Source organism: Cnephaeus nilssonii (assembly GCF_951640355.1).
Source record: "Cnephaeus nilssonii genome assembly, chromosome: 4".
NCBI classification, from domain to species: domain Eukaryota; kingdom Metazoa; phylum Chordata; class Mammalia; order Chiroptera; family Vespertilionidae; genus Cnephaeus; species Cnephaeus nilssonii.
Window position 1 is genome coordinate 35841540 of NC_137075.1, and position 144179 is coordinate 35985718.

The window sequence follows — 144179 nt, forward strand, 5'->3', positions numbered from 1 at the left end:
TGGTACAGATTTAGCTTTCTTGAAATGGAAGGATATTTATAATACATTAAGTTAAAAACAAGTTACAGAGCAATACATTTAATCCTTTTCTGCTTAGAACATTTGTATGTACTTACTGAGAAATCACCTGAAAGGATATACTCAAATACTAGGGATTATTGTCTCTAGAATTGGGTTCTATGGGTGATCTTGTTAACCTGTATTTTCTGACTTTATTATATTTATGTGCTATATAATTTAAAAAGTTACTTTTAAGCAACCTATATAAGACAGGCTTGTATTTTTTTTACCTGTGCCTGCATGTTTCAGCAAGGAAAGGGGGGTTCACATAAGGGTGAAAAATAGGAATTACAAATAATTCAAACTAACATCAGCTCTTACAGTACTGTTTTAGCTTTTGGCTATGTCTTTTGCAGAAATGAAATTTCAGGAGACCAAAACTAGATCTGAGTTTCTTTATAGAAACTTCTTTCCCAGCCTTGAAACTCTTGGATGCTATGAATCCTGGATATACAATAGATGACGACAATATTTTTCTTTTATGGTAAGGATTATGCTGAAATTGAGAAGTTTTGACATACATATGAATCTTTGAAAATTCAGCATCGTGACAAGGCTAGTTCTGATAAGGTGCAACAAGTTTAATTTTTTTTTAAAGTCAATTAAAGATGTTGAGAGGTAGCATAGTATAGTAGTTATATATGGGTTCTGGAGTCAGACTAGGTTCAGACCCTTCCTCTATCACTTAACCAGCTATGTAACCTTGTCAAGTTTCTTAATATCTCAGTGTCTGTCTTTATATCTTAGAAGAAGATAATCCTAGTATCAGTCTCAAAGGAATAGTGTTTGACTTTGAAGATTAAATTAGATAATAGGTATGGGGCTTAGAACATTGTTAAGCATATGATAAATGCTCAGTAGATGCTAGATATTTTTTCAGTGCCCATGTGTACATTTATCTTAGACTTTGCATTACCTGGCAATTTCTTATCAATATATATAAAACCCTAATATGCAAATACTAGTAGACTGAACGGCTGAACAATCGGTTGCTATGACGTGCGCTGACCATAAGCGGGTGCAAGTGGGGCCTTGGGGCCGGTGCCATCAGCGCTGCATGGGAGCTGTGGCGGCAGGAGCGGGGATGCTGGGAGACAGGGGACTGGGGCTGCAGTGAGAGGGGCTGGGCAGGAGTGCAGAGGATGGGCCAAGACTCACTCCTGTGCCCATTGCAGCCTCATGACCCACAGTTCCTTTCAAGGTGCACGAATTTGTGCACTGGGTCCCTAGTATCTGCATAACAGGTTGTCGGATATTCTTTGTTCACTGCTTATCTGTATCTTCCAATTAGCCTATCCCTCATTATCTTTTACCCTAAAGCCTAATTTAATTCTAGAATTAGAGGCAAAGTCTGTGTATTCCTATATAATTGGTCCAGTAACATTTTCTTTAGTTAATTGTTTTTGCCACTAATTTATTTTATCATCAAGTTCCTCATTTTACCTATCTAACTGGACTAATTGATATTTAATGGTTTGTTGAGTTCTTGGCTGACTATAAAAATTTAGAGGTAGTGATTCCTATAAGAGTCACTTGATGTTTTTAATAAATACTTCTTAGACCATTTATTAAAATGTTTGTTAAAATGGTTAGAGAGCCCTAACTGGTCTGGCTCAGTGGATAGAGCGTTGGCTTGCAGACTGAAGGGTCCCAGGTTCGATTCCGGTCAAGGGCATGTACCTTGGTTGCAGGCACATCCCTAGTGGGAGGTGTGCAGGAGGCAGCTGATCGATGTTTCTCTCACATGGATGTTTCTGACTCTCTATCCTTCTCCCTTCCTCTCTGTAAAAAAATCAATAAAATATATTTTATAAAAAATGGTTGGAGATAAACTGATGGCTGTTCCTCTCACTGCTTGCAGCCTTAAGTAGTGGGATTTTAGTCCATCATATATATAAGCTGACTTGTCTTCACTCAGAGCACCATGGGATGGGTTGGCTGTCCATTAGTGCCTTCTGATTTTTGCGGAGTCAAACAATTACAAACCAGGTGGTAATGTTGGATTAAAAAAATTTACCTGTGATTAAAAAAAACTATAAATTAATTTTAAAACATGAGGATATAATCTATAGAGAAATTTTTAATTGTAATAATATTTGAATGACACTGATCTGGGGCTATATAAGAGCTCTAGTAAATTGCTGAAATATACTATTCTGTAGTCATGCATTTTTAAATGGTTTACTCAGTTTTTTACTGAGTGATTATTCACATATTCAAGGAAATAATAAAAAATTGTTTTTTCTTTTGCAGTATGAAGGTGTAGATGGAAGCTGACTTCTCACCAAAAGTGGTTTATAGAATCAACTTAAAAACATGAGGCAGCAAACAAAGGAAAGAGTATTATATTTCTTTTATCATCCTTAGGTACTTTGCTAGATTGCAAACTTCATGAAAGCAGGATAACTTCCCTATCCTTAACATCTGGCCTAGAATAAATACTCAAAAAAATTTTTGAAGTGAATCAATTTCCATTAATTTTATTATTTTTTAATTCCCCGGAAAATGGCAACCATTTTAATGGGATTTCAGCAAGATATTTAAATAGAATAACTGGGACTTAATTTTGACTTTGATGTAAACTGTATATATAGGTGCATTAAATTCTCTGGGTACCAGTGAGTCTACTTTAAAATCTTTCTTTTTTTGAAATAAAAATTACTTAATGATTTTTAGAGAGGGAGGAAGGGGAGAGAGAGAAACATCGATTTGCTGTTCCACTTATATATGCATTCATTGGTTGATTCTTGTGTGTGCCCTGACTGGGTAACAAACCCATAACCTTGGCATATCAGAATGACCCTCTAACCCAGCCAGGACCTAAAACTTAATATCTGATTATGTTTTTTTTTATCCTTTAAGAGGCAATAAAGAATGGCTGTGAAAACTATATATGTGAGGAATAGATATACAAAAGCTTACTGATCCTATATAATAAAAGGCTAATATGCAAATTGTCCCCTCGACCAGGAGTTTGACCAGCAGGCAGGCCAGCCAACCACCCATGTCCCCTTCCCCTGGCCAGGCTGGCCAGACCCCCCACCCATGCACGAATTCATACACCAGGCCTCATATATATATATATATATATATACACACACACACACACACACACACACATACACACACTGAGTGGCCAGATTATTATGCGTTCAGAGATCATAATAATCTGGCCCACTCAGTGTATATGAGTAATTCAAACCACAGCTCACATTATACTGTGGCAGTGCTTCTGTAAAGAAACATAATTATGATAAGTAATAAAGAAAAGGTGCTTAGTCTTTAAACAATAGAAACATTTTTAGAAATAAAAAGTTTTGATGCAAAAATTAATATTGTTTCATCTTGAAAAACTGACACAAATGGAGCCATTTTAAAATAGAACTAGGGCAGCCAATCCAGAGGAACTCCTGGCAAGTCTTAGTCCTTGAACCTTTGGAATGTTTGAAGTGGGAAAAATAACTTTGGACTGGGCCAAACCAGCGTTAGATTTAAAACAACTGCTTGCAAAGCTAACCGGAAAGCAGATATTCTGTAAACTAAGGACATTCTTTAGAATTAGCACCACCGTATATAGCTAAACAATAACAGCATATTTGCATCTAAAGAAATTCCTTTCTTATATTCATATCATTTTCCCCCTTTCTTATAAAGGCTCCTTATCTTCACCTCATAATTAGAACAATATTTGTGTTTCTGCCTGAATCAATCTTCCTGAATAGATATTCTTTGTGATTTCAAATTAAAAAGCCTTGTGGCCTTTCATTTTGCCTTATTATTTTTAAGGTTAATAATGGATTAAAACATATCGGTGAACTAATTGGCCTTGGGGATTTATTTTTCAATAAATAGGCAATATTTCCAGTTCATTCTGGCAGCTGGCTCAGTTCCTTTCAACTTCTCACTAAAATACCCAAAGACAGAAAAAATACCAATACCCCAAACCACAAAGAAAAATATAACTATCAGCCTGTCTAACACTATAATCTTGGAGGGATTCACAACAATTGCAAGGCTGATAGGACTAGGTTTAGAAAAGCAATTCAGATTTCAGCAAATGACATACACTGGCTTCAATTTATGGGGAAATAAAAGGACTACCTAAAAAATATAGGCAGCAAAATACTTGTCCTTCCCAACTACCTGTGCTTCTGACCCAGAAAACTAGAGACTGTCAATCTGAAAATCATAACTGTTCTGTACCTTTCAGGTGCCAACAGGATGGAAAGCCACCCATTCCTTGCTCCCATATGTCTACATTCAGAATAAGATTACAAATCCCAGATAACAGACCATAGAATTAGTAGGGACTCTGTGGACGTAAAAACTCAAAGAATTCTAATAATTATACCCATGTGTATAGCACTTTCATCACCATCCTATATAATAAAGAGGTAATATGCAGCCGACACCGGTTTGGCTCAGTGGATAGAGCGTCGGCCTGCGGACTCAAGGGTCCCAGGTTCGATTCCGGTCAAGGGCATGTACCTTGGTTGCAGGCACATCCCCAGTAGGGGGTGTGCAAGAGGCAGCTGATCGATGTTTCTCTCTCATCGATGTTTCTAACTCTCTATCCTTCTCTCTTCCTCTCTGTAAAAAATCAATAAAATATATTTTAGAAAAAAAGAAAAAAAGAGAGGTAATATGCAAATTGACCATCACTCCAACACACAAGATGGACAGTTGGGGGGGGACCAGGACTGCAGGGGAGGGCAGTTAGGGGCAATCAGGCTGGCAGGGGAGCAGTTAGGCATTGATCAGGCTGGCAGGGGAGTGGTTAGGGTGTGATCAGGCTGGCAGGGGAGTGGTTAGGGGGTGATCAGGCTGGCAGGCAGAAGTGGTTAGGGGCAATCAGGCAGGCAGGCAGGCGAGTGGTTGGGAGCCAGCAGTCCTGGATTGTGAGAAGGATGTCCGAGGGCAGTCAGACATCCTTCAAGGGGTCCCATATTGGAGAGGGTGCAGGCTGGGCTGAGGGACACACGCTCCATGCACGAATTTCGTGCATTGAGCCTCTAGTATTTAATAGGCAATCTTTTATTATTAACATTTTATAGTCTTATTGGATATTTATTATTGGTTTAAATTGCACATCCCAGTCAAGAATGGTTAAAAAGTCATTAATTTTTTTTTTTTTTTAAATTTCTTTATTGATTAAGGTGTCACATATTTGTCCTCATCCCCCCATTCCCATCCCACACCCCTCCCCTTGGATGCCCCAACCCTCTGTTGAACTTAAGCATTGGTTAGGCTCATATGCATGCACACAAGACCTTTGGTTGATCTCTCCCCCCTCCCCCCACCCTCCCCTATCCTCCCTCTGAGGCCCGATAGTCCGATCGATGCCTCCTTGTTTCTGGTTCTGTTCTTGTTCATCAGTCTATGTTGTTCATCATTTCCCCTAGATGAGCGAAATCATGTGTCACTATAGATATAAGAATTGAATGTGCGACAAGCAATAATAGTTATGCTGACAGGCAAATGAATCAGTCTGTAGTGAGTTTCTTTCTGGACCAACAGTTCTTTTGAGACCCAATATCAATGTCCACCGGTTCCCTATGAGTACATGTCGGCACTGACCCCTCAGCTCTGGATGGTGGACAAATGGTGGTAATGCAGGTCCGACTCCCTCTGGTTTGGTCTCGGCTGGACCCAGGGGCACTGCTTCACCCGGATCCAGGGGCCCACGGCCTCGCCCGGACCCGGGGCCAGGCTCACCCGGATCCAGGGGCCCGCGGCCTCGCCCGGACCCGGGGCCCAGGGCTCACCCGGCTCCAGGGGCCCGCGGCCTCGCCCGGACCCGGGGCCCAGGGCTCACCCGGCTCCAGGGGCCCGCGGCCTCGCCCGGACCCGGGGCCCAGGGCTCACCCGGCTCCAGGGGCCCGCGGCCTCGCCCGGACCCGGGGCCCAGGGCTCACCCGGCTCCAGGGGCCCGCGGCCTCGCCCGGACCCGGGGCCCAGGGCTCACCCGGCTCCAGGGGCCCGCGGCCTCGCCCCGACCCGGGGCCCAGGGCTCACCCGGCTCCAGGGGCCCGCGGCCTCGCCCCGACCCGGGGCCCAGGGCTCACCCGGCTCCAGGGGCCCGCGGCCTCGCCCCGACCCGGGGCCCAGGGCTCACCCGGCTCCAGGGGCCCGCGGCCTCGCCCCGACCCGGGGCCCAGGGCTCACCCGGCTCCAGGGGCCCGCGGCCTCGCCCCGACCCGGGGCCCAGGGCTCACCCGGCTCCAGGGGCCCGCGGCCTCGCCCCGACCCGGGGCCCAGGGCTCACCCGGCTCCAGGGGCCCGCGGCCTCGCCCCGACCCGGGGCCCAGGGCTCACCCGGCTCCAGGGGCCCGCGGCCTCGCCCGGACCCGGGGCCCAGGGCTCACCCGGCTCCAGGGGCCCGCGGCCTCGCCCCGACCCAGGATTCAGCCTCACCCGGACCCAGGGGCGCACGGCCTCGCCCGGACCCAGGATTCAGCTTCACCCGGACCCAGGGGCGCATGGCCTCGCCCGGACCCAGGGGCACGTGGCCTCACCCGGACCCGGGGCCCAGCCTCACCCTGACCCAGTTCCCAGCCTCACCCATACCCAGGGGCACGCGGCTTCACCCGGATCCGGGACCCAGCGGGGTTTCGTCTTCTTGATCCCAATTCCTGTTGGTCAATTCCCTCTCAGCAATTCCTTCGGCCATTTTCTCAGAGTTCCAGGGCAGCCACCGCAGAACTCGTTGGGCGGCGGGCTCGGCGAAGCTCCGGTGTGCCCGGTGCGCGGCGGCGGGCTGGTCCGGGGTGGCTGCGTCGGCCCTTGGGTCTGCAGCGGTGGCCGGTCGCCGAGCGTGCGCACCTGGCCGCTTCCGGGGTGTTGAGATTCTTGAAGGACTCGGAGGTCAGCAAGCGCGTAGTCTCCCGCCCCATGTCTCCCAGGGGCTCGTCTGTCCGTGCTCGGCAGCGAGTGAAGCCTTCCCCTCAGCCGGAGACCGCTGGGGGAACTGCACCGAGCACGTTCCAGGCCACCATTGTGTCGCCTGAGCCGTAGTTTTTAAAGTGTGGTCTTTGGGTCACCGGCATCAGCTTCATCCCGCGTACCCCTCTCTTTTATTCTAGTTGTATAGCATCCGCTCAGTTAGCCCTCCGGTGGTTCTGGATGGTGTCTGCTCTGCTCTCCCGTTGTAGTCTCAAAACCGTTGTGGTAGGCAGCAATCAGGCTTCTGCCCTATGCCTCCATCTTGGTCCTTGTTTGTATAGTTAAGTCTTGATTGTTGTTGGTGTCACTGGGAGGAATTGTCCTCCAGGCCTATTGGCCGTGCGGACCCTCTGTGTCTATAAAGGAAGAGTTGCTGTGCGGAAGACACGCCTATGTGCTGGGTCTTGGTGCAGCAAGGCTTCGGCGCTCACTGCGTCTGCCTCTTGAATGTGTCCCTTATGGGAGTGGTCGAAGTCTGGTGTCATCTCACACCGACCACTAGATGCCCTCATTTCTGGGTCTCCAATGTAGTGTAGGTCAGCTACTACCTGTGGCCCCTCAGCAGGAATTACAGCATCCCTTATATTCGTGACCTGTTTCGGTGCCTTCCCCTTTTGGCTGCCTCCCTATCGCTCAGCTTCCCCAATCTCCCTAGGTGGTCGCTCTTGATATCCCCCTTTGTGGGCTGAGTGCAAAGTCTTGGTGTTGTTAAGCCTTGATTGCTGTTGGTACACTGGGAGGATGTGACCTCCGGCCCAATTGGCTGTGAGGATCAGCTGTGTCTATGCCGGGAGACAGCCCCATTCAACTAGACTTGCAAAATTGTAAAAGCCTCTGTGTTCAGCTTGGATGGGGCGGAGTTACAGGGCGGAGCCTACCGCCTTGGCTTCCTGTCAGCCCCGCCCTATGAGGTTCCTGTGTCCCTCTGTACTCCCAGCAAACACCTCTGAGAGAAAAGTGCCCTGGAGTTTCGCGCGCTGCCAAACAGTCTAGTCTCTCCCCCAATGAATCTGGATTCCCAGATTCTCGCCCGGAACTGGGTTTCCGTGTAGTCAGAATTGGGGCTCACCTCAGTCTGGCGCTTTTGTCTCCTTCCCTCCAGGGCGACTCAGCGGCACAGTCAACAGCCCATCCTCCGCGCACAATCCCCTGCGCGCCTCCGGTGCTCTGTTCTTCGCCGCCTCTCTGCATCTCTGCCCCACAGCCCAGTTTTCCCCAGTATGAGCCTGGCTTCCCCGGGTCTTTCCCGGAACTGGGGTTCAGTGCAGTTGGAACTAGGGATTCAGCACAGTCCGGAGCTTTTGTCTCCTTCCCGCTAGGGCAATCCAGCGGCACAGGCAACAGACCCTCCTCTGCGCGCATTCCCGTGCGCGGCTCCGGCGCAGCTCCTCTGTGTCTCCGTCCCACAGCTCAGACTCCCCCAGCATGAGCCCGGCTTCCCAGGGTTTCGCCGGGAAATGGGGTTCAGTGCAGTCGGAGCTGGGGTTCAGCACAATCTGGCGCTTTTATCTCCTTCCCGCCAGAGATCGCCAGCCAGGCCGTCAGCCGCCCCTTCCTCTCCGGCTCCGTCTTCCCCGCACGCTCGCGGGCTCGTGTCTCCGCCTGTGTCTCCATACCTCAAGCTTTTACGGCTTCTCTGATTTTCCTTGTGGTTTTCTTTTTCCTTCTAATTGTGGGCATTTCAGTCAGCCAGCTTTCCTGTGGTTCTGGATGATGTCTGTTTTGACTTTTAGTTGTGTTTTTGATATTGTTGTGCCCGGCTGTAGGTTAGGTGTTTAACCTATGCCGCCATCTTGGTTTCTCTCAAAAGTCATTAATTTTGGGGGAGGAGGTGGAAGAGGGCATAGAGAGGATAAATGATGATGGGGAAAAAAATAAAGTTTTTTTAAAGTCATTTCTGCTTTATATGTAACTAGAGGCCTGGTGCACGAAATTTGTGCATACTAGGGTCCCTAGGTCTGGCCAGCAATTAGGGCTGATCGGGGCCTTCCTTCCCTGGCTGCCAGCCGGGGCCTTCCTTCGTTCTGCGCTGCCCCTGGTGGTCAGCACATGTCATAGCAAGTGATCGAACTCCCGAGGGGACACTTTGCATGTTAGCCTTTTATATATATAGATGTTGAAATATTCTCAGTTGTTCTGGCTAAATTATAGTACAGGGAATTTTTTGCTCCATATACTGTACTTATATCCATGAGAATGTAGAGTACATGCAAAGTGTGTAAAATGCACATCCAAATATTGGAATTTGGCTATACTTCACTGGTTTGGAATATAATTTAATACTCATACTTATATTAGAACCATACAAATGGTATGCAACTATAATAATCTGTTGGAATATGAAGCCTGTTCTTTATAGAGTAGATGATGCTAACAGTCTAATATTCAATGATAATGAGGGAAAAGTACTATCATAATACAGCTGATAGGTACTTAGAATATCTATTCAAAATCAAATTTCATGGTAACTAGCATTTTTGAAAGGTGAAAGTAACCTGTAATTAAATGGTATAGGTGATATATAATCACAAATTGTGCTGTCAGTTTATCCAGACTCCTCTATGTTAGGAAAAATGGAATAAAGTTCGAACTTTAAAATTCTAGAAAAGCCAAGAATATAACACTGGGATAGATATAAGCACCAAAGGAGTGATTGATTTGTGTATAGTAAAATTCAAACTTATCTTTGTGTGCCATGTAACTGACAAAGGATTCCATATACCATAAACCAAGGAAATGATCAAAGAATATGAGTGGGCAAGTCACAGATGAGGACCCTTGAAAAGATGTTTAATCAAAGATTTACAAATTAAAACAGTGAGATACCATTTCACTGCCATCAGATGGGCAAACATTGAAACAAAAAGCCTGACACTTTCACATGTTGATGGGTCTGGAACAAGAGGATCTCATCTTCGCTGGTGGCAAAGAAATTTAACTTATATTTTGGAGAATGGTTTGGCAACAACTAGATTTCTTGAAAATGTTTATACACTAACCCAGTCTCTGCGTATTACATTCTATAGGAATTCTTGGCCTGTGTACTCAAGAAGACATGTACTGAAAGTTCATTTCAATATTGTTTTTTATTGTAAAACTTAGGAACCTATGTTCATTAGGAAATGGATAAATGGTGGTATATGTGTAATATTTAACTGTTAAATTAATACAAACTGTATATTGACTACATTTCAAAAACGAGTTAAAATGGCCTAGTGATAATGTGCTATAAGATAGTCATTTTAGATCATGAAAACAAAGACTGATGTGTACACATACTAAAAACATGTATGAGAATGATAAACACCAAAATCAAGTTTTACCTCTGAAGAGGTAGGAAGAAAATGGGGTTGAGGTGTACATAGGGGTGCCGAAAATTGTATATAATGTGTTCATTTAAATATCAAATATGAGAAAAGATTGGGTTTATTAAAGCTGAGTGATGGTCATTCATATATTTTTATATGCTTGATATTTAATAATAAAAAACTATTTTAAAAACTTGGTGAATGGGTCTCTGTATCTCAACCTTGATTTCAGTGGTCTCATCTCCAGAGCATCCTAGAAATAAGCCAGGGAAGGGTTTATCTATGCTGTGAGAACAGGACACATACTACCAAGAACCAATTTAGTTCTTGGTGTTCTCGACTTCTGCAATATTAAGACTTTGTAGCTCCCACACTATATATACACTGAGTGGCCAGATTATTATGATCTCTGAACGCATAATAACCTGGCCACTCAGTGTATATCCTATATAATAAAAGGCTAATATGCAAATTGTCCCCTTGACCAGGAGTTCGACCAGCAGGCAGGCCAACCAACCGCCCATATCCCCTCTCCCCAGGCTGGTCGGACCCCCACCCATGCACGAATTCATGCACCAGGCCTCTAATATATATATATATATATATATATATATATATATATATATATATATACACATACATACACACACACACACACTGAGTGGCCAGATTATTATGTGTTCAGAGAGCATAATAATATGGCCACTGTGTGTGTGTGTGTGTGTGTGTGTGTGTGTGTGTGTATCAGAGAGAAATAATAGATATAGTAACTCATACAGGCTTTTAGCCAAATGGGTTGGAAGTTGGAAACAAAATGGTGTAGGGGACACTAGGTTTGGGAAATCTGTGGGATGATCTTAATGAAGTAGGAAGGGATATTGTAGAACAAAGGTAATGGCTAGGATCACAATGTTAGGTACTTGTGCTGGTGGAATTTGATTGCTTTGTGTTTAGAACTTTAAATGACACTATCCTTTTGTACTTATTTCTACATTTGGCATAGTCAAATCCAGAAAATGCACAAAAGGCTCAGATTGCCAAAATAGAAGTTAAGGGCTACATTTTTTTTTCATCCAATTTGTACCACTAGTATTAAGTTACCTTTGTAAATTCTCAGAAGATAGACATTTTGGGAAATGTATACAAAGGCCAAGATGAGCCTTTCTAGTTACTGTGAACAAGTTTCAAAAAACAAAACAAAACAAAAAACTAGTAGGAAGTTGTTTAATTAGGATAGGTTTTTGTTTGAAGGAGAAAGGTTTAGTAACATACACAACCCACAAAGGGTTTGCAGGACTTGGTATCCATTTTGTTGCTGATTCATTGGATTGTGTGTTACAGATTCATACTGGAATCACATCATCTGAAAAGGTGGCTACAAAAGACAGTGTTAAGGCTTATATAAGGAGGAACCCTCAAGCCCTCCCCAGCTTAATTTCTAATATGAATTCTAATACACGCATTGAGCAAAAAATCATACAGTTGGCAGAAAAAAGAAATAGGTAAAAACATTAGGGTCAAACGGGTATACATTTTTAAAAAATCACAAGCAGATCCAGGAGAGTACACAGGCAGATCACCTAAAAAAACAAACAAACAAAAAAACAACCTGTGGTGCCTGATCCTATTGCTTCATAAAGCGTTATAATGAATGTGTATAACGTGGACTCTCAACCAAGGAAAATTCTATTTAAGTCTACCGTATATAGAGGATGTGTAAAAGCTGGAAATACGTCTATTTCAAGATGGACAAAAAATGAAATGGCAGAATCTACCTCAATAGGTAGGTGATAGCTGTCCAGTTTTAGGTATCACGATTTTGGGGAATTTTTTTCTGAAACTAAGAAAGCCTGTGCTGCCCAGTAGGCACTCCCCATATTTTTCCTGGATAAACACCTGTGTGTACTCGGAGGCGGCCCCGTGCTTCTCAACTGGCCCCTCTGCTCTGACCCTCAGGAGACTGACATCAAATGTCACCCCCTTGTAAGCTAGGATGGGACTCCAGGCTGGTCGAGGGCAGTAAAGGTCACCCGATGACGTGGGGCCCCCAAGCCGGAAACCTAGCCCAGGCTCAGTGGGATTCGCGTCCTCGCAGCGCCGGAGACAGGCACGCCGGGTGGGTGCGTGGCCCAAGCCGGTGTCACAGCGGGCAGGTCCCAGCATCCTGAGCGGCTGGAACTCCCGGCAGGCTCCGGGCGACGCTGCGCAGGCGCTCTCAGAGGTAGTGGCGACACGCACGCGCAACGAATGCTTTCTGGCGCTGGTGTGGTGGAGAGAACTGCGTTTTCCCGCGCTTTTTTCTTTGCTTGTGTCGCCTCCGGTGAGGTATGTAATTAGAATTATTTTCCGTGTCCAGCGCGGAAAGCAGGCGGAGAATTTCAGAGTGATGTTTCTGTGAATCCAAATCTCAAAAACTGGGCCCCTGATAACTGTACAGCTCACTAAATGGGCTCTTTCCCCATCTCGTGGGAAAGTTGGTGTTACCTCTACCTCTCGCTCTTGGAGAACGGTCTCAGCTTCCAAACTGTTCCCAGCTCCTCTGCTTCCCCTCTGCCCATTACCCCGCGGAGGTAAAACAGGCCTCGTAACCCCGGCAGCCTGGCCGTGTACCTGTGGAGATTCCCCCTGAGGGTCAAGGTGTCGGAGTGTCCTTGTCGACCCTGTGACCAATGCAACCTTTTTTGTTGTTAATATTTTCCCCATTGATTACTAGAGAGACTGGAAGGGAGGGGAGAGACAGAGAGAGACATCGGTGTGAGAGAGATTGGTTGCCTCCCCCACGCCCCAGACGGGCCGGATGGAGCCTGCAATGGAGGCACGTGCCCTTGACCAGAATCCAACCCGGGACCCTTTGGGGGTGGGGGGCGGCCACGCCCTAACCACTGAGCCAAACGGGCAAGGGCCCAGTGCAACCTTCTTGACAGAATTTGTCACTGGAGAAAATGTGGACATTTTTTTCTTGGTGTCTAATTGGTGTATCACTATTATTATTATTTTTACAATATATGACTTATTTTAGTATATCCAGAAGATTGCTGCCCTGTGCGGGTTAGCAAAATTCCAGTAAGAGTGAACAGTATATTGAAAAGTAACTTAAGAGTATATTTAGTGTCACAGATGTTTTAAATAGAAGCATAGCATTGAATAGTATTTATAATAACCAGTGAAAGTTGATCTCATGATAAAAATATCTGCTTTAAGACAGTTTTTCCTGCTTCATCATGGTCAATTATTTAGATGAATTAGGTTAGTTTCCATTTAATATTATCAGGTTACTACTACTCTAAGTAAAGAATCTGAGAAATCAGCATATATGAAAAACCTTAAAGTACTTTGCACTAAAGAATGGCTGAAATCAGTTCCTGGACCTTTATATCTACCAAGTGTGAGAAGTAATACTAAAATATCCTAGCAAACTAAGAATGGGTAATAAATTGGAATTTTTTGTTTATGTGTTAAGGAATGACAAAAAGCTTTAATTTAATTTTTTATTTGTACTTTGTAAACTTTCCTAAACTTTCCCCCCATGTACATATTATTTTACTAAAATTTGGAACCACCTGTGTCTTAACTTTCATTAAATATTTTTTTCAAGGCCTTTGTAGTGGCTTGCACAAAGGAGCAAAGTTAATATGGTTAAGTGATTAAAATCAACACAATTTATTAAATGTAATAAAGGCAAAAACATAAATGTACATTATTATAAAATTAAAACATGGTTTCTTTATTTGTTATTTCATTTTCACTGCAATTTGATTTATTTGGCCTTTTTATTTACTGCTTATTAGGATTCATTTCAGAATCTGGGACCTCACTATATACTATGTCTTTGTGTGACGACATGCTGCTTTGTAATTATCGAAAGTGTCGCATCAAACTCTCTGGTTATGCGTGGGTCACTGCCTGTTCTCACATTTTCTGTGATCAGCATGGCAGCGGTGAGTTTAGTCGTTCACCAGCTATCTGCCCTGCTTGCAACAGTACCCTTTCTGGAAAACTAGATATTGTCCGTACAGAACTCAGTCCATCAGAGGAATATAAAGCCATGGTACTGGCAGGACTTCGACCAGAGATTGTGTTGGACATTAGCTCCCGAGCACTGGCCTTCTGGACATACCAGGTTAGTGCTTAGGCTAGTTTCTTTGGAGAGTATGATTTGAGGTATATGTAGAAGTTTCTAATGTTTTTCCTTCACTTGTGTTTGTACTTATTTTTTATGAATGTATGGAAAACTTTCTTTTTAATAATTTCTTTTCTTTAAAAGTAATATGTTTATTTTTGAAAATCCAAAAGAAAGAAAAATTAAAAAAACCATAATTCCATCACTCAGAGATAATTATTGCTGATATTTTGTGTATTACTACTTTTATGTATATAAATATGTATTTTATATATAAATATATATTTTTGTCTTTACAAAAAAAGGATAATGCCACACATACTGTTTTTGTGGCCAGTTAAAGTCGACAATATATTATGCCTATTATGAATAGTTTATTAAATATTTTTAAAGTAAGCATTATGTAATTATAATTTTAATGGTTACCTTGTATCATAATTTATTTCCAAGCTATTAAAAATGCTTTGATGAACATTATTAACATCAAATTCATGTCTTTAATTATTTGCTAAGATTAAATTCCTAAAGACAGATAAATCAATTTCAATGCTTTTTAAATTGCAGTATTTAAAAAATATATATATATATATTGTTTTTTGTTAATTCTCACCCAATGATATTTTTCTTTTTAAAAAAATATTTTTATTGATTTCAGAGAGGTAGGGGGAGGGAGAGAGAGCTAGAAACATTAATGATGAGAAAGAATCATTGATCAGCTGCCCCCTGCACATTCCCCATTGGGGATCATGGTTCATAGGTCAACGCTCAACCACTGAGCCACACCAGCCGGGCACCCGAGGATATTTTTCCATTGATTTTTAGAGAGAGTAGAAGGGAAGGGAAACAGAGAAACATCGATGTCAGAGAGACACATCAATTGGTTGCCTCCTGCATGCACCCCAACCAGGACCAGGGATAGAGCCTGCAACCGAAGTACATGCCCCTGACCAGAATCTAACCTGGGATCTTCAGTCCATGGGCTAGGGCTTAAAAAAGATTTTTATTGATTTCAGAGAGGAAGGGAGAGGGAGAGAGAGATAGAAATATCAATGATGAGAGAGAATCATTGATTGGCTGCCTCCTGCAGGGCCCCACACTGGGGGTTGAGCCCGAAATCCAGGAATGCACCCTGACCGGGAATCAAACAGTGACCTCCTAGATTGATGCTCAACCACTGAGTCACACCGGCTGGGCTAAATTGCAGTATTTTTAAATTGCCCTCAAATTAAGTTATATCAGTGTGTTCTATTAAGAAGTATATGAAGGTGCTTGGTTCTCCATACTTTGGACTTACAAATTGGATGTAGGTAAAATAGACTCTCATGCATCTTTAAATATGCATTTCTTGTGTGACTTTTAGATAGATACATTTTCTTGTATTTTTCATGTATTTTTCTTTTGTAAATTGCCTTTCAGTTTGTTTATTTTAGCTGCTGTAAATTTCCCCCCTACTGTTTTGAAAGAATTCTCTATGGATATACTTAACTCAGATCTTGCAAGAAATTTTTTGGTTTTTTCCACTTATCTTTTATTGGTCTTCATTGATTTTTTTGACATAGTGAAGTTGAAAATTTTTGTGTATTCTATGTAATCATCATTTTTGTTTATTTTAAAATATATTTTTATTGATTTCAGAGAGGAAGGGAGAGGGAGAGAGAGATAGAAACATCAATGATGAGAATCATTGATCAACTGCCTCCTGCTTGCCCCCCAGTGGGGATTGAGCCTGCAACCCAGGCATGTGCCCTGACCGGGATTCGAAACATAACCTCCAGGTTGATAGGTTGATGCTCAATCACTGAGCCACACTGGCCAGGCTATGTAATCATCATTATAATGATTGCATTGTGTCATAATTTTTCTAGGTTATCAAATTTTTGTCATCACATTCACATCCATAACTCCCTTTATGATTTCTGCCTTTGGTGCCTTCTTAGAAAAACCTTCCTGTGGAGAACTTCAATCATATCTTTGATTTATATTCTTATATCTTTCACTAGAGGACCAGTGCACAAAATTTGTGCACTCGTGGGGGTGGGGGGGCCCTCAGCCCGGCCTGCACCCTCTCGCAGTTCAGGAGCCCTTGGGGGATGTCTGACTGACGGCTTAGGGAGCAGGCCCAAGCCGTCAGTTGGGAATCCTTAGCGCTGCCATGGAGGTGGGAGAGGCTCCCACCACCGTGAGCCTGGCTTCTGGCTGAGCAGTGCGCCCCCTGTGGGAATGCACTGACCACCAGGGGGAAGCTCCTGCATTGAGCATCTGCCCCCTGGTAGTCAGTGCATGTCATAGCGACTGGTCGTTCTGCTGTTCGGTCGATTTGCATACTAGCCTTTTATTATATAGGATGTGCTTTTTTAAAAAGATTTTTTTAAATATTGATCTTTATAGAGAGAGGAAGGCAGAAGGAGAGACAAACATTGATGTGAGAGTAAAACATCTACCGGCTGCTTCCTGCATGCCCCCTCTGGGGATTGAGCCCACTTATAATAATGCATTTCAAAGGTTTTTTTATTTGTCGTATGTCAAGTAAATATTTTTGCTATATTTTTCTGGGTAAGATGTCCCTCTTACATACTCCTGTATCATTTTTTAAAAATTCTAATCTGAGGATATGTTTACTGATTTTAGAGAGAGAGGAAGGGAGACACACACACACACACACACACACACACACGCGCGCACACACGCACACACGCACACACACCAATGTGAGAGAAACATTGGCAGTTGCTCCAACCAACTGAGCCACACCAGCCAGGATTACTCCTGTGTTATCTTATGCTTACCTTTATTGTATTATTAATACTGTATTGTAATTACATACTGTTCATCTTTTCTAGTTGGGAGAGTGCTTTAGGTTAGGTTTGGATTCCTGTATATCTCTGGGTCCTCAGTGACCATCATAGTTATTGGTCTTAAGTCTCAATAAATAATTATTGACTGAATGAATAGATCCCTAATTTGGGGATAGTATTGTTTGAACATGTACATGTGATACTGTTTTCATCATTTCAGATATGGAGGAAACCAATGAATGAGTTAGTAAGGTAGCCAGAAATGAATTTTTCTTTATTTCATTTATTAATTTTTTTCCTATTAAGTCATTCAACATATTTTTTGAGTACCAGGAAACATATTTTATCCACCTTTTTAGGTGCTGGGTGACAATAATAAACAAAACATATGAGCTTCAAGTATGCTACAGTTTAGTGTTGCTAAACTTTAAAAACACACACATTTTTAGCCTTAGCTGGTTTGGCTCAGTGGATAGAGCATTGGCCTGCAGACTGAAGGGTGCTGGGTTCAATTCCAGTCAAGGGCACACGCCCAGGTTGCGGCCTCTATCCCTAGTAGGGGGTGTGCAGGAGGCAACCAATCAATGATCCTTTCTCATCATTGATGTTTCTATCTCTCCCTCTCCCTTCCTCTCTGAAACCAATAAACATATATTAAACACACACACACACACACACACACACACACACACACATTTTTAATGCCTACAATGATAAGAAAAGTACAGAGTGCTGTGAGACCACATAGTAGGGAAAGTAACCCAGACTTGGTTGAGTTACATATAACTACATAGAATAGGCAAATTAAAAATGGTTATAAGAAAAGAAGAGCACTCATATTTCACTTTCTGTCAATATTTAAAGGATAGTGAATCCAAAGATAAGCAAAAATTGGTTTCTGTGTATAATAAGTTGTTGTAGTAAGTTGTCTTTCCTGTGTAACAAACTTAGTAGCTTAAACAAATTCAGTGGATTAATACAACACACATTTCTCATCTTCGTTTCTGTGGATCAAGAGTTCAGTCTTGGACTCTGCTCAGTGTTTCACAAGGCTGCAATCAAGGTGTTGATAAGGGGCTGCAATCTCTGAACCTTGACTCAGAAGGATGTTTTTAAGCTCATGTTGTTGTTGGCAATAGTCACTTCCTAGTGGACTATTAGACTGAGGGTCTCAGGTTTTTTTTTTTTTTTTCAATCCTCACCCAAGTATTTTTTTTTAAATTATTATTAAAGAGAGAGAAACATCTCTGTGAGACATAGATATCATTAGGTTGCCTCCTGTATGTACCTTGATGGGACTGAAACTGATGGGGAATCAAACCTACAACTTTTTGCTGTATGGGACAACACTCCAATTAACTGAGCCACCTGGCCAGGACTTGTTTTTTTTTGTTGTTTTTTTTTTAATGGACTTTATTTTTTAAGCAGTTCATAGCAAAATTGAGAAATTGAGAAGGTTCAGATATTTCCTGGCCTACATTGACATATCACTATTATCCAAAGTTTATAATTTATATTAGGGTTCTCTCTTTTTGTTATACATGTGTGAGTTAGGACAAATATATAATGACATGTATCTCACTATGATAGTATCATACAGAGTAGATTCACCGCCCTAAAAATCCTCCATGTACCACCTATTCATCCCTTTTTTTCTTTTCTTTTTTTGTTGTTGTTAATCCTTGCCCAATGTTATTTTTCCATTGATTTTTAGAGAGAGTGGAAGAGAGAGGGGAAACACCGAGAGAAACATTGATGTGAGAGAAACACATGGATTGATTGCCTCCTGCATGAGCTCTGACCAGGGCTCAGGCTTGGGGAGGAGCCTGCAACCAAGGTACATGCCCCTGACCAGAATCAAACCTGGGACCTTTTGGTCCAAAGGCTGACGGTCTATCCACTGAGCCAAATTGGCTAGGGCTGTTCATCCCTTCTTACCCTCAACCACTGATCTCTTTACTGTCTCCATAGTTTTGCCTTTTCCAAACTGTCATAAAACTGGAATCATGAAGTTGGTAGCCTTTTCAGATCAGCTTTTTTTGCTTAGTAATATGCATTTAAGTTTCTTCCATGCTTTGCTATAGTATGACAGTTCATTTCTTTTTAGTGTTGAATAATTTTCCATTGCACCATAGTTTATTTATCCATTCATCTTCATAAGGACATTTTGGTTGCTTTCAAGTTTTGGTAATTATGAATAAAGCTCCTGTAAACATTTTTGTACAGGACATACGTTTCTACTCCTTTGGATAAATACCAAGGAACATGATTGTTGGATTGTGTGGTAAGAGTAGATTTAGTTTTGTAAGAAACTGCCAAATTGTCTTCCAAAGTGGCTGTAACATTTTGCATTCCTACTAGTGATGGATGAGAGTTCCTTTGGCTCCATATCCTTATAAGCATTTGGTGTTGTCAGTATTCTGGATTTTGGCCATTCTAATAGGTATGTAGTGTTATCTCATTGTTTTAATTTTCATTTCTCCGATGACATATGATGTGTAGTATCTTTTAATTTTCTTATTTGCCACCTGTGCCTCTTAATTGGATTGTTTGTGCTCTTATTGTTGAGTTTTAAAAATTCTTTGTAAATTTTGCATAACAGTCTTTTACCAGATATGCCTTTTGCAAATATTTTCTACTAAAGGCCTGGTGCACAAATTAGTGCATGGGTGGGGTCCCTTGGCCTGGCCGGCGATTGGGGCCGATTGGGGCATCTTGCCCAGTCCCAATCGGGCCATTTGGGCCTGCTGGGGGGGGCGGGGCCATGGGAGGTTGCCTGGCTGGGGGGAGGGGCCATGGGAGGTTGGCTGGCCTGCCCCATAGGGTTGATTTGGGCTGGCCAGGGAGGTGAGGGGCCATGGGAGGTTGGCCTCCTGCCAGAGGTTGGTTGTGGGAGTACACTGACCACCAGGAGGCAGCTCCTGTGTTGAGTGTCTGCCCCTGGTGGTCAGTGCACTTCATAGTGACCAGTCAACCAGTCATTCGGTCGCTTAGGCTTTTATATATATAGATTAGTCTGTGGCTTATCTTTTATTCTCTTGACATTGTCTTTCACAGAGCAGAAAATTTTAATTTTAATGAAGTCCAGTTTATCAATTCTTTCATACATTTTGTCTTTGGTGTTGTATATGAAAAGTTACCACCAAACCCAAGGTCATTTAGATTTTCTCCTATGTTACCTTGTAGCAATTTTATAGTTTTATGTTTTACATTCAGGTCTGTGATCCATTTTGATTTAATTTTGTGAAAAGTGTAAAATCTATGAGTAGATTCATTATGACCTAAGTATTTTGCTGGCTATTGCCAGAGTCTGCTCTCAGTTACTTGCCTTGTTGGCCTTCCCAGCATGGCTGCATGCTTTTGCAAAGCCAACAAGAGAGAGTGTGCTAACAAGACAGATTTCATATTCTTATGTAGTGTACTCATGAAGTGACATCTTGTAATTTTATTTTTATTTTATTGTTTAAATTATTACATATAGTAGTACATATATCTCCTTTTCCCCCCCATTAACCTTCCCCCAGCCTCCCCTACCCCCTGTCGCATGCCCTCATCCCACCCCCCCCCCCCCCACATCTTGTAATTTTTTTCTGTGTTTTAGTCACATGTCTCCCATACACACTCAAGGAGGGACTATAAATACCAAGAGGCAGGAATAATTCGGGGCTATCTTATAATCTGTTCTTTGTACTATGATTTACTTAAAACATAGGATTATATTTCTTTTAAAAAATATATTTCTATTGATTTCAGAGAGGAAGGGAGAGGGAGAGAGAGAGATAGAAACATCAATGATGAAAGAGAACCCATCAGCTGCCTCCTGCACGCCCCCTACTGGGGATCAAGCCTGCAACCCGGGCATGTGCCCTTGACCTGAATCGAACCTGGGACCCTTCAGTCTGCAGGCCAACGCTCTATCCACTGAGTCAAACAGGCTAGGGCGGATTATATTTCCTAAAAAGTTTTGGACTACATATCATTTGTAAAAGACAAATGGTTACTTCTTTTGTTGGTGTAATGGTAATGGTGTGATAGTATTCCTCCAGATTTTGTTTATGCATTTAGTGACATAACATATTATTTTCTATAATAATCATCCTATTGTCCACCCTGATTACTTTTTAACATGGTTCTAAATGTTAATAATACCCCAGGATAAGCATCTTTCTTTTCTTTTTGCATTTGTAAAATTTTACAATATGTCAGTTTTATATTTATTACCTTAAAAATCTTTTTTTCTCCTCTCTTGGGACAGGTACATCAGGAGCGTCTCTATCAAGAATACAAATTCAGCAAAGCTGAGGGCCATCTGAAGCAGATGGAGAAGATATATACTCAGCAAATACAGAGCAAGGATGTAGAATTGACCTCTATGAAAGGGGAGGTCACCTCAATGAAGAAAGTGCTAGAAGAATACAAGAAAAAGTTCAGTGACATCTCTGAGAAACTTATGGAGCGAAATCGTCAGTATCAAAAGCTCCAAGGCCTCTATGATAGCCTTAGGCTACGAAACATCACTATTGCTAATCAAGAAGGTAACCTTGAACCATCCATGATTTCCAATTCTGGTATTTTTGGCTTCCCATTAGGTAAGAAAGAACATATAATTATCTAATATTTGTTCTTTAAATCACTGATTTTTTCACATTGTGTTCTGCATGGCTCCAAGTAGTCAGTAGAGACTCCAAAGGCCGAGAATGGTGATAGGCTATAGATTCTTCATCCATGTCTCATTCTGGATGTCATTTATCTCTTATTTTTTATTTATTATATTTGTTTATGTTTAAGTTACAGCTTCAATTTGAACAGAAAGTAAATATCTTCAAAATAAAATTTCACAAATTGCTACTTTAAATGAAAAGCTATTTAGTTGCAGTAATAATAATATTAGCTGCCATTTATTTATTTATTTATTTATTTTTATTATTTGGTAAATTTATTTTTAGAGAGAGAGAGAGGGAGGGAGGGAGGGAGGGGGGAGAGGGAGAGAGAGAGAGAGAGAGAGAGAGAGAGAGAGAGAGAGAGAGAGAGAGGAGAGAGAGAGAGAGAGAGAGAGAGAGAGAGAAGAGATATCAGTTGCTTCCTATAAATGCCCTGACGAGTGGGGATTGAACCCACAACCTAGGTATGTGCCCTCCGGGAATCAAATCCATGAACTTTTGGTGCACAGGACAATGTTTTAACCAACTGACTCACACCAGCCAAGGCTAAAAATGTATTTCATTGTGTCAAATTACTTTTGGTGATGAGGTCATAGCTGTAATTGGAAATTGCATCACAGAAGAAGGTACAGTATACCTTTTTGGGGACCATCATGGTCCTTTTTCTATCTAACATTAGGTTTATATTTTATTTGTCTTGTATGAATTGAGTTCTGTTAAAATATTTATTGAATGACTTTTGTCTTTTTGGTTTTAAAGATTTGTAAGTAAATAGATGCTTAACTTTTCCCCTTCTTTCCCCCCTAGGGAACAAATCCAAGTTTCCTTTGGACAGTGCACCAGTTCAAAACCAGGGTGGTGGAGACGGAGATTTTCAGTTCAGACCATTTTTTATGGGTTCTCCCACAGCACCTGAACCCAGCAACAACTTTTTTAGTTTTGTATCTCCAAGTCGTGAATTAGAGCAGCAGCAAGTCTCTAGCAGGGCCTTTAAAGTAAAAAGAATTTAATGCACTTTACAAAATGTTTCTCTGTTCACTTCCAGTGATTTCATTTTATCAAATAATCTTTATTCTAGATAGGAGTCACCAACCTCCCTCTGCTACTAAGTTTTGAAGTTGTCTTCATATATTCAATTTTTAAGAAATTGAGTAGCAATGAGGAGTGGCTTTAGAGTCTGGTTCTTTTTTCTGTTTTCATTATTTAAAGCATGAGCATTTTATTAAACTCAATTTCATTGTGAACTGTTGAGTTTTTACCAGTAGTAGGAAGGTTATAATATTATAGGGTGCTTTGTAGATCACAATTTGTTTTTGTCTGGGTGTTTCTGACTGAGCTATATGTTTATGCATATGTATAAAAGCACCTATGTTATATGTCTACATGTCATTTTGGAGTTTGGTATTTATGCATATATGTATATGCATGTTCCTTTATATTGATATTTTGCTATATTTTCCAGTATATTTATGAGAAGATTTATGTCTCAGGAAATGGTAATGTATATCTGTAGTTTGTTATTTGGGTGTATACATTTATTCCTATATATTTATATATTTGCCCTTGTATTAACTTGTTTTGAATGTATGTGCTCATTCAGTGAATGAGAGTACAATTTGATGTACATATGATCAGTTCTTATTTCTATTTAAAAATAATTTACATTGTCAAAGTTATTTTGTAAAGTTGTTTTTTTGCCATTTATTTAAAAATAAAATTATTCCTTCTTTACTGTTTTGTCAGCTGTTGTCTTGGGTTTATTTATTATTTTTTATTAAATATATTTTTATTGATTTCAGAGAAGAAGGGAGCGGGAGAGAAAGATAGAGACATCAATGATGACAGAGAATCATTGATTGGCTGCCTCCTGCACTCCTCCTACTGGGGATTGAGCCTGCAACCTGGGCATGTGCCCTTGACTGGAATCAAACCTGGGACCCTTCAGTCTGAGGTTGACATTCTATCCACTGAGCCAAACCGGCTATTTAGTAATGCACTTCTATCATAGAAAACTTACAATATGATATTAATCTCAAGAGGTTATATTAATTAATATATTTTAAAAAATTAACATTGATTTTAGAGAGCAAGGGGGAGAAAGAGAGAGAGAGAGAGAGAGAGAGAGAGAGAGAGAGAGAGAGAGAGAGAAACATGGATGCGAGAGAATCGTTGATCAGCTGCCTCCTACATGCCCCCCACTAGGGATCAAGTCCACAACTCAGGCATGTGCCCTGACCAGGAATTGAACCATGACCTCCTGGTTCATGGGTCCACACTCAATCACTGAGCCAAGCCAACCAAGCTCTGCCTTGAACTTTTGTTTCTTCCTGTAGATTCACAGAATCAATCTGGAGTACAGGTAAGCTATAATTAAAACTAAAAAGTAAAGAGAAACTTTGTTAGGACTATTACATGCAACTTTAAAAATAGTTACTTATTATTGAAAAGTTGAATATAATCACATGGTACAAACTCAAAAGGTACAGAAAAGGCACCTGTCTCCCAGCCACTGGCTCCACCTTTCTGGAAACAGTTATTGTTGCAGGTGTCTTGTGTCTCTTTCAGAGTCTATGTGGAAGTAAGTAATTTTTTAATTTAAAGATTATGCTTATTTTTCAGTAACTAATACATGTACATAACAATAAATTCAAAAGTGTATATAGTGAAATTTTGTTTGCCTACCAACAATTCTCAGTCCCACTATTTCCTTCTTCAGAGACATTCATTGTCTCTTATGTATCCTGGATATATAGTCTGTCAATAAGCATTATTTGTGCACTAATATCTTCCTATATAATAAAAGGCCAATATGCAAATATACCAAATGGTGGAATGACCAATCACTATGATGCACACTGACCACCAGGGGGCAGACGCTCAACGCAGGAGCTGCTTCCTGGTGGTCATTGTGCTCCCACAGGGGGAGTGCCGCTCAGCCAGAAGCTCTGAGCCAGGCTTACAGCTGGCAAGGAGCGGGCCTAAGCTGTCAGTTGGACATCTACCAAGGGCTCCCGAACTGTAAGAGGGCACAGGCCCGGCTGAGGGACCCTCCGCCACCTCCGAGTGCTCGAATTTCGTGCACCAGGCCTCTAGCAGTAGTATATTAGTGATGGCTTTCATACTACCCCAAATGTAGTAGATTTATTAGGATAGTGTGTTCAAAATGATAAATTCCTCATACATAGAAAATCACTGTAAAGTTGTACTACATTTCCTTCAAATTTTAAATTTGTAACACAGGCATCTACACTCAACCTGTCTTCTTTTTGGGGGTATTATAATCTGGGCATAAATAAGTAGGAAAAAATGAGACGAAAATATACAGTACATGCAATTAGCTGAGAACAGATTGTTTCTAGGATGTTAGAAATTAAGTTTATGAACTGTATCGTGATTAGAGAGCATCTCCTTTGATCTTGAGGCATTGGGTTAAGTTGGTTTGGAGCGATATCCTTCCTTGGAAACCAGCTCCTCTACTTAGGTGCAGGCAAGCCTCCAGCGCCCTAGATGTCGCTGTGGCTCCATGATGAGCGTAGGTATGACTCTCTCTGGTTATAAAGTTGGGGGCGGAGTAGCCGAGAGTGTCCAGGAAACGATGGCTGATGAAGAGGAAGAAGGCAAACAGATCTTGCAGAAATTGCAGGTGGGCTGTAGGATAAAACCTGAATGCGCTTTTGTTATCCGGGAGACGCAGGGAGCCCAGTTGATGCAGTACCTGCGAATTCCTTGGCACCTCCAGGACGCCGCGTGCGTCGGTGTGGTTACTCTAACAACTTCCCACCGTGCCGTCGCCGCGGGCCAGGGGAGCCTCTCCGGCCAGGGGAGGGGCGCGGACCTGACTTAATTTCTGTCCTGTATGGAAGATGATTTGTTGCTCCTAATTTTATTCCTGCACATTCTTAGGAAGCTTTTTTTCCACCTCCTCGATCCACCCATAACAAATTGCGTACACATGTTTATGGCAGATTTCCAGGAGCTGTTTTGATCCCCACAAAGGCCGTTTCTCACTTCTCTGCTTTGAAATTGGCAATAATCACAGTAATGGCTTGCACCGCCTGTGTCCTGGTTACTCCTTTTAGTACTTCATGGTTTTGTTATTCTTTGGGATCTGATGCAGAGGGGTCCAGACTCCACCCAGTCCACAGTGACTGCAGTTTTGAATAGGACTTGTGTTTTGTACTAGGTAGGTAGGAGCTAACTCGCTGACTTGACTCTTATCTTTCTTTCAATGACCCAAGATTTTTTTCTTAAATCACAGAAACTCAGTTTTTTGTGTTATAAAACAGCTTGTAATTTAAACATTAGACCTGTGACAGGCTTGTAACTTGCTTAAAGTCTCTCATGCAAAAATTTAAACATTGGTGAGATTTTGTTGTTGTTTTTTGAGCAGATTTATATGATAAACACTTTTTAGAATGTGAGCTTTACTTCCAGTCGATTCGGATTAACTGAACTTTATTTCCTAGTATGACTGGCTGAAATATTATTAGTGTGTATATGTTTGTGTGCATGGATGTCTCTCTCTCTCTCTCTCTCTCTCTCTCTCTCTACACACACACACACACACACACACACACACACTGAGTGGCCAGATTATTATGCGTTCAGAGATCATAATCTGGCCACTCAGTGTGTGTGTGTGTGTATGTGTGTATGCGTGTATATATATGTGTGTGTGTGTGTGTGTGTGTGTGTGTGTATACATACATACATATATATACATATATATATACATATATATACATATATATATATTATATGGGATAGAGGAGAAGAAAAGAATAGTGATGTTGCTATCCATGGGAATGGTGGCAAGCTTTGATTTCATTCTTATAGACATCTTAGGGTACAAGGGAAAAGTGTATTTTTCAAAGTGTGTTTCACGGACCATTTTTATTACAGTCATCTAGAATGCTTGTTAAAATGCAGTATTTTGAGTTTTGCTAAAATTACTAAAATCAGAATCTCTGCAGGCCGGGTCCTGGAAATAATATACACAATAAAATTTGGAAAGCACGGATGCACAGGGTGCTGGTCCATTCTCTTTGTTCTGGGTAGGCTTTTAAATTAAGTATAGGACATAAGTACTATTTGTTAGCGACAGGGACTATTCTTTAATTCATTCAATTAAGTCTTGTCTGGTGTTCTCTCTACATAATCGAACCATCCTTGTGCTTCCTAGGAACTGGTGGATCAACTCTATTCATTTCGAGACTGCTATTTCGATACACACAGTGTTGAGGATGCTGGGAGGAAGCAACAGGATGTGCGGGAGGAGATGGAGAAAACCCTGCAGCAGATGAAGGAAGTCGTGGGTATGAGTTCCAAAAGAGCATGCAACCCCTTGCCCATCACTGACATGTGATATGGTTTTTCTCTTTCTGTGTACTCTGGGATATCCTATTTGTGGCTGCTACAGCATGGCACAACAAAATATTACCCCTTGCAGGATGGCAACCTTTCAGTCCTCTAATTTTCCTAAAGTTTGATTATAGTAAATGCCATGAAATAAAACAACATAATTGTTGCTTGAACTATTCCAGTGATCTTCTTAACTGACCTTTCTGCCTCTAATTTTTTTTTTTTACTTCCAAATGAACTTACTTAATGACTGTGGCCATTATCTTTCTAAAGCATTACTTAAAGCATTTAATTTTATCCTTTTGTTTGCTTCTTTGCTTAAGTGTCTTCAAAGATTGCTACTATTGAATGGTTGAACTCTAAACCCCTTAACCTGGTATCTAAGTCTCCATTTTCTGACTCTATTTTTTCCCTACCCTTATCTCTGACGGCATACTTACAGAGGAAGTTTTTGTTTCATTCAGGTTGGATCATGCATTCTCCCATGAACATGCCACATGTTTCATACCTTTTTTTGTTTACATCATTTTCCTACCTGGCTACCTGGAAGGTCTTTTTTTCTTTTTTACCTTTTAAAGCCCATTCATTGATTGTATGCACATGTTTTGACTGATTTTTTTTTTTTTTTTTAGAGAGAGAGAGAGAGAGAGAGAGCACAGAACGGAGAGGGATAGAGAGAGAAACATCATTAATCGGCTGCTTCCTGCATGCCCCCTACTGGGAATGGAGCCTGCAACCTGAGCATGTGCAATGACTGGGAATCCAACCAGTGATCTCTTGGTTCATGGGTCAATCTCTGGAGCCACACCGTCCAGGCAGTACATGCTCCTTTTCATTGTTGTTTTAATTTTTCACATATATGCTTTGTCCTCTCCGCTAGATTATAAGCCCCTCAAAGGTAGGGATAGTGCTTTCTTTGTTACCTGATTATATAACATAGTTCTCTGCCTATGGTAGGCTTTCAATAAGGGGTTTGTTCATAAAGATTTTCCTCAGATATTTTATTTCTAGATCTGATGTGGGGTTATTCCTTGAGAGAAAGTGTTCTGGTCTTATCTGTAAGACTGCCTGGGTTTTTCCACTTTCCTCTATCTTTTTCTCTTTCTCCTAGGTTCTGTCCAGGGCAAAGCACAGGTTCTGATGCTAACTGGGAAGGCACTGAATGTGACTCCTGACTATAGCCCTAAGGCTGAGGAGCTTTTGTCAAAGGCTGTGAAGTTGGAGCCCAAGCTGGTGGAAGCCTGGAACCAGCTGGGGGAGGTGTACTGGAAGAAAGGGGATGTTGCAGCTGCCCACACCTGCTTCTCAGGAGCCCTCACCCATGTGAGCTGACCACTGTCCACTCAGAAAACACAGATGGGATTTCTTTGGTTCTATGCATCTCCCTAGGATATGAATACCAGAGTAGAACTATATTGGAACTAGGAGAAAAGAATCATTAAGGAGGAAGGGAGGGGGAACAGACCTTAATGAGGAAAACAAGGATAGGGGACTGAAAAAGGAAGATGATGGGGTCAGGTTCAGGGGTAGATGAAAAGTTAACCAAGTTGATCCTTGTAGATGTGGGTCTAAGATACACATGGCAATAAGAATTAAGATGACAAAACAGATTTATGTATTAGGTAGATCTGCTATGTCTCCTGGACTTGGTAGAATCGCCTTGTGAGGTAGGTGTCCTCTAGAGCCCAGTGGCTCAGCCTCCCAAGTCACCTGAGTTGGGCACTCCAGGTGTGCCCGTTTGTGGGCTGTGTGCACTGTCCTATTGTAGTTGAGCCTTGATTGATGTTGGTGACACTGGGAGGGATTGACCCCAGGTCAGTCAGTTGCGAGGATTGGCTGCAACTATAGTGGAAGAGCTGCTGTGCAGGAGCCAACGTGCTTCAGTGGGGCTTTGGTGCTCACTAAGTCTGCCCCTTGAGGGTGTCACTCGTGGAGGTGGTAGGGTTGTAATCTGGTGTGGTTGAAGCTGACCACCAGGTACACTGGCTCTGGAGCCTCCTGGGAGGTACAAAGTTAGCCACTGCCTGTGCCCTGCCTGGGGCCACCCAGCATGAGCTACAAAGCAATCTGCAGATGACTGCTGCTTGTGTTGGGCTTGGAGGTGCCCAGGAGAGGCCAAGCTGTGAACCAAAGTGTGCTGCCGCTAGTGCTTGGCCTGGGGCCACTTATGGAGAGGTGCGGGGCATGCTGAGGCCAGCTGCTGCTTGTTTGAGAGATTTCAAGAAAGACTGAAGCATGAGGCAAGAGAGACCAGTTGTATGAAAGGCCACTGGAAATGGCTTGGATGAGCCTGCAAGTAGGGAGGGGCAGAGGTCCCCGGGAATCACCACGGCAGGGCAAAAAGTGTGAGCCAGGTTGATGGAGATTCAGATTTGGCACCTGCCTGCTGGCTCTGTGCAGAGGGAGAGTTCAGCAAAGGAACATTGGCCTCTGCCAGCACTTCTGTCTGGGAGAAAGCTGCCCCTCCAGCTCTTGCTCTGATTCTAGGCAAATTAGTTCCCTCCCCAAATGTCCCAGGTTCCTTTCAAGCCGCTGCTCTAGTGCTGGAGCTCAGAGGAAGTGAGTGAGTCTGAGTAAGTCCATGTGCAGTCCCTTTAAGAAGAACTGCCTGGGACTCCTCTAGCCTCCCTGTCATTCAGCCACAATCTCCACTGTTTTTTATAGCCAGAAGTTGTGGGGACTTCTCTTCAAGCACTGGAACCCTTGGCTGGTGTGGGGCTGGGACCCCTCACTCCTCAAGGAAACCTCCGCAGCCATGATATCTCTCCTGATTTTAAATTGCAACATGTGTGTGTGTGGAACAGCTGGTTCTGTGATTCCATCCCAAGTTTCTGCCCCTCCTACCATGATGTGCTTGAGCTACAAAGTCTCGATGTGCTTCTTCTTTAATTCCCAGTTGTAGGACCTCCGTTAGCTAGATTTCAGGTTGTTTTGGAGGGTGGTAGTTCTGTATTGTAGTTGTAATTTTGATGTGGTTGTGGGAAGTGACGAGTACTGTGTTTACTTACGCTGCCATCTTGACCAGAACCCCTGATGACAAAACAGATTCAGAAGAAGATGGGGATAGAATAGATCTGGAAAGGGGAACTAGAATCAGGAAGGTTGAGTATGTGTCTTCTCCATTTGCAGTGCAAGAACAAAGTCTCCCTTCAAAACCTGTCAATGGTGCTTCGCCAGCTGCGGACTGACTCTGGAGATGAGCATTCTCGCCACGTCATGGACAGTGTCCGACAGGCTAAATTGGCTGTGCAGATGGATGTCCACGATGGCCGCTCCTGGTGTGAGTGCTCTCAAATATCTCCACCCAATTTCTAGAGCAGTGGTTCTCAACCATGTAGCCAGAGTCATCTGGAGCCCACCTATGGAGTCTGCCTCTGACTGTGAAGCCAGGGCATCTTTGTTTTGAAGAAGCCCGAAAGGTATTTTGTTGAGCCACTATTCTACGAACTCTTGAATCTTTTCATTCAAGAGAGGAGTTTTATGTTTCCACATAAGCAAGGCAGGGCTGTTCACCTTTCTCCTTTAGGTCTATGTTTGCCTCTTTATCCCAGCGGTATTTGGGGTGTACTAAATATAGTGTCATCAGTAGTTTGTGTCAGGCCTTTTTTTAAAAAAAATCCTCACTTGACATGCTTAGAGAGTCGAAGGAAGAGAGAGAGAGAGAGAGAGAGAGAGAGAGAGAGAGAGAGAGAGAGAGAAAGAAAGAGAAAGAGAAAGAAACATCCATCGGCCGGATGCCTTCAGTATGCTCCCCAACTGGGGATCAAACCCACAACCCAGGTTATGTGCCCTGTCTGGGAATTGAACCGGTAACCCTTCAGTGCACAGGTCGATATGCTCAACCAACTGAGCCACTCTGGCAGGGCTGTGCCAGGCTTTCTAATAGACTTTTCAGGGTGATCAAAACAGGTCGTATCTTTTTTATTTTTTAAATATTATATTTCTTTTGTGAGATTTTATTTATTTGTTTGTTTGTTTATTTATTTATTTCCTCACCTGAGGATATTTTTCCATTGATTTTAGAGAGAGTGAAAGAGAGAGGGGAAGACGGAGAGAAACATCGATGTGAGAGAAACATCGATTGGTTGCCTCCTGTACGCGCCCTGACCAGGACACAGGCCAGCCTGCAACAGAGGTACGTGCCCTTGACTGGAATTGAACCTATGACACTTTGGTCCGCAGGCTGGCACTCTTGTCTACTGAGCCAAACTGGCTAGTGCCATATCTTTCTTTTTTAAAATGTATTTTTATTGATTTCAGAGAGGAAGGGAGAGGGAGAGAGAGCTAGAAACATCAATGATGAAAGAGAATCATTGATTGGCTGCCTTATGCATGCTCCCTACTAGGGATTGAGCCCATATCCTGGGCATGTACCCTTGACCAGAATCGAGCCTGGGATCCTTCAGTCCGCAGGCTGACACTCTATCCACTGAGCCAAACTGGCTAGGGCAAACAGATCTTATCTTAAATGCTGGCTCTGAGATGCTCCACCGCTGTTTCAGTTTTTTTTTCTTCCCTTAGGTGGGGCAGGATGGCTAGAGTGGGATGGAATTGGGTATTTCCCTTCTTCAGGTCGGTTAGATTCTGGTTAACTAGTTTCTCCTGAGGGCTGTCCGTGTTTACTTTTAAGAACAGAGTGCTTGCCCTAGTAACCGGTTTGGCTCAGTGGATAGAGCGTTGGCCTGCAGACTCAAGGGTCCCAGGTTCGATTCCGGTCAAGGGCATGTACCTTGGTTGCGGTCACATACCCGGTTGGGAGTGTGCAGGAGGCAGCTGATCGATGTTTCTCTCATTGATGTTTCTAACTCTCTATCCCTCTCCCTTTCTCTCTGTAAAAAATCAATAAAATATATTTAAAAAAAACACAAAAAAACCAGAGTGCTCTAACATATTTCAGAATGTTCCTTTTACAATCCCTCTGCTAAAAGCATGAGGGGATTTTTTCACTGATACTTCTGGGAATCTGGTTAACTCCTGGAGGTGGATCTCAAAATATTGTGGGGCTCCCCTTATGGCTGAGACCCCTGCATTTTTTAACTCCCAGACTTGTGCATGCTGAGCCTCCAGTAATTCATCAGTTCAGGTTCTCATACTCCAGCACTGTTTCCTGTGGCAGCTTGTGAGCTTCTGTTCCTTTACACCACAACTCCCTGTATTTACCTGTCTGTCGCTCCAATTTTGGGGGCAGTGGTTTGCCTGGTGTTGTCCCCTCTAATGAATCCAAGAAGAGTTGTGATTATTTTGTTTCTTCAACTTTTTCTTACTATGATGGAGTGGTAACTTCCAAGTTCCTCACATGCATAATGTAAACCCTGTGTCTCTTTTCCAGATATTCTGGGGAATGCATACCTTTCTCTTTACTTCAATACTGGCCAGAATCCTAAGATCTCCCAGCAAGCCCTCAGTGCCTATGCCCAAGCAGTAAGTATTTATGGTCGCCCTGGCCAGATGAATAGAGACAGAAACAAGAGTGTTGTTCAGTCTTCCTTGTGGCTCTTTAGCAAGTAGGATGGGCACTGTTTGCTGGCATCCGATGTGTGTGGTGTTGCAAAGCTGTGTCTATAGAGGCGACATTTCTGCTTATCCCCTGAGTATTAGTAACCACTTGCAGTGTGGTGCCTTAGTGCTAGATAGCTCCTTGAGCTGTCTAGACTTTTTAAAGGCATGTATCCAAATCACAGAGCCCATGCCAACATGTTCATCTTTTTTAAATGGGAAAAAAAATCTATAATAATAAAAGCATAATATGCTAATTAGACTGGATGTTCTTCCAGACGAAGCCGGGGCTGCGAGGGCCGAGCCCCTTGCATGAATTTCGTGCATCAGGCCTCTAGTATTAAAATAATGCTTATTAAATTTGTGTGTGTATTTTAAGAAAAATTAAACCTAAATCTTAAGTATAAATTAAATGCTATCCCCACATTGACCATTACATACTATGGCTTTGGATTTCCCACAGGCTAAAATAGAAAACAGCGTACAACCCATTTAGCATCACTTCCTAGGAACTATTGCACTAGAGCTTGTGCTTTGCTTAGGCGTTCAGGCCATGTTTAATCAGTAACCACCTGCACTGGGGTTTCTTCAGGCCTTGACTGCCTGGTTGCTCATTATTGAAAGCTTCACATTGGTCTTCTGAGCACTTTTTATTTAGGCCTTATACTCACCTTTCTTCGTTTGCTTTCTTTTTTCCTTTTTAATATATTTTTATTGATTTCAGAGAGGATGGGAGAGATAGAAACATCAATGATGAGAGAATCATCGATCAGCTGCTTTCTGTATGCCCCACAATGGGGATCGAGCCTGCAATGTGGGCTTGTGCCCTTGACCGGAGTTGAACCTGGGGCCTTTCAATCCGAAGGCCGACGTTCTATCCACTGAGCCAAACTGGCTAGGGCTCGTTTGCTTTCTTGTTTCTCTTGACACAGAATTGCTTTTTAACTTGCCGTTACTTATTTTGCTCTGTATGGCAGAGTAAAGAATACAGCTACCTTATATTTATATTTGCAAGTTAAGGACTGTGGTTTTTTTTCAATTTGAACTTTCAGGCAGAGGAATTATTTTTTACTCTAATTTCTTAACTTGGTTAATGTTTATATTTTAAAAAATAATGTTTATGGTTGTATGTACTTCCTTTAAAATTTTATATTTGGCTTCTGCTAAAGAGTTACTTTTAACTCTTCATTTCTTCACCCAAACTTGCATTTTAAAACATATTTGAACCAAGCATTTAAACAGTTTTAATTCCTGCTGTTTGTGCTTTTGCATTGTGCCAGGCAATGAATAGAGTTTAAAAAATAAAAATAAATAAAATGAGCCCTGGCTGGGTAGCTTAGTTGGTTGGAGCATTGTCTCTTACACCAAAACGTTGCGGTTTCGATTCCTGGTCAGGACACATACCTAGATTGCAGGTTTGATCCCTGGTCTGAGTGTATACAGAAGGCAACTGATCAGGGTTTCTCTCTCATGTCTATGTTTCTTTCTCTCTCAAATCAATAAACAGATCCTTGGGTGAGGATTAAAAAAATAATAATAAAACAAAATGAACATAGCCATAAACATCATCAGCAGTTTCTTCACAGCACATTTGTCTGCACTGTCATGTGGTTTCTGGCCATCTATTTATATTAGAGAATCAGATTTTACTTTCAATGTGTGTTTTAAGGGGACATACAACATGATTCTGCCTGTGTCTGGAGCTGGGCTTATGGGCAGAGGAAAAGCATTAAATTGACATAATTTCTTTTGTAGGCTTTCCTCATTTATACCATCATCTCACTATTGAAAATTTTTTTATGACAGTGCTTTCACACATTTCTTCTCTTTATACTATTGTATAGATAAATTATAATCATTTTTAAAGTTTCACACACATGCAAAACCCCTAGCATCCTGAGGTTTCAGGGGCTGTGTAATGTACCACACAAACAATGACTATGTATCAGTGTGGGTATAGGTAACAAGGAAGAAACTTGAATATTTTCAGGGAGAGGAGGTTAGGACATACTGGGCGTGGCCATCCGTAAGACTGAGACAGGATCCACTCATGATCTTTTTATCCGGCTGTAGGAGAAGGTTGACAGGACAGCCTCCAGCAATCCTGATCTCCATCTGAACAGGGCAACGGTAAGACCTGTGGCTGTGGGGTGGAGGTCATCTGAAAGTCAAATTTAGGTCTTAGCCTGTGAGGATAACTGAGTATTCATAGGAACAAGGTTGGGTACAGACTGCAAGAGAAAAGTAACAGTAACATTATTTCTAGGAAGAACTAGCTCAGTTTAACTTCAGTAGCTGGTGGCGTCACTGGAGGGAAAGGAGAAGGGGGTGAGGGTGTGGAAGGGTACATAGGGAATGGGGGGCAGCTTAGAAGACTCTTCTGAAATGCTTATAAAAATAGAATGACCCAACTCTAACTGTTTTAGAGTTTGGAAGTTGGGTTCTTTGAAATGACACCATCTTTGGGGTTGTGATTACCGTGGTCAGGTAAAAGGATGTTAAGGTGTTACCATCTCTTCAGGATGTTCATTGTAGCACAGGAAAAAAACTGGATAGGAAAACAGTTTATTAGGTTTCTAATCCATTATGCCATTACTTCCCCCCAGCATAGTTTGTGTTAAAAATACTTATAATTGGGAGGTTTTGGGTTACTTCTTATGCAGTTACATAAATACGAAGAGAATTATGGGGAGGCCCTGGATGGCTTCTCTCGAGCTGCAGTGCTGGACCCTGCCTGGCCAGAACCTCAACAGCGAGAGCAACAACTCCTGGAATTCTTGAATAGATTAACCAGCCTCCTTGAGAGCAAGGTAAAGATGTCTAAAGGCTGAATCCTACTTCTTTATTCTGCTGTACGTCAGTAAAATAAGACTAGAATAGGCTTTGGTAGTAGTGATCCTATAGAAGTGGTAGGTGGGAGGGAAGGACTAGACTCTCCAGGGGAGTGACTAGTTCCTAGCTTCTAATCTGTTTCCCCTTCCTTGGCAGGGAAAGGTGAAGACCAAAAAGTTGCAGAGCATGCTGGGAAGCTTGCGCCCAGCCCATCTAGGCCCTTGTGGTGATGGGCGCTATCAGTCAGCCTCTGGGCAGAAGGTGACCCTGGAGCTCAAGCCGCTGAGTGCACTGCAGCCTGGTGTGAACAGTGGTGCTGTGGTCCTGGGGAAGGTGGTGTTCAGCCTCACCACAGAGGAGAAAGTCCCCTTGTGAGTTTATCTTTGCCTTTCCTCTTCTTTATCCTCGGAACTAGTACTGCCACTTCCTGGCCTTTCTCTGACAGTAGAAGACAATTAGTGGGCACAGGTCAGTGAGTTCTGCTTCCCTTCTCTGGCTGTCCCATGAGCAGGTATTGTCTAGGTGATGTCTGACAATCTCTGTAGATTCTGTACCATCCATTTTTCACTGTTTCAGCAGATGTTTATTGAACATCTATGTGCTATAGAGAATAAAAAAAAAGAGAGAGAAATGTAAAGGACTCAAACTAAGGGTGCTTATAGTCTAGCAGAGGAAATGAGTTAAGAATGTTCATTTAGAAAATTTTTAACTCTTGAAACATTAGGGTTTTATCAGTGCCATCGCTCCTTGGTCTTTTTTTCTTAATTTAAAAAATATTTTTATTGATCTCAGAGAGGAAGGGAGGGAGAGATAGAAACATCAATGATGAGAGAGAATCATTGATCAGCTGCCTCCTGCATGCCCCACAAGGGAATGATTGAGCCCACAACACGGGCATGTGCCCTGACCGGGAAGGGAACCATGACCTCCTGGTTCATAGGTTGACACTCAACCACTGAGCCACACAGGCTGGGCTCGCTCCTTGGTCCTTCACTCACTTCCAGGATGTTCTCTTGTGTTCCTTCCCAAGCAGTCCCTGTTCTTTTCCTCATCATTGAGGATTTGTTTTCCTGTTTTGACCCAGCTATTTTTCATTTCTTTAAGATTCAGTCCTTTTAAGGAAACCTTTCTTGCTTTTTGATTTCGACATTTCTCCTTGAGTTCCCATGTCCAACCATTTGCTTTACTGAATTCGTCACAAGGGAAAAGTTATTCTAGCACCTATCACAGTTGTACTGTAGGTGTTGGTTTAACTGTCTGACTCCTGCTAGACTGCTAGCTCACATAGCTGGATTGGTGTTTTACTGCTAAGCACAATGCTTGACATATAATATTCAGTAAAAGTTTGTGGAATTAAACTAAATTGACAGTTATGGTTAGAGAGTTTGATAAAGGTTGTAGTAGTTAAACTGATAGACCAGGAAATAATGTTTAGTAATGAACATTTTGAGCTAGTTCATTATTAATAACTAGAGGCCTGGTGCATGAAATTCGTACACTCGGGGGATCCCTCAGCCCTGCCTGCACCCTCTTGCAGTCCGGGAGCCCTCGGGGTATGTCCGACTGCTGGCTTAGGCCTGCTCCTAAACTGGTAGTCGGACATCTTTAGCGTTGCCGCTGCTGCACTAGCCAGCCGTGAGCTCAGGGTTTCTGGCTGAGCAGCACTCCCTCTGTGGGAGCGCACTGACCACCAGAGGGAAGCTCCTGCGTTGAGCATCTGCCCCCTGGTGGTCAGTGCACATCATAGTGACCAGTCATTCCACCGTTAGCTCAATTTGTATATTAGCCTTTTATTATATAGGATTGTCGAATGGTCTCAGTGTGCATGTGTCCTAATTCTTGGCAAAGTGACAGATCGATGAGTCATGTGCATGTTCTCTAAAGATATTATTTATCTAAGATAAATGAGGACTCCGATGTCCATAGTGGATGATGGTACCGATCATAGGTTTTCTAGATAAGTTACTAAAAAATCACTTGTTTATTTTATTGGTATTTAAAAACACCGCTGTTTCTGTTCTTTCTTGCCCACTTTTCTTTTTTTTTTCCCTCTCCTCTTAACTCATTTGAACCGGGCAGTACATTTGGCCTGGTGGATTCAGATGGCCCTTGTTGTGCAGTGATGGTGTATAACATGGTGCAGAGTTGGGGAGTGCTCATCGGGGACTCCGTAGCCATTCCTGAGCCCAGCCTTCGGCTTCACCGAATTCAGCACAAGGGAAAGGTGGGTGATGGTGAGGATTCTTTCTCACATGCTAGGCTCTGAAAGTGGGGCCAAGTTTATCTCTTAAAAATATGTAAAGGGATGCATTTGTGTGTATGGTATTATATATTTACTAGTAAACATATATATGTAATTTTTACTGAAAAGGGAAACTACTGGTAAACAGAAAGAATGAAAAATAGCCCTAACCGGTTTGGCTCAGTGGATAGAGCGTCAGCCTGCGGACTGAAAGGTCCCAGGTTCGATTCCGGTCAAGGGCATGTACCTTGGTTGCGGGCACATCCCCAGTAGGGGGTGTGCAGGAGGCAGCTGATCGATGTTTCTCTCCCATCGATGTTTCTAACTCTCTATCCCTCTCCCTTCCTCTCTGCAAAAAATCAATAAAATATATTAAAAAAAAAAGAATGAAAAATAATGGACTGAATAGGCAAAGAAATACTGTATGATATCACTTATATGTGGAGTCTAAAAAAGCTGAACTTGTAGAAAACAGAGTAGAATGGTGGTTACTGTCGAGTTGGGGAATTGGGGTGATGTTGTTTAAGGGTACCAACTTATAGTAGATAAATAAGTCCCAGAGATCTAATGCACAGCACTAGTGATTATTGACAAAAATGGTAGTATAAACTTTAAAGTTGCTAAGAGACTAGATCTTAATTGTTCCCACCACAAAATAGAAATGATAATTATGTGACTTGACAGAGGTGTTAGCTAACACCAGGATGGTAATCATACTACAAAATATGAATTATCAAATCAACATGTTGTGTACCTTAAACTTACATAATGTTATAAGTCACTTATCTCAAAATAAATTTTAGAAGGTGGGGGTGGAAGGGTGGGATGGGAGTAATTAATCAGGGAACTTATATGTATAACCCATGGACACAGACAATAGATTGGTGAAGGCCTAAGGGGCAGGTTCGGGGTGGAGGGGATTAATGGGGGAAAAACACAAACAAAAGGGACAACTGTAATACTTTCAACAATAAAGATAAAATAAAAAAAGAAAAAACAAAAACAAATTAAAAAAAAAATGGACTGAAATATTGTCACTGAGGTATTACTGTTAACAGTTTGGTGTGTATACCTCCAGTTCTTTTGTTTTTGATAAATATATATACACATGTTTATATGTGTAACTTTAATCATGAATAGACTATTATGTGCAAATGTTTGTGAACATTTCCTGTGTTTTTAAACTTTTACAACATTGGTCTAAATTGACACATAGAAATGGTGACGAAGATGATGATGATAGTTAAAATTTACTGAACACTTAACTGACTGCTAGACACTGTACTAAGTTTTATTTCCTGCACTAGCTCATTTAATCCTCATAAAAACTCACTGAGAGTAGGTATTTAACCAGTTTTTTACCATTTAGGTCAGGGGTGGGCCTAATCATGGATATGGGCAGATATAAAAATATTTACTACGGTGCCATTGACCATATCTGGCTCACTGCCTGATATTTGTATGGCCTCTAAGTTAAGAATAACTTCTGTATTTGTAAATCAAAAGAAGAAGAATTTGTGATACAGGAATTTCAAATATCAGTGTTCATAAGTAAAGTTTTTTGAAATAGGTCACACTCATTTGTTTACTATTGTCTGTGGCTGCTTTTGCACTAGTGTCAGAGTTGAATAGTTCTGTGACAGACCTCATAATGTACAGACCCTAAGATACTTATTATGTGGCCCTTTACAGTAAAAATTTGCTGATCACAGATCCAGATTATTTCCAACTTTTTACTGTTATAATATTTTTTTATTTTTTTATTGATTAAGGTATTACATATGTGTCCTTATTTCCCCATTCGCCCCCTCTTCCTCCCCCCCCCCCCCCCGCCACCTGCTCATGCCTTTACCCCCCTGGTGTCTGTGTCCATTGGTTAGGCTTCTATGCATGCATACAAGTCCTTTGGTTGATCTCTCCCCCTTACCCCCATCCTCCCCTACCTTCCCTCTGAGGTTTGACTGTCTGATCGATGCTTCTCTGTCTCTGGATCTGTTTTTGTTCATCAGTTTATGTTCATTACTAGAGGCCCAGTGCATGATTGAATCATGCACGTGTAGGGTCCCTTACACGCTTTCGCTTTTCGCGGTGGAGCTGGGTGCCTATCCGCTGGTGCACCAGGCCTTTCAGAAGCCTCCGGCTCAGCGGAGGCTTCTGAAAGGCCTGGTGCCGGAGCAGACAGGCACCCAGCTCCCCCACTTTTGATGGTCCGCGGCCACTGAGGGGGCTACCCTGCTGTTGAGAGGCGCAGGGGGTGGGACTCCCGCCTCCTGCGCCTCTCAACGGCCTCTGAGGGGGCCTGCCGCGGACACCTGGCTACCCTGCCGTTGAGAGGCGCAGCTGGGTGTCCGCGGGAGGCCCCCTCAGCGGCCGCGGATCTGGCCATTGAGAGGCACAGGGGGCGGGAGTCCCGCCCCCTGCGCCTCTCAACAGCAGGGTAGCCCCCCTCAGTGGCAGCGGATCCGTGCCTCTCAATGGCCGGATAGGCCACCCCGAGTCCCGCCCCCCAGCCTCCCGCCGCCCAATCGTGGGCGTAGCGGAGTGATGGTAATTTACATGTTACTCTATTTTTAGATAGGATATTCCACAAATGAGTGAGATCATATGATGTTTATCTTTCTCTGACTGGCTTATTTCGCTTAGCATAATGCTCCAGTTCCATCCATGCTGTTGCAAATGGTAAGAATTCCTTCTTTTTTACCGCAGCATAGTATTCCATTGTGTAGATGTACCATAGTTTTCTGATCCAGTCATCTGCTGATGGGCACTTAGGCTGTTTCCAAATCTTAGCTATGGTAAATTGTGCTACTATGAACATAGGGGTGCATATATTCTTTCTGATTTGTGTTTCTAGTTTCTTGGGATATATTCCTAGAAGTGGGATCATTGGGTCAAATGAGAGATCCATTTTTAGTTTTTTTTTTTTTTTTTTAAGGTTGAGGGTTTTTTTGTGTGTTTTTTTAAAATATATTTTTATTGATTTTTTTACAGAGAGGAAGAGAGAGGGATAGAGAGTTAGAAACATCGATGATAGAGAGACATCGATCAGCTGCCTCTTGCACAACCCCCACTGGGGATGTGCCCGCAACCAAGGTACATGCCCCCGACCGGAATCGAACCTGGGACCCTTCAGTCCGCAGGCCAACGCTCTATCCACTGAGCCAAACCGGTTTCGGCCATTTTTAGTTTTTTGAGGAAACTCCATACTGTTACCCACAGTGGCTGCACCAGTCTGCATTCCCACCAGCAGTGCACGAGGATTCATTTTTCTCCGCATCCTCGCCAGCACTTGTCGTTTGTTGATTTGTTGATGATAGCCATTCTGACAGGTGTGAGATGGTACCTCATTGTTGTTTTGATTTGCATCTCTTGGATGATGTTATAATATTTTTATAATATTTTTATATCTGCCCATATCCATGATTATTTTCTTAAATGCATTTCTAAGGTAGAATCCTGGCCCTAAGGGGTATGCAGAAAGATTTTTGATACATATTGCCAAATAATTTTGTGGAAGGTTGCACCAGTTAATACCAAAAGTGCATGTAATTGTTTCCCTGTAGTTTTCTTCTCAACTCATTGTAGAAACCTTTGAAAAGTTATTTGCTGATTTTATGTGAAAAATATAGCATCACTATTGTTTGGCTTTGGTTTCTTGATTATTGGTGAGGTTGAACATTTTATTATATCTCTATTGACTATTTTTTCTCAATTTTTTTTTATTAAGGTATTATATGTGTACATATCTTACCATTGCCCCCCCCCCCCACTCCCATATATGCCCTCACCCCCAGAGTTTTGCGTCCATTGGTTATGCTTATATGCATGCATACAAGTCCTTCGGTTGATCTCTTATCTTCCCCACCTCTCCCTAACCTTCCTGCTGTAATTTGACAGACTGTTTGATGCTTTACTGCCTCTGTATCTATCTTTTTGTTCAACAGTTTATAATGTTCTATATTATCCATAAATGAGTGAGATCATGTGGTATTTTTCTTTCATTGACTGGCTTATTTCACTCAACATAATGTTCTCCAATTCCATCCAGGTTGCTGCAAATGGTAAGAATTCCTTCTTTTTTATGGCAGCATGGTATTCCATTGTGTAGATGTACCATAGTTTTCTGATCCAGTCATCTGCTGATGGGCACCTAGGCTGTTTCCAGATCTTAGCTATTGTAAATTGTGCTGCTATGAACATAGGGGTGCATATATCCTTTCTTATTGGTGTTCCCAGTTTCTTAGGATATATTCCTAGGAGTGGGATTACTGGGTCAAATGGGAGTTCCATTTTCAGTTTTTTGAGGAAACTCCATACTGTTCTCCACAGTGGCTGCACCAGTCTGCATTCCCACCAGCAGTGCACGAGGGTTCCTTTCTCTCCGCATCCTCGCCAACACTTGTCGTTTGTTGATGATAGCCATTCTGACAGGTGTGAGATGGTACCGCATTGTTGTTTTGATTTGCATCTCTCGGATAATTAGTGACGTTGAACATGTTTTCATGTGTCTCTTGGCCTTCCTTCTGTCTTCTTTTGAAAAGATTCTATTTAGGTCCATTGCCCATTTTTTTATTGTATCATTTATCTTCCTTTTATTAAGTTGTATAAGTTGCCTGTAGATGTTGGAGATTAAACCTTTATCAGTGATACCATTTGCAAATATGTTCTCCCATACAGTGGGCTTTCTTGTTGTTTTGTTGATAGTTTCTTTTGCTGTAAAAAAGCTTTTTATTTTGATGTAGTCCCATTTGTTTATTTTCTCTTTAGCTTCCATTGCCCTAGGAGCAGTATCGGTGAAGAAGTTCTTTTGGCATATGTCTGAGATTTTGCTGCCTGTGGATTCCTCTAGTATTTTTATGGTTTCCCATCTTATGTTTAAGTCCTGTATCCATTTTGAGTTTATTTTTGTGTATGGTGTAAGTTGGTGATCTAGCTTCATTTTTTTGCATGTATCTGTCCAATTTTCTCAACACCATTTATTGAAGAGACTGTCTTGATTCCATTGTATGTTAATGCCTCCTTTGTCAAATATTAATTGAGCATAGTGGTTTGGGTCAATATCTGGATTCTCTATTCTATTCCATTGATCTATATGTCTGTTCTTGTGCCAGTACCAGGCTGTTTTGAGAATAGTGGCTTTGTAATACAGCTTGAGGTCTGGTATTGAGATCCCTCCTACTTTATTCTTCTTTCTCAGGATTGCTGTGGCTATTCGGGGTCTTTTTTTATTCCAGATGAATTTTTGGAGAGTTCTTTCAAGGTCTGTGAAATATGCCGTTGGTATTTTAATGGGGAGTGCATTGAATCTATAGATTGCTTTGGGTAGTATAGACATTTTAATGATGTTGATTCTACCAATCCATGAACATGGTATGTTCTTCCATCTGTTTACGTCTTCCTCTATCTCTTTTTTCAGTGTCCTGTAGTTTTCCGCATATAGGTCTTTTACCTCCTTAGTTAAGTTTATTCCTAGGTATCTTAATTTTTTTGATGTGATGGTAAATGGGATTGCCTTTTAGTCTCTCTGTCTGTAAGTTCACTATTGGTGTATAGAAAGGCCATAGATTTCTTGGCGTTAATTTTGTATACTGCTACATTGCCAAATTCATTTATTAAGTCTATTAGTTTTTTGACGGAGTCTTTCGGATTTTTTATGTACAATATCATGTCGTCTGCAAATAAAGACAGCTTTACTTGTTCTTTTCCAATTTGGATGCCTTTTATTTCTTCTTCTTGTCTAATTGCAATGGCTAATACTTCCAGTATTATGTCAAACAAGAGTGGTGAGAGTGGGCATCCCTGTCTTGTTCCTGTTCTTAGGGGAAATGGTTTTAGTTTTTGTCTATTGAATATGATGTTTGTTGTGGGTTTATCATATATCGCTTTTATTATGTTGAGGTATGAGCCTTCTATTCCCACCTTGTTGAGAGTTTTTATCAAAAAAAGGGTGTTGGATTTTGTCAAATGCTTTTTCTGCATCAATTGATATGACTATGTGATTTTTATCTCTCAATTTGTTTATGTGATGTATCACATTTATGGATTTGCGGATATTGTACCATCCTTGCATTCCTGGAATAAATCCTACTTGGTCATGGTGTATGATCTTTCTGATGTACTGCTGGAGCCGATTTGCTAGAATTTTGTTGAGGATTTTGGCATCTATGTTCATGAGGGATATTGGTCTGTAATTCTCTTTCATTGTGTTGTCTTTATTTGGTTTTGGTATTAGGGTGATGCTGGCTTCATAGAAGGAGCTTGGAAGTGTTCCTTCCTCTTGAATTTTTTGGAATAGTCTGAGGACGATAGGTTTTAGTTCTTCCTTGAATGTTTGGTAAAACTCTCCTGTGAAGCTGCCAGGCCCCGGGCTTTTGTTTGCCGGAAGCTTTTTGATGACCTGCTTCAATTTTGTCCATAGTTACTGGCCTATTGAGCTGTTTAGAGTCTTCCTGATTGATTTTTGGAAGGTTATATTTTTCTAGGAATATGTCCATTTCCTCCAGGTTGTCCAGTTTGTTGGAATAGAGTTGTTCATAGTATTTTGTAACGCTCCTTTGTATCTCAGCGGGGTCTGTTGTTATTTCACCTCTTTCATTTCTGATTTTGTTTATTTGGGTCCTCTCTCTTTGCTTCTTGGTGAGCCTGGCTAGAGGTCCATCAATCTTGTTTATCCTTTCAAAGAACCAGCTCTTGGTTTTGTTGATCTTTTGTATTGTTTCTTTGGTCTCTATGTCATTTATTTCCGCTCTGATCTTTGTTATTTCCTTCCTTCTGGTTACACTGGGCTTTTCTTGCTGCTCTTTTTCTAACTCTTTGAGTTGTAGGGTTAGGTAATTTATTACCATTGTTTCTTTTTTTTTGCAATAGGCTTGTAGAGCTATGAACTTCCCTCTCAAGACTGCTTTCACTGTGTCCCATACATTTTGGATTGTTGTGTTTTCATTGTCATTTGTTGCCATGATGTTTTTTATTTCTTCCTTGATCTCTCTGGTGACCCAGTCCTTGTTTAATAGCATGCTGTTTAGTCTCCATGTGTTTGATTTCTTTGGATTGTATTTATTGTAGTTGATTTCCAGTTTTATGCCACTGTGATCTGAGAAGATGCTTGATATAATTTCTATCTTCTTGAATTTGAAGAGACTTTGCCTGTGACTCAGCATATGGTCTTTCTTTGAAAATGACCCATGTGCACTTGAGAAGAATGTATATTCTGTGGCTTTGGGGTGAAATGTTCTGAAGATGTCAATTAATTCCATCTGGTCTAGTGAGTCATTTAGGATTGCTGTTTCTTTGCTGATATATTGTTTAGAGGATTTGTCCAATGGTGATAGTGGGGTATTAAAGTCTCCTACTATGATTGTATTGCTATTAATCTCTCCCTTGATATCCTCCAGGAGTTTTTTTATGTATTTGGGTGCTCCTATATTGGGAGCGTATATGTTTACCAGAATTATTTCTTCTTGTTGGATTTCTCACTTTAGTATTATGAAGTGACCTTCCTTATCTCTTGTTATGGCATTTACTTTGAGGTCTATTTTGTCAGATATAATTATTGCTACCCCAGCTTTTTTTTTTTCATTTCCATTTGCCTGAAAGATATTTTTCCATCCCTTCACTTTCAATCTGTGTGAGTCTCTTGTTCTGAGGTGGGTCTCTTGTAGACAGCATATATATGGATCATGTTTTTTATCCATTCAGCCACTCGATGTCTTTTGATTGGAGCATTTAGTCTGTTTACATTTAAAGTTATTACTGACAGGTATTTGTTTGTAGTCATATCTATTTTTTTGTCTGTATTCCTTCTTACCTGTTTATTTCTTCTTTTTACAGTATTTCCTTTAGCATTTCTTGCATTGCTGGTTTGGTGGTGATAAACTCCCTGAGCCTTTTTTTGTCTTCGAATGACCTGATTTCCCCTTCAATTTTGATTGATAGCCTTGTTGGATATAGTATTCTTGGATTCAGTCCTTTGCTTTGCAACACTTTGTATACCTCCTTCCATTCACTTCTAGCTTATTGTGTTTCTGATGAGTAATCATTTGACAATCTGATGGGTGTTCCTTTGTAGGTAACTCTCTGTCTCTCTCTTGCCGCCTTTAAGATTCTCTCTTTATCATTTATATTTGCCATTGAAATTATGACATGTCTTGGTGTGGGTCTTTTGGGGTTGATCCTGCTTGGGACTCTCTTTACTTGCGTAACTTTTATCTTTCCCATATCCAGGAAGTTTTCTGTCATTATTTCTTCAAATAGATTTTCTAATCCCTGCTGCTCTTCTTGTCCTTCTGGCAGCCCTATATACGCATGTTACTTCATTTCATGTTGTCCCGAAGCTCCCTTAGGCTTTCCTCCTGCTTTTTAATTTTTTTCTCCAATTGCTGTTCAGATTGAGCTTGTTTCTGTACCTGATCTAACTCACTAATTCGGTCCTCTGCTTCTTCTAGTCTACTGTTGAAACTTTCCATGGTGTTTTTGATTGTAGCTATATCACTTTTCATTTCTTCCTGATTCTTGCATAAGTTGTTGATTTTCTCATCCATCCGATGTATAAATTCCACAACCATTACTCTGAACTCTTTTTCGGTCATGTTGCAAGCTTCAGTTTCACTAATTTCCTTTCTTGGCGACTCCTCATTTTCTTTCCTCTGTGAGTTATTTCGTCTCCCCATTCTGACTATCACCAGAAAGCTCAAGCTTCTGTTTGCGTGGACCTGGGCCATGTGCTGTGGGGACTTCGCTTCACCCGAGTTTCACTGAAGTGCTCTGACACTAGGACGTGTGGCTGCCTTTGGTTGGTGGGAACCAGACTTGCCCAGGGTCAGTGTCCCCAGTGTTCCGTGTGGTCTCGTGTGCACATTTAGAATCAGGGGCCCTGTCTGCACCACACTGTTGGTATGTGCCGAAAATGAGATCCTTAGCATGTGCCAGGAGTCAGAGTTTCCCTGTGTCTGCACCAAGACTCGAGTGTCAGAGTCTCTGTTGCCCCGTGAGAATCAGGGTCCCTGTGTGTGCATGCACCAACAATTGGGGTCGCTGGCTCTTAGTGTGAATGCGCTGTGAGTCAGGGATCCCAGGCAGCTGTGTCCAGCATGCCAAATTCCCTGAAGTGGAGCTGCGTCCTATGTGTGCTCTCTCTACTGAGCCAAACCGGCTAGGGCACACACTCTCAATTTCCTGAAGGTGAGCTGCCTCCGTGCACTCTCCCAGAGTCCCGGAAGGGTGGCGGAGTCCGTCCTGCGCGCCAAATTCCCCAAAGGGGAACACCTCTGTGCGCGCTCTACGATTCCCTAAAGGGGAGCTGTGTCCTGCAAGCCAAATTCCTCCAAATTCCCCGAAGGGGAGCCCTCTGTGTGCGCTGTCAGATTTCCCAGAAGGGGAGCTGCTTCTGTGCTTCTGTCCCACGCGCCAAATTCCTTAAAGGGGAGCGCGTCCGTGCGCGGGCGCTCTGCAGCTTGGGCGAGGGGCGGGTCTATCAGTTACTATGGCGCTATCCGCGAGCCTGCGGGGAGGGGGATAGGCTCTTTGACTCATGGAAATCTGCTGCCCGGAAGTCTGGATTCTTGTTGTTTGTTGGTCTGAAGCTGTGATAGCAGTTCTCTGTCCCCAGTGGCTGCAGGGTCCTGGTTTGTGTCTGAAGCCAGAATCCTAGTCTCAGGCAGCTCTGTTTCTCAAGATGGCGTGGTCTCCGCGTCTGCACCAGCCGCCGAGAAGTGTCCACTTTGTGCGCGGGCGCCGTCTAGGACTGCCTGGTTAGGCAGCCCCTTGGAAGACCTACAGAATCTAACTGACCCTAGCTCATACACACACACACCACACACGTCTACACTCTCCTCTATGGGTTCCTCACTCACACTCTCTCTCTCCCTACCTTCCTGCCGGTCGCCATCTTTTTTCCATCTCCTCTATTGACTTTTTTTATTTTATTTAAAATTTTTTAAATTTATTGATTGATTTTTAGAGAGAAACATTGATTTGTTGTTCCACTGATTATGCATTTATTTGTTGATACTGTATGTGCTCTGACCAGGGATTGAATGTGCAACCTTGGCATATTGGGATGACGCTCTAACCAACTGAGCTATCTTATTTATATACCTTTTATAAATTGACTTTTTTTTGGTCATGTGCCCATAGTACTGCTAGGAAATTTTTTAAAAATTGATTTGTGAGAACTGTTTAATTTACCTCTGTAGTTTGACTTAAGCCTCCTTCACCGTCGACAATGGAACAATCTTTTTTGGATGAAGATCTTTTAAAAACAGGTTTTAAAGTACATTTGAACTGATGAAATGAGCTGATTCTTTTCTGTTATTAGGAGAACTTCTAAACCACACATTCTGTCTCTTCCTCCTGATATAAAGGGAGAAGTAACTTAATTTATATCTGACAGGTCAATTTAGGGCCTTACAAACCCTTGAACTGAGAGTTTCGCAGCATTTCCACCTGGCTGGCTACTATGTATATCTAGTTATAATTGTCAGCAAACACTGTGGGAAGGGCAGATTCTGTGAGAGCTGGTGGCATCCTTTGCTAGCCAGTGCCAGGAACCTGTCTTTTTTTGAGTCAGAATTGTCGCATTCTTGTAGTGACACTACTGGCACCCTCCCTGCCCCCGGTTTTCCTTCTGAAGGTTAAAAACTTTGGGAAAATTACACTGAGTGGCTAGATTATTATGATCTCTGAATGCATAATAAACTGGCCACTCAGTGTGTGTGTGTGTGTGTGTGTGTGTGTGTGTGTGTGTGTGTGTGTGTGTCTGCGTGTGTGTGTGTGTGTCTGTGTGTGTGTGTGTCCGTGTGTATTAGAGGCCCGGTGCATGAATTCGTGCATAGGTGGGTCTGGCCAGCCTGGCCAGGGGGAGGGGACATGGGCGGTTGGCCGGCCTGCCTGCTGGTTGAACTCCTGGTTGAGGGGACAATTTGCGTATTAGCCTTTTATTATATAGGATATACAATAAATAATCTGAGTGGCCAGATTATTATGCGTTCAAAGATCATAATAATCTGGCCACTCAGTGTATATCTCCTTTGTTAGCTCAGCTTTGTTGAATGTGAGATGGAGGTAAAGGGTGCCATATACTAAGGGGGGAGAGAGGAGGAGATTGTCACAGGTGGTGTATCCCCTGTGTTGGAATTTGTTCCACCTTAGGGTCTGTAACGAACCTCTGTATGTTTGTCTTTTCTAGGACTATTCCTTTTCCAGTGTCCGCGTAGAGACGCCCCTCCTGCTGGTGGTGAATGGGAAGCCTCAGGGCTCCAGCAGCCAGGCTGCTGCCACAGTGGCATCTCGGCCACAGTGTGAATGACCTCCCTTACCCTGCATGCCGAAGAGGGAGCAGAGGCACGGAGACAAGCTCAAGGGCACTCGTCAGCTGGACCGGCCGCATCCAGTGGCTCAGCCGGAACGGGGGGGATGTTTTAGATAACTTTTCCTTCCTCTGCCCTGTAAGACTCTTTGTGTCTTTTCTTTCTCTCCTGTTATCATGTTCTAGCTCTCTCTGGGGCCACACATTCTCCTGGTATATCTCTCCCGCCTCTTTCATTGCTCTTCTATGTTTTAGGCAAAGAGCATGGAATTGGTAGAAGTGTTGGGATCTTGCCATGGGACAGAGTCCCCAAAGTTCCTGTTCTTGCCTCCTTCCTGAGCCTCATGTGTACATATCATTTCAGTATTTATTGCTAAGGGAGGGGGCTTAAATTTTTAATGGCTTGGTTTTTGAGCAATTTTTATTTTTATTTTTAAAATTTAGATTTATCCCCTTCTTTGGGGCTGGAAAAGAATTAAATTTGTTTGGAAAAAAATAATACTGTGTTGTTTGGCCTGCTTCATTCCCTCTAGGCTTGGATTCTTGGTTTTTAGGATCACTTCAGGACGTTAGAATAACACCCCACCACCTTTCCCCTGTATACGGAGTAGTTTAGTTCCCTTCCAGTTAAAAGTGTTCTGACAGTAGGCAGTCCAGAGCAGGAGTGGCAGCTCCTCAAAGTCTCTGGGAGCCAGGTCTTTCGTTTCTCCCATTCTGCCATCCTAGGGGTGGTCATTAGCATGGCCCAAGATGACACACACTTCCAATAGTGTTATTAGACTGAAAGACCAGAGAGAGCTAGGTATTCAGTTTTTAATATGCCAGTGATACATTTATAACAGTTTCTCTTAATATCCTTGTGGAAAAATGGGAAAATGTGAGGGAGGATTAATAGGCATCTGAATGGTACTTTACTGGATACAGTTTAACTTGGAAGAAAGACTTTTAGTAATATGGCTCAGGTCTTTGTCCTTGATCCAGTTCTGTTCAACTTTTTTTTTTTAGTTGATTTCAGAGAGGAAGGGAAAGGGAGAGAGAAAGAAACATCAATGATGAGAGAAAATCATTGATTGGCTGCCTCCTGCATGCCCCATACTGGGGATCAAACCTGCAACCCTTTTCAACTCTTTAAAAAATTTTTATTTTATTGTATTCCTGTTCAACTTTTAATTAGTGACTTGGATATCATTAATAATTCATTAAATTTATAAAGAATAAAATACAGAGACTCCTCATAATGGATGATAGAATAAGCACCTAGCTATCTAAAGAAGATACAAGGACTGAATCTAGGATAAAATTTGGAAGTCTGTTCTTTTGGTCCAAAAGGCCAATTTTAGAGGTATATCTTTAACATCATGTATGAAAAAAATACAAGGATTTTTAGTAGATAAGATAAAGTTAGCATGAATAACCAGTATGATATCATTACAAAAAATACTCTTAGACTACACCATGAATCTGGTAACCAGATATATATATATATATATATATATATATATATATATATATATATATACACACACACACACACACACACACATACATACACACTAGAGGCCCGGTGCACGAAATTCGTGCACGGAGGGGGGTTGTCCCTCAGCCCAGCCTGTACCCTCCAATCTGGGATCCCTCTCACAATCCAGGACTGCTGGCTCCCAACTGCTTGCCTGCCTGCCTTCCTGATTGCCCCTAACCACTTCTGCCTGCCAGCCTGATCACCCCCTAACCACTCTGCTGCCAGCCTGTTTGCCCCCAACTTCCCTCCTCTGCCGGCCTGGTTACCCCTAACTGCCCTCTCCTGCAGGGTTGATCACCTCCAACTGCCTTCCCTTGCAGGCCTGGTCCTTCTCAACTGCCCTCCCTTGCAGGCCGGGTGCCTCCCAACTGCCCTCTCCTGCTGGCCATCTTGTGGTTGCCATCTTGTGTCCACATGGGGGCAGGATCTTTGACCACATGGGGGCAGCTATATTGTGTGTTGCAGTGATGATCAATCTGCATAGTACTCTTTTATTAGATAGGATGACATTTTTTTTTTTTTTTTATCCTCACCTGAGGATATGTTTCCATTGACTTTTAGAGAATGTGAAAGAGAAAGGGAAAGACAGAGAGAAACATCAAAGTGAGAGGAATACTTAGATTGCTTGCCTCCTTCCTGAGCCCTGACCTGGGCCCCAGCCAGGGAGGAGCCTGCAACTTAGGTACATGCCCTTGATCAGATCTAACCTGGACTCTGCGGTTGGCAAACCTAGACATTATCCACTGAGCCAAACCGTGTAGGGCAGGTTATGACATTTCTTAGCCCTCCAGCAGTGGACCTTCATTTTTTTCTCCAGGAGTGTGGTGGAAAAGCCCTAGATCACTTTTTTGGATTCTTATACCCAAGTTACTAAGAATATTACCAGTGGCATACAGGGAGCTTAGCCAATGAGTGGTCAGAAAAGGTATTTCCTCTGTAGTTCACACCTATCTCCTGTGATCTCCGGCTCCACCCCTGCCAAGGCCTAAAGCCTCCAGCCCTGGGCAGGGACCCCCAGCTGGCTCTGATCGCCCTGCTCTACCCCCAGCCAAGGCCGCAAGCCTCTGTTTGAGGCTCGGGCCCTGGGCAGGGACCCCCAGCTGGTTCCAATTACCCACAGACACCCACAGCTGGCTCTATCGCCCGGCTCCACCCACGGCCAAGGCTGCAAGCCTCTAGGCTTGGGCTCTGGGCAGGGACCCCCAGCTGGCTCCGATCGCCCACAGGGGACCCCAGCTTGCTCTGGGCAGGGACCCCCAGCTGGCTCGGATCACCTGCAAGGGACCCCAGCTGGCTCCGCTGGAGGGCTCCACCCCAAGCCAAGGCCTAAAGCCTCTGGCAGAGGCTTGGGCTCTGGGCAGGGACCCCCAGCTGGCTCTGATCGCCCTCAGGGGACCCCAGCTGGCTCTGATCGCCAGGCTCCCATCACCAGGCTCCGCCCCAACGGCCAAGGCTGCAAGCCTCTGACCAAGGCTTGGGCTCTGGGCAGGACCCCCAGCTGGCTCTGATCTCCCCACTCCGCCCCCATCCAATGCCGCAAGCCTCTGTTTGAGGCTCGGCCCCTGGGCAGGGACCCCCAGATGGCTCTATCCCCCGCTCCATCCAAGGCCAAGGCCTCAAGCTTCTGTTTGAGGCTTGGGCCCTGGTCAGGGACCCCCAGCTGGCTCCAATCACCGCAGGGGACCCCAGCTGGTTCCAGTGGCCCAGCTCCACCCCCAGCCAATGCCGCAAGCCTCTGGCTGAGGCTCGGGCCCTGGACAGGGACCCCCAGCTGGCTCCAATCGCCTGCAGGGGACCCCAGCTGGCTCTGATCACCTGTGGAGGACCCCCGCTGGCTCCGATCTTCCCCTCTGATCTTCGGCTCCAATATCCCAGTTCCAACAACTGCTCTCCGAGGCTGCAGCCATCTTGGTTAGGTGTATTTGCATATTCCCTTTCTGATTGGCCGGTGGGCGTGGCCGGTGGGCGTGGCTTGTGAGTGTAGCGGAGTGATGATTTGCATATTACTGTTTTATAGATAGGATATATATATATATATAGTGACCTGGTGCACGAAATTCGTGCACATTAAAAGGGGACTAATTAGAGGAAATATTTTAATATTGCTATTTGCCCTTTCTCTATAATAGAAGTGTCAGAGATGAAAGAAAATTAGTAAAATGTATATGAAAACCTTCCAGCTGTCAGAGTCTGGGGCACACCACAGGACCCAGAGTCAAGTCCCCGCCCACCCACATGCACCTCAAAATCACATGAGACCCAGACCTGGCTGGCTCCCCCGCATTGGGCTAGATCCAGACCCGGCCAGTCTCACCCTTGTCAAGCCCTGCTGGGCAGGGGGCATAGCCCCCTGGCCTGGCACTAGGATGGGGGGCGTGGCCTGAAGTCCCCCAGCCCAGACCCGGGTGGTGGGCATGCCTTGAGGTCCTCTGTCAAGTCCTGCCAGGTGGGGGGGCGCAGCCTCAGGTCCCCCGGCCCAGCACTGGGAGTGGGGGGTGCAGCCTCAGGTCCCCTGGCCTGGTGCTGGGGTGGGGGGTGCGGCCTGAAGTCCCCTGTCAAGCCCCACCTGGTGGGAGGTTCGGCCTCAGGTCCCCCAGCCTGGCGCTGGGGCAGGGGAAGCAGCCTGAGGTCCCCTAGCCCAGCACCAGGACGGGAAGTGCACGTTGAGGTCCCCTGTCAAGCCCTGCCGGGTGGGGGGCACAGCCTGAGGTCCCCTGTCAAGCCCCACGGGGGCGGGGGAGGGCGTAGCCTCAGGTCCCTGCTGATTGCTCGTTAAGGCTCCTTATGGGAACTTGGCCTCAGCTGTGGGTGCAGCCATCTTTGTGACAGAGTGATGGTCAATTAGCATATTCCCTCTTTATTAGATAGGATATTTAAATATATTTTTATTAATTTCAGAAAGGAAGGGAGAGGAAGAGAGAGAAACATCAATGATGAGAGAGAATCATTGATCGGCTGCCTCCTGCACACCCCCTACTGGGGGTCGAGCCCGCAACCTGGGCATGTGCCCTGACTGGGAATGGAACCCTGAACTCCTGGTTCGTAGATCGATGCTCAACCACTGAGTCACACCGGCTAGGCCAGAGAGTTTTCAATAAACTGTCAGACCACAGGTGGAGCCTTGTGTTCAGTTCTGGATGTTGATTTTGAGGATTGCAGTCATGAAGAGTGATGAGGAACTTGCGGAGGGGGTGTAAAATATCTTGAGAAGCAGTTGAAAGGAACTGGTGTGTTGTGGGGGTGATGGATGCCAGTAGAGTCAGTTAGATGAGATTCAATAACTGTTCCCCTTCTACTCAAGTCCTGAGATGATTTGACATATTCTGTGTTGGGCCAAACAAAAGAAAAATGGCCAGTAGATGGTAGAAGCACAACTAGAAAGATTTTATGATGAAATATATGAACAAATGAGTATGCAAAATATGTCTGTACAGTTTAAAGAGTAATTAGAATACCTGTGCAAATGTCCACCTGGCTTAAAAAACTAGAACATCACTAGTATCTTAGAAGTCCTGTGTGCCTTTTCATGACCTCATTTGTTTTCATAGCTGTATAATATCTCATTGTATGCCAGTTTATTCATCTTACTGTTAAATGATATATATTTTTTCCTATCAACGCAATACGTTATTAATATTCTGTACATGTCCTGATGTGTAAGTCCAAGAGTTCCTTTTATAGTGATGGTTCTTAGAGCATCAGCACTACCTGGAACTTCCTTAGAAATGCAAATCTGTAGGCTCTAATCCCTGATTCTTTAACCACTGATCTTTAAAGCCCAATCTGTCTTAAACCAACTTTCCATATATATATGTAGGGCTGTTTCTGAGTTCTCTGTCCTTATATATTCTGGTCTGTTTATTTCTATGTCAGTACTACATTGTCTTATAGTTTTAATAATAAAGAGGGAATATGCAAATTGACCATCACTCTGCCACAAAGATGGTGGCGCCCACAGCAGAGACGGGGTTTCCATAACACAAGATGGCTGCACCCACAGCGGAGGATGAGTTCCTGTAACGAGCCTTAATGAGCAATCAGCAGGGACCTGAGGCTGCACGATCACCCTCCCCCCAATGTGTGGCTTGACAGGGGACCTCAGGCCACGCCCACTGCCTGGCAGGGCTTGACAGGGGACCTCAAGGTGCGCCCCACCCGCCCTGGTGCTGGGCCAGGGGACCTCAGGCTGCTCCCCCGTCCCAGCGCCAGGCCTGGGGACCTCAGCCGCGCCCCCCACCCCAGTGCCAGCCTGAGGGACCTCAGGCTGTGCCCCCCCCCCCCACACCAAGCCAGGGGACCTGAGGCCGCACCCCACCCCCTGCCCAGTGGGGCTTGATGGGGGACCTCAAGGTGCGCCCCCCCACCCCAGTGCTGGGCCGTGGGACCTCAGGCTGCTCCCCTTTATTTGAACCTTATCTCTTTTCTTTTTAGCAGTTTGTCTCTCATAAAGTCTTAAAAGAACTTGACTTTGACCTTTATCTTTTGTATGTTTTTTTTTTCTATTTCATTAGTTTTTATTTTTATCTTCATGATATCCTTTTTTTCTCCTTCCCAATTGTTATAAGGATTGCCTGTTCATGAGCTGGGATATTATTTTTATATCTGATAGGCAACTTGACACTTCATTGTTTTTAATTAGCATTCCTTTGTGATGTTGAACATTTTAAAATAAAATATTTGTTAGTTACTTATGAATTTGATGTGAAATGTAAAAGAGGACATTCAAGACTGAGAAACTGTATTAAGCCATCAGTCAGACATCCTTAGCACTGCAGTGGAGGCAGGAGAGGCTCCCACCACCACCACTGCACTCACCAGCTGTGAGCCCAACTTCTGGCTAAGCAGCACTCCCCCAGTGGGAGCGCACTGACCCCCAGGGGGCAGCTCCTGCGTTGAGCGTCTGCCCCCTGGTGGTCAGTGCAAGCCATATCAACCGGTTGTTCTGCTGTTCGGTCGATTTGCATATTAGCCTTTTATTATATAGGATGAAGCATGGAGGTCAGAATTAGGGAAATGGATGGAATATATCAGTCATGGTTCAATCAGGGGAGCAGAATCTTTATGAAGTATAGGATAAGGGCTTTATTATACAAATTAGACCTTATGCAATTGTCAGAAGAGCTGAGGGAGTGAAGGTCTAGGAGGAAGTCAGGAGCCACCAGCCAGTCAATATGAGAAACCAACCACTGAATGGGACTACAGAGGGAAAGCTTGTAGGGAGGGCCGGGAGGCTGTGCCTCTATAAACACAGCCTTGGTGGGTCTGCTGTCAAGAGACTAGTGGGCCTGCAGCCACGGTTGGTCAGCCAGGTCAGCAGGAAAGAAGAGCAGGACAGAGTGGAGGAGAGTGGGAACAAGCTGGACCATATTGGCACCTCTTGTCTGTCACCACCTCTCACCACAATGACCTTCAGACTAATGGCTACTGATTCATTTCCACCTTCCAGGTCTTGTGAACATTCCTTTTTGGCCAACTCTTAACTAGACTATACAGGGAACAGGATTCTTGGAAATGTAGTTCCAGTTTGTCTGGTCAAAACAGTAAAAATCCAACACCGAAGTTCCAGGATAATACTCCATGACTACAGGTCTAGTTACAGTGATTAGGGGAAGAACTGAAGGGGGGAAAGCCAGGGTGTTGAATCTGAGAGGGTACCATGAACATAGTGAACTCAGCTAAATGACAAACCATAAACTATTTCTGACATGTTGTTATGATCATAGTCCTAATGAAGAAGTCAGAATCTGGAATCTTGCTTCCTATATGGACGCTTCTTCCTCATCCCATCTTTTCTTTCTAACCCTCACCTGAGGAGTGAGCATATTTTTTCCATTGATGTTTAGAGAGAGTAGAAGGGAGGGGGAGATGGGGGAGAGAAAGAGAAAGGAAGAGAAAGAGAGAAACATTAATGTGAGAGAGACACCAATTGGTTGCCTCAGACCAGGGATGGGGACCAAATATGCAACCTAGATATGTGCCCTTGACCAGGATTTGAACACTTGACTCTCCGGTGCGCAGGCTGACGCCCTAACCACTGTGCATGTTGGCCAGACTCCTCATCCTATCTTTAAATTATGGTGGCCTTAGGAGTTCTACTCATGGCCTGCTGCTTTTTTTCTTCAAAATAGTTTCCTTGGACCATTTCATTCGTACCCTGTGTTCAATTACCAAACTAAGTACCAATTTCCTAAATCTATATTTTCAGATCTTTTGCTTAGCACTAATGCTATTTTTATACCAGCTTACTAGGCAGTATGTGCCATAGACTATGTAAATCCAACATGTCTGAAATAGAATTCATCTCTAGCAACTACTCCATATCAGCAGCTGACATCAACATGTATTCAGTTATCCAAGCCAGAAATCTTGGAAGGCACCTCTGACAATTCTTCATTTTCAGTATCCACTTTGTCATTGGATATGTTGATCATATCTTTTAAATAGCTCTTCATTTATTTTTCTTTCCATTCATATTGTCTTAGTTCAATAGTTTAGCATTTCTTGCCCGACTGTTACAATGTTATTCTTTTTATTTTTTTCTATCCCTACATCTTTTCTCCATTTTTTCACTTTTAATAATCCTATATAATAAAAGGCTAATATGCAAATTGTCCCCTTGGGAGTTCGACTGACCGGGAGTTCAACCACTCTCTATGACATGTGCTGACCACCAGGGGGCGGAGTGGAACAAAGCTGGCAGCCAGGGGAAGGAGGGCCCTGATCGGCCCTGATCACCAGCAAGGCCTAGGAACCCTACCCGTGCGTGAATTTTGTGCACCGGGCCTCTAGTAATGATCATAATAATAGTATTGTCAAAGTTTATATGCTAGAAAGTAGCAGAGCCAGGATTTGAAATCTCAACTGTTACTCTGATTCAAAGGCTCTGGGCAAGTTCCTTACCTCTGAGATTCTGTGTCCCTATCTCTAAATGGAGTTAATATTACTACTTACCTTGTAGGATTGTTGTGAGGATAAATGAACTAACATATATTGTACATGGGGTGTAGATAAAGCAGAGACAAGCAGGACAACACTCAATTATGCTGGAGTCATTAGAGCTGGAATTTGAACCCAGGCATCCCAACTCTAGAGCCTCTACTCTTGTTCATTATGCTAATGTGCTTTTCCACTGTTTCAGAAGTAGGTAATGCTGCCAACATTTTCTTTTCTCCCCAACACAGATATGACATATTGTTTCCTTACTTAAGAACACTTAGCAATTCTATTAATTTCAGTAAGACACTCCTTCACATGGGCCATGACCTTCATGTGTTGATCTGCTTATCTATATGACCTCATTTCTGCCCTCTTCTCCTTATAATCCTAATGCATGACAACCCCAAAATATTTTTAATATCTGGAAAATTCCATGCTCTTTCATATCTCAGTACTATTGCACATGTGATTCTTTCTGCTTGAAACATGTTCTCACTCCTGGAGAGCTCCTAATTGTCCTCTGAGAATCTGCTCAAATGTTTCCTCTTTTTTTGGGGATATGTTTTTTATTGATTTTAGAGAGAGAGGAAGGGAGAGGGATAGAAAGATAGAAACATCGATAAGAGAGAGACATCAATTGGCTGCCTCCTGCATGTCCCCTACCAGGAATGGAGCCTGACCAGGGATCAAACCAGGGACCTCTTGGTTCATGGGTTCATGCTCAACCACTGAGCCACACTGGCTGGGAAAATGTTACCACCTTTGTAAGTCCTTCCTGAGCATACTTAAGGAAAATTTTGACGTATCTGTGTTTAAGAGTACCTATGACATTGTCTTTTAAATATTTGCCAGTTTCCTTATGCTATGAGCTTACTGAAGGTCCTCATCTTTGTGGTCTTCAGTCCTAGCTTGGTACCTGGCACATGTGCACAATAAAGTTATATGGAACAAATGAATGAACTTTAAAAGAATATTTATGCTGTTCCCATTGTAGTCTCCCATTTTAGTCCACATTAATGACTATCCCTTGGTGTTATATTCTGTTAGCACTTTATTTACTGATCTACCTATAGAGTGTAAGTGTTGAAAGTGACCTGAGAGGCAACTTCAGTTTGGTTTGATGTGTATATTTATTGATTATATACATACTAGAGGCCTGATGCATGAAATTCGTGCAAGGGGCTCGGCCCTTGCAGTCCTGGCTGCCTTGGCCCTTGGCCCCGGCTTCGGCTGGAAGATTGTCCAGATGGTCGTTCCACTGTTTGGCCATCTCGTCTAATTATCATATTATGCTTTTATTATTATAGATATTATTATAGATATATTTATTGATTTCAGAGAGGAAGGGAGATGGAGAGAGACAAAAATATCAATGATGAGAGAGAATCATTGATCGGTTGCCTACTGCAAGCTCCCCGCCACTGGGGATTGAGCTCGCAATCCAGGCATGTGCCCTGACTGGGAATCGACCGTGACCTCCTGGTTCATAGGTCGATGCTCAACCAGTGAGCACACAGGCCGGGCTAGTTTGATATATTTTATCTCTAAATGTGTGCAGCTGCATTCCCCATTGTGTCATGTATCCTCTCCCCTTTCTTCTTGTGGGAACCTGTCTCTTTGTATCAGGCCAACTAATCTCCCTCAATATCCAGGAAAGGAAGTTTTCCCCTCTATCAGCGGCTTGCCATCCTGTTGAGCATTGGGAAACACAGTCTCTGGTACTGGCAGGTTCTATGACCTTTTCTTTCTAATCTTGATCCTTTATGCTGTAGTGTTAGCTTGTTTTTCTATTCTCTTAAAGTGTTTGAACAAAAACACTATTTCAAATGAAATTTATTAAGATAAATATATAAAAATCAGAACACATAAATCAGAATCACATTTTCAATTTCTCTATCACTTGGTTTTCAGATTTGTGCAGAGCAGACAATCATGGGAAAATTATCGTAGAACATTTGTATGTGTGGGTGGAGGTGATGGAATGGGGAATAAGTGGGAAGATACAGGAGAAAGAATACTGCTCTGGTCTCTTAACCAACATGGGAGGCAGCATTATATTGGGAAGGAGAATTGAATTGTGGTTTTCTGCTCCCTAATTATAACTTCCTTTTTCATTTAACTTCAGGAAGTTGTATATACAATAGTGTAGAATAAAAAAGTTATAAAAAAAGCCCTAGCCTGTTTTGCTCAGTGGGTAGAGCATTGGCCTGCAGACTGAAAGGTCCTGGGTTTGATTCCAGTCAAGGGCAACATGCCTGGGTTGAAGGCTTGATCCCCAGTAGGGGGCTTGCAGGAGGCAGCCGATCAATGATTCTCTCTCATCATTGATGTTTCTATCTCTCTCTCTCTCCCTTCCTCTCTGAAATCAAGAAAAATATATTTTAAAAAAAGTTACCAAAAAAAAGTAACAGTGAAAAGAACATTTCAACTTCTGACCCCCTAATTCCCTTATAGTTAGTGTCCACTCCATTTTCTTTTCTTCCAGAGATATTCTGTGTATATATATAAGCATAGTGGCATATCACTTAAAAATATACAAAAATACTGCCTTAGGCAAATCCTTTGAACTTCAGCATTAACTTATTTAAAATCCTAGATGGAAATAATAACACCCAACAAAACCCACAGAGATTTTGTGGCAACCATTGAGGTAGTGCTTGTGAACATGCTTTGAAAATCAGCAGGTATTTTACAAGTACAGGATGGAGGGGAGGGTAGCCTTGGAAGTAGCATTGTGCTTCGCAAAGGACAATGAGTCACGTGATCTGATTTGATAAGAGCAATTCTGAATTGGTAGCAGAGTTGTTGTGTCAGTAGCCTAACTCCATTGGGTGTGTTTCCCAGGTCTTGTCTCTCGTGGCATGTTCTTGGGTTTTCTAAACGACTAATCAAGAGATAGCACTTGCACTTTAATTGTCAGGTGTGTAAGCACTTGGGATAAGAAGCGGGACACCTCTGCCACCCTCCCTCACCCCTCCTCTTTGCTCCCTCTTCATGTTTAGGGAGTTGGTATTGGAACTTGGCTGATGCAACAGTTTGCGTCATGGTCCCTTGGTGCTGTGGGATCCATTCACTTTTAATTGGTAGTTGCTGGAATAATTTCTTCCTCCCTCACCCTGACTTCCTTTTCTAATTTGTTCTCAGGGGCTTTCAACACTTGCTTTAATCAACCAAGGCAGAGCTGCTGCAGAGTCCTAAACTGGCATCTGGGGACCCCAGGTTCTTCTGCCACAACTCTGTTTCTTCAACTTTCTTTTCTAATCTGTTAAAACAACTTCGTCTTCGAATTAGGCCTGGGGGATAGGGGTCCTTTGGGCATTGCGTTCACAGAAGCACCTGGATGGTGCCAACTTCTAGACTTTGCCAACTACTGTTTGGCCTGACGCATTTTGTTCCTGTTAGCAGAGAGGGGAGAAGATGATGTCTGGTTGAGGTGTCCAAAAGGACCTAGTGAATGATGGGAGAAGCAAGGTGAAAACCTTATCATTTGAGTAATGTGAGCCTCGATATATTGGTCCACAGATTGCTTCTCTATTAGCAGAAAGCCTTGTGGAGAACATACTTTGTCTGCTTTCGTTTGTCACTGACCAAGTAGAGTAAACACTAGTTGTATAGCTTTGGCCAATAATCATTATTAGGTTACATTAAAAAATATTCCTTAAATAGACTTTATTTTTTAGAGCAGTTTTAGGTTGACAGCAAAATTGAGTGGGAAGTATAGAGAGTTCCCTTATATACCCCTGCCTTCACATTATCAACATCCTGCATCAGTGGTACATTTGTCACAACCAGTAACCCACATTGACACATTATCACCCAAAGTCCATAGTTTATATAAGGGTTCACTCTTGATGTTTTACATTCTGTGGGGTTTGACAAATGTATAATGACTTGTATCCACCATTATCATGTACAGGCAGTTTCATGGCCCTAAAAATCCTCTGTACTCCACCTATTCATCCTTCCCGTTTCCTTCAGCCCCTGGTGACCGCTGATGTTATTTATTTATTTATTTTTGTCTGTAGATTCTTTTTAAATTTTTATTGTTCAATCACAGTTTACATTCAATATTATTTTTGTGTTACATCTCGGCCCGGTTATGAGTGCCAGGAGCTCCTGGGCACCAAGGCCTACTGATGATGCCAGGCCAGTTCCCAACCACCAGGGGCTGCTTTCCTCTCTGTGTGCTGGTCAATTTCCCCTCCGGGGAAGTACATGTAAATACAGAAATTACACTACATTGTGGTACGAGTAGTAACAGAAGTGTTGAAAGCAACTTCGACAAATTATTATTTAGCATGTATCCAAGTTTTATTTTAAACTTATTACAAAGAAACTATATCTCTAAGAAAACTTGTTGAGTTTCTTTAAAAAAATATATTTTTGTTGATTTCAGAGAGGAAGAGAGAGGGAGAGAGAGATAGAAACATCAATGAGAGAGAATCATTTGTTGGCTGCCTCCAACGCACCCCCTAATGGGGATCGAGCCCACAACCCAGGCGTGTGCCCTTGACTGGAATAGAACCTGGGACCCTTCAGTTCACAGGCCGATGCTCTATCCACTGAGCCAAAGCAGCTAGGGCAACTGAGTTTCTTATGGTCAAGATAAGTTTTTTTTTTCTTCTTTCTCTCTTAATAGAGAGAAAGTATGTTTAGATAAGATTCTAGATTAGGTATAAGCAACGAGTGTCAAAGATTATAGAAAGGTCTCATGGCAAGTTAAAAGTCACTGCACCTTTAATATACATTAAACATGTGCAGTTGTTTTGTATATCAATTATACCTAAATAAAACTTGTAAAAAAGTCACTGCACATTTAACTAAGGTATCTCCCATGCTTCAAAAGTTTGCATTATGCTACTTTGCTTTTATGAAATGACTACATTAGTACCTGTTTTTGCTAACTATAAGAAATTCGAAGATTTTCACTTTAAATGAATGATAATTGCTCCTTCACTTTATAGCAGAGTCTTAAGAAAGGGTTCATAAGGATGCTCTACTTTTGGATAGTGGGGAAACCTATACTTGTCCTAAAACTGATAATAAACCTTTCAGGGAAGTCTAATTTCCCTCATATAGGATTTCCACTTTATTATTTCGTTAAGGAAATCCTTTAAAAGATTTCATTGTATGTTGCAGTCCAGTGAATTCAGGCTTTTGTAGTCAGCATAGGTATTTAATTGGGTACAGTTCCAGGAAAAAAATATATGGCCTCTAACTACTCAGAGTGAGACCATTGAAAGAACTTATACATCTTCACCTTATTACTTATTAGAACTTGGAAGTAAGGCACATTTTTTTGGCTCATGAATTTTGACTAATTCTCATTCTGAATAGAAGATTTCTCAGAGCAAGCTGCATGTCCTTATTGCGAAGACTATAGATCAGGGGATTAAAGAGAGGAGTCATTATTGAATACACCAGGGTGAGGATCTTCTGCATCAAAGTTGGGATGCCATATGTAGGGCTCACGTACATTACCATGACTGTCCCATAGAAAAGAGACACCACAGCTAAATGAGAACCACATGTGGAAAAGGCCTTTCTCCGACCAGCTGCGGAAGGGACCCGAAAAACAGCTCTGAGCAACAGAGTATAGGATCGAAGAATATACATAATAGTGAAAAAGAGGACAAGGGAGCTCTGAGTATAGAAAATAAATTCAGTAATGGGAGCTGGAGCACAGGATAGAGCCATCAGTGGGTCCATGTCACACAGAAAGTGATCAATGATATTGGATGCACAGAAGGGGAGTTGGGAGATGAAGAAAATGGGGATTGGGTAGCCAAGGAATCCGATGATCCAGCATAGAGACACCAGCATTCCACAGAATTTCCCAGTCATGATGGTGGGGTAGTGCAGTGGGTGGCAGATGCCAGGTACCGATCATAAGCCATTATTGCCAGAAAGAGACATTCTGTTGTGCCGAGGGAAAAGAAGAAATAGAACTGGAGGAAGCAGCCAGAAAATGAGATGGCCTTGGTTTTGGAGAGAATGTTGGTTAACATGTTAGGAACAGTGGAAGAAACATACCAGATCTCAAGGAAGGCAAAGTTTCCCAGCAGAAAGTACATGGGTGTGTGTAGTCGTGGGTCCCATCTCACTGCACAGATAATGGCTCCATTCCCCAGCAAGGTCAGGACATAAATCACCAAAAACAGCGAGAAGAGGAAAATCTGTATCTCCCAGCAACCAGGGAATCCCAGGAGAACAAACTCAGTCACAAGGTGTGTTGCTGACCTGTTCATGGGTCTTAAATCTATGAAGAAGAAAGACATGAGTGTAAACCCAAGTTGACTTGCTTCCTACATATCTCAAGGACTTTATTGAGAAGGGTACTTAAACTCTACAGGAAAAATATAGGGTGTCCCCAAAAATGTATGCACACACTTTGAATAATTATCGAGGCAGTGTTTATTAAAATACATTGCATTTTCAAAATTGAGCTATCAGCTGTTAGAGTACATGTACATTTTTTGGGGACACCCTGTATATGAGATATTTTGAGACCAGATGGGACTAAATCCCCTTATTTTGAAATGATTGTGGTTCTAAATCTCAGTATTAGTTTCCTAGAATCCAAATGCAGCAGTAATTTTCCACACCAGTAGTACAACCAGACAAATTCATTTCATTTTTGCTTTGGTCCTTAAGAAGACATTTTCAGATTTGAGTTTGTTTTCCTAAAGGTTATTAAAGATCTTTATGCACAAATTCATCCACTTTCTTATTCAGCTTACATTGTTAAAAAAGGGGGGGGGGATATATTTTGAGGGCAGCTGGTGTAATTGTGTATTAAACCCTTGGCAACCAAACAGAATTAGTTGAATTGCACAGGGATATAAAACTTACTCCAAGACACTGGCTTTTCAGAATAGTCTAATCAACTGAATTAATTGTTACAGATGTCACTACACTCAAGACTCAAGGATGTTCTTAAATTTTACTTCAAAGATTTTCTTTTAAAATATCACTCTAACCAGTTGAGTGATACCTAAAAAAATGTACTAAAGACCCAACATATAAAATACCTTTGCTCTAAAGGATGAATGAGAATATTATTTGCAAATGTTTATCTTCATGTTTTTACACATACTATACAAAATGAACTGTCTTACTTTTCATCTTAAGATCTTATCTAGATAAAATAAAGAAAATGGTGCTTTCAATACAAAGGTTTAGTTCATATTGTAAGTATTTTTAGGTGATAAAAACAAAAGGATCAGAGATCAAATGGGGTTTTATCTGCAGTTTTATCTTGTAAAATTAATTTTGTTCTATGAAAGGGAAGAGAGGACATTTTCAAATATTTACACAGGTGGATACTTTTCTGTAATATTTAAAGAATTTATATTTAAGAGTTAAACAAAAAGTACAAATCTTTGTGTTTTATCAACAGAGTAATCTTGCACTTGATTAATATTAAAAAGGCATTGATTATTAGTCTTAAAAAATAGTTTCAATATTGAGTTTTCTTTTTAAATTCAGATCTCTTGCCTTATATATTTAAGGTCATCAGTCATAACTTTGTCAAAAATGGTAGATAAAGAAATTTGAAAGGTAAAGAACAGAGAAGAAACTGAGATTTGAACTTCAATACAGTATCACTAGTCCCCTGTTGGTGGTTTTTAAGAAGCATAAAAAAAAAAAAAAAGGGAGGGTTGAGCCTTGGCCAGTATGGCTCAGTTGGTTGGAGAGAAGTCCTGTGCACCTAAGGGTCATGGTTTCCATTCCCAGTCAGAGCACTTACCTAGATTTCAGGTTTGATCCCTGGTCTAGGCACATGTAAGAAGCAACTGTTCTATGTTTCTCTCTCACATCAATGTTTCTCTCTCCCTCTCCCTTCTTCTCTCTCTAGAATCAATGAAGAACATATCTTTGGGTGAGGATAAAAAATAATAAAAAAGGAGATTTTAGCATCCAAATTCTAAAGTACAGTTTTCCAATCAACGTTGAATTTAAAGGCATTTAAAAAAAAAAATCCTTACCCGAGGATATTTTTTCCATTGATTTTTTTAGAGAGAGTGGAAGAGAGAGGGAAAGACAGAGAGAAATATTGATGTGAGAGAGACACATCAATTGGTTGCCTCCTGCAGAGCCCCGACCAGGGTCCGGGCTGGGGAGGAGCCTGCAACCGAGGTACGTGCCCCTGACCAGAATTGAAAATGGGACTCTTCAGTCTGCAGGCCGACACTCTACCCATTGAGCCAAACTGGCCAGGGCCAAAGGCATTTTTTGACATTTTTAAAAGCCACCTTCACTGAATAAGGTGCTCAATATATGATTCTCAAACTGTTATTTATGAAGCATAAACAAACCACTTTTCTGTAAGTCATGAACTAAGTCCAGCTCATAGATTTAAACCAGGAAGCAGATTCATGAGATCTGTGCTTCCTGTTCTTCTTTCTGAAAAATGGACTATGTCTGCTTACTGTGAATAACAGTTCAGGACACTCTCCATTATACACGGACAACTTCATACCTCATTTTGTCTTTTCTACCACCAGTCCATATAAGGTTTATTACTAGCAACATTATTTTTCTTGTAGCCGTTGGTGAAAGTGTAGATAAGTAATGAGATGTTCAAAGGGTGAGGAGCTTAGTGGAAAAGAGTAATCAATTTTCATTTTAACCATTGATAGAATAAAATGACCCTATCAAGCACAACTCTACCCTCCAAAGCCTCCAAAATTACTTGCTGGGAATAGTTAGGGTATTAGAATGGAATGTTCACCATTTTATGCCATAAACATACTGTTTCTTATGTTTTTGGGATTCATAAATTATCATATGAGCTACAATCCTAGGGGACCAGCTCTTTCATACTCTCCTTTCCAATAAAAGAAACCAATCAATCAATCAATCAATCAATTCACCAGTCTACCCACCTCAAGAATAATAACTTGATTACATAGTCTTCTTCCAAATCTCCCTCACTTGGTATACTGTCTTCTCAGGTAGTCTGAGAGAAGAGTATACCACCTCATTATTCCTGGGAAGTGAGATTATTTTCAGAAAGATGGTCCCTAATAAACAAAATCATAGAAGTTGGGAAAAAATGGTGCAGATGATCTATTTTAACTACTCATTTTACAGACTGGCTTCACAGAGGGTGCATGACTTTTCACCCAATGAACATTAAGTGTCCTGTATTCACATATGGAATGTCTATCCCACTGTAGAGGAACAATGATTAACCAGATTTTATAAAGTAAAAGGCACTCTGCACTGTATCACAGCAGTGGTTGTAATGTGGATAATTAATCCTTTTTCTCCTACATACAGTGATGGATTTGTTGGCTCATCTTGGAGAGAGGCATGGGCGCAGTGGTGCTGAACATAAAGGCATCTCCTTTTCACTGGCTCCAATGATGAGAAGTCCAGCTGAGGGCACTCTCTGTGGTTCATTGGACTTCCTTCATTTCTGGAGGGTCCAGATGCTTGTGTTCTAGGAGTTTGCTGAGACATTTAACATGTGAAGCAGTGGTTTAATCTATGTTTCCTCTCAGGGATTTTTCTAAAACTCCATGTCTCTCCCCAAGTGATCTCAGTGGCTTCTTTAAGTGTCCCCTGGAGTGCAGCCTCTCTCCAATCTTTGGGGCTCATCCAGTTCCTAGGGGTGGCCAGAGTAAAGAAAACAAAATCCACTCTACCCCAACCCTTGGCAATCACTGCTACTTTCTGTCTCTAAAATTTACTGCTTTAGATACCTCATATAACTAGAATCACTCAAAATTTGTCCTTTTGTAATTGACTTATTTCACCTAGTATAATCTCTTTAAGGTTCACTGATGTTGTAGCATGTGTCAGAATTTCCTTCCTTTTTTTTTTTAAAAAATATATTTTATTGATTTTTTTACAGAGAGGAAGGGAGAGGGATAGAGAGATAGAAACATCGATCAGCTGCCTCCTGCATGCCCCCTACTGGGGATGTGCCCGCAACCAAGGTACATGCCCTTGACCGGAATCGAACCCGGGACCCTTCAGTCCGCAGGCCGACGCTCTATCCACTGAGCCAAACCGGCTAGGGCAGAATTTCCTTCCTTTTAAAGGCTGAATAATATTCATTGTTAGCTCATTCAATTCTACATATGAGTGAAATCAGATGGTGTTTGTTTTTCTCTGACTGGCTTATTTCACTTAGCATAATGTTCGCCAGGTCCATCCAAGCTGTCGCAAAGGGTAAAATTTCCTTCTCTTTTTATGACTGAGGAGTACTATATTGTGTAAATGTACCACAGCATTTTTATCCACTCATCTACTGATGGACACTTGGACTGCTCCCAAATCTTGGCTATTATAAATAATGTTGCCATGAACATTGGGGTGTATCTACTCTTTCAAATTAGTGTTTTGGATTTCTTCAGATAAATTTATAGAAGTGGAATCACTGAGTCATAAGGCAGTTTCATTTTTAACTTTTTGAGGTAACTCCACACGGCTTTCCACAGTGGCTGTACCAATCTGCATTATCACCAACAGTGCAAGAGAGTTCCCTTTCTCCACATCCTCGCCAACACTTGTTTATTGATTCATTGATGGTAGCCATTCTGACAGGTGTTAGGTGATATGTTATTGTGATCTTAATTTGCATTTCTGTGATGACTAGTGACATTGAGCATCTTTTCATATGTTAAATGGCCATCAAACTGAATGAACAAGCAAAATAGAGACAGACTCATAGATAGAGAGCAGGCTGACAGCTGGGGAAGGTAAGGAAGGGTGGAGGGATTGAGCAAATAGGAAAAAAAAAAAGAGAAAGAGCTCATTGACACAAACAGTGTGGTGATTGCAGGGAGGAAGCGGGTGAGTGGAGGTGGAAGTGGGTTTGGGGGGATAAATGGTGATGAAAAGAATTAAAGTTAAAAACATACAAATATTCTATTGTTTGTGTATATAGTATTTTTTAATCCATTCATCTATTGAATAACACAGGTTGCTTCCACCTTTTGGCTATTGTAAACAACACTGCTATGCACATGGGTGTACAAATATCTATTTGATTACCTACATTTAGTTCGTTGGAGTATATACCTAGAACTGGAATTACTGGATCATATGGTAATTCTTCCTATGTTTAATTATTTTTCAAGAACAGAAATTGAACCTGGAACCCTTCAGTCCATGGGCCAATGCTTTATCCACTGAGCCAAACTGGCTAGGGCAAAGCCTACAGTACCCGGTATTCCCAGATGGTCTCTCATCCAAGTACTAAGAAGATTAGACCTTGCTTAGCTTCTGAGATCAGAAGAAATAGGGCATGTTCAGGGTGGTATGGCCTTAGATTCTTTCTCACTTAAAAAAAATTGATAATAACTATTCTAATGGGTGTGAAATGGTAACTCATCATAGTTTTGATTTGTATTTTCCTAATTATTAGCGATGCTGAGCATCTTTTCATGTGCTTATTGGCCATTTGTACATCTTTGGAGAAGTCCTTTGCCTTATTAAAAAAAAAGATGTGTTCTTTTTTTATTGAGTTATAAAAGTTCTTTATATACAGAGGTGGGAAAAAGTAGGTTTACAGTTGTGAGTAAATGAACAGAGTTCATTCTTGTATTATTATTACTTATTAATTATTAATTACAACTATAAGCCTACTTTTGTCCACCACTGTATTCTGAATATTCAGGTATATGATTTGCAAATATTTTCTCCCACCATTTCATTCTGTTCATAGTGTCCTTTGATGCACAGAAGTTTTCAATTCTGGTGTACTCTAATGTACCTATTTTTTTCTGTTTTCAAAAATATGTTTTTATTGATTTTGGAGAGAGGAAGGGGGGAGAGAGAGAGAGAGAGAGAGAGCTAGAAGCATTGGTTGGCTACCTCCTGCACACCTCTTACTGAAATCCAGGCATGTGTCCTGACCAGAATTGAACCGTGACCTCCTGATTCATGGGTCAATGCTCAACCACCGAGGCACACTGGCTGGGCTGTTGCCTGTGCTTTCTGTGTCACATTCAAGAAATCATTGCCAAATCCAATGTCATGGAGTTTTCTCCCCAGGTTTCTTGGGCTAGTAAAAAGGGTGGTAGATAGGAAATTATTATTAATTTTTACCATTAAAGTTATTATCATTCCTGATTTCAAATTCTTATTTTCTTCATCTGTAGAATCAGGTAGTTGAATTAGTAAAGACACTTTAATAACAGGATGGCCTTTTATTCAAGGCGTAGGAGGGAGTTTAAGGAGAACTAGCCCAAGTTACTAATGGAAATCCAGAGTAAATATTTTTATTGATCTGCAGTTGCTGAGCACCTCCCATAAAATATAAGGCTTGGGGAGAACTAAGATGGTGGTGTAGGCAAATGCTTGTACTTGCTGCCTCCCACAACCACATCAAAATTACAACTGAAATACAGAACAACCATCATCCAGAACTGCTGGAAAGCTGGCTGAATGGAAGTACTACAACTAGAGAAGTAAAGAAGAAAGCACACTGAGACTGGTAGGAGGTGTGGAGGCATGGAATGGGCTGATTTAGCACCCATGTATGTGGCTTTTTTAATTGGGAGAGAGATCACCTCTGTGGAGGCCGCCTGGAGGAGCAAGGGGTACCAGCCCCACACCAGACACCCAGCGCAGGATCTCAGAGCTGGGAAAAGAAGTCCCTCTGGGCAGAAAGAACTATGGGCTGTAAAAACCAGTGCAGATTGGAGCCCAGTGACACACAGGCTGCTGGGGACCCAGCTGCTCCTCTTAAATGGCCAGTACCGCATACTGAATTTACAAGCTCCCACTTCCTCTGAGCTCCAGTGCCGGGCGAGGTTCTGGGGTCCCAGACACATAAGAGGAGAAACTGGACTGTCTGGCATCAGGGCAGAAACGCAGGGGCGGCTTTCTTCCAGGCGGAGGTGCTTGCAGTGGTCATTGTTCTCATGCTGGGACCTCCCCTGTTGCAGGGCAGACCTGTTTGCTCCACCCTGAGACCCCACCCCACCCAATTTACAACCCCACCCAAGCTATGGGCAACGGCTTTTGCATATGAATGACCGGTCCTTTCTCAGGCTAAAAACCTGTCAAACAAGCTGCAGCTGGGTCAGGGAGCCCCAAACCTATCAATAAAAGGCCCAAGACCGGCACCAGCATCAGCCTGCCTTGCTTCACAGCTAGTCCTCATCTGGGCACTTCCAAACCTGATACAAAGAGGAGGAATCTGCAGTTCTCTCTGTAGCTCCTGCTGGGTGGCCCCAGGCAGTGGCTGACTTTGCACCTCCATGGAGACCCAAGAGCCAGTGTACCCAGTGGTCAGTGTGAAACCATAACAGATTACAACTCTTCACATCCATAAGTGACACACTCAAGAGACAGACTCAGTGAGCACCAAAGCCCCACTGAAGCAAATCCTGCTCCATAAGGGTGTCTCCTGCCCACCAGCACTCCTATAGTAGTTGCAGTTGGTCTCCACAGCTAATTGGCCTGGAGGTCAATTCCTCCCAGTGACACCAACAGCAATCAAGGCTCAACTACAAAAAGACTGTGCACACAGCCCACAAAGGGTGCACCTAGAATGTCTACCTCAGGTGATTGGGGATGCTGAGTCACTGGGCCCTATAGGATACCTACTACACAAGGCCACCCTATCAACTCAAGGAGACATAGCAGCTCTACCCAATACATAGAAACAAACCCAGGGAAGCAGCCAAAGTGTGGAAACAAAAAAACATGTCACAAATGAAAGAAATGGAAGAAAGCAAACTACTGGATATAGAGTTCAAAACCACAGTTATAATGTTCCTCAAGAATCTTCTAGAAACCTCTGAGGAACTTAGTGAGACCTTCAAGGATCTTAGTGAGAATGCCAGAAAAAAGTGAAAAAGGACCAGTCATAAATTAAGCATACACTGACTGAAATAAAGACTAATATACAGACAGAATAATCAACAGTAGACTAGAGGATCCCAAGAATCAAGTCAAAGATTTGAAATACGAAGAAGCAAAAAACACCCAACTGGGAGAGCAAAAAGAAAAAAGAATCCAAAAATATGAAGATAGTGTAAGGAACCTCTGGGACAACTTCAAGCATACCAACATCCGAATTATGGGGGTGCCAGAAGAAGAGAGGGAGCAAGATATTTGAAGAAACAATGACAAAACTTCCCCTACCTGGTGAAAGAAATAGACTTACAAGTCCAGGAAGCACAGAGAACCCCAAACAAAATGAATCCAAAGAAGACCACACCAAGACACATCATAATTAAAATGCCAAGGGCAAAAGACAAAGAGAGAATCTTGAAAGCAGCAAGAGAAAAACAGTTAGTTACCTACAAGGGAATGCCCATACGACTGTCAGCTGATTTCTCAACAGAAACTATGCAGGCCAGAAGGGAGTGGCAAGAAATATTCAAAGTGATGAATAGCAAGAACCTACAACCAAGATTACGCTACACAGCAAAGCTCATCATTTAGAATCGAAGGTCAGATAAAGAGCTTCACAGACAAGAAAAAGCTAAAGGAGTTCATCACAACCAAATCAATATTATATGAAATGCTGAAGGGTATTCTTTAAGAAGAGGAAAAAGGGAATGATAAAAAATTATGAACAACAAAGTGAAAACAAATACATATCTATCAACAAGTGAATCTAAAAATCAAATGAATAAAAAAATCTATGAACAGAATAAACTGGGGAATGTAATAGAATCAGGGGCATGGAAATGGAGCAGACTGACAATTCTCAGGGGAAAAGGGGTATGGGGAGGTGCGGGAAGAGATTAGATAAAGATCTTATATACATGTATGCAGTTCCTATGGACAGGGACAGTGGGGTGGCGAGGGCCTCGGGTGGAGTAGGAACTGGGTGGAGGGGAGCTATGGGGGGCGGGGGGGGGGGGAAGAGGGACATCTGTAATAATCTGAACAATAAAGATTAAAAAAAATAATGTCTCTAAATATGTCATCTATACGTAGTCTTCATATGCCCTCCCTCCCCACACATACACTTTTTAGGAGAAACTAAAAAACATTTTTGCTTTACCTAATTCTGCTATCTCCTTTCTATTGGTTATGATAGCTGAAAAATATTAAATTATGGGCAAATTTTCTGTTTTTCTTTATCCTAATTATGAAACTAAATTAGCAGAGCCACTCAGTTTAGTGTTCACCAATAAGTTCTGGGTAATACCTGAAAGTACTTTATTTTCCTTATAAAAACAAACAAATAAACAAAAACTTTTAAGTAGACTCTGATGAATATTTGACAGTTTGGATTCAGAGTTTCTTACTCCATTCTGCAACTCACTTATGTTGCACAGCAGCCAGTTTTATTTTCCAATGTCAAAGATATTTTTAAAGTAGAAATGTACTTTTTTTGTAGAATTCTGATGCTTTTACATTTTTACATGTTCTTGAAGGAGTGATTTGACTTTTAGAAAACTACATTAGAACACTGAGTTTGTCACTTTATTATCATATAAAAACATATTTGGCATAAAAAACAGATTAGGAGCTTTTGTTTTTAGTGCCTCAAGGTCACTTTTAGAATCAGCTCTTAAACCACAGCAAATCTTTTGTGGTTTATGGCCGACTGAGCATGCAACTTCCAGAAATCCATTAGCAGCTAGTTAATCAACATTTACTATGTATCTACATTCTAGCTCAGTGCCTAGCATATTGAATGTGTTCAACTGTTTACATGAAAAAAATGACAGAGGAGGAAATTGATACAATAATTATGAAAAAAATGGCCATTTTCACCCAAGCCAGTTTGTTTCAGTAGGTAAGGGTGTCAGCCTGGGAACTGAAGAGTCCCAGGTTCTGGTTGGGGCTCATGCGGGAGGCAACACAATTTATATGTTTCTCTCATTTTGAGAGAGGGAATGACAGATATTTCTCTCTGTCTTTCCCTCTCTCTTCCACTCTCTCTAAAAATCAATGGAAAAATATCCTTGGGTGAAGATTTAAAAAAAGAAAAGGCTACTTTCAATTTTTATACTTTATTTACTCTCATAGGAGAAAGACATTAACTACTTTGTTCCAACAGAACCAAAGAATTTTAGTGTGATGATACCCAGAGGTTATCAGTTTTGTTCTTTTTCATTTTCCATCAACAATTAGTCCTCTTTCTAGTTTCCCAAAGTATCAAAGAATTATGAAGAAATACCTCCCTGGTTCTAATTTTATAGTGAAATACTTAAAAAAATATATTTTTTAATGTAAATAGTATATGTTGTTTAAATGTATGTTTAATAGTGATACATGCATATAGAATGAAATTTTAAAAATATAAAGGCGTATAAAATGAAAATGCCTCCTTCCCTCTCTGTCTCCAGATACCCAATTCTCTTTCTCAAAAGCATTCAGTTACTAGTTTTTTTCTTATTTAAGAAGCATACAATATATTTATAAACATAAACATATTTACATAATTTTTCTTCCCATGAAAGAAAGATAGCCCAAGATCCAGATCTCTTTTATCTTGCTTTTCATTTACAGTACACTTTGAGGATATTTTTATATCAACAGACATGTACAGATCTTTGTTTTTTAAAAAAATGTTTTTATTGATTCTTAAAGAGAGAAGGAAGAGGGAGAAAGAGATAGAAACATCAATGATGAGAGAGAATCACTGATCAGCCACCTCCTACACAACCCTTACTGGGGATGGAGCCCACAACCTGGGCATATGCCTTGACCATGAATCAAACCAAGTCGAACCAGAGACCTCTTAGTTCCTGGGTAAATGCTCTACCCCTGAACCACACTGGCTAGACCAGATCTTCATTTTTAACAGTGATATAGCATATTCCAATCTATGGATATACAATAATTTACTTGATCAGTTATTAATTAATGGAAATTTAGATTGTTCCAATATTTTGTTATTAAAAACAGTAGTTAATATTCTTGTACACACACCATTATTCTTATGTGTGAGAATATTACTCAAACAAATATTTAGGAGTGGAATTGCTAAGTCAAAGGGAATGCCCTTTAAATGTTCATGGTTTTAGGCAAAATGTCCTCCATAAATGTTGTACCAATTTATGCCCTATGAGCAAAGGATTGGTTTCTGTTTTTTCACAACACCATTTGTGATCTTTATAAATTTTTAGGGAAAATAGGTAGATGTATTATAGTTTTCTTTGTTTTCTCTAATTCTGAATGAAATAGAATGTCTTTTTTCATCTATTTGGCACCTTTCCTATTGTGCTGATGTTATTTTCATTATTATTATTTTAAAAATATATTTTCATTTATTTTAGAGAGGAAGGAAGAGGGAGAGAAAGATAGAAACATCAATGATGAGAGAGAATCATGGATGGGCTTTCTTCTGCACGCCCCCTATTGGGAATTGAGCTCACAATTCAGGCATGTGCCCTGACGGGGAATCGAATGGTGACCTCCTGGTTCATAGGTCAACACTCAACCACTGATCCATGCCGGCTGGGTGTTATTTTCATTATTGATCTGAAGATATTTATCCATACTATGCATATTTATCTTTTGTTTATAATTGATGCTACCATGACTGATGTTCTCAAGGACACCAGATGTTCTCAAGGACAATGCTATAAGCTCAGCTAGAAAAGACAATTTAATGTTGTTAAAAAAGTAATAGGTTTTGCCTTAGGGTTATAACCTTGTGTAATTTGTAAGGGCAAATACACATAAAAAGTTATCTCGGTTGAAAACAAGGGAAGAGACTTTCTTCTCTCCTTTTATTTATTTATTTAATTTTTAGAACATACTCAAGAAAACATGTAATTAAGTTCTTTATCTTTGAAATACATGAAATCTTTGAAATACATGAAAAAGCTAAAAAAAACCTCTTGCCAGCTTTGACTCCAGAATGTCTTTGTCAAGGACAGACCTGGCAAGTCACTTTGAAATGTAATCATCAAGGTAGGTAGCAGCACCCAGTGTCCCAGTTTCTATGGAGGGTAGGAGTCTAACTTTGGTGCCCTAACGTCCAAGTTGCAAAACTAACTTCTGTCCATTCAGATGTGTTTATTTTTCATTTGTATGAGCCAATTACCCGGTGAACCTAGGATTAACTCTGTGTGATAAATGATGCAGTCAAGTCTTTCGAGGACCAGTTATTGTTTATCTTGAGACCATGTATGTAATGGATGTATTTGCCTGACTATATAAAAGGATAGGCTTTCTTTCTGTCTTTGCCGTCTCTTAGTAGATTGCCTGTGATGTACATATTCCATTGCTTTCATGCTTATTTAATAATAAAACTATTTTATTCTTTTCTATCTATGTGGAGAGGTTTTTCTGGGCTGGCAGGAGATTTGTTTTTAATTATATTTTCCTAACAAACTCAACTCAGTTTTTCAATATATGTTCTATCATTTGTAAAGTTAGGGAGATGGAGTACATCTTTGAGATTCTTTATAGCCCTATAAATTCTAGGAAATAAAAAAAAACCACACACAAAAAAACATGAACAATTTTCTTTTTAAAAAATTTCTTATTAAATTTTTTTCTTTCTTTTTATTGAATTTATTGGAGTGACATCAGTTCACAAAGCCATATGGGTTTCAAGTGTATAACTCAACAAAACATCATCTGCACACTGCATCATGTGCTTATTGCCCAAAGCAATGAACAATTTTCTGAGTGATGTCAGTTAGTCTTTTTTATTTATTTATTTTAAAAATATATTTTATTGATTTTTTACAGAGAGGAAGGGAGAGGGATAGAGAGTTAGAAACATCAATGAGAGAGATACATTGATCAGCTGCCTCCTGCACACCCCCTACTGGGGATGTGCCTGCAACCAAGGTACATGCCCTTGACTAGAATTGAACCTAGGACCCTTCAGTCCGCAGGCTGACGCTCTATCCACTGAGCAAAACCGGTCAGGGCCAGTTAGTCTTTTTTAATCAAGAAATTAAAAACAGATTATGTCCCCCCAAATATTTTAAACCAAGACTCTTACTTTTATGTCCCCAATAATTTCTTTTTCTTTATTTTTATTATTGACACTATTACAGATGTCCCCATTCCTCCCCTTTACCCCTTTGACCTAGTCCCCCCTTCCCTCTTGACATCACCTCACTGTTGTCTGTGTCCATGAGTTATGCATATATGTTCTTTGGCTAATCCCTTCACCTTCTTTCATTCAGTCCTCCCAACCTTCCCTCTGACAGCTGTCAGACTGTTTCATGTATCCATGCCTCTGTTTCTATCCCAAATAATTTCTTTATCGCATTTTTCATATCTTTGTTCCTCAAGCTATATATTACAGGGTTAATGAGTGGAGTAACTACAGAATAAAGTAAAGTCATTATCTTCTGCATTCCAGCTTTATGTTCTGATGTTGGGCTTATATACATGACCATCACTGAGCCATAGAAAAGAGAAACCACAGCCAGATGGGATCCACAGGTGGAGAAAGCCTTTCTTCGTCCAGCTGCTGAGGGAACCCTCAACACAGCTTGTAGAACCAGAGAATAGGACACCATGATACAAATAAAGGGAATAAATAAGAGCAGAGAACTTAAGGTGGAGCTAGTTAACTCTATTGCAGGGTATCTGGTACAGGTGAGGGCCAACAGAGGACCTGGGTCACACAGGAAGTGGTCAATGACCCTGGAGCCACAGAAGGACATTTGGGAAATAACTGTGATAGGAATCAAGAACCAGAGGAAGCCAAGCACCCAGCAGCTGACCACAAGATTGGTGCAGAGACGTCCAGTCATAATGGTTGGGTAGCGTAGAGGCTGGCAGATGGCAAGGTATCGATCGAATGCCATAACAGCCAAGAAAAAGCATTCTGTAGAACCCAAGGAGAAGAAAAAATAGAACTGGAGAAAGCACCCAGAGAAGGAGATGACCTTGGTGTCAGAGAGGAAGTTAGCCAACATGTTGGGGACAGTGGAGGTGACATACCAGATCTCCAGGAATGAGAAGTTGGCGAGCAGGATGTACATGGGGGTGTGGAGTCTCTGGTCCCAGTGCACAGCACAGATGATCGAACCATTGCCCATGAGAGTCAGGAGGAAGACAAGAAAGAAGAGCACAAAGAGGAGGACCTGCCCCTCCCTGGGGCCAGGGAAGCCCAGGAGGATGAAGCCAGTGATGGTGCTGGAGTTGTTGAAAATTTTCATGGGTTTGTGAACTGTAAAAAGACCGTCAAATCATTGAATGACTGTATATACATACATGACACCACCATGGGGAATGCAATAAACACTTATGTATTAATAGTTACTATTTTTTCTAAACCTGAAATACTGTCCTGGTTTATCCAGGGTAGACTAGCACTAATCTGGTCTTGCTGAAATAGGTCTCTGATTGTCTAGGTTGAAAATATGATGCTGAAAATTCCATATAAACTGTGAAACCTGATGTTATGGATCTAATGTTAAGATACATGTAGCAGGAAACTTGTAAAGAAGAGAAAACTTTAAATTTTTTGCTCTCTCTCCTAATCACTTCTTGGGAGCACCTCAAGGCAGAATAACTTTGGATGGTTATACATTTGCATAATGACTTTATGTTTTTCTGAGTAAAAAATCCCCACCCCAACCTTTGTTAAATAATTCTAGACTTGGTTTCGGCTATTATAGCATCTGTAAATAGAAACATGAAAAATAACTTATTTTCCATTATCTCGACTATAACATCAATTAATCAGTAATAAGTTAATTTCAAGTGTTGGCATAGTTATCCAAGGAGTCTGCCAGTGGTCTCTTTGGAATAGTCAAAAACAGTAAGACCTCCCTGGATAAATGGCAGAAGGTACCAAGGGAGAGCTAGTTGACTATAATGTACTTTTTTGTTTGTTTTTGGAGAGCAAGAAAATGTGTGACAGGGGACCAGCAAAATTAATAATATTTTGGAACTTATAAAATATGTACAAAAACTTCCCTCTCTGAGCCAGATCTAGTTTTATATTTCTATGACATGGGTGACTCATGTGGCCAAAAAAATTTACCATGATCCTACTAGTCTATGTATTAACTTATATTACCTTGGATCTTTTAGTGGCTTAGCTGTGGGATGAACTGGTTTTGGTTCTTGTACCATAAATTTACACTTTCTAAATGCCCTTTCCTTTTTTTCCATTTTAAGGATATCTGACTATGGACTGAGATTAAGTTTCAGATACCAAATAGTCATCTTTTTTGAAAGTGAACTTAAACCAGACATAAAATATTTAATAAATATTTCCATTATTTTACATTAGTCTCATTCTGGACAAAAATATTCAGAATATGATCTTTTCTGAGGCAACCATTTTACCAAATGCCCCATTTTTTGAATGGGGCTGTTAACAATGTTGGGGCCATAAGAATACATCAACTGCTAATGAATTGTAGGAGTGACTCAAAAGAAAATTTGCTATAACATGTGATGGTCACTTATGGACTTTAAATTCCACAATGTTAAAAAAAAGTCCCTTTTAGGCCTATAGGCTTACCACCAACTCAGACGAAAAGTCATTTAGTCTTCAATAGGTCAAAATAATTTGTTACTAATTGTGGTTGGGCATCTTTCTTTCTTAAAAGAATATATATATTTTTTTATTTCAAAGAGGAAGGGAGAGGGAGAGAGAGAAACATCAATAATGAGAGAGAATCATTGATTAGCTGCCTCCTGCATTGTCCATACTGGGGATCAAGCCAGCAACCTGGGCATGTCCCCTTGACCGGAATTGACTCTGGGACCCTTCAGTCTGCAGGCCGACATTCTATTCACTGAGCCAAACCAGGAGGGCTGGTTGGGGCATCTTTAATCAAAGTGCTCTGCAGGGTGTTTCTAAATGGTTATTTTGTGTGATAATCACTTTGTCCATCATCTCAAAATATTTTTTAGCACTTTGAATAGTTTAGTTAATATTCAAGGACTTATTTTCCTGCTCTAGTCTATTTTAATGTTACACGTCTTCCTTTCTTTTACCCCTCACATCCAGCTCACCAGCAAGATGCTTTTTTTTCTAAAATATGACATACAATTCTCTTCTCTTTGTCTTCACTGTCATCTCCCAAGTTTAAATTATCATCCTTTCTTCCTTGGACTTCTGCAGAAGCATCCTAACAGAGCTCCTGGCCTCTACTTACCTCTGTACCCTCCATTTCCACACAACAGCAGATTATGCCTTAAAAATGAAAAAACAAAACAAAGCAAAACCAACCAAAAACAAATGATAGTGTTAGACTTTTGAGTAAAGCCGTACCCTCTCAGAACAACTCTGTCAGAAAGTCTTACAAAGCTGTTTAAGAAATCAGGGAGGTATTCTAGAATACAGGAATGGCCATCACCATTTTATGCTCAATCTAATATATTTAACCAGATTGTATTGTTACTCACCTTAGGCTGGTTGAGTCATCCTTCATCGACTGCAGAGGGCGCTGTGCACACCAGTAGAGTCAATTAACAGCCATCACCTTTTTATGGTTTACTTGTTAAATTAGTTAACTCCAGAAAGGTTGAGGTAGATTATGTCATTGTGAGGAAGACATTCCCTGATAATTTAATTTTCCCTCAAAGTTCAGTACAGTAGAAATCTTGGTATGTTAATTTGTTGGCTCTCTCTCCACAGCCAGTCCAGAGATATCTGATGACAACTCAATTCTTTCCTTTAGCTAGCTTGTGAGGGGGCTGCCACATCTGTAACCCTGGGAAATCTATTTCTGGAAAATACTTAAAATAAGGTTAATTTTTAAGATTGAGATGACTGGTAAGCAGCTGGATATAATAGGAAAAGCATTGAATTTAGAGTCAAGAGATTTTTAAAAAACTAGTTATAGGAAATTAATACTCAGATTTCTAAGCTATAAAATGGGCATAATTATGCCTTCTTCAAAGGGCTGTTATAAAGATTACTAAATGAGGTAAATATCTGTGTAAGTACCTTGATAATTGCCTGACCCATGCTTAAGAAATATTGGTTATATGTATATGACCATAGCAAATTCAAAAAGAACTATCAGTAAAGACTAGTAGATTATATTTTTTACTCTTCTAAACACTACATTACCTTATTACCTGGATCAGCAAAGGAAATTCCAAACTGAAACTTCTCAAAAGTTTCTCTTTTACTTTCATAGAGAGAAGAGGTAGTCTTCTTGGCAATAATTGGAGAGGGGAAATGGTTCTGATAAGGATCCTAGATTGTGTCTGCTGAAGGAGGGAGGCCTTATAAGCACAGCCTGCCAGGAAGTAAGCCCTGTTCTTCCTGGTCCTTGAGGATTCCTTTACCGCTTCCTGAAAGGAACAGTGTCAAGAGACATCTCTATGCTTGTTATTCACTTCCCTTGGGGCCTGCCTTAATTTCTGTTTTTTTTCTTTTTCTTTTTCTTTTTTCTGTTCAAGTTTAAATAATGCCTTTGCTTTAAACCTCTTGCAGGTGGAATGAAATATTAACAAATAAATTGATTGATTGATAAATTAACACACCAGTAAGCCTATCTCTAACTTCCCTAAGTGCTTACTATGTGGTCAATGAAGAATTTTACAAACCTGGAGGGGATAAAAGCAGCTCCAGATGTTTATAATGGACCTGACATTCACAACTAGGCCTCAAAATTATTACAAACTAGTCTGCCACTCTCAGATAGGTCATGCTGTTCTGGTATTGGACATAATATCACAAGTAAAATCTCAGTCAAGGTTCATCTAGGACCATGATAAAAATGAGACAAAATAAGACTACTTTATAATTTTGTCTAAGCACAGAAAAAGCAAGATCACTGTACCACCCATACACTACCAAATATCCTCCACTCTTGGCTAAAATGAGTGACTGCTATTTTATTTTTATTTATTTATTTTTTAAATTTTTTATTGCTTAAAGTATTACATGTGTCTCCTTTTCCCCCCATTGACCTCTCCCCAGCCGCCCCCACCCCCCAGCACATGCCCTCACCCCCCTATTGTCTGTGTTCATTGGTTATGCTCATATGCATGCATACAAGTTCTTTGGTTGATCTCTTACTCCCTCACCTCCTGCCTTCCCTCATAGGTTGGGCAGTCTGTTTGATGCTTCTATGACTCTTGTTCTATCTTTGTTCATCAATTTATGTTGTTCATTATATTCCACAAATGAGTGAGATCATGTGATATTTATCTTTCTCTGACTGGCTTATTTCGCTTAGCATAATGCTCTCCAGTTCCATCCATGCTATTGCAAGTGGTAAGAATTCCTTCTTTTTTACAGCAGTGTAGTATTCCATTGTGTAGATGTAGCACAGTTTTCTAATCCACTCATCTGCTGATGAGCACTTAGCTATTGTAAATTGTGCTGCTATGAACATAGCGGTGCATATGTCCTTTCTGATTGGTGTTTCTGTTTTCTTGGGATATATTCCTAGAAGTGGGATTACTGGGTCAAATGGAAGTTCCATTTTTAATTTTTTTGAGGAAAAACCATACTGTTTTCCACAGTGGCTGCACCAGTCTGCATTCCCACCAGCAGTGCATGAGGGTTCCTTTTTCTCCACATCCTCACCAGCACTTGTCATTTGTTGATTTATTGATGATAGCCATTCTGACAGGTGTGAGATAATACCTCATTGTTGTTTTGATTTGCATCTCTCGGATGATTAGTGACTTTGAGCATGTTTTCATATGTCTCCTGGCCTTCTGTATATACTCTTTCCAAAAGTATCTATTTAGGTCCTTTGCCCATTTTTTTGATTGGATTGTTTATCTTCATTTTGTTAAGTTGCATGAGTTCTCTATAAATTTTGGAGATTAAACCCTTATCAAATATAACATTGGAAAATATGTTCTCCCATGCAGTGAGCTTTCTTGTTGTTTTGGTAATGATTTCTTTTGCTGTGCAGAAGCATTTTATTTTGATGTAGTCCCATTTGTTTATTTTCTCCTTAGTTTCCATTGCCCTAGGAGCCGTATCAGTAAAGATATTGCTTCGACAAATGTCTGCTATTTTGCTGCCTATAGCTTCTTCTAAGATTTTTATGATTTCCCGTCTTACATTTAAGTCCTTTATCCATTTTGAGTTTAATTTTGTGTATGGTGTAAGTTGGTGGTATAGTTTCATTTTTTTTTGCATGTATCTGTCCAATTTTCCCTGCACCATTTATTGAAGAGACTATCTTGATTCCATTGTATGCACTTGCCTCCTTTGTCAAATATTAGTTGAGTATAATGGCTTGGGTCGATTTCTGTATTCTCTATTCTGTTCCATTGGTCTATGTCTGTTCTTGTGCCAGTATCAGGCAGTTTTGAGAACAGTGGCTTTGTAGTATAGTTTGATACTGGTATTGTGATCCTTCCAATTTTGTTCTTCTTTTTCAAGATTGCTGCAGCTATTCAGGGTCTTTTTTTTATTCCAGATGAATTTTGGAGAGTTTGTTCCAGATCTTTGAAATATGCCGTTGGTATTTTAATGGAGATTGCATTAAATCTATAAATTGCTTTGGGTAGTATGGACAGGTTAATGATGTTGATTCTACCAATCCATGAGCTCTGTGGCAGAGCTCTCCCTTAGGCTCTCCTCCATTTGCTTATGTCTTCCTTTATCTCTTTTTTCAATGTCCTGTAATTTTCTGAGTACAGGTCCTTTACCTCCTTGGTTAAATGTATGCCTAGGTATCTTAATTTTTTGTTGTTGTTGCAATGGTAAATGGGATTGTTTTTTGTTTTTGTTTTTTGTTTTTTTAGTTTCTCTTTCTGTGATTTCATTACTGGTGTATAAAAAAAGCCATAGAATTCTGGGTGTTAATTTTGTATCCTGCTACATTGCTGAATTCATTTATTAATTCTAGTAGTTTTTTGATGGACTTTTAAGGGTTTTCTATGTACAATATGATGTCATCTGTGAATAATGACAATTTTACTTTTTCCTTTCCAATTTGAATGCCTTTTATTTCTTCTTCTTGTATGATCGCTATGGCTAGCACTTCCAGTACTATGTCAAACAGGAGTGGTAAAAGTTGGCATTCTTGTCTTGTTCCTGTTCTTAGGGGAAATGGTTTTATTTTTTGTCCATTGAGTATGATGTTGGCTGTAGGTTTGTCATATAAGGCTTTTAATATGTTGAAGTATGATCCTTCTATTCCCATTTTGCTGAGAGTTTTTACCAGGAAAGGGTGTTGGATTTTGTCAATTGCCTCTTCTTCACCAATTGATATGATTATGTGATTTTCATCTCTCAATTTATTTATGTGATGTATCACATTTATTGATTTGAGGATATTATACCATCCTGCATCCCTGGAATAAATTCCACTTGGTCATGGTGTATGGTCTTTCTAATATATTTCTGGATATCATTTGCTAGCATTTTGTTGAGGATTTTAGCATCTATGTTCATCAGGGATATTGGCCTATAATAATCTTTCTTTGTGTTGTCTATATCTGGTTTTGAGATTAGGGTAATGCTGGCTTCATAGAAAGAGTTTGGAAGTGTGCCTTCCTCTTGAATTTTTTGGAATAGTCTGAGAAGGATAGGTTTTAGTTCTTCTTTGAATGTTTGGTAAAACTCCACTGTGAAGCCATCCAGTCCAGGGCTTTTGTTTGCTGGAAGTTTTTTGATTACTGTTTCAATTTCATCCGTAGTTATCCGACTATTTAGATTTTTTTATTCTTCCAGATTGGGTTTTGGAAGTCTGTATTTTACTAGGAATATGTCCATTTTGTCAAGGTTGTCCAGTTTGTTGGAGTAGAGTTGTTCGTATACTTTTTAACAATCCTTTGTATGTCTGTGGGGTCAGTTGTTACTTCACCTCTTTCATTTCTGATTTTGTTTATTTGGGCCCTCTATCTTTGTTTCTTGGTGAACCTGGCTACAGGTTCATCAATCTTGTTTATTCTTTCAAAGAACCAGCTCTTGGTTTCATTGATCTTTTGTATTGTTTTTTTTTCTTTTTCTTTTTTGGTCTCTATGTCATTTATTTCTGCTCTGATCTTTATTATTTCCTTCCTCTCCCTACTCTGAGCTTTTCTTGCTGCTCTCTTTATAATTCTTTAAGTTGCAGGGTTAGATAATTTATTACCATTTTTTCCTTGTCTTTTGAGGTAGGCCTGTAGAACTATGAATTTCCCTCTCAGGACTGCTTTCACTGTGTCCCATAGATTTTGGATTGTGTTTTCATTGTCATTCATTTTCAGGATGTTTTTAATTTCTTCTTTGATCTCTTTGGTAACCCAATCATTGTTTATAGCATGCTATTCAGCCTCCAAGTGTTTGAATTTTTTTGATGTAGTTTATTTATAATATTATGCCATTGTGGTCTAAGAAGATGCTTGATATTATTTCAATCCTCTTGAATTTGGAGAGACTTTACTTGTGACCCAATATGTGGTCAATCTTTGAAAATGTCCCATGTGCACTTGAGAAGAATGTATATTCTGTAGCTTTGGGGTGAAATGTTCTGAAGATGTCAATTAGGTCCATCTGAGGAGAGAGTACAGAACCACCAGATAGGTTTGAGGGGATACATCCTCAGGGCTACTCCCATTCCAGCACAGTAGGAAAGGAAAGCAGTGAGGGCCATCTCCTCGAAGAGGCCAAATATTAAGATCTTGTTCTTCATCCCCTGCTGCAAGACGGAGTTCCTCCTGGCCTTACAGATGACCAAGTTGGCCCACCGCACCACCACAATACTGACAAAGAAAGCCATGTGGCAGGTGAATGCCACGATCGTCCTCTGTTTATAGGTCCCCTGCTGCCCGTAGCTGTACTCGACGTCGTCGTTGATCCAGCGGTTGTCCCAGTCTACTTGGATGCCCAGCAGGTTAATCGGGAGGAAGCCATTCTCAGCCAGAATCACAAAGTAAGTGAAGAAGCCCCCCAGGGCCTGGATGATATCAATCTGCCCATAGGCCATGCTGATCAGCCGCTTGTTCACCAGCTAGTCCGTTTTGGGGTTCCTGGGCTGTCTCTTCATGATGTCACTCTCAGCTTGCTCGTAAGCCAGGGAGATGGCAGGAACCATGTCATGCCCAGGTCAATGAAGAGGATGGTGACAGTCCCCAACAGCAGCAGAATGTTCACAATAATGAATATCAGGAAGTGGGTAATCTCTGGAATGTTACTGGTCAGGGTATAGGCAATGGATTTCTTCAAGTTATCAAAGATCAGACAACCCTCCTCAACTCCAGTCAAAATTGACGCAAAGTTGTCGTCCAAGAGAATCATGTTGGCAACTTGCTTAGACACGTCCGAGTCAGCGATCCCCATGGCAACCCTAATATCTGCCTTATTCAAAGCTGGAGAGTCATTGACACCATCGCCAGTCACAGCTACCATAGGGCCCTGCCGCTGGCAGCCTTCTACAATGAAGAGCTTCTGCTGAGGGGAGATCCTGACGAACACGATCTCTGTGTGGTACTTCAGAATGTCATCCAGCTGCTCGGAGGTCATGTCTTTCAGGTCAGTTCCGTGGACCACGCAGGCCTTGGCATCTCTGGGGTTCACCTGGCTCATGGGGATGTTGAGGCAGACACCAATGTCATTCATGATCTTGTTGCCCTCGGAGATGATGCCCACGCTTTTGGCAATGCTTTGGCTATGATGGGATGGTCTCCAGTGACCATGATGACCTTAATCCCAGCGCTCTGGCACATGTCCGCAGCGTCGGGGACGGCAGCCTGGGGAGGGTCAATCAGGGAGATGAGCCCCACAAAGCAGAGATTTTCCACAGGGAAATTCACGTCATCCATGTGGAACTGGAACCCTTCGGGAAACTGTTCATCTGGCAGAAGAAGGTGGCAGAAACCCAGCACACACTTGCCCAGGCTGCCTAGCTCCAGGTAGGCGTTCTAGAAGGCGGTCTTCAGCTCCTCCTCAAGCGGCTGCTCCTTGCTGGGGAGCAGGATGGAGCTGCAGCGGTCTAGGATCCTCTCCGGGGCCCCCTTCATCACCACCAGGGGCCCAGCCATGTTGGGGATCTTGTGAATGAACAACTGGTACTTGTTTGTGGAGTTGAAGGGTATCTTGATGGTTTTGGGGTACCACTCTCTCATCTCCTTCAAAGACCCACAGCACAGCTTGATGCATTTTGAATGCCAACTCGGAGGCTCGCTGGCCACTGCTCACTTCAGGATAGGCAGGTTTTCCTATCCTGGTTGCCTGAAACACAGCTCTGTTACAAAGCCCCGCGATTCTGGACAGGGCGAGCCAGGTAGCTGAAGACTTGTTGAAGGAGGCACTGCTCTGATTCTCCGTGGTGTCAGCTTCGTGGATATGATTGCCAAATCACATGTGGGCCACCGTCATCCGGTTCTGAGTCAGAGATCAAGTTTTATGGGAGCAGATGGTGGATGTGGACCCCAGGGTCACCACAGCCTCTAAGTTTCTTCATTAAGCAGTTTTCCCGGGCCATGCGTTTGGCAGTAAGGGTCAGAAACACTGTGACAGTGGCCAGCAGACCTTCGGGCACATTGGCTATAATAATACCAATGAGGAAGATGATGGCCTCAAACCAGGTGTATTTGAGGATCAGTGAGAGGATGAAGAAGGACACTTCCTGGAACACGGCCACACCTGTGATGAGCTGACTAAAACATTCAATTTCTGCAGTGATGGGAGTCTGGCTGCCTCCCAGCTCAGAGGCCAGCGTGACCATTCTTCCCATGACACTGTGGTCTCCAGTGTACATGATGATGCCATGGGCAGGCCTTCAACGCAGTTGGTTGAAAAGAAGGCAATGTTCCTTGTCTCCAGGGGGTTTTTGTTTGTGAAGTCCAGAGACCTGGTCTGGGCCTCTGATTCACCAGTGAGCAAGGAGTTATCCACCTTGCAGCCGCTGGCGATAAGATCCTGAGGTCAGCAGGGATCCGATCTTCGCCTATAAGATCCCCAATAACCACCTCCTCCCTGTTTTGCTCACTTTCCCACCATTTCAAATCACCAGGGCTTGCTGTGGAACCATGTTTTTGAAGGATTCCATGATCTTTGAGTTCTTAGCTTCTTGATAGTAGAGAAACAGCCAATGATGATGACGACAGAAGACAGCACCACCCCGAGGTACAGATTATCATTCTGAAGCTCCTCTTCCGTGGTAGCTTGGATGCCATAAGCCAAGAAAGAGAATCGCTCCAATCCACAGTAACATTGAGTACCCCCAAAACAGCTGCCGGCAGAATTTGACCCATCTGGGGGTCGTGGGAGGCAGAGTGAGGGTGCTGGGACAGGCTTGGGCCAGGATCTCAGCAGCTGGAGCAGAGTTTAAGCCTCAGTCCAAGACTGTTCCGTATTTGCGATGAAGTTCGTCAAGACTAAGTTTATGGTCATCCATAGACACTTCTTTCTTCAGCTCATCTATATCCCTCTCTTTCTTGGCCTTTTTTTCTTGTTGTCATGCTCTGAAATGACCGCAGGCTCATATTTGTCACGTCCAACCCCCCTCCCCATGGTGGCGGTGGTTGCCGCCTGGCACAGGGCTCTGCTGCTAGAGAATCAGAGGGAAGAAGAGAGTAGGGCCGAGCAGGCACGACCAGGGGAGAGGAGAGGAGGGAGCTCTGGCTGCTGTGGGGTGGGACGGAGGGAGGAAAGCCGGAGGTCGGGCGGATACCGCCTCCGGAGCTGCTACCACTGTTGCTGCCCCATGTCTGCTCCTCCCAGACGCCCCGCCCCCCCACCTCCCCGCAGCTCCCTCTTCATTCTCTTAATAGTGTCTTTCGAAGAGCAGATATTTTAAATTTTGTGGAGTCCAGTTTATCAATTTGTTCTTTTATGGATTGTGCTTCTGGTGATGTGTTTAAGAAATCTTTGCTTATGCTAGAGTCACAAAAATTTTCCCTTATATTTTATTTTAGATATTTTATAGTTTTAGGTTTTATAACCTATGAACCATTTGAGCTAATTTTTGTGTATTTTGTGAGGTGTTGAAATATTAAAGTTTATTTTTTTATGTGGATATCTATTCTAGCACTATTTATTAAAAATGATCTACTTTCTACACTGAATTGCTTTTGTACCTTTGTTGAAAATCAGCTTTCCATGTATATGGTGCTATTTCTGGACTCTCTATTTGTACCATTGATCTATTTGTTTAACTTAATGTCAATGCCACATTGTTTTGATCATTGTAATTTTATATAAGCTTTTAAAAATCAGATAGTGTTACTCCTCCAACTTCGTTTTGTCTAGTCTAAGTTCTTTGCATTCCCACATGAATTTAAAAATTAGCTTGGCTTTCAGTCCAAGCTGATGGCATAGGAAGATCCTGAACTCGCCTCCTCCCAGGAACGCATCTAATTTACTGAGGGTCAAATGAACAGATTCTGCACATGAGAGAGAGAAACGACACAGACGCAGGTCTCTCTGCAGCCTGCTCTAGCTCCAGCTTCCAGCCATGTGACTTCCCTCAGCTGTAGTTCTAGCTACAGCTTCTGCCCAGGTGTGGCTTGTAACCTGGACTTCCTGTAGACCACATTAGCTTCAGGTACAGTCCCAGTGGCTTACCTCTGGGAATCCCTACCAGTCACACCTAATCCAGCTTTAACTCCAGGTCCTGGTGTGACTTGCCCCTGGCACTACCCACTCCATCTACAACTCCAACTGGCCTGTCAAGATGGTTCCAGTGCAGCTTGCCCTTGGCCCCTCTCCATTCTAGCTACCAGTCCAGGCCCTGGTAAGGTTTGTCCCCTGTGACCTACACATGCTCCAGCTCCAGCTGGCCCACCAAAGATACCCAGCATCCACATTCTACAAAGAAGTAGTTCCTACACAAGGTCACTCTTTTGTTTAATTCATAGAAACAAATGTAGAGAGACAGCCAACATAAGGAGACAGAAAAATGTGTCCCACATGAAAGACCAGACAAAAACCCAGAAAAAGAACTAAATAAAACAGAGACAAGCAATCTGTCAGATAAAGAATTCACAACACTGGTTATAAGAATGCTCAATGAACTTGGGAGAAGCATAGATGAACTCAGTGAGAATTTCAGCAATGAGATAGAAAACATAAAAAAGAACCAGTCAGAAATGACGAATGCAATAACTGAAATGAAGAATACATTAGAGGACATCAACACCATATTAGATGAAGCAGAGGGTCAAATAAGAGATTTGGAAGACAAGGTACCAAAAACCACTCACTTGGAACAGGAAAAAGAAAAAAGAAAAAAAATGAGGATAGTTTAAGGGACCTCTGGGACAACATCAGGCATACCAACATTCACATTATAGGGGTACTAGAAGGAGAAGAGAGAGAGAAAAAGTGACAGAAAAACACACAAAACCTACTTAAAGAAATAGTGAACAAAAATTTCCCCAACCTGGTAAAGGAAACAGACATCCAGGTCCAGGAAGTGCAGAGAGTTCCAAATAAAATGAACCTAAAGAGGTCCATACCAACACACATCATAATTAAAATGCCAAAAGTTAAATCAACAAGGATCTTTTAAAAACTTCCAAGTTGTAAACAAACAATCAAATAAACTTAAACTATATATCAAATAGGTAACAATCATCTTAAAGAAAAGTGAAAAAGGACAAGTCCAAGTAAATTTTAGCTACAGTACTTTCACCCCACTCAGTCTGAAGATAAAAGAACCAAAAGAACTCCAAAGAAAACTTTAATTTAGCTTAATAAGTTAGTAGGTTTATTGTTAATAGTGGTATGGGTATAGGAATTCTGAAACAAGTCTATGTGCATTATAGAATTGAGAAAAGGAGTAAATACATTTATTTTCTAAGGAGCCAGGCTCTCATGGTGAGAGAAAGGAGCTATAAACATAAATGGTGAAAGAAAAGAATAATATGAAATGGCTATTTTCCTGTCTGTCCACTGAAAGGACATGAGCAATGACACCTTAGTGGCTACGAACATACCTAGTGATCTCAGGTTCAAATATCACTTTCCATGAAAAAGAAAAGGGACCTTAGCAAAATGTCTGAGTCCATGGGATATTCTCTCTTGCTGCAGAAAACCAGTTAACACAATTACTACCACTACCATTATCACTAATATCTTCTTAAGATAAACTCATCGTCTTGTAGTTGAGAAGGAGACAGTTTGAGAGCAGTTGTTTTTCTCTTTCCTATGCATAATCTCCCAAAAATAAGAATGTGAAAAACATTCAAATGATACTTACTTATCTTGGGTATAAATTTTTTTGGCAAAGCAATGATTATTATACTTGTGCTATAATGTTTGATTGCTATCTAATATTCAGTTTGGTTGTTTGCACCAAGATGGCTTTTGAAAAGAAAAGAAATGTGGGCATAGTCTCAGTCTGCGTTATTCTAGAGTTTAAAAATTCCTAAATTTGAATGCAGTGGTTCCCAACCCTCTCTGTGTATAAGACTCTCCTTGACAGCTTTTCAAAACACCTGTGCCTAACTCTGAGTCAATTGGTTGAGAACCACTGTTCAGGTGGAGGTCGGTGTCAGTAGAAAATCCTACAAATGGGGTGATTACTGTCAGCCTTCTAGAGAACCTGCTGCAGATCAGTGGCTTTCCAACTGTAACGTGCATAATAATCTACTGAAGATAAAAAGCAGATTCTGCAAATAGGCCTGAGATGGGGCCCTGAAATCCCACCTTCTAAAAGCTCCCTAGTGGGATCGCTTTGTAAAGTATATGACTGTCCAAACACTATGCTGTACACCAGAAACTAATACAAAATAATTTTGAGTGTAAACTGTAATTGAAAAATAAAATTTAAAAAATGAAGAAAAATTGTTTTCAATAAAAATAAATAAATAAATGTTTCCTAGTGATGTCTGGCAAAATGATCCCCAAACCATATTTCAGTGATAAGGGTTGCATAATGTTTAAAAATATGCAGTAGTGGAAGTATGGTTAGTAAGAAGAAAATGAAACAGAGTAGTTACCTTATTAGGTAAAAGGGATTGGTGAAGGGCAGGAAGCAGATAATTTCTTAGACATTAATTTTCATTTGGTGAGACTTTTCCATTGATCGGATTATCATGTAATGACTGGTCCAACCAATCCAGGTCAATCTTACATTTTTCTAGGAAAGTTTTTTTCATTTCATCCATAAGACATATAAAATACAGATTGTTACAGAATTTGTATAGCTTCTTTATATATTGTCCTGAATGTCAGGAATGATAGTCTAGTGAGGAACTATGAATAGTATATATATTTTTATTTAAATTGACATTATTGACATTTTTGTGCTAGGTTCTGGGAGTATAGAAATTAATAAAGCATAGTCTCCGCTCTTAAGAAATTCACAGTCTAATAAGGATGGGGAAGCATGTGGAGACGGACTTGTGAACAGCTAACTATAATACAAGAAAGAAGGAAGGACATGTTAAATAGAAGTATAAGTAATGTGCTGTGGGAGAGGCAATTAATTCTGCCCAAGGAAAGACTTTATTAGTGTCCTGGCACTTAGGATTTTGAAATGGCTCCATCAAAAAGTTCACGCCTATTTTCCAGTTTCTTACCTGTTCACTGACAGGAGGCAAACAGTTTTAATTCATTGGGGAATAAGTCACTAAGTCACAGACCAATTTTAGGAACAGCTTAGAACTTTCTTTAAGGCATCCTTCATTTCTTTATTCCTAAGGCTGTAGATCATGGGGTTGAAAAAAGGGGTCAAAACTGAGTAGAACAAAGTTGTGAACTTCTGCATGCTCTCTGCTTGTCCTTTCCCTGGGTTTACATATGTCATCATCACAGAACCATAGAATAAAAACACAACAGCCAGGTGTGAGGAGCAGGTGGAGAAGGCCTTCTTCCGGCCAGCAACCGAGGGGACCTGGATTACGGCCCTCAGCACCAGGGTATAGGAGCCAATAATGTAGAAAAAGGTGGCAAATATGAGGAGGGAGCTCATGGTGCCACACAGAAGAACAGTCCCTGGAATTGGGGCACAGGTTGAAGCCAGGGCCAGCAGAGGACCCAGGTCGCACAGAAAGTCATCAATCACATTCTGGCCACAAAATGGTAGCTGTGTGACGAGTATCACCGGAATCAGAAACCAGAGGAAACCATACACCCAGCAGAAAATAACCAGGCTGCTGCAGAACTTAATAGTCATGATGGTGGGGTAGTGCAGGGGGCGGCAGATGGCCAGGAACCGGTCGTAGGCCATGATGGAGAGAAATAAGCATTCGGTTGTGCCCAGTGAGAAGAAGAAGTACAACTGGAGCAGGCACCGTGCAAAGGAGATGGTTTTGGTCTTGGAGAGGAAGTTGGCCAGCATGTTGGGCACATCAGAGTTCACATAGCAGATCTCCAGGAAGGAGAAGTTAGCTAGCAGAATGTACATCGGGGTGTGGAGCCGGTGGTCCCAGCACACTGCGCACACGATGGCCATGTTTCCAAAGAGGGTCAGGATGTAAGTCACGAAGAATATGGAAAAGAGGAGGATCTGTATTTCCCAGCGGCAAGGGAAGCCCAGGAGAATGAACTCGCTCACAGTGTGAGAAATGTTACTGCGCTCTGAGGTCATTTTCTTCCATCCTGTGAGGATTACAACAGAAATTACATATACAAAGAGAATTTTGCCTCCTGATTCTTCCCCAGGAGAGTGAGCACATTTTCCTGCTCAGAGGGAAAGTGGCCTAGACCAGTGGTTTCTGTTTTTGATTGGGCACCCCAACAATACAGTTGTTGAGTACGGTCTCTTATATGTGACTCTTTGCTTTTAAACTGTATACAAACTACTATCAATCACTATGGTAAATATTGGTAAATATTTTGAAAAAAACTTTCTTAGAATTAAAATAAAAATAGCAATTCAGATACTTCCTTTCTGCATCCTTCATGGGGTTCCCTGGTCCACCCAACTCTGAAGAACACTGGTCTATACAATACAGATAGGTGGCTGGCTAAAGCTAAATTGAGATGTAAATGGAGGAAAAAAAAGGGGGACATCTGTAATACTTTCAACAATAAGGATACATTTTAAAAATGAGATGTAAACTTTAACATGGGCAATTCAATCCTAAAACAACTAGAACTGACAAATATACCGAACAAAACGGTAATATCAGGTACGTGACATAAAGGAGGGAGCATGAAGCTCAATAGCCAGGAGTGAAAATAACTACAGCGTGACTTTAAGCACGTTACAATTTGGCTACATTAAGTGACCATTTACAGGCCATTATTAGTATACTAGAGGCCCGGTCCCTGCAGGACAGGCCGAATATCGGGCTGAAACCGGCAGTCCAACATCCCCCAAGGGATATAGTAGTGCATAAAGCAGCAGGTGGCCGGGGAGGAGCCCAAGCCCAGGTTGGATGCTGTGCCGCTCCCGCTCATCCCGGCCCCACTGCGCCTGCCGCTGCCACTTGGTAGCGCTGCCGCAGAGGCGGGAGAGGCTCGCCAGCCATGAACCCTGAGGCTGGCACCCATCGGGCAGCTGAGGGGTGCTCCTGCTGTGGGAGTGCACTGACCACTGGGGGAAGCTCCTGTGTTGAACGTCTGCCCCCTGGTGGTCAGTGTGCATCCTAGCAATCGGTTGACTGGTTGTTCTTCGTTCGGTTGTTCGGTTGCTTAGGCTTATATATATATAGATTTCTCTCTTTGTAGGATGGTGGGTACATCGGCTCCAGACTTTGATATTATCAGAATTTTGTGGAGGAACCTTTGAAAGGTGTAGATTTTTGGCTCCAGCTCAGGTTTGGGATCCACTGGCATAGCCGAGCATGGGCTTTGGAATTACAGATCTTGGCTCTGCCACTTCTTGAGGAGCATTTTCTCAGGGAAGGACTTAAGCTCTGAGACTATGTTACTTGCTCTGTAAAATATGAATAATAATACCTCCATAGCAAGGATGGCATGAGAATTGCATAAAATGATATGTACAAAAGCAGTTTACAAATTATAAAATGCTACAGAAATTTAAATTATTAAAAACTATTCAGGGATTTTATGTTATTACTATAGGCCTGGTGCAAGAAATTCATGCATTCAGATGGGGGGTGTCCCACAGCCCAGCCTATGCCCTCTCACAGTCTGGGAGCCCTCAGGGGATGGAGCGGGCCTAAGCCATCAGTTGGATATCCTTAGTGCTGCCATGGATGCAGCCTGCCCCACCACTGCCGGCTTCTGGCTGAGCAGTGCTCCCCCTGTGGGAGCACACTGACCACCAGGGGGCAACTCATGTGTTGAGCATCTGCCCCCTGGTGCTCAGTGCACGTCATAGCGACCAGTCATTCCACAGTTTGGTCAATTTGCATATTAGCCTTTTATTATATAGGATTTTATGTTATTATTATGATGCTAGCTTATTAACTATCCCTTGTTAATCTTTATAAATTAAGCTAATTTGAAAATGCCAAGGAATGTTTTTGTTTGTGGAATTTTAGTCACTTGACAGGCTAAGTACATGTATGTATGTGTGTGTATGAATAGGAGGGCACTCCTCAGTCCTCGCAAACCACACCCACTACAATTTCCTAATAAGCTTCCTTTTAAGACAATTTTTTACTCACCAAACACACCAGAGTGCTCATGTTATTCTGTATAGACTGCCTTCCTTGTAGGGATTACCATTATAGTTTTAAATGATCATTATTCACAGTGGCCAAGACATGGAAACAACTGAAGTGTCCTTCGATAGATTAGTGGTTAAAGATGTGATACATATATACAATGGATTAGTACTCAGCCATAAGAAAAGATGAAATACTGCCATTTGAGACAGCATGGATGGACCTTGAGAACACCATGCTAAGCAAAATAAGTCAGACAGAAAAAGTTGAGAACTATATGATTTCACTCATATGTGGTATATAAAACTGAAAGCAGCACATGAACAAACAAGAAAAACAAACAAAAACTAATACACACAGACAACAGTATGGTGGTTCCCAGAGGGAAAGGGGGTGGGGGATAGTTAAGGGTAAAGGGGGTCAAAGTCAAATATATGGTGACAGAAGAATATTTGACTTTGGGTGGTGGGCACACAATGCGATATACAGATAATGTATATAGATATGTATACTTGAAACCTATAAAATCTTATAAACCAATGTTGCCCCAATCCTATATAATAAAAGCCTAATATGCAAATCAACCAAACAGTGGAACGACTGGTGGAATGAACAGTCACTATGACGTGCAGTGACCACCAGGGGGCAGACGCTCAATGCAGGAGCTGCCCCCAGCCTGCAGGCCCCAGGCCAGCTAAGGTGGGTGCCAGAAGGGTCCCCTCCCCGATTACCCCCACCCGCAGAGGGAGGTGAATGGTGGCAGCAGTGGGGGCCAGGGCCGGTGAGTGGGTGGTGCCAGGCTGGCCAAGGCAGGTGCCAGCAGGGGGCCCCCCAATCGCCTCACTGGTCACCCCACAGATCAGCCCTGATTGCTGGCCCGGCAGGCCTAGGGGCTCTACCTGTGCACGAATTTCGTGCACTGGGCCTCTAACAAATTTAGTAACAAAATAAATGATAGGATCATGTCCCTGATAGTTACACTGTAGCTTGTATTTAGGCCACCTAGTGGAATCTGCCATGCTTCCTGAGCAATCCTTTCCCACACTTCACCCCCACCCTCCACACACACCTGTGGGATTTCCTGGGAAGTGAGGATCAGACTGTGCTCAAATGATCATAACAGAGGAACACCAATAGATATTATTTCAACACAGGCAGCCTTCTGGAAATCAGGTTTTTGGTGCAACCTTTTTTTCTTCCTGGTGTTCTTTGATTTTGTGGTTTATTCAGCCCTGGAGAAAGCATAACTATTTTGAATAAAGGGGAATACAGAGAAGTGTTTCTGAAATATAGGCTTTGGCCTAGGCAAAAATTTAATCTAGATGAAGTTTGGAATATGGGTTTACATCTTTGTTTCACCTCTTCTTCTCTCCCGCCCCCCCCCCCCCCCCCCCCCCCCCCGCCCCGCCGTTTTCCCATTTTTAAGTGCTCAGAGTTCACATTCTCTGTTCAGGTTTTCTTATCCGGGGGAAAAGAAATCCAATAAACACATGCATAGGCTTAAATCCAGCATCTGTGCAGATTTTGGCAGATGGCACACTCTCCAAATTTATTGGAGTGGCATTTACTGGAGAAAACTTGTAGACCTGTCACAGGTTTGCAGGTCCCTTTTGCGCATTGTAACTACAATGGCACACAGAGATCTAGGATACTCCATTCCAAGAGGACACCCCAACCTTTGTACTGTGAGTTTTCTTTTAACTGTGTCATTAGGAAAGTGCTAACCTCTCCCTTAATGCTATTTTAATGTCAAGATGAAGAAAACTTGGCTCTAGTCCTGTTCCCAGGCTCAGAGCTCGAGGCTGGGGGAAAAGGGAACACCAGCTCTTCTGCTGGTGTGATTGGGGGTTATGGTTCAAGCTTTGCAGCTGCAGTTGTAGGAAATGAAAAAGCTAATAGCAAGATTCTTTACATCAGCCATGTGACAGAGAAAGTAATTGCCTTAAACCCTGGGCAATAGATGCTCCATTTCTATGGAGGTTAACAGGAGGCAACTTCCTCTTTGGGAGGGCAGTTTGAAAGAGATTAGTTTTGAACAAGTTAATGCTTATGTCTAACATGTATTTTGTTTTGGGAGGGGGCTTTCTTAATTACTCAGTAGGAGAACGATAGGATTATGGCTTCTATTTTACATATGAGGAGATTAAAGACTCAAAGAGGTTAAACCCAAACCAGTGAGTGACAGGCCCAGGACAAGATTCCATGCTTTTCGGCTCCTATTTTTTTTTTTTTTTTTTTTACTGCTTTAGAGGACCTCCAGCATAAATGTGTCCAAAATGCCACCCATTCCAGGGGAAAAGGTTAATTGGATTAATAAAATGAGTAACTATAGCTAGCGTGACAGGCGTTACTACATTATTTGAGGGGAAGAAGGTGAGGTCTTTCTAGCACCCCTCAATGATACCACTTAGGTAGAATTATGTTCTTGTCATTTTTATATGGCTATCTTATTTTTTTGTAATAAGTTATAAAACATATACATATTTCAAGAGCTGAACTGAATGTATTCCCAAGTATGGTCGTAAAATGGCATCAACTGACCATTGAAAATGAGATGTTGAAGGTGTTATTTCCTGGCAGTAATTAAAAAAAGAGAGGTGATCCCTCTCAAATAAATTGATGTGAGAAGGGCAGAGAGGCAGCTATATGTAGAGTTATTTCACTCTTATCTTACCTTTGTGATCTGCAATATACAGCTCCCCGTCATTATCCATAATCTGAGGCAAATCACCTTTCATCCACTTATACAAAATCAAGATAAATGAAGTAAAATAAAAAGAAGATTTAAAAAATAGAGAAAATAAACTAGGAAGAAATGATAGTTGCTGAGGAGAAATAGAAAGGGCGTGCAGTCATATATATCCTTACATTCTGGGATGTTATAATTCTATTTGTTGGAGCCTTTGATTTATCATTACTTTCATCATTTAAGAATTTTTTACCAGTTAGATGCTATTTCATTTCTACCACTGCCTTCCTGAGTCTTTATTTTCCAGTTGTTTTTGTAGCATAAAGGACGATTGAGTCAATGTGCTATGTCCTAAGGACTCAAGGGAATAGTTGAGTTCTGTGCTCCTGTACTCTGGAAGAAATAAAAAATCTGTCAAGTCAAGCCTTCTGTTTCTTGGAATAATGTATTGCTCATAGTCATTAGCCTCAGACATATCATGGATTAGAATGGATATACAAAATCACATTTTCTTATTGATCTGAATTCACTGAATCTTGGAGCAGGAATAGATTTAAGGGGTTCTCTAGCCTCTCCTTCAACCAGCAGTAAGACCCTCTCTCTTCCACCTTCTTGCTAGTTGGTTATCTAGCTTCTGCTGGAATAATCCATGACAAATCGCTCACTGAAAGGCAAACAGCTTTTATTTTTAAAAGTTGTAATAAACTTCCTTGTTCTCTCTTACATTCCTGGGTAATTTTGCCATCTTGATTTATCCTGTTGGTCTTACTTCTGCCTCAGGGAAGAGAGGTTAACAATATGTGACCATCATATGCACAGACTCTATTAGGATTTGGAACATGCATTCTCTTTCTTCCTCTTCCAACAATTACAGAAGTAGTGATTGAGCCACATGAAAGCCACAAGTAGCAGAGCTAGGCATATTTGAGTTCTTTCAACCACATTATACTGATTGCTCAGACTAAGTCTACACAGTAGCACTTAAAAAATATTTGAGGGAAAACCAAGATGGCGGCATAGGTTAAACACCTAACCTACAGCCGGGCACAACAATATCAAAAACACAACTAAAAGTCAAAACGGACATCATCCAGAACCACAGGAAAGCTGGCTGACTGAAATGCCCACAATTAGAAGGAAAAAGAAAACCACAAGGAAAATCAGAGAAGCCGTAAAAGCTTGAGGTATGGAGACACGGGCGGAGACACGAGCCCGCGAGCGTGCGGGGAAGACGGAGCCGGAGAGGAAGGGGCGGCTGACGGCCTGGCTGGCGTTCTCTGGCGGGAAGGAGATAAAAGCGCCAGATTGTGCTGAACCCCAGCTCCGACTGCACTGAACCCCATTTCCCGGCGAAACCCTGGGAAGCCGGGCTCATGCTGGGGGAGTCTGAGCTGTGGGACGGAGACACAGAGGAGCTGCGCCGGAGCCGCGCACGGGAATGTGCGCAGAGGAGGGTCTGTTGCCTGTGCCGCTGGATTGCCCTAGCGGGAAGGAGACAAAAGCTCCGGACTGTGCTGAATCCCTAGTTCCAACTGCACTGAACCCCAGTTCCGGGAAAGACCCGGGGAAACCAGGCTCATACTGGGGAAAACTGGACTGTGGGGCAGAGATGCAGAGAGGCGGCGAAGAACAGAGCACCGGAGGCGCGCAGGGGATTGTGCGCGGAGGATGGGCTGTTGACTGTGCCGCTGAGTCGCCCTGGAGGGAAGGAGACAAAAGCGCCAGACTGAGGTGAGCCCCAATTCTGACTACACGGAAACCCAGTTCCGGGAGAGAATCTGGGAATCCAGATTCATTGGGGGAGAGACTAGACTGTTTGGCAGCGCGCGAAACTCCAGGGCACTTTTCTCTCAGAGGTGTTTGCTGGGAGTACAGAGGGACACTGAGACACAGGAACCTCATAGGGCGGGGCTGACAGGAAGCCAAGGCGGTAGGCTCCGCCCTGTAACTCCGCCCCATCAAAGCTGAACACAGAGGCTTTTACAATTTTGCAAGTCTAGTTGAATGGGGCTGTCTCCCGGCATAGACACAGCTGATCCTCACAGCCAATTGGGCCGGAGGTCACATCCTCCCAGTGTACCAACAGCAACCAAGGCTTAACAACACCAAGACTTTGCACTCAGCCCACAAAGGGGGATATCAAGAGCGACCACCTAGGGAGATTGGGGAAGCTGAGCGATAGGGAGGCAGCCAAAAGGGGAAGGCACCGAAACAGGTCACGAATATAAGGGATGCTGTAATTCCTGCTGAGGGGCCACAGGCAGTAGCTGACCTACACTACATTGGAGACCCAGAAATGAGGGCATCTAGTGGTCGGTGTGAGATGACACCAGACTTCGACCACTCCCATAAGGGACACATTCAAGAGGCAGACGCAGTGAGCGCCGAAGCCTTGCTGCACCAAGACCCGGCACATAGGCGTGTCTTCCGCACAGCAACTCTTCCTTTATAGACACAGAGGGTCCGCACGGCCAATAGGCCTGGAGGACAATTCCTCCCAGTGACACCAACAACAATCAAGACTTAACTATACAAACAAGGACAAAGATGGAGGCATAGGGCAGAAGCCTGATTGCTGCCTACCACAACGGTTTTGAGACTACAACGGGAGAGCAGAGCAGACACCATCCAGAACCACCGGAGGGCTAACTGAGCGGATGCTATACAACTAGAATAAAAGAGAGGGGTACGCGGGATGAAGCTGATGCCGGTGACCCAAAGACCAAACTTTAAAAACTACGGCTCAGGCGACACAATGGTGGCCTGGAACGTGCTCGGTGCAGTTCCCCCGGCGGTCTCCGGCTGAGGGGAAGGCTTCACTCGCTGCCGAGCACGGACAGACGAGCCCCTGGGAGACATGGGGCGGGAGACTACGCGCTTGCTGACCTCCGAGTCCTTCAAGAATCTCAACACCCCGGAAGCGGCCAGGTGCGCACGCTCGGCGACCGGCCACCGCTGCAGACCCAAGGGCCGACGCAGCCACCCCGGACCAGCCCGCCGCCGCGCACCGGGCACACCGGAGCTTCGCCGAGCCCGCCGCCCAACGAGTTCTGCGGTGGCTGCCCTGGAACTCTGAGAAAATGGCCGAAGGAATTGCTGAGAGGGAATTGACCAACAGGAATTGGGATCAAGAAGACGAAACCCCGCTGGGTCCCGGATCCGGGTGAAGCCGCGTGCCCCTGGGTATGGGTGAGGCTGGGAACTGGGTCAGGGTGAGGCTGGGCCCCGGGTCCGGGTGAGGCCACGTGCCCCTGGGTCCGGGCGAGGCCATGCGCCCCTGGGTCCGGGTGAAGCTGAATCCTGGGTCCGGGCGAGGCCGTGCGCCCCTGGGTCCGGGTGAGGCTGAATCCTGGGTCTGGGCGAGGCCGCGGGCCCCTGGAGCCGGGTGAGCCCTGGGCCCCGGGTCCGGGCGAGGCCGCGGGCCCCTGGAGCCGGGTGAGCCCTGGGCCCCGGGTCGGGGCGAGGCCGCGGGCCCCTGGAGCCGGGTGAGCCCTGGGCCCCGGGTCGGGGCGAGGCCGCGGGCCCCTGGAGCCGGGTGAGCCCTGGGCCCCGGGTCCGGGCGAGGCCGCGGGCCCCTGGAGCCGGGTGAGCCCTGGGCCCCGGGTCCGGGCGAGGCCGCGGGCCCCTGGAGCCGGGTGAGCCCTGGGCCCCGGGTCCGGGCGAGGCCGCGGGCCCCTGGAGCCGGGTGAGCCCTGGGCCCCGGGTCCGGGCGAGGCCGCGGGCCCCTGGAGCCGGGTGAGCCCTGGGCCCCGGGTCGGGGCGAGGCCGCGGGCCCCTGGAGCCGGGTGAGCCCTGGGCCCCGGGTCGGGGCGAGGCCGCGGGCCCCTGGAGCCGGGTGAGCCCTGGGCCCCGGGTCGGGGCGAGGCCGCGGGCCCCTGGAGCCGGGTGAGCCCTGGGCCCCGGGTCGGGGCGAGGCCGCGGGCCCCTGGAGCCGGGTGAGCCCTGGGCCCCGGGTCGGGGCGAGGCCGCGGGCCCCTGGAGCCGGGTGAGCCCTGGGCCCCGGGTCGGGGCGAGGCCGCGGGCCCCTGGAGCCGGGTGAGCCCTGGGCCCCGGGTCGGGGCGAGGCCGCGGGCCCCTGGAGCCGGGTGAGCCCTGGGCCCCGGGTCGGGGCGAGGCCGCGGGCCCCTGGAGCCGGGTGAGCCCTGGGCCCCGGGTCGGGGCGAGGCCGCGGGCCCCTGGAGCCGGGTGAGCCCTGGGCCCCGGGTCGGGGCGAGGCCGCGGGCCCCTGGAGCCGGGTGAGCCCTGGGCCCCGGGTCGGGGCGAGGCCGCGGGCCCCTGGAGCCGGGTGAGCCCTGGGCCCCGGGTCGGGGCGAGGCCGCGGGCCCCTGGAGCCGGGTGAGCCCTGGGCCCCGGGTCGGGGCGAGGCCGCGGGCCCCTGGAGCCGGGTGAGCCCTGGGCCCCGGGTCGGGGCGAGGCCGCGGGCCCCTGGAGCCGGGTGAGCCCTGGGCCCCGGGTCGGGGCGAGGCCGCGGGCCCCTGGAGCCGGGTGAGCCCTGGGCCCCGGGTCGGGGCGAGGCCGCGGGCCCCTGGAGCCGGGTGAGCCCTGGGCCCCGGGTCGGGGCGAGGCCGCGGGCCCCTGGAGCCGGGTGAGCCCTGGGCCCCGGGTCGGGGCGAGGCCGCGGGCCCCTGGAGCCGGGTGAGCCCTGGGCCCCGGGTCCGGGCGAGGCCGCGGGCCCCTGGAGCCGGGTGAGCCCTGGGCCCCGGGTCCGGGCGAGGCCGCGGGCCCCTGGAGCCGGGTGAGCCCTGGGCCCCGGGTCCGGGCGAGGCCGCGGGCCCCTGGAGCCGGGTGAGCCCTGGGCCCCGGGTCCGGGCGAGGCCGCGGGCCCCTGGAGCCGGGTGAGCCCTGGGCCCCGGGTCGGGGCGAGGCCGCGGGCCCCTGGAGCCGGGTGAGCCCTGGGCCCCGGGTCCGGGCGAGGCCGCGGGCCCCTGGAGCCGGGTGAGCCCTGGGCCCCGGGTCCGGGCGAGGCCGCGGGCCCCTGGAGCCGGGTGAGCCCTGGGCCCCGGGTCCGGGCGAGGCCGCGGGCCCCTGGAGCCGGGTGAGCCCTGGGCCCCGGGTCCGGGCGAGGCCGCGGGCCCCTGGAGCCGGGTGAGCCCTGGGCCCCGGGTCCGGGCGAGGCCGCGGGCCCCTGGAGCCGGGTGAGCCCTGGGCCCCGGGTCCGGGCGAGGCCGCGGGCCCCTGGAGCCGGGTGAGCCCTGGGCCCCGGGTCCGGGCGAGGCCGCGGGCCCCTGGAGCCGGGTGAGCCCTGGGCCCCGGGTCCGGGCGAGGCCGCGGGCCCCTGGAGCCGGGTGAGCCTGGCCCCGAGTCCGGGCGAGGCCGTGGGCCCCTGGATCCGGGTGAAGCAGTGCCCCTGGGTCCAGCCGAGACCAAACCAGAGGGAGTCGGACCTGCATTACCACCATTTGTCCACCATCCAGAGCTGAGGGGTCAGTGCCGACATGTACTCATAGGGAACCGGTGGACATTGATATTGGGTCTCAAAAGAACTGTTGGTCCAGAAAGAAACTCACTACAGACTGATTCATTTGCCTGTCAGCATAACTATTTTTGCTCGTCGCACATTCAATTCTTATAAGTATATCTATAGTGACACATGATTTCGCTCATCTAGGGGAAATGATGAACAACATAGACTGATGAACAAGAACAGAACCAGAAACAAGGAGGCATCGATCGGACTATCGGGCCTCAGAGGGAGGATAGGGGAGGGTGGGGGGAGGGGGGAGAGATCAACCAAAGGTCTTGTGTGCATGCATATGAGCCTAACCAATGCTTAAGTTCAACAGAGGGTTGGGGCATCCAAGGGGAGGGGTGTGGGATGGGAATGGGGGGATGAGGACAAATATGTGACACCTTAATCAATAAAGAAATTAAAAAAAAAAAAAAATATTTGAGGAACTTAAAACAGACTGTCAAACCTCAGAGGAAAAGCAGGGGAGGTTTTGGAGGGGGAAGAGATCAACAAATGAACTCGTATATGCACATGCATAACCCATAGACACAGACAATAGGGTGGTGAAGGTCTGAAGGGTGGGTGGGAGGGGATGGGAGAGGTCAATGGGGGAAAAGGGAATACAAGCAATACTTTCAACAATAAAGATTAAAAAATGTATTTAAGGAAGGTACACATGTGCTTTTTGAGTCTTCTCTATTTACACCAAGCACTCTTGGTTTCTTCAGCTGAATATGACATACTTCCCAGGGTGCTCACCATCCTAGTTGCCTTCTTGTGATTGCTCTATACTTTCTAAGATGTGATCTTACTAAAACTGAACACAATATTCCTCACACTGTGACTGACGCAGTGCACAGTGGTATTCTAGTAATCTCTAGAAAGTCATGCCTACTTTAGTTAACATTGGCGGTAACTTTATACTTTTACTTTTATTGAATTTTCATTTTACCAAAGCCCTTAGAGTTTGTTCACAAGTATTTCTTTAAAACCAGATTGGTCCCATCTGATGCTTGTGTCATTAATATTTTTAAGTGAGGGACGTTAATGACTGAATTTCACCCAAGTGTTTCAGTCTATTAAGATCTTAATACTTTCAAATATTAGCCTTCCCCTCTATTTTTATTGCCTATAAATTTGATAAAATTTCTTGTGTGTTTCCCTTACATCTTTGATTAAAATATCATGTAGAACATGATAAAATGTTTTTCAGATCTCTTAAAACTTTTTCTAATTAACACCTATTATTACCAACAATTGTAGAAAGATGGCTAAGCTAAAAATAGAAAATAATACAAAGGTGATGAAAATGATCTTGTATTTCTGGAAAACATTCTTGCAAAAATGATAAAACAAATGGTTTATGAAAATTTTTAAAAACAAGTTTTAAACTTTAAACTGGTATCCTTGTTTAGTTTTTTAAAAATGTTCTTTTAGTCTTCAGAATTCTTTAAAGACACCATTAGTGATTTTTAAATCATATCTTTAAATTCCCTCTGCACCCTGGGATATAATTTGCCTATGTCTAAAAGTTTAAGCTTATTTAAAACTAGAGGCCCGATGCACAAAATTTGTGCAAGGGGTTTGGCCCTCGCAGCAGCCCCAGCTGCCTCTCGGCCCAGCCCACTGGTTGTTCCAGAAGGTCCTTCCACAGCCCAATCTAATTAGCATATAGCTCTTTATTATATAGGATAATTGAGTGCTGTTTTACTTTATTGTCATGTTAATCCCCCCTTTTTCTGCTGAAATTATTTTAATAATATATATTGTTTAACCCAATTTATCCCAAATAATGTCATTTTAACATGAAATTACTTTTAAAAACTACCAATGTGCTCTTTTGCATTTTTAAATGCCTGGTCTACAATATCTGTCATGTGTTTTATGCTTATAGCACATATCGGTTCAGACATTTCAAGCACTTCTCCTTTCGGAAAGATCTTCCTTTGGAGCTGTCCATACTCTATTTTAAACTGATGGGTTGCATCTCTTTCTCTCTCCAGAGGGCAAGGCATGGCCCAGTCTTTTCCTTTCATCTCATAAACTTTGCAAATAAGGAGACTTTCACCACAATGCTATCAGGTGGTGCTAGAAATTCTTTTTATTTCTTCAGGTTTTTTTTCTTTATTGATTAAGGTATTGCATAGAAATACTTTCTTATTCAGGTATTAACCCAGTGAAAAGCTCACTAAATTCTTTAGAGAAACTCATTCTTTCTTTATAATCACTTTATTTCACTTGTCTCCTAGTATGTTTGTCTCTTTCTTTCTCTCTCTCCAGTTATTTATTTCTTTAGAGTTACTTCTAAGATGACAATATGACTTTGGATTTCTGACCCTGGAAAATTTAAGAACTGGCTACAATACTACCCATCTTATATAGTTTCAGTACTTAATATCATTAAAGAACAATATTTCGTAACATTTTTGGTAAAATATTTTTAAATAACAGCATTAACTTGTTTATTACTGTCCATCATGAATTTAAGTTCATTTTCTATTAACTGTCATGTAGCCACCACTTATTGAACATCGATGTGGTGGGTACAGTCTTTTCAAGCTTATCTTCTAAACTTCGTAGTTGCTTGCTGGCCTAAAGCATTTCAAGAACTGAGTGAAAGTTTATGGAGGGCCTACTGTATTCTTGTTTACTTTTCCATGTAAGGGATGTTTAAAGATGTATACTTATATTCCTGCATGTTGAAATGTCTTAACAATTAGAAATATTATTCTCAGTAAAGTGAAGGGCCATTTTCAGAAGTGAATATAGGAAGTCCTAGTGTAAATTGTGGGGGTGAAGTTTATATGACCTCTAGATTTCTGGATGAAAGTGGATAATTTGAGTTTGAGAAGTATAATTTTTCTTTTGCTTTTCAAGTGAGCACAGATAAATCATCATGATAGCAGTGCTGGTGAAGGTGCAATGAAATGATATTCAGAAGAACTGTTGGAGAGGATATAAACTCATACATTTTTTTTTTCTGGCAGGCAATTTGGAAATACCCAGATCTTTAAAACATTTATACCCATTAAGTAACAATCAGAGGCCAAGAAAAAATTAATAATAAGCAAATTCCTCACTATTTGGGTCATGATTGACTTACCGTGCAGGGTGCCATCTCCCCTTCACATGCCAATGAAGTCAGCCTTTGTGCCAGCGTTCAGGAGAAAGGGAAAATTTCCCACAGGGCGTCTGCAGGCTGTATTTTACTTTTGGGTGACCAACCCCATTTCATATTCCTAGGACAGGAATCAGAAGGTAAGTTTAAAAATTGAAATGCAGTGTTGTGGGAAATAATAGCCCCCACCTTCTGGAGAGGATTTGTGTGGTTACTTCTTTCCCAGCGGAAAGAGTCACATCTCATCCTCAGTTTACTTTTCTTCCCTCCAAGAAACAAAAAGGAAAATGATATTAGTTTCTAATTGGGCTTTTACTTTTCTTCAGCGAGTTTTATTTTAAGGAGCACCCTGTAGTTTAGAATAAAGGCCACAAAACCCATGGCAGATAGTAGAAAGGATGAAATGAAGACAAAATAATAATAATAATAATAATAATAATAATTTTGACTTTCAGTTGACAAAATTTGAAAGTAATAGTTTCTTTTTCAGCTAGAAAGGCACTTTATCAAACTTACATTTCCACACTCAAAATATAGCACATGTTTTTCTCTGCCCCATATGCATGAAATATTGGTACTTGCCCTTTGTTGGAGTTGATTCAGTCACTGATTAGGAACAAGAAACTGTCTGCAGATAAGCCTTCCCCTGCTCTTCACTTTGTCTGGATCTCAGAGTTCTGTCCCTGGGGCAGTGCACTTGGGGAAAATTTTTTTGAAGTTGGAAAAGATGTGTTTTCCCCTCCAGCAATAATAAGAATGAAAGCCTGGATTCTCCACTTGTCCCCAGTGAAACTATTACTGGACCACAGCCAACTTCCCTAAAGGGCCTCTTTGCTGAGATTCTCTCAGCTGGATGGACATTACCCCAGGGACCCAGCTTTGGATGAGTTTATTTCAAACATCTGATAAGTCATTTTTTCACATTAGAACAAAGATTCTATTCCATTTGCACTGCCCATTTGGCATGCAATTCTGAGCCTCTTTCTCTGATTAAAGAAACACCTATCTTGTTTATTCTAGCTGCCCACCCCCCTTTTTTTTGCCTTTCTGAAATGCCATACATATATATATATTAGAAGCCCATTGCACGAAGTTTCGTGCAATAGACCTTCCTTCACCTGGCTGCCGGCACCAGTTTTCCGCCAGCACCAGTTTTCCTCTGGCCACCTGCCGATCGGACCGCCTCCCGCCAGCACAATCGGCCACCCCAAGTTCCTCCAACACCAGTTTTCCTCTGGCCACCCGCTGATCGATCGGAGTGCCTCCCACTGTGGCTGGTGGGTGGCCAGAGGAAAACTGGTGCTGGCGGAAAACTGGTGCTGGCAGCCATGCAATCAGCCACCCTGAGTTCCACCACCGGCACCTTCTGCCGGCCCCATGGGTCCTCCCGCCAGCCCAATCAGCCACCCCGAGTCCCGCCCCCAGCCTCCCACTGGCCCAATCATGGGCATAGCGGAGTGATGGTTATTTGCATACTTCCCTTTTATTAGGTAGGATATATATATATATATATATATATATATATATATATATATATATATAATTTTTAAAATAATTTTTATTGTCTAAAGTTTTACATATGTCTCCTTTTTCCCTAATTGACTCCCCACCCCCAGCCATTCCCACCCTGGGCAAGCCCCCACCGCCCCACTGTCTGTATCCATTGGTTATGCTAATATGCATGCATACAAGTCCTTTGGTTGCTCTCTAACATCTCCCCTCCCCTGCCATTTGTCTCTGGGTCTATTCTTGTTCATCAAATCATGTTGTTCCTAGCTGCCCTTTTACTTTGCCTTTTACAAATATAAGTAGTTAATATTTAGTAAAAGATTATTACTTGCCAGTCAGTAAGATGTAACTATTATAAATAAGCTCATTTAACTCCCATAATAATTCAATATGTTAGATATTACTATGATTTTTATTTTATAGGTAAAGTTATTGAAGCTTAGATAAATCATTTGTTCAAAGTGTCACATCTTATAAATGGGAATGCAAATATATGAATGTAGTTGTTTCTGAAAGCAGAGCTTGAGTTCTCAAATACTAAACTATTTACCCTGAACCTTTACTTGGCAGTGAAAGAAAACATTACTTATTGATAATTCATCTCATGCCAGCCATCATGGCAAATTCTTTTATAAAAATCATTTTATTTAATTATTGCAACACCCTGTGTGCCAGGTGATCACTGCTATAATTTAAAAAAATTCTGATTATAAAAGTAATATGTGTTTAAACAAAATTTAGAAGATTCAGAAGAATTAAGGGAGCTAAAATTAGTGAAAATTCTATGAAGCAGGTAGAAATTCATGTAAAAACTTGGCATATTTCCTGTGGTCTTTCTTGCTTCAACACTTTTTCTTTAAACATATGAGGTCAGAGGATTTCTGGTCAAGATAGCAGTGTAGTTAAACATGATACTCGCCTCCTCCTCCATCCACATCAAAATTACAACTAAACTACGGAACAACCATCATTCAGAGTCACCTGTAATTGAGCTAAATGGAAGTCCTGCAACTGTGAAATTAAAGAAGAAGCCACATCAGTGCAGAGGCACAAAAAGGCTGTTCCCATACCCATGTGTGGCAGATAAAAAACTCATTCTTCTGAGGAATGAGTGATCCCAGTTCCACACCAGACCCCCAGATCAGGGTTCCAGTGCCAGGAAGAGAAGTCCCGATAACTTCTGGCTGTAAAAACCAACATGGTTTGAGGAGGGAGGCTGAGTCTGCTGGAGTCCCAGGCAGTTTCTCATAAAGAGCCTGCACACGGACTCACTTGAACTCTCTCCCTCTAAGCTCCAGTGCAGGGCAGTAGCTTGAAAGGCACAAAAGATATATGGGGAAGAATTGAATTGCTTGGCATCAGGGCAAGAGCTGGAGGGGCAACATTTTCCCCCCAGACAGAAATGTTGGCAGAGGCCATTGCTACTTTGAAGATCTTCCTCCACAGAACCAGCAGATGGGTGCCATAATCTGAGACTCTATCAACCTAGCTCACACTGCCCACCCTGGTAATTCCTTGAAGTCCTGCTCCACCAAACTTTCAGGCCCACCTAAACTGTTTCTGGTGGCTTCACCATAGGAATGGCCTGTCTTGGCTCAGGCTTCAGATTATCCTAAAATATCTCAAACAAGAAGCATCTTGCCTCAGCAAGCCCCATACTTCTCATTAAGTGGTCCCAGGTCTGGCACTAGTATCTGCCAGTATTGACCTTGCCTGGGCACCTCCAAAACCAACACAAGAAGCAGCCATCTGCAGATCTCTTTGTAGCTTATGACTGGTGGCCCAAGGAAGAACACAGGTGGTGGCTGACCTAGGCCTACACCTCCTAGAAGGCCCCATAGCCAGCATGACCAGTAAACAGCTTCAGACCACATCAAAGCACCACCACCCAAACACCTTCATAAGCAATAAATGCACTTAAGGGGTGGACTCAGTGGGTACGAGAGCCCTGCTGAAGTAAGTCTTGCTCTGTGTGGTGGGCTTCTACACAGGTGATCTTCCAAGGTGGTTGGAGGTCAGTGATCTGTGGTCACAGCCAGTCCTTGCACCTGATCAGCCTGAGTAAATCCCTTCCATTGATGTGCCAACAGAAATCAAGACTCAATTACAGGCTGAAACTGGTTTGGCTCAGTGGATAGAGCGTCGGCCTGCGGACTCAAGGGTCCCGGGTTCGATTCCGGTCAAGGGCATGTACCTTGGTTGCGGGCACATCCCCAGTAGGGGGTGTGCAAGAGGCAGCTGATCGATGTTTCTAACTCTCTGTCCCTCTCTCTTCCTCTCTGTTAAAAATCAATAAAATATATTAAAAAAATAAAATAAAATCAGAGAAAAAAAAAGACTCAATTACAACAGAAGGATGTTCAACCCACACAGGGGTTGCATCTTGAATGCTCTGCTAGGGTGATCAGGGAGACTGTGCCATTGGACCCTATACATAGGACACCTACTACATTAGGCCATGCTAACTAAGCCTAGGAGACATAGCAGTTTGACATAATACATAGAAACAAACACAGGGAGGCAGCCAAAATGAGGAGATAACGAAAGATGTCTCAAATTAAAGAACAGAACAAAACTCCAGAAGAAGACTGAAACAAAATGGAGACAAGAAATCTACTGGATGAAGAGTTCAAAACATTGGTTATAAGGTTGCTCAATGAACTTATTAAGGACCTCAACAGCATAAAAAAGAATCAGTCAGCATAAAGGATGCACTAGCTTAAATAAAGAATAATGTAAAGGGAATCAACAGTAGAGCAGGTGAAGCCAAGATCAAACCATCAATTTGGAATATAAGAAAGCATAAAACACCCAATCAGAACGGCAAAAAGAAAAAAGAACCAAAAGAATGAGGATAATGTAAGGAGCCTCTGGGACAGCTTCAAGCGTACCAACATTCACATCATGGGGGTGCCAGAAGGAGAAAAAACAGAGCAAGAAATTGAAAACCTATTTGAAAAAATAATGACAGAGCTCAGCTGGTGTGGCTCAGTGGTTGAGCATTAACCTATGAACCAGGTGGTCATGGTTGAATTCCTGGTCAGGGAATATGCCCTGGTGGTGGGCTCGATCCCTAGTAGGGGCTGTGCAAAAAGCAGCCAATCATGATTCCCTCTCATCATTGTTGTTTCTATCTCTCTCTCCCTTCCTTTTGGAAATCAATAAAAATATATTTAAAACTTCCCCAGCTTGGTGAAGGAAACAGACATACAAGTCCAGGAAGCACAGAGAGTCCCAAACAAGCTGAACCCAAAGAAGCCTGCACTAAGACACATCATAATTAAAATGCAAAAGTTTAAAGACAAAGAGAGAATCCTAAAAGCAGCAAGAAAAAAGCAGTTAGTTACCTACAAGGCAGCTCCTATAAGACTTGTCAGCTGATTTCTCAAAAGAAATTTTGCAGGTCGTAAGGGAGTGGCAAGAAATATTCAGAGTGATGAAAGGCAATGACCTACAACCAAGATTACTATGTCCTGCAAACATATAATTTAGCATTGATGGACATATTAAATGCTTCCCAGACAAGAAAAAGCTAAAGGAATTCATTACTACCAAACCAGTATTATATGTAATATTGAAGGGTTTTCTTGAAGAAGAAGAATATTAAAAAAAGAATAAAATGGTAATAAATACATTTCTATCAACAATTGAATCTACAAACAAAATTAACAAGCAGAACATAAACAGACTCATAGATACACAGAACTTTTTATTGGTTGCCTGATAGGAGTGGGGAGGGGAGGATAGAATCTCACAGGGTAGGGTGGAGGGGGTTGGAAGAGATTAACCAAAGAATTTATATTCGTACATGCATAACCCATGGACACAGACAATAATGCTGTGAAAGCCTGGGGTGGGATGTGGGGTGTGGGTGCAGGACGGAGGGGTCAATGAGGGGAAAAAGGGGATATCTGTAATACTTTCAACAATAAAGATAAATGAAAAAAAATGAGGTCAGACACCATTTACAATTTAATCTTTTGCTTCAATAAGCATTTTTTTGTAATTAAAATTCTTTTAAATATTGTAAAAGCTGCAGAATAGTGTTATTTTTTAACACCCCCCCAGTGTTATAAGGGTGATATTTATTTAGGCTATTTACATTTTTTAATCTTCAAGTAACACAATAAAAATCTTTAGGTTTAAATATTTGTTTAATTTTAGAATATCTCCCTAGAATAGACTGCTTGAAAGATTATAATGTCAAAAGATATTTAAAACATTTTTCTTAATTATATTGCCACATTATTTTCCAACATATATTCTCAAAAGATTTGTTGATGAATATGTCATATTATGGTATCCTTTTTAACATAAAGATGGTACTTAAAACATTTATCTCTACATTGATAGAAAACTATTTATATCACATTTTTGTAGTTGCATTTCTTTGTTACTACTCATATCATATAGTTGACATACTGTGTAAGTTAAAAGTGTACAGCATAATGATTTGATTTACTATGTCATGAAATGATTGCCACAATAAGTTTAGTGAAAATCCATCATCTCATACAGATACAAAAAGAAAAAAGTGTTTTTGATGTGAACTCTTTAGATTTATTTTCTTAACAATTTACATATATATATATATATATATATATATATATATATATATATATATATATATATATCATGCAGCTGTGTAAATTGTAGTTACATGTTGTACATTACACCCTGAGTACTTATTTTGGAAGTTTGTGCCTTTTGATCATACTCATCTGATTTCCTTTCCCACTATGGTAACATCAGATCTGAATTCTTTTTCTATGATTAAAAATATATATTTTTTAGATTTTTACATATAAGTGAGGTAATATAGTATTGGTCTCTGACTTATTTCACTTAAAATATCTATTGGAAAAATGTCTATTCAGATCCTTTGCCCATTTTATTTATTTATTAAATATGTTTTTACTGATACGAGAGAAAGGAAGGGAGAGGTAGAGAGGGATAGAAACATCAACGATGACAGAGAATCATTGATTGGTTGCCTCCTGCACCCCCCCCCCCCCCCCCCCCCCGCCACACACACACACACAAGGGATCAAGCCTGACACCTGGGAATATGCTCTTACCAGTAATGGAACTGTGACTCCTGGTTTGTAGGTTGAGGCTCAACCATTGAGCCACCTTGGCTGGTCTCCTTTGCCCATTTTAAATCGAATTACATGTTGTTTTTTCCTGTTGAGTTGTATGAGTTCTTTATATATTTTGGACATCAACCCCTTTTATGATATAGTAGAGGCCTGGTGCATGAAATTCGTGCATGGGGGGTGGTGTCCCTCAGCCCAGCCTGCACCCTCTCCAATCTGGGATGCCTCTCATAATCCAGGATTGCTGGCTCCCAACCGCTTGCTGCCTGCCTGCCTGCCTGATTGCCCCTAACCGCTCTGCCTGCTAGCCCGATCACCCTCTAACCACTCCCCTGTCAGCCTGATCAATGCCTAACTGCTCCCCTGCTGGCCCGATTGCCCCTAACTGTCCTCCCTTGCTGCCTGGTCGCCCCCAACTTCCCTTCCCTGCTGGCCCGGTCACCCCTAACTGTCCTCCATTGCCAGCCAGGTTGCCCTAACTGCCCTTCCTTGCCAGCCTGGTGGCCCCCACCTGCCCTCCCCTGCAGGCCTGGTCACCCCCAACTTCCCTCCCCTATAGGCCTTGTCCCTCCCAACTGCCCTGCTCTAGAGGCCTGGTCCCCCACAACTGCCCTTCCCTGCTGGCCTGATAACCCACAACTACCCTCCCTGGTAGGCCTGGTTCCTCCCAACTGCCCTCCCCTGCTGGCCATCTTGTGGTGGCCATTTTGTGTCCACATGGGGGTAGCTATCTTTGACCACATGGGGGCAAGAATCTTATGTGTTGGAGTGATGGTCAATTTGCATATTACTATTTATTAGATAGGCTAGAGGCCTGGTGCACAGGTGGGGGCCAGCTAGTTTGCCCTGAAGGGTGTCTCGGATCAGGGTGGAGGTTCTCTTGGGACATGGGGTGGCCTGGGCGAGGGGCCTGTGGTGGTTTGCCATGACCCTCGGCGACCCAAGCGGAGGCCCTGGTATCTGGGACTTATTTATCTTCTATAATTGAAACTTTGTAGCCTTGAGCGGAGCCAAGCCTCCTGCTTGCTCTGTGGCTGCAGCCATTTTTGTTGTGATTTATTTATCTTCTATAATTGAAACTTTGTAGCCATGAGTGGAGGCCTAGGCCAGCCAGGGTGTGCAGAAAGCTTGGCTTCCTCCATTGCTGGGGGCAACTCAAGCTTCCTGCTCTCTCCAGCTCCATGGCTGCCACCATTTTTGTTGGGATTTATTTATCTTCTATAATTGAAACTTTGTAGCCTTGAGTGGAGCCCTGAGCCTGCCAGAGTGTGCGGAAAGCTTGGCTTCCTCTATTGCTGGGGAAACCCAAGCCTCCTGCTCGCTCTGTGGCTGCAGCCATCTTGGTTGGGTTAATTTGCATACTCGCTCCTGATTAGCTGGTGGGCATGGCTTGTGGGTGTAGTAGAGTGATGGTTAATTTGCATATTACTTTTTTTATTAGATAGGATAGCTAAGATCTGGAAACAGCCCAAGTGCCCATTAGTAGATGATGGATTAAAAAACTGGTATATTCACACAATGGAATACTATGCAGCTGTAAAGAAGAGACAGCATGGATGGACCTGGAGAGTATTATGCTAAGCAAAATAAGCTGTCTGAGAAAGATAAGTATCACATGATCTCACTTATATGTGGAATCTAATAAAGAAAATAAACTGATGAAAAAAAAATAGATCCAGAGACAATGAAACATGTAACAGATTGATGTATTTCAGAAGTGTGTGTGTGTGTGTGTGTGTGTGTACAGGAAGAGATTTAACAAAGAATTTCTATGCATATATGCATAGCTCACAGACAAACAATACTATGGGGAAGACCTGGGGAAGGGTTGGGAGCAGAGTGGAGGGGTCAACCAGGGAAAAAAGGGACATTTGTAATACTTTCAACAATAAAGTTTAAAAAAAAATCATATTTTTAAGTTTAGAGTCTGTGCTGTTTAATGCTATTTCTATCATCAAATGTGTTGTAAGTTATCCAATCAGCTTTGAGGAAAAGATGAATTAAAATTAATTGTATCATCTCAATATTTTGAGAATATCACAGTTCCCCTTGAAAATACTTCTGCTATATTAGAGTCTTACAGAATCAAGGCAGGGAATCTCTGTTTTACACCAACATTGTCAGAGTTTAAGCTTAGTAGCTTGATATTTCAATTGGGAAGGTATTCAATTAAAAGTGTAGACATTCGGTCACGTTGGATGAAAGAGTTTTAAACCGAAGAATATACTGCATGTTCTCTCAATTGACACCAACATATATCGTCATAATGGAGGCATCTGATAGTGTTTCTATATTCACTATGAGCCCCAGTTTGAAGAGCTAGGCCAGCAGCACAGTATGAAAAGCTAGGCCTTGATGCTAAGGACAGAGAGAAAAGTAACTGTAATGAGGAAAGCTCTGAAGCCTCTTCGGAAGGAAATGCGGCCTCATTTACCAAAATTTAAAATGTACTCACTCTATGACTCGAATTTTTCACTTATCAGAATTTGTCCTTCATAAACATTGTTTCCTAAATTTTCCCCCTGCTGTTTTAGATTTGAAGGAAATAAGCCTGCAAATATACTTTTTGATATAGTCACCCACAGATTGTTTTCTTTATACATTTATCAAAATGTTAATTTTTTATTCACATTATTGCTCTCCAAACAAGATTCTTTTTTAGTGGATCAATTATGAAAGGCATTTATTTACTGTTCACTTAAAATCCAAATGGATGTTCCTAATTGACAGGTGGTTATTCTTCAAGTGCGAATTCTGGAACCCAGGCTTTTTCCATCTTTGAGTTCATCACCTTCAAACTCAGCTTCCTACGTTAACATGCTCAATTACATCAACAGTCATCAAGGACCATGCATGGGTATGGCCTGGAATGTTGCACATGTTTTAATTGTATTCTACTGACTAGAGCTCAGTTACATGAGCACACCTACCTGCAAGAAAGCTTAGAAAAAAATGTAGTTTTTGAAGAGGAAATGGACTTTTCTCTCTCACAATGTCATAACTTCCTGTTTGACCAGCATGTATCTTGTTTGATCTGTATGTGGAGATAAGGAGTTTGTAAACCAGTGATGGGCAACCTTTTGAGCTTGGTGTGTCAAACTTCGCCAAAAAACTGAGCATAACTTGGGTAGTGTGTCACTTTGAGAAAAAAACATTATTTCGCGATATTTATCGTTTAAATAACATAAATGTATAATTGTTATATATAATTGTATTTAATAAACCAAAAAGTAAATATTTAACTTACCTGCTTAGTGACTTTTTTGTTCATCCGTCAGTCGGTTTCTTTTGTTGGTCTTGATATTATTTATCTTGTGTGGGGTGCCGTGAACTAAGATAAGTGAGGGGGAGGGGGAATTTTTTAACTAACCTGCCTATTAGTGACTTTTTTGTTGCTGAATTTTATTGACTAAATCTTCAATTGAAGGTTGGTATTTTGTACACTTCAGGCCCAAGCAAGCACTACTAACTTCATCTGTCAATCTGTTTCTTTTGTTGGTTTTGATATTATTTAATGCTGAGAATAAGGCCTCACAAAAGTATGTAGAGGGAAAAATTGTGAGTAAAGCCATTGATATATTTTTCAGGGTGCTAAAAGTGTCTGGTAGTCGGTTCCAGGCACTCCAAATTTCCTGTTCGTAGTCGCACTCCTCTTGATTCTCCAAGCGGCACCTTTCCAGATTCTCAAGCTTTGACCTCAAGTCGACAAACACCTGAGCCCAGATACTGTCTTGAAATTCTGCAAGTTGCATCTCCAAATCATCAATTTGCATCCATTGGAAACCATTTAATTCCAAACTACTGTAGACTACTACATCAGGATACTTAATTATTTTCATGGTCTGTTCTAGACTTCTAAATTGACTAAATCTATCACTAAACTGGTCAAGTAACGAGTCTAAAACATGCTGGTAGTTCATATGCAAGAGTTCCATTTCATTTTGTACAGCTGCACTGGCCTTCTCAAAATACTTTGTTACTCGAGGAAAATACTTATAAGTTTTAGTTTCTACATCTCGCTTGAAAATTTTAACTTTACTTTCAAAAGCTTTTATGTATCCAAACATAACGTCAATACTTTTGCCAAAACCTTGTAACTTTAAGTTCAGTTCATTAATATGAACAGAGAGATCTGTAAAAAACATCAGGGTGTTGACCCACATGTCATCATTAAGATGAGGAAAGTTTCCCAGATCCTTATCGTCAAGAAATACCTTAATTTCTTCAAAGCACTCCACAAAGCGCTCAAGAACTTTGCCTCGGCTCAGCCATCTTACATTATTGTACATCAGCAGTCCACTGTAAGTGGAATCAACCTCCAGTAAAAGTGCCAAAAATTCTCGCTTGTGAAGGGGGCGAGCAGCTATTAAATTAACTATTTTTGTAACAACTGAAATTAAGTCGTTTAAGTCGGTGAATCCTGCCTTGGCACATAAAGCCTCCTGATGGATAATACAATGAAAAGGCACAATAGGATGTCCAATAGCTTCTGTAAACAATTTGACAAATCCGACTTTCCCCCCCACCATATTTGGTGCCCCATCTGTCGTCACTGACACAACTTTAGAGATATCAATGGTTAGGTCACGAAATGTTTGTATAACAACCTTACATATTTTGCTTCCTGATTTACTTGTTGACACTGATACTAACTTTATCAACTCTTCTCTCATTGTGAGACCATCAGAATATCGACCAATAATGGCCAACTGAGCATGTGATGTGACATCAGTAGTTTCATCAAGACAGATCGAAAAATATTTACACTTCCTTATGCCTCTCTTTAATTGATGTTGTACGTTTGTGTTCAGTCTCATTATTCGGTCTTTTATGATATTTCTACTGAGTGGTAACTCAGATATTCTCTTAATAATTGCATCTTTATTCTGCATATCGTGAAATAGAACTGGTGCACATCTTAGGAGAGTTTATTTAATAAATTCTCCCTCACTGAGCGCTTTTCCATGCTGAGCTATAGAGTGAGCAATGCTCAAACTTGCAGATGTTAAATTTGTAGAGCCTTTCATAAATTTAAGGATGGAATTAGATTGGCTCTTATAAAGGTGTAGCTGCCTGGAAATGTATTCCTTCCTTTCATCCTCACTTTTTTCCAAGAGTTGGGAATGATTAGTTTCAAAATGTCTATTTATATTCCATGTTCTGCTTACTACCGTTTCAGTACATAGAACGCAAAATGATCTGCCATACATTTTTTTCTGTAAAGCCATACATCTCGGTCCATGTCTCTTGAAAGGGTCGGCCACTGCTACTACCACTTCCTTTACTTAACCTTAGTTTTTTATTTTTTGGGTTCTCCATCAGGGGGGTAGTGACAGAAGATAGAATTATAGATAGCTTGTTAGGCCTGCAGGCAATTAGGGGTTAACTAGCCTAACTAACCACAAAATGGTGCATATAACTGTCTTTTAGGAAAGGGCAGGGTTAATAAGCAGAAATAGGGGTTAATAAGGATGCACAACAGTAATAGTGGTGAAATGGAGTCTGCACTATGGAGCAAGATGGTGTTCCTTATGTGAATTAAAATGGCTGCCGCTATTTCTAATGGCGGGAAAGGGCACCCATAGCACGCCACAAACCCTCGCCTCTCCCAGCCTCCCTGTCACTTACCTCAGTAATGATGGATTAGAAATCCATGACACCCCAGAACAGTAGATAATGGTTGCTGTGGTTAACTGTTATTTGGTTACTGGTAATAGCAGGGCCCCCAGAGATGTGTCCCCCGCTGCATTCCGCTACTCCCTGCTCTGCTGGTGGAAGTGAGGGCAAAGATCCCGGCTTAACCGGAAGTCCCAGAACTAGACGCTCTGTGCCGGACTTTGTTGTTTTGGCCTACAGACCTCCGGCACAGAGTGTCTAATAGGGGAGGATGAAATATTTGCGACTAGAGTCTTGGAGTTAGCTCCAAGACTCTAGTCGCAAATATTTCATCCTCAGGAGCAGCAAATGTTTCATCCTCTGCATGCAGCCGCCTCAGCGGCCGCGTGTCATCAAAAATGGCTACGCGTGTCAGTGCTGACACGCGTGTCATATGTTCGCCATCACTGTTGTAAACAATGGAGATAGGTAGTTCTGTGGTTATCTGAGAATAGGCTCATTCTGGATGTAGTGGATGAGCTCTTTAAATTATCATTTGGAAAACAGGAATGGGAGACTATAAATCTAACAAAGTTTGAAAATAATAATGCATCTCATGTCAAAAACTTTGTTAGCTTAGAAGTAATTTATTAAGGTTAAGAGAGGCAACTCTGGAGGGAATGATGCTGTGTTTGTCTGGAATATGTGTGTATGTGCATGTGTTTGTAAGTGAGGGTACATATGAGTGTGTGCACATTCATGTAGTTTTAATCTCCAAAATGACAATCACTAGAGATGAAACATACTCTAGTCCAGGGGTCCTCAAACTTTTTAAACAGGGGGCCAGTTCACTGTCCCTCAGACCGTTGGAGGGCCGGACTATAGTTTAAAAAAAACTATGAACAAATTCCTATGCACACTGCACATATCTTATTTTGAAGTAAAAAAACAAAATGGCAAAAACACCCGCATGTGGCCCGCAGGCCATAGTTTGAGGACGCGCTCTAGTCTGTATGATGCATGTTAATTGCCTTCATGCTCCTGGGGTTGAGGTCTGCAGAGACAGGCTTCAGAGTCGGGAAGGGACAAGCAATGGGGAATGGACAAATTTGTGGCACATTCTATTCTCTAAGTAAAACCTGAGAGGGATCCATGTGAAGAAAGGGTGTTAAATCAAGTAGCTGACATCTCAGACTCATGGGTTGCCTTAGGAACAGTAACTTCTTTCCTATAACTGAATGTCTATTCTGTTTTATTTATCTACTAGAGGCCCGGTGTACGAAATTTGTGCATGGGGGGGGGAGGGTGTCCCCTCAGCCCAGCCTGCACCCTCTCCAATCCAGGATCCCTCTCACAATCTGGGACCGCTGGCTCCTAACTGCTCACCTGCCTGCCTGCTTGATCATCTCTAACTGCCCTTCCTGCCAGCATGATCACCCCTAACCGCCTCTGTCTGCCAGCCTGGTTGCCCCCAACTGCCCCCCTGCCAGGCTGGTTGCCCCTCACTGCCCCCCTCTGCCGGCCTGGTCACCCCTAACTTCCCCCCCCCCCCCTGCTAGCCTGGTCATCCCCAACTGCCTGGTCCTCACCAACTGCCCTCCCCTGCAGGCCTGGTCACCCCTAACTGCTCTCCCCTGCTGGCCTGGTTTCCTTCAACTGCCCTCCCCTGCAGGCCTGGCTGCCTCCAACTGCCCTCCCCTGCTGGTCCGGTCACCCCTAACTGCCCTCCCCTGCAGGCCCGGTCACCCCTAACTGCCCTTCCCTGTTGGCCCGGTCATCCCTAACTGCCCTCCCCAGCAGGCCTGGTCACCCCTAACTGCTCTCCCCTGAAGGCCTGGTTGCCCCAACTGCCCTCCCCTGCTGGCCCGGTCACCTCTAACTGCCCTCCCCTGCAGGCCCCGTCACCCCTAACTTCCCTCCCCTGAAGGCCTGGTCCCCACCAACTGCCCACCCCTGCAGGCCTAGTCCCCCCCAGTTGCCCTCCCCTGCAGGCCTGGTCACCCCTAACTGCTCTCCCCTGCTGGCCTGGTCTCCTTCAACTGCCCTTCCCTGTAGGCCTGGTTGCCCCAACTGCCCTCCCCTGCTGGCCCGGTCACCTCTAACTGCCCTCCCCTGCAGGCCCCATCACCCCTAACTTCCCTCCCCTGAAGGCCTGGTCCCCACCAATTGCCCACCCCTGCAGGCCTAGTCCCCCCCAGTTGCCCTCCCCTGCAGGCCTGGTCCCCCCCAACTACCCTTCCCTGTTGGCCCGGTCATCCCTAACTGCCCTCCCCTGTAGGCCTGGTTGCCCCCAACTGCCCTCCCCTGTAGGCCTGGTCCCCTCAACTGTCCTCCCCTGCAGGCCTGCTCTCACCAACTGCCCTCCCCTGCAGGCCTGGGTCCCCCCCAACTGTCCTCCCTTCCTTGCCTGATTGCCCCCAACTGCCCTCCCCTGCTGGCCCGGTCACCCCTAATTGCCTACCGCTGCATGCCCGGTCACCCCTAACTGCCCTCCCCTGTCGGCCTGGTCATCCCTAACTTCCCTCCCCTGCAGGCCTGGTCACCCCTAACTGCTCTCCCCTGCTGGCCTGGTTTCCTTCAACTGCCCTCCCCTGCAGACCTGGTCACCCCTAACTGCCCTCCCCTGCTGGCCTGGTCCCCCTCAACTGCCCTCCCCTGCAGGCCTGGTTGTCCCCAACTGCCCTCCCCTGCAGGCCTTGTCCCCCCAACTGCCCTCCTCTGCATGCCTGGTTCCACCAACTGCCCTCCCCTGTAGGCCTGGGTCCCCCCCGCAACTGTCCTCCCTTGCTTGCCTGGTCACCCCCAACTGCCCTTCCCTGTAGGCCTGATTTCCCCCAACTGCCCTCCCTTGTAGGCCTGGTCCCTCCCAACTGCCCTCTCCTACTGGCCTGATTGCCCACAACTGCCCTCCCTTGCAGGCCTGGTCCCTCCCAACTGCCCTCCCCTACTGGCCTGATTGACCACAACTGCCCTCCCCTGCTGGCCACCTTGTGGTGGCCATCTTGTGTCCACATGGAGGCAGCCATCTTTGACCACATGGGGGCAGCCATCTTGTGTTTTGGAGTGACAGGCAATTTGCATATTAGTCTTTTATTAGATAGGATAGATATGAAAAAGGAGCATAAATTTTCATGATTATTTTCCTTTACAAACACTATTCCAATTATATAAACCTTATTAGACATGAGATTAAGGAAATATTTTTTGTCAAAGTATCATTTTGTTTGTGCAGGTCATCTGCAAAAGAATTGCATTCTTAGCCAACAAGAAAATGGAAAATTTTTCTTTAAGACTTTGGAAATAATTTAAGAGTCTCATGCTCTACCGACTGAGCTAGCCGGGCACCCTGGAAATAATTTAGATAGCTCTCTGTTTACTGCTCTCTTTCACACAGATGACAGCATAGTCATTGTGTGTGGCTTGTAGGAAAGAAAAACCATGTAAATAGAAGATCATTTATTTAATGAGCTATAATACTCAGATTCAAAAGCGTCAAAAGAAAGCAGGGGACTGGGGAATCCAGTGGGATCTGAGAGATACCCAAAGGCAACAACAGGAGTTGACCCGTGGGAACAGAAAGGCTCTGAGTGGGACTATTGTGCTGGAGTGAGTGGCTCTCTCCTATGAGTCATCCCAGGTGAGAGGACAATCAGAAGAGAGCTCAAGAGTATTAATGTGGCAAATGGAAAGTGAGGTCTCTTTATTTTGTCTTTCTCCTCTGCTCCTTGAGCAGCATTTAATTACCTCTGCTGATTTTAAAGACCAAGAGATTTGGTTTCTATACATTTTTTTGAATCCATCCCTGGTATTTTTTGCTTACACATTACCTTAGGTCAGCATTCAATAAACAATTTTTACTTGGACCACTGAAATAGCTTTCTAATAGTTTCCTGCTAGTTTCATTGCCCTGTAATTGTCTGACAAATGGTCTTTCAAATGCAGCTTCCATAAACCTAGATCGTTTTACTCTTATACTAGACCAGCTGCAGTTTTTCATTGGCTAGCAAATTAAGTCTGAACTAGTCAGACTGGCAGTGAGTCCTCTGTCATGTGGGTCCCATATTTTTTTTTTTTTTTTGGGGGGGAGGGCTTTGAAACATCTCAGGTGCTGACCTCAAGTGAGGCCAAGCAAAGCAACTGTCCACTTTTATTCATCATGCCCTCTGAAGAAGACACTGTGCTATTGCAAAGTGCCCAATAAACTTCACTATTGTGTCTGTGTGGGAATGGGACATGGGGTGGGTGTCATTCCCAGAGAGCTCAAACAGGACAGAATCCCTAAGTCACCTCCTCCTTTTTAGATATGATCTTTTTTAAAACTTTATTTTTATTGTTTATATTATTATATATGTCACCCCTTACCTCCCTTTGCCCACCTTCACCCTGCCCCTTTCCTCCTCCCCTTTGGCCGTCACCGCACTGTTGATCTTTGACATAAGCTCCAAAAGAGTAGGGTCTCTGCTTTTTTATTCATCATTTCCCTTACCCCCTATTTCCTAGTGCCTGGCAGTAATATGTGCAAAAATGTGTATTAAATAAATGCAGGAGACAAAGAAGAAAGAACAACTCACCTTCTGAAGGGAAGATAGTAATATTGTAACTCAAATTGAGGAAAATAAAGATATATCTCTTCACCAGGAAGAAGAAAACTAGTGTAAGTATTTCTATGTCTTTTACTGTCCCTGTCACTTCCACAGGTCAGATTAATGAAGACTTTGGACACTACTAATATCTCTGGGTTCGTGAGTGAGTTCATCCTCCTGGGTTTTCCCTGTCGCAGAGACATCCAAATCTTCCTCTTCGTGTTCTTCTTCTTCATTTACCTTCTGACCCTCCTGGGGAACACATCCATCATCTGTGCGGTATGGTCAAGCAGGAAACTCCACACACCCATGTACATCCTCCTGGCCAACTTCTCCTTCCTGGAGATCTGTTATGTCAGCTCTGATGTGCCCAAAATGTTGGCCAATATCATCTCTCAGACCAAGAGCATCTCCTACACAGGCTGCCTGCTCCAGTTTTACTTCCTTTTCTCCATGTGTGCTGCTGAATGCTTTTTTCTGTCAGTGATGTCTTTTGATAGATTTCTTGCCATTTGTAGACCTTTGCACTATCCCAACATTATGACCCATCGCCTATGTGCTCAGTTGGTGGTCTTCTGCTGGGTAGGTGGTTTTCTCTGGTTATTGACACCTTTGACTCTAATATCTCAGGTGTCCTTCTGTGGCCCAAACACCATTGACCATTTTCTTTGTGATCTGGCACCTTTACTAGCATTGTCCTGTACTCCAGTAGCTGGAATTACTCTGGTCTGTGGTATCATTAGCTCTCTCATCATCTTTCTCACTTTTCTGTACATTCTTGGCACTTACTTCTGTGTCCTAAGTGTGGTGCTACAGGTGCCCTCAGGCTCAGGAAGGCGTAAGGCTTTCTCTACTTGTGCCTCCCACCTTGCTGTGGTGTCTCTGTTCTATGGTTCAGTCATGGTGATGTACGTTAGCCCAGGTTCTGAGACCTATTCTGGTATGCAGAAATTTGTGACCTTGTTCTATGCTTTGGCAACTCCATTCTTTAATCCCATTATCTATAATTTCCGGAACAAAGATATGAAGGATGCACTAAAGAAAATTCTGAATGCATTATTGTGACAAATCTCTAAAAGATTCAAAGCCAAATTTAATATAATGTATCATTAATATTTAGGTAAATAAATATGGAAGATCATGAGATGAATAGGATGATTTTTCCCCCTTTTGGTTTATTTTATTTTCATATATTGGAAAGGTGATTTTAAAAATTCATTAGACTCATGATTTAAGCCTCAGGAAGTTATTACTCTTATGTTCCAGATATGTCTATACTTAAAACTTCTTTATTTTTAAATACAATTTAATAAGATTTTCATATATTTCTCTATAATTGAGTTTCAAGTTTCTCTTTTGGTTTCTATTACATGCTTCTTTTTATTTTATTTTTTATTTTTATTCTTTAAAGTATTACATAGAGTATTACATATGTCTCTCCCCCCCCCATTCACCTCCCCGCCGCCTCCCTCACCGCCCCCCCCAAGCACATGCCCTCACCCCCTAGTGTCTGTGTCTATTGGTTATGCTTACATGCATGCATACAAATCCTTTTATTGATATCTTACCCCTCACCCACCTCCCCTGCCTTCCCGCTGAAGTTTGACAGTCTGTTCGATGCTTCTTTGTCTCTGTATCTATTTTTGTTCATCAGTTTATGATGTTCTTTATATTCGACAAATGAATGAGATCATGTGATACTTATCTTTCTCTGACTGGCTTATTTTGCTTAGCATAATGCTCTCCAATTCCATCCATGCTGTTGCAAATGGTAAGAATTTCTTCTTTTTTATAGTAGTGTAGTATTCCATTGTGTAGATGTAACACAGTTTTCTAATCTACTCATCTGCTGATGGGCACTTAGGCTGTTTCCAAATCATAGCTATGATAAATTGTGCTGCCTACTTCTAGAAATATATTCCAAGAAAACAGAAACACCAATCAGAAAGGATATATGCACCCCTATGTTCATAGCAGCACAATTTACAATAGTAAGATTTGGAAACATGCTTCTTAATGTACTTCAACATCCTCAAATTTGACCTTTATCAAAGCCAGTTGTTCTTTCTTAGAGCATAGCAAATGTCTAATGTATTGCAAATATACAAATGGTTAACCAACAACCCTTTAGGTAACCAGATTAAAAAAAAAAAAAACACACCTCAATATCAGGGACTATTTAAAAACACTACTTAAAAATACTTTATAATGGCAAGTATAGTTTTGAGAACAAACAAGAATCCTCAGTAGGGTTATGCTAACTTCATTGACTCCCTGCACTTTGCTAATACTACACTTTAGGAAGTAGGTCCAAATCTTCCATATTCAGACACACAAAGGCTAGCTAATTACTCAATGTAAGCCAAAGAGCTATAGACTTTGTGAGATCACTACTATCCAGACCTAAGGTGCACTTATTTTCATGTAGTTCTTTGTCAAATTTTGGATACATGTCTCTCAGAAGTAATTAATATTCTCTATTCTTGTTTTCTATAGAGTAGTAATTTAATTTACAGTATTATACTTCATGAGGAAACCTTAGGCAAAAACTTTGTTCTGAGATAACCCCAGCATTAACACTATTTTTATTTATTAATTATTTTAAAAAATATTTTTATTGATTTCAGAAAGGAAGGGAGAGGGCGAGAGATATAGAAAAATCAATGATGAGAGAGAATCATTGATCGGCTGCCTCCTACATGTCCTCTACTGGGGACCAAGCCCACAACCCAGGCATGTGCTCTGACTAAGAATTGAACTGTGACCTCATGGTTCATAGGTCAACACTCAACCACTGAGCCACACCTGCCAGGCATATTAATTATTTTTTAAATCCTCACCTGAAGATGTTTTTATTGATTTTAGAGAGAGAAGAAGAAGAAGAAGAAGAAGAAGAAGAAGAAGAAGAAGAAGAAGAAAAAGAGAGAGAGAGAGAGAGAGAGAGAGAGAGAGAGAGAGAGAGAGAGAGACATTATGCACCCTGACCAGGGATTGAACCCATGACCTTTCTGTGTATGGGACAACATTCTAACCAACTGAGCCACACTGGACAGGGGAGCACTAACTTTATTTTTAAACCATAGTCAAACATCTGCAACTTCTTGCTGGATATTTTTACATAAAGACCCATTTCAAATTAAAAAATTGAATCCTAAATTTGCTAATCTTTTGAATTAGCTCTAAAAAACAAAAAGTTTTCTCTCTCTTTTTCTTTTTTGCTCAATCTCCCCAAGCCAGCTCCCACTCCCCACCCCCAGTCGTCAGCCCATTTTCTATGAGTCTGTCTCTATTTTGCTTGTTAGTTCATTTTATTTGATCCTACATGTGAGTAAAATCATATGGTACTTGTCTTTGACTGTCTTATTTCACTTAGCATAATGCTGTCCACATCCATCCATGCTGTCTCAAAGGGTAAGATTTCCTTTAAAAAAATAATTAATGAATGCAACAACAATGTGGTGATTGCCTGGCAGGGGGAAGGTGCAGGAGGCTATAAGAGCGATAAATGGTGATGGACAGACTTGACTTGGGGTGAGGCGGCGCACCTAAGAGAATGAGAGAGAGACAAGGGACGCGAAGAATGGAGGCAAGACAAAAGGGTTTCTGATCAAGCCTCGAAATTTTATTCTTACAGTGTTCCTTATATGTGGTTTCTAGAAGGGGAGATGCCTAGGAGGGGTGGGGGCTGAACGGGTCATGTGGACTTAGATAATCGGCTAAAGTCGTAAAGGGTGCTGACTATAGATAAAGGGTGTGGCGGTTGAAGGGCGGCTACAGAAGGAATGCTTTGTCCTCGGGCAAGAGGAAGTGGGCCTAGTTTCCGTGAGTTTCTGTTTCAGTAACTTACTGAAGTAAGGTCAGAGTTAATCCTTTGACCAACTCTTGGCTCCTGACAGTGGTGAACATGCAATACAGTGCATAGATGATGTGTTGTAGAATTGGGCACCAGAAACCTGTATAATTTTGTTTACCAGAGTCACCCCAACTAATTCAATAACAAGGAAAAAAATAATAAAGGAAAAGAGAAAACAAAAAAAAGAAAAAAGTAAAAAACGACAAACAACTAAATTAGCTCTAGCCATCCTTATTTGCCAGTGGCTCTACTGTTAACCTGAACTTAAAATCTTAACATTTACAATCCCTCATCTCCTCATACCCAATACTAATGTTATTAAATTATGTGGCATCTTCCCTGTGATATTCATCATCTTTACTCATTTTTTTCCAGGTTCTAGCACTACATTATACCTATGAAGGCATAATAAATTCATAAATGGCCTCTCTGTCTCTGATATCTCCCATGTCAAATTTCAGAATCATCTTTATAACCAAAGATCCTTTCCATCAGTCCTCACACTTATTTCCCTTCTACTTACATAGATTTATGGGTCAAATCACAATCTTTATTTTTTGTGTGTGTATACTTGTCATTATAACTTTGTTCAAACCCATAAAATGTACAACACCAAGAGTGAACGCTAATGTAAACTATGGACTTTGGGTGATGATAATGTATGTAAGCTCATCACTTGTAACAAATGTGCCACTCTGGTGGGGGATGTTGATAGTGGGGGAGGCTACACTTGTGTGGAGTCAAGGGGCATGTGGGAAATTTCTGCATACCTAAAACAACTGCTGTAAATAAGAGAGACTTCATATGTATATGTTTTCCTCATATAACCAGAGAGCTGGAGGACTCTCCATAGCCACTGCTCTGTGCCACATCTGTGACATTTAGTTTGTAGATCCTCATCCTTTTCATGGGTCATTTGAATCAAAGATGTGTCAGACCTCAGAATTTTCTTACATAGATGCTGATAAGAGTAAAAACATCACTTGAGAATTCCAGGAAATACATTCTTGGAACAAAAATGATCTTTGTTGGTATTAAGAAGAAGGGAGAAATGACAGGCTTGATAGCTTATCTCAAAAAAGAGCTAATATTACTACTGTACACTGCCTTATTAGTTAAAAGATGGAAATCTTTATCATGATTTTTAAGTTATATGTGCCACATTTAAATTGAGTCATATTCCATTTTCTCTCTCTATTTTTTAAAATTACATAAGTAATCTATTTTATAATTAAATTTTTATTGTAAACAGGACAAAAATGTGATAAGGAAAGAACAAGAGTGGAAGGAAGATGTGTTTCAGAGTTGTTGTATTTGAATAAGAAATACCCCCACCCCACCCCACCCCCTTTTAAATTCAAAATTACGGAGAGAATAGGGAGACCTTGAGAAAAAGCCTTTGTTTTAAGGGAGGCCATCCCTCAGGAGCAGCAGCTTCACAGTGCACCACTCAGTTCCTAAGTGTGTTTTACATTCAGTGATGAGCTCCAAGGTGAAAGACCCTCCCTGAATCCATTGGTGAGATGGTTGCCTAGTAATGGCCCCTCTGGTTTGCTGCTCACCTGACACCTCCAGACAGGTTCTGGGTTTTAAAAACCAGACACATGTTAGATGTCACCAGTTTCTTCAAGGCTTTTGGAGCAACCCTTCTTTTATATGTGCTTTTTCAAATGACATTTAAAGTTCACTTTAACAAAACCCCAAATACTGTGTATCTTTCCAATCATCACTAAAAGTAACGTTCCTGGCCCTAACTGGTTTGATTCAGTGGATAGAGTGTTGGCCTGCAGACTGAAGGGTCTGAGGTTTGATTCTGGTCAAGGGCGCATGCCCAGGTTGTAGGCTCGATCCCCAGTAGGGGGCATGCAGGAGGCAGCCAATCAATGATTCTCCCTCATCATCTCTCTCTCCCTCTCCCTTCCTCTCTGAAATAAATAAAAATATTTTAAAAAAATAAAGTAGAGCCTACTATGCTTAAAAAAAATAAAATAAAAGTAGCGTCCCTGCCCATCTTTATCACTGAGTCTACTGTGATTAAAGTTGGTTCCCATTTCCCCTGCAGACTCCTGGCAGCAGGGACTGAAGCCGCTGGAACTGCTGGCAGTTTCCAGGCTTCATGAGAGTAAGAAAACCTGGGGTCTCATTTAACATTGAATATCCTCTCATACCCTCAACCCCAAGGATTCAATGTCTTTCTATATTTTTAAACTATCTTCCCCCTGTTTCAAGGACACTCTACCCAGCTTTATATCATGCTTAGAGGACAGTTTTTCATATCTGCTATGATCGATTACTGGGCAGCAGCTTTTACATGCATTATACAATACCAGTATACAATTCTCATAAAATTCTTTCAAAGAAAGTCTTACCATTTTATTATCATTTTTTCACAAATAGGATTTTTATTTGTCACCATTAAAAGTATGACTTTTAAACAGACTATTGGACTAGGGCCTCATATCCATCAGCTCATTCAACTTTAGCACCTGTCTCATCCTCAGTAGCTTTTCCCGAACTGCTGCCTTCACCAGGAAGCTCCATGAGTTTCCCAAGTTAAACTTGGGCTTCTCCAGCATTTTGACTTTTCTAACAAGACATCATACAGCAGAGAAATAGAATGCTAGGGTTTTTCTATGTCTCTCCCAGCGCTCTCTGGAATCAGTTTATTGACCACTTCTTTCAAGTCATTTGCCTGCGCCTCTCGGGTCATGATTTCCATCATCTTGTTCAGGACTTGGCGGACCTGCTGATGCTGAGCACAAGAGGTCTTCCGAATCTGATTGTCGCATTTTATTATTAAAACCAACACAGAATAGACAAAGCAAATAACCATCAGTTGTCTTGACATCAACATGAGCTTCAATTATGTGCTGCCATTTTTTGACCATGGAGCACATTTTGTCATAGGTAAGATCTGTGTCATAGAAATTAATTAGGAAGTTTTGCCTTGAAAATTTTCAGTAATAACTTGAATATTCTAAATGCAGCATCATCATTCTGCAGATCAGCTAGGCTCACTCCAAAAACACCACCCCTGAGACCATCAGATGCAATTTTTGTTCCTTGAGTTCTTGTGACTAGTGTTCTTCCAACATTTCTTATATTAAACATAGCTGGTGCTTTCACATTATACGAATCTTTCTTAAAAAGTGGATCAAAAAGTTTCTTTTTTGGTTCCCTTTTTGGCACTTTCATAAGGCACTTGTTCTTGTCCATCACCATAGTGCTGCTCAGAAAGCCAAAAAGGCAAGTCTTACCATCTTATCTAAGAAAAGAGTAATATGCAAATTGACCATCACTCCAACACACAAGATGGCCGACCCCATATGGTCAAAGATGGCCACCTCCATGTGGACACAAGATGGCCACCACAAGATGGTCGGCAGGGGAGGGCAGTTGGGGGCGATCAAATCTGCAGGGGAGGACCAGGCCTGTAGGGGAGGGCAGTTGGGGGGGACCAGACCTGCAGGGGAAGGCAGTTAGGAGTGACTGGGCCGGCAGAGGAGGGCAGTTGGGGGCAACTAGGCCTGCAGGGGAGGACAGTTGGGGGGGACCAGGCCTTCAGGGGAGGGAAGTTGGGGGGGGGGAACTGTGCCTGCAGGGGAGGACAGTTGAGGGGGGGACCCAGGCCTGCAGGGGAGGGCAGTTGGCGGTGATCAGGCCTGTAGTGGAGGGCAGTTAGGGATGACCGGGCTTGCAGAGGAGGGCAGTTGGGGGCAACTGGGCCAGCAGGGGAGCAGTTAGGTGTTGATCAGGTTGGCAGGGGAGTGGTTAGGGGGTGATCAGGCTGGAAGGCAGAATCAGTTAGGGGCAATCAGGTTGGCAGTCAGGTGAGCGGTTGGGAGCCAGCAGTCCTGGATTGTGAGATGGATGTCTGACTGCCCCTTTAGGCCCGATCTCACTGGCATCAGGCCTAAAGGGGCAGTCGGACATCCCTAAAGAGGTCCCAGATTGAAGAGGGTGCAGGCTGAGCTGAGGGACACCCCCCCCCCCCATGCACAAATTTCGTGCACTGGGCCTCTAGTTTAAAAATAATTAAACCGAAGTCCACAGAAGGTTAAAGTTTATATTTGGTGGTGATTCAACTTTGTTTATTTTATTTCTATAAATAGGGTGCCTAAAGTGAAAAAGTATAATCTGCCTGTGGCTACTACCTATTATTCTCTTCTTGCCATTGTTATACCTTTTGGTCACTCTGTTAAATTTCTATTAACATTACTATTTTGGCTTCTTTTATTCCTTAAATATCCTATATAATAAAAGGGTAATATGCAAATTGACCCTAAGGGTGGAATGACTGGGAATGACCGGTCACTATGATGCACACTGACCACCAGGGGGCAGATGCTTAACGCAGGAGCTGCCCCCTGGTGGTCAGTGTGCTCCCACGGGAGGAGCTCTGCTCAGCCACAAGCCGGGTTGAGGACTGTGAGTGCAGTGGTGGTGGAGGAAGCCTCTCCTACCTCCTCAGCAGCGCTAAGAATGTCCAACTGCGACTTAGGCCCACTCCCAGGGAGACCGGGCCTAAGGGAGCAGGCCTAAGGTGGCAGGTAGACATCCCCCAAGGGCTCCTGGGCTGCCAGAGGGATGTCTGACTCCCAGCTTAAGCCCAATCCCCCAGGGAGCAGGCCTAAGCCAGCAGGTGGACATCCCTTGAGGGGTCCTGGACTGCCAGAGGGTGCAGGCTAGGCTGAGGGACCACCTCCCCCAATTGCATGAATTTTTGTACACCAGGCCTCTAGTATGTATATATTTTAAATCCTCTCTTGAGGTTATGTTTTTATTGATTTTAGAGAGAGAAAGGAGAGAGAGAAAGAAACATTGATGTGTGAGAGAAGCATTGATCAGTTGCCTCCTGTATGCACCCTGGCAGGGGATGGAACCCAAAACCTAGGTATGTGCCCCAACTGGGAATCAAACCTGCAACTCTTTGATGTATGGGACGACACTCCAATCAACTGAGCCACCGGCCAGAGCCTTCCTTAAATATTTTTACTTTAAACACTATACTTGATAAAGTTGTTCTAAAACTGTGCTCTATGATATAACTTTCTGTTTATCTCTGTAAAAGAGATTTCACTGAAAAATGAGTGCTCACTGTGAACAAAGATTTATTCAAAACAATTATTGCCCACAAGGAGCTTTCAGGGTAAAGACCTACTGTGGCAAATGGTCCAGCAAAAACCCTGTGCAAAGGCAAAACTTAAGTCCCTTTTTTCTTTTCTTTGCTGTTTAAGTGGATACATGGTAGTCTTACACTGATGGTGAGATGCATTTGAACTCTTGGGCATGGTTCATCGGAAGATGAGGGTCAGACCAGTCTCAGATGTTACCTTCTTCTGTTAGAACTTTAACTCTCATTAGGCTTCTTCTCTATTCTCTGAGCTTTAGTCATTTTGTTACAGTGGTATGAAGTGGCAGGAACCAGCCAGAATGTGTGTTTTAAAAAAATTTATCTTTATTGTTGAAAGTATTACAGGTGTCCTCTTCCCCTTGCCCTTCCCTCTTCTCCATTACCTCCTCAAGCCTTCCCCACACCATTGTCTGTGCTCATGGGTTATGCATATATGCATATAAATTCTTTGGTTAATCTCTTCCTGCCCACCCGCATCCTTCCCTCTGAGAATCGTCAGTTTGTTGCATCTTCCAGGTCTCTGGGTCTATTTTGTTTGTCAGTTTATTTTGTTCATTAGATTCCACTTATAAGTGAGATCATGTGATATTTGTCTTTCTCTGACAGGTTTATTTCACTTAGCATAATGCTCTCCAGGTCCTGCCATGTTGTCTCCAGAATGTTTTAATGCAGCTGACAAAGGAAGCAGCTCACTCACTCTGTTCAATGTTCATCAGTCCCTATAGAAAGTAACTAGAGGGTAAATACTTCTTAATAGCGTTAACTTTTAGCTGCCCTAACTTCCTGCTTCTTCTCATACTAACTGAAGGATACTCTAATTTCCATTTTGGTTGTATCACTGATGTATCTGGAAATCTTAGACCCATTGATGCTTTCATATCACACTTAGAGACTCAGTTTTAACCTCCAGTGACTTGCTTATGAAAAAATTCTATTGGTTCTGTCACTTTGATGATGGCTGTCTAACCTCTTTGTTACAAACTTTTAAAATATTTTGTTATTAATACTTAAGTTGGTATCCCATTAGTATGTAACCTTCCAAATCTGTTCTTTCCCTTTTTAATTTCAGAAGTACCTCAGAAACCCGTCCTCTCTCACATTCACCTGCCCAAGAATGAAAGCCATTCTGAAAAACAAAAACAAAAACCTAAAACTTTCTAAATGTTTCAGATAAATTCCCCAAATGTAATTTTGGACCCATATGTTTTTCTCTCTTCAATGTTTTCTTTTTCTCTCTTCCCATTCTCTGATTTTCTTTCTATGTGTTTTCTTCTTAGAATTGGTGTCATGGCAACTGAGGTTCTGTGATATCACCAATGATCTCATTGCTTCTGTTTGACCACTCAGCCTGTCAGTGGGCACTTTAGCTCATACAGCTCACTCTGCAGGTGCCCTGATGAAGCCAATTTGGAGAGTCTGCTACTATGCCAAGCTTCAGCCAAATAATATGTTTCACTGCTAAAGAGAAAAATGCCCTTTGGGCCTGGAAGTCATTGCTAAGGAAAACCAAGGGAAACCAGGTACTGATTAGGTTTTTGGATTCAAACTCTGGGAAGAAATCAGCACTGGACCTGAAAGCCAGGCAGGAAGTCATGCACCTGGAGTAAATCTGACCGTCTGAGGCTCTCTTTTTGTCAGGAGGATGTTGTAGAAGGTATGACAGCTAAGCTCCTGGGCTGTGTTGGGTTAAGCTCTGCTTTGGGCACTATGTCTCAGGACACCCAGGTCCCAGTCTCTATACAGTCTTCCCCAGGTCATGTGTAAAGGCTCTTAGAATTGCTATGTCCCCTGTGGAATTTGGGCAAAAAATACAGTGGCCAAATACACATATTTGGTAATTTCCTAGCTGACTTTAGATCGATGATATCCAAACTTTTGGAGTTGGTATAACTAGTGCTTAATGCCCTAATACATTAATTACTGAATATCCAAGTGAAAGTGAGTTAATTTAATTTTTAGATTTTTCTGGGATTCTGAGAGCCTCACATGCATCTTTGATATGACTGTTGATCTCAGATCTGAGTGATGAATCCCTGACTATCCCTGACTTAGAAGTTGGGCAGAAATATAATTTTAACACACTTGGAGGAAGTGGCCCAGTTGGACCATAGTTTATGCTGAAAATGCTTCAATTATACCCATAACTGTCTTCACTCACTCCGCTGTTTCATTTACATTCACACAGTATTTAGAGCACTGTTTTAGAATTTCTTTCCCTCTTGGGGTCTCCTCAAATATTCATTTATTTAAAAATAACTTTTAAATTATGTAAGTTAGACTATATACATTATAGAAACCTAAAAAACATCAGAACAAAAAATGACATAACATTATTATATGGTATTTACCCTTATATTTATCTACACTAGTAAAAGAGAAACATGCAAATTGACCATCACTCTGCTACACCCACAACCAATCAGGAGCAAGTATGCAAATTAGCGAGCAGGAGGTTTGGGTTGTCCTCGGCAATGGAGGAAGCCAAGCTTCCAGCCCGCCCTGGCCTGCCCTGGCCTCCGCTCAAGGCTACAAAGTTTCAATTGTAGAAGATAAATAAATCCCAGATACCTGCTTCCAGCCAGCCTTGGCCTCCGCTCAAGGAGGCGCTGAAAAAAAAGAAAGAAAAGAAAAGAAGGAGGGGCTGGGAGCCTAGGCGCCAGGGGGCATGGCCAGCCTGCAAACAGTCATCAGCCTCTCACCCCATCAGTGGGGGTTAGTTGACGGGGTGAGGGGCTGATGGCTGTTTGCAGTTGGAGGTGATCAGGACAGCGGGGGGGGGGGGGGGGGTGCAGTTTGGAGTGAGCAGGCCAGCAGGGGGCAGTTGGGGGTGAGCAGGCCAGTGGGGGGGGGGCAGTTGGGGGTGAGCAGGCTGGTTGGAAGCAGGTATCTGGGATTTATTTATCTTCTACAATTGAAACTTTGTAGCCTTGAGTGGAGGCCAGGGCTGGCCAGGGTGAGTGAGAAGATATTTTTGGGGGGTGAGCACACTGGCATGGGGGGCAGTTGGGGATGATCAGGTGGGTGGGGGGCATTTGTGGGCGAGCAGGCTGGCAGTGGGGGGGGCAGTTGGGGGCGAGCAGGCCAGCATGCAGAGTGGTTAGGGGCAATCAGGCAGGCAGGCAGGCAGGTGAGCGGTTAGAAGCCAGCTGTCCCGGATTGCGAGAGGGATGTTGGACTGCCAGTTTAGGCCCGATCCCAGTAAACCGGCAATAGGACATCCTTCGAGGGGTCCCAGATTGGAGAGGGTGCAGGCAGAGCTGAGGAACACCCTCCCCCCCCCCGCCGTGCACGAATTTCGTGAACCAGGCCTCTAGTATTTACATAAAAATTAAATTAAATCAGACATGTTGCTTTGGAACATACTAAAAAAGTATACAAACCTACAAACCAGAGAGAATATTTTGCCATGTTAGTAAAAACAAGTCTACCTAATCACTAATGGTAGCATAATATTGCATTTTATGACTACAGCATATTTGTTGAAGCACTTTTCTCCTGTTGGACATTTAGATGGTTTGTCTTTTTTCCTATTAAAATTCTGTGATGATGTTCCCTTATGACGAATTACTCAAAATGGATTAGCTGATCAAAATGTATCTATAATTTCAAGGCTTTTGTTTGCCATATTGCTAGGTTGATTTCCAAAAGTGCTGTCCCAACTTACATTTCAACTAGCGAGTTGAAAGAACGCTCAGTTTTCCTCAGTTTGAAACATACTCACACACACACACACACACTATTATAATTCTTTTTAAAAATTACCATGATAAGTATTTAAAAGTAGCCTTATTATTTCAACGTGTATTTATTTCATTAGTAATTGGGCTGAATTTAAAATAAAATTTTATTGGTCATTTTGTCTTTTCTCCCATTTCTTCCCATTTATGTATATTACATAATTACATAATTGCATTATGTATGTAATTCATTGTTCTATTTATGTGCTTATTTTTATGAATTTAAAATAATGTTTCATATTTTGTGAATATTCGCTTTTGTTATTTTGGGCATTTGCTTGTTCAATATATGTATAGTAATTTTTTAAACCCAAGTTATTTTTTATATAGACACTAGCAGCCCATTGCACGATATCGCACACAGTAGGCTGCCCGCTGCTCCCATGGGAGCCAGTGGGAACTGCAGTGCACTGCTGGGAGCCGTGCTGCTTCCAGGGGAGCCGTGCTGCTTTTGTGGGAGGCGGGCCTGCCATCTCCTCTCTGGGCCTGCACTCAGCTGTGAAGGCTGTGGGCTGGGCCCCCCTCCATCCCCCAGAGGCCCTCCACAGCCCTGAGGCATCGCTGCAGCAATGATGCAAGCGTCCTGCCCTGGCCGCTCCACGCCCGCTGCCCAGAGGCCCTCCATCGCCTCAGTGATGAAGCAAGCATTCCGCCAGGCCACTCATGCTGCCCGCTCTCAGCGGCAGTCCCCCCAGGACTGGGGGACTCCGGCGAGGCTGAGGGGACTGGGCACCACCATCTTGTGGCTATGGGCATAGCCATATTTGTGACAGAGTGATGGTTAATTTGCATATTACCCTTTTATTAGATAGGATATGTCTAATGCTTCCTCTTTATTGTTGGAGACCGGGTGTAAGCTGACACGGTCCTTGCACCTGAAGGGGCTAGCAAGCCTTGGCACCCTACCCACACAGTTTTCCCAGGCCTGTTTGGATGGCGGTTATCAGTAGAATGAGAGCAACCATTCATGGCTTACCAAGAAGTCTGTAACTATTTACTGAGATTTGCTGTACAGAGAATCTGCCTGATTTGCTGTGCCGAGAATTTGTCCTTCTACTCTGTCTCTCCCTTAGAGATTAAGAGCAACAAAGAATACATTCCTCTTCACAGACCTCCTATTCAGTGTTTGTGTATAAAAGGCATTACACAGTTAATAGAACTACTATAGTCTCTTGTAGTCCTCCCGATCCCGCTGTCCTGTCTTTCTTTCTTTTCTTAATTCACACCTCCCTACCTCAGCCCAGTTCAACCTGTCAGGCTGGCCCTGACAATTTATGTGTGTTTTTTGTTAATCCTCACCCAAAGATATTTTTTTCCATTGATTTTTAGGAATAGTGGAAGAGAGAGGGAAAGACAGAGAGAAACATCGATGTGTGAGAAACACATCTATTGGCTGCCTCCTGAACGAGCTCTAACCAGGGCCCTGGCAAGGGAGGAGCCTGCAATTAGGTACATGCCCTTGATTGGAATTGAATCTGTAACCCTTTGGTTCACAGGCCAACATTCTATCCTCTGAGCTAGACTGACTAGGGCGCCTCTTTATGTTTGATACTTTGACTTTATGTTTAGGCCTATGATTATAGCTTGAGATTATCAGATGTAGAATTGAAAATATCAATGCCTACGAATAACCAAGATTTGCACATTTTGTGTCCAATCCCACAGTTCCATCCACAGGCCTCCTTCCTACCTCTTAATTTTCCAATTTTACTTTTTCCAGATCCTCGACTGGCTAGAAAAACCAAGTATTACAGCCGAAGAGCCCATTTATATCCTTACCTCAGGCTCTTTTTTCCTATGAAGTTTACTGCTTTCATCTGCATATTGGAAGAACTTGGCCTCACCATCATCATTTGGAGCCAGCCTCTGAGTTAGGCTGAATGCAGCAGCCATCTACTGTTGGCTCACATGAATATATTGAGTCAACTCATTCATGAAGTAGGACTGAGCTTCTTCCATTATTTACTGGTTGTTGGAAACCCCTGATGAGGCCATAGGTGTAAACTCAGGAAGAGGTGCTGGTATAGCAGAGGTAGGTGAAGTGTCCTCTGAACGTGCCTGGGCACTCACTCAGGTACCATTTCTAATGCGTTGCTGTTCTTAACTGAATTTATGTTACAATATCCAGCTCATTCTGAGAAGTTCTATTTGCATAGCCACTCAATTTCCTGTGGTAAAATGTTCAGTTTTTTTCAACCAATGGAAATCAGGACATCCTTTGCAAACAATAAGTAGTTCTATGCAGTAGAAAGCATGGCCTTGTTCTAAGACTCAAGGGAAATGCACTACAAGTCTAATGCTGCTTATCACACCATATTCTTATCTAGTTAGCCTGAAAGCAGGACGACACGAATAGCAGCCTGAACCTATTGTAAAGGTTCCTTTTTGCACTGGGCCCACTCAAAATCAGCAGTCTTCCACATCAGTCACTTGATTAATATGTCAGAGCCATATTCAGCAAATTTGGTTTTATCTGCCTCCTAAATATCATGAGTCCCACCAAGTTCTGTGTAGCAGGGGTTGCAAAATAGAGAAACTTGTCTTTTATTTTAGAGGCAATGTGCCCTGGCTTGAATGGTTGAGCTGAGTTTGTTGATCTTAAATATAGGGTGTCCCCTGAAATGTATACACACACTTTGAGCAGTTCCGTTTTCTTAAGGCAATTTTATTTCTTAAATAAGACTAACCCACTCTGTAGTGGTGATATTTAAGATGACAACGGGCTTTATTGTTCCCTAACCAAAACTATTGAATTCTCTAGAAAACAAACTTGCTTCTATCTTATTACGATAGGTTGTGGCGGAACTTGCTTTACTCTTATTTCTGATTTATGTTTTATGACTGTGTATTTCAGTCCCAAAGACTTTCCTTAGGGCATCCTTCATCTCCTTGTTCCTGAGGCTGTAAATCAGAGGGTTACAGAGGGGTGTTATCACAGAATAAAATAAGGCCACAATTTTCTGCACTTCCACTGGGTGTCCAGGTCCAGGACTAAGATACATCACAATAACAGAGCCAAAGAACAGGATCACCACAGCCAGGTGGGAAGCACAAGTGGAGAAAGCCTTGTGTTTGCTTGCTGCTGAGGACATCCGCAGCACAGCCAGAATCACCAGAGCGTAGGAGCAAAGGATAAAGAGAAAGGTGCCGACCATGAAGACAGCATTGAAAGTAGAGTAAATGAACTGTGTCGTGGTATCTTCTGAGCAGGACAGCATCATCAGTGGCACAGGGTCACATATAAAATGGTTGATGATATTTGGGCCACAATAGGGCAACTGTGAAATGAGAACAACCGGGGTTAAGAAAAGAATGAATCCACCCGACCATCCAAAGATGATGAGGCCGGTATAGAGCTGTTTAGTCATGATGTGAGGGTAATGCAGAGGACGGCAGATGGCAAGGTACCTGTCAAAAGCCATGATGCAAAGGAAGAAGCCCTCATCACACCCTAAAGAGAAGAAGAAGTAGAACTGTGCAAAACAGCTCACAAAGGAGATGGACTTGCTTGTGGAGAGGAAGTTGGCCAGCATGTTAGGGATGGTTGTGGTGACATAACATATTTCCAGGAAAGAGAAATTCCCCAAGAGGATGTACATGGGGGTGTGAAGGCGCCAGTCCCACCGCACAGCACAGGCAATGGCTGTGTTCCCCATCAGGGTCAAGGTATAGGCTACTAAGAAGAGCCCAAAGTAGAGGAGCTGCATTTCTGGGCTCGAGGGAAAGCCCATGAGGATAAAGTGACTCACGGAGTTGGTTTCTCTGCCGGACACATTCATCAGTCTGGAAGACATGGAGATGACATTGGCTATTGCACTTTAATGGAGATTGCTGGTTCTCCCTGAAAACACCAAATTCCCTTACAATTTTTAAAATAAACAATGAGGTTTCAGTTAAAGCAACAAAACGGTGATCACCACAACCTGTTTCCCAAAGTATGATTTCATTTTGGTAAGATGCAAATAAGTAAAAACTTGGCTCGGGGCAATCATTAAACCGGGTGAGGATACTGGATTACACAGGAGTACTACATTTGTAATTTTGAGTATGTCACTTCTACTTGTCTATTTTCTCATCTGTTTACCATATAGATTATAGTACATTCAAATCTGTGCATGCAAAATTTATCTCTAAAGCATTACACAAAAGTAATTTATGATGATTAGTATTATTGATAATAATACCAAATAAAATACTACTTACATTAAGACATTTCAAAAGGTTCTGTCTCACTGAGATACAGTGAAAGGGCACAGAGAATACTCCTTTTTGTGCTTGTTAATGGTATTGTAAAGTAATGACCCAAAGGGCGTCTCTGGGGCCCGCGCAGATGGTATATTATATATGTTTGGAACACAAGACATGCTTTCTCTCTATTCAGCTGTTGGATTCAGCCTCACATCCTGGGGCAGAGCCCTACACTTTGGCACCTAAAATTTGCTGGTTGAACATTTTGAAACAGTCTCTCGTGAATGTGAGAACGAAACATGCCACGTGGGGCATCTGACATAGGCAGAGCACTGCTCTGAGTGACTGGACTGCTGACTGTGACTAGAGTTGGCCAAAGTTCCACAAAATGTTGTGAAGTAGAGAAAAGTGTTTTGATTGTGTGCCTGACATTTCCATATTACTTTCATAGCGGCTTTCTATGTTTGGTCTTTCTTCTCTTTTTACACATACCTCTCGCACATATGTATACCTATTCTAGGGATTTTCTTTCGAGACAACCTTGAAACATGAAATGGCTTGCTTCACTCATGCCTGCTGTCCCCTTGCTCCCAGTTTGTTGTTACTCAATCAAAGCTTTTATACATCTTGTTTCTTCAGAAGCCTACTCTTGGCTATAATGTTTGTCATCTAAAGTAGAAGAACTGCTGTGTGTGTATTCTCATTGCTCTTGGGATATGTAGATTGTATTGAGCCTGAAGGCAATGTGATAGGTCAGTCTATTGGTTTCCCATAGCAATAATATCATACCAGGTGGCAATGTAGGGCAGGCACCAGAATTTCTCAAATTGTAAGAGTTTTTTTTTCTTTCTTGCTTTGTTTTGGTGTGTGTGTGTGTGTGTGTGTGTGTGTGTGTGTGTGTGTGTGTGTGTTTTGTCCTGGAAGACATAGATTCCTCTTGATTTGTTGTGATTGTGAAGTAAGATTAAAAAAATATTTAGGATTTTTTATTGTGAATAATTGTATGATTTTTCTCACCTGAGGTGGTTGTACCCTATCTGAAAAGGAACGAATATCATCTTGTCCAGAGACACAACCTATGGAGCTAGTGAATCTTAGCCATTTGCTAGGTTTGGAAAATAGAGTGCCTTTAACTTAAAGAACATTTAAATTATACTTAGGTACATAGAGTGAGTACAAAATATACAGAAGAGAGAAAAAGCATTATATTGATGTAAGAGGCAATTTATATGAATGTTTCAAAACTACCCTGATGGGATGCCCACAAATTATTTTGCTGCTTTTATTGAAGAAAAAGCTCACTTAGCTGCCACACAGGTCTTCGTTGCTATCTTTCACACTCTGATCTGTGTTCTGATACCTTGTTATACCCTACTCTAAGCACTCTTAATTAGTCATTTTCACTGATAATTGGACCCCTAATAGTGGTAAATGAGTGTCAATACTCACCCTGCTTTGGTCTCCTGTTACAGTATTTCTTGGGAGTACAAACTGTAGAAAGTCACAATCCAAAGAAGATACTATAAATTCAAGAAACAGAGAGCATGCAGATACTGAATGGTTTTGTCATTTAAGGAAGAGTTATTTCACATAATCTTATTAACAATACATTTAATTAAGAGCAATATATGTATTGGAGAGATATGATATGAGTGGTATCGGAAATTTGTCATATTTTCTATATTGAGAAAAAATTGATTGTAATATTGATAATAAATCCTCCTCCAGAAATTTATTAGTTATACATTTTTACATAAAATCTCCAGGTCTCTTTGTAAACAATAGCCATTAATATTTAAAAAGGATAAGAAAGCTATATGAATGCATTTCCAAAGATTCAGAAACAAGAGAATAATTAATATTTTAAAACTTTTCTGTTTGAATTTGTTTTTAACCAGATATTTACACTTTCAGAACAAGAAGAAAGCACTTCCCAGCAAATTTACTTATGCAGAAAAGTCAGCTCTTATAATTGGGCATGCAAAGTTTTAACTCACCCCTTGAATACAGGCTAAGAAGAGAAGTCAGAAAGGGGGAATAAAATGTTGCCCCACAGAGTGAAAAGCATGTGAGGAACTTCTGCAGAGTTGGATGATCCAGGGTGTAACCTTCCATGAGTTGCAAAGAGTAAATTAAAAAAAAAATTTTTTCTTCCCAGATTGAAAACTCATATTTATTGTAAAGATGAAAGCACAGATGAAGGTTTCATCTAAATTTATTTCCTTGTCATGGCTTTTGAGATCTGGGAGCCTCTCCCTGGTATTTTTAAAGTATCTGTTCAACAGATGAGATAGTTTTGAATTTTATTTAGTGATAATGAAATCCCAAGCCCTGCTATCCCTGAGGAATAATGTGCTTACCAAACTAGCTTCTTATCATCTCTTGTGCTTCTAGTAACCAGGCATTGCAAAAGGTTCCTAGGGAATAATGAAATAGTAATAGTTTGCTGTAATAGTTACAACAAAAAGATGTACCATTAAGTTCCCCATTTATATTTTGAAGAAGAAAAAAAACCTGTTCTTTATTAACTATTATTCTAAAATTTGTTACTTAGAGACATTCCAGTTGCAATTTTATGATAGAAAAATGACATTTTAAGTGCTAAGACTTGTATAGACTATTTAATAATGTTTATAGCGTGCTCAACAGGTACTAGAGATATAATAGAGTAAACAAAATAGAAAAAAAATCCTGCTTACCTAGAAAAATTCAATGGGGGGCGGGGAGAAAAGCAACAGAAAATAAATAAAATGAGTAAATGAATAAGTGTATTATATATATATATATATATATATATATATATATATATATATATCTGCCTTTACTTAATCAATAAAGAAATTTTAATAAAAATAAAAGGTATTATATATATTTTTCATCTGAGAAAAATGAAGTGTAGAAATGAGATAGATTGGAAATGGGCAGGACTTGGACTTTCTAAAAATACTTAAAAAATATATTTGTATTGACTTCGGAGAAGAAGGTAGAGAGAAATAGAAATGTCAATGACAAGAATCATTGATTGGCTGTTTTTTGAATGCCCCCCACTGGGGATTGAGCCAGCAACCCAGATATATGTCCTTAACTGGAATAAAATCCAGGACCCTTCAGTCCACAGGCCTACGCTCTATCTAGTGAGCCAAACCAGCTAGAGCAGGACTTAGACTTTTAAATATGGTTTTAAGGAAAGCCTAACAGAGACATTAACATTTGAGCAGAGGCTTGAAAAAATGAAGAACATGGAGAGGGATTTTCAGCAGAAGGAATAACTAATTCTAGGAACAAGAGGTAGGAGTGTGTTTGTCATGTCAGGGAAAGAACAGGGAGGCCAGTGTGCTAGAGAAGTGTAAACTGGGGAGAATGCCCCCTGTGTGGTACCCAGTCCATTATCTCCATTTCTTCTTTTTATAACATTTGCACTCCATTATACTTTTTTTGTTTTAAAAAGTTTTTTTCTAGATTTATCGAGATACAATTGACATATAACAATATGTGAGTTTAAGATGTACAGTGTATTTGATACACATATATATTGCAAAATAATTACCACCATAGCATTAGCTAACATCTCCATCACCTTGCAGAATTATCATTTCTATTTTGTGGTGAGATAGTAAAGATGTTCTCTTTTAGCAACTTTAAGTATATAATACAGTGTTGTTGACAATAATCACCAGGATCTATATTAAGTCCCTCAAACTTACTCATAACTGCAAGTTTATATTTTTTGACAAACATTCCCCCATTTCCCATATCCCACACCTTCTGGCAATCACAAATCTGCTCTTTGTTTCTATTCAACTTTTAAGATTATACAAACAAGTGATATCATACAATATTGTTTTCTCTGACTTATTTTAGTTAGCATAATGCCTTTAAGGTCCACCTATGTTGTCACAAATGGTAGGATTTATTTAAAAAATATATTAAATAAACAAACAAACAAACAAACAGATTAACAATGAGATCAAGAAAAAAAACAAGATACCTTGAGACAAATGAAAATGACTATTGTGCTAAGCAAAATAAGGCAGTTAGAGAAAGGATTTCCTTCTTATGGCTGAATAATATTCTGTTATATATATCTTCTTTATCCATTCATCTGTAGATGGACACTTAGGTTGTTGCCATTATGAATAATGCTGCAATGAACATGGGATGCATATATTTTTCAACGCTCTTTTGTTTATTTCTGCTCTGATCTTTATTATTTCCTTCTTTATACTCACCTTGGGCTTTGTTTGCTGTTCTCTTTCTAGCTCCTTTAAGAAATGTAAGATTATTTATTTGAGATTTTTCTCATTTCTTGAGGTAAACCTGTAATGCTATGAATTTTCCTCTTAGGGCTGTTTTTG

At 42.5% G+C, this 144179-nt stretch overlaps 7 protein-coding genes and 2 pseudogenes across 10 annotated transcripts; 3 read left to right on the forward strand and 6 right to left on the reverse strand.

The window, feature by feature from the left end:
• Positions 1-418: 418 nt before the first annotated feature.
• Positions 419-22896, forward strand: CCNB1IP1 (cyclin B1 interacting protein 1; the record flags this gene model as incomplete). The annotated part of the gene is made up of 4 exons (XM_079768303.1): positions 419-544; positions 14099-14430; positions 21481-21814; positions 22694-22896. The coding sequence occupies exons 1-4, from the start codon at positions 520-522 to the stop codon at positions 22894-22896; spliced, it is 894 nt and encodes a 297-aa protein (XP_079624429.1). The 5' UTR covers positions 419-519.
• A 2528-nt stretch (positions 22897-25424) lies between these two features.
• Positions 25425-49633, forward strand: TTC5 (tetratricopeptide repeat domain 5; the record flags this gene model as incomplete). 2 transcript variants are annotated; one of them, XM_079768281.1, is made up of 10 exons in its annotated part: positions 25425-25529; positions 27069-27201; positions 28359-28570; positions 30377-30527; positions 32577-32668; positions 34817-34873; positions 35407-35553; positions 35732-35946; positions 37655-37799; positions 49003-49625. In XM_079768281.1, the coding sequence occupies 10 exons, from the start codon at positions 25425-25427 to the stop codon at positions 49120-49122; spliced, it is 1377 nt and encodes a 458-aa protein (XP_079624407.1). In that variant the 3' UTR covers positions 49123-49625. The 2 variants fall into 2 exon arrangements, with proteins under 2 accessions (XP_079624407.1, XP_079624408.1); XM_079768282.1 differs by lacking the exons at positions 25425-25529; positions 27069-27201; positions 32577-32668 and having other exon boundaries at positions 28386-28570; positions 49003-49633.
• Positions 49634-62881: 13248 nt separating this feature from the next.
• LOC307097955 (olfactory receptor 11H4-like) lies at positions 62882-63855 on the reverse strand (the record flags this gene model as incomplete). The annotated part of the gene is given in 2 exon segments (XM_079768284.1): positions 62882-63453; positions 63456-63855. Coding segments are annotated over 2 exon segments (972 nt in total).
• Positions 63856-76683: 12828 nt separating this feature from the next.
• Positions 76684-77664, reverse strand: LOC307097991 (olfactory receptor 11G2-like; the record flags this gene model as incomplete). Its single annotated transcript, XM_079768328.1, has 1 exon — positions 76684-77664. The coding sequence occupies exon 1, from the start codon at positions 77638-77640 to the stop codon at positions 76684-76686; it is 957 nt and encodes a 318-aa protein (XP_079624454.1). The 5' UTR covers positions 77641-77664.
• A 7221-nt stretch (positions 77665-84885) lies between these two features.
• Positions 84886-87860, reverse strand: LOC307097675 (sodium/potassium-transporting ATPase subunit alpha-1-like; annotated as a pseudogene). Its single transcript has one exon. The product of its transcript is annotated as a sodium/potassium-transporting ATPase subunit alpha-1-like (transcript).
• Positions 87861-91941: 4081 nt separating this feature from the next.
• On the reverse strand, positions 91942-92883 carry LOC307097961 (olfactory receptor 11H6-like; the record flags this gene model as incomplete). The annotated part of the gene is made up of 1 exon (XM_079768292.1): positions 91942-92883. One exon carries the CDS (start codon positions 92881-92883, stop codon positions 91942-91944), a length of 942 nt encoding a protein of 313 aa, XP_079624418.1.
• Positions 92884-123035: 30152 nt separating this feature from the next.
• On the forward strand, positions 123036-123977 carry LOC307097962 (olfactory receptor 11G2-like; the record flags this gene model as incomplete). The annotated part of the gene is made up of 1 exon (XM_079768293.1): positions 123036-123977. The coding sequence occupies one exon, from the start codon at positions 123036-123038 to the stop codon at positions 123975-123977; it is 942 nt and encodes a 313-aa protein (XP_079624419.1).
• A 5257-nt stretch (positions 123978-129234) lies between these two features.
• Positions 129235-129987, reverse strand: LOC307097676 (small ribosomal subunit protein eS1-like; annotated as a pseudogene). Its single transcript has one exon. The product of its transcript is annotated as a small ribosomal subunit protein eS1-like (transcript).
• An 8477-nt stretch (positions 129988-138464) lies between these two features.
• On the reverse strand, positions 138465-139430 carry LOC307097677 (olfactory receptor 11G2-like; the record flags this gene model as incomplete). The annotated part of the gene is made up of 1 exon (XM_079767743.1): positions 138465-139430. One exon carries the CDS (start codon positions 139428-139430, stop codon positions 138465-138467), a length of 966 nt encoding a protein of 321 aa, XP_079623869.1.
• Between the last annotated feature and the right edge of the window lie 4749 nt (positions 139431-144179).